At 35.8% G+C, this 144,179-nt stretch overlaps 2 long non-coding RNA genes across 2 annotated transcripts; both read left to right on the top strand.

Moving 5' to 3' along the window:
* Window positions 1–52,068: 52,068 nt before the first annotated feature.
* On the top strand, window positions 52,069–66,949 carry LOC125756034 (uncharacterized). The gene is made up of 2 exons (XR_007413899.1): window positions 52,069–52,112; window positions 66,511–66,949. It is a non-coding gene; the product is annotated as an uncharacterized LOC125756034 (long non-coding RNA).
* A 10,885-nt stretch (window positions 66,950–77,834) lies between these two features.
* On the top strand, window positions 77,835–136,825 carry LOC125756033 (uncharacterized). Its single transcript, XR_007413898.1, has 3 exons — window positions 77,835–77,927; window positions 98,605–98,672; window positions 135,970–136,825. It is a non-coding gene; the product is annotated as an uncharacterized LOC125756033 (long non-coding RNA).
* The last annotated feature ends 7,354 nt before the right edge of the window (window positions 136,826–144,179 follow it).

Raw genomic sequence — 144,179 nt, 5'->3', positions numbered from 1 at the left:
CAGCTTTACACCAACAAATTGAATAACTTAGATGAATTGGATAAATTCCAAAAGACACAAGTTACCAAATGTACTCACAAAGAGCTAAATAATTTGAATAGACATAAAATAAGCTAACATTGAATTACTAATAAAAATCTAACAGAAGATCAGAATTAGATGGCTTCAATGGTGAATTCTACCAACTATTTAGCAAAGAATCTATACCAATTCTTCAAAAGTATTTCAAAAAATGCAAAGAGAAGAGAATACCTCCCAACTCATTTTATCAGGTCACTATCACTTGGGTGCCAAGACCAGACATAGACACCCCAAGTAAAGAAAAACAAATATCCCATATGAATTTAGATGCAGAAATGCTCAAAAAAGTAGAAAATTGAGTTTAGCCACTGATGGTTATACATCATTACCAGGTGGCATTTAGCCCACAACATAGGGTTACTTAAACATCTGTAAAACAATTAAAGGATTATAGTGTGAAATTAAAGAATAATCATCACATCATCATCCCTACAGATGCATGATAAAAACCTCAACACTCTCTTCAATTCAAAAAAGAACATCTATAAGTAACCCTCAGCTAAAAATCATACTTACTAGAGAATAACTGAATGTTTTCCTTCTATAAGGAACAAGATAGGGAACAAGACTACTCTTACCAATTCTTTTTATTTTTTTAAAGATTTTATTTATTCATGAGAGAGAGAGAGGGGTGCAGAGGGAGAAGCAGGCTCCCTCTGGGGAGCTGATGCAGGACTCAATCCCAGGACCCCAGAATCACAGGCTGAGCCAAAGACTCAGGCTCAACCACTGAGCCATCCAGGTGCCCCTATTCTTACCAATTCTATTCAACATTTTACTAGTCAGGACAGTGAAGCAATGTAAATAAATAAATAACATTCAGCTTGGACAAGAAGTAAAATTCTCTCTTTTTACAGATCATGTGATCCTACATATAAAACATCCCAAGAAATCAACTAAAAAACTGATTAGAATAAACTAGTATAACAATGTGGCAGGATAAGAAATTAATATGTAAATATCAATTGCACTTATATACACTAGCTCTGAATAATCAAAAAAATGAAATTAAGAAAACCACCTCATTTGCAATAGCAACAAAGGAATAGTTAGAAATAATTTTAGCATAAGAAGTGCCCAACTTGTATACTACAGACTATCAAATGTTGAATAATATGAAACAAGATCCAAACAAATAAGGAGACATTTCATGCTCATGGACTGGAATATTTTAAAATAATACTTACCAAAAGGATCTAGAGATTCAATGTTTTGATCCTAAAATTGATATGGAAACAACCAAAGCATTCTTGGAAAAGAAAGTTGGCAAACAGGCTTCCTGATTTCAAAATTTAACACAAAGCTACAGTAATCTAGACACTGTAGTAATGACAGAAAAGATAGTCCTACACATCAATGCAATAAAAGAATTCAGAAATTAACTCACATGATTTTCAGCAAATGTAGCTAGAAAGTTCAGTGGAGAAGGAACAATCTTCCAACCAACAATACCGAGGCAACTGGATAGCCACATGCATAAGATGATTTTGGGCCTCTACCTCACACCATACACAAAATGTCACACAAGAAAGATCATACATTTTAAAGAACTAAAACTATAAGCTTCCTTAAAGAAAAACTAGGAATAAATCTTAATGACCTTGTATTAAGCCATAGCTTTTTAGATACAACACAAGAAGTACACGCAGTGGAAGGAAACAATATGTTCACCAAAATTTAAAGCTTTTGTGTTTCAAATGATAGCATCAGGAAAATGAAAACAATCCTTATAATGGGAGAAAATATTTTCGAATCCAATATTTGATAAGGGACTAGTGTCCAGAATATATAAAATCTTTTCAAGTCAGCCATGAAAAATAAGTACTCCAATTGTACTATGAAGAGGGATTTAAATATACACTCCTCCAAAGCATGTATACAAATGGTAAATACGTGAAATGATGCTCACCACTACTAGTCATCAGGAAAATGCAAACCAAATCTACACTGAGGTGCCACTCCCTCCCCCACTGGATGTTAAAAATCAAAAGATGGATAATAACCAGTGGTGATGAGGATGTTCAGAATTTGGACATCCCACGTATTGCACTGTTAGTGATAATGTAAAATGGTACACTTTTAAACCTTGTAGCAATTTCTCAAAGTATGATTCATATGCTTACCTTATGACTCAGCAATTCCATTCTAGAAAGGGATATATGAACGAAAAATGAAAAATGTCCACTATTATTCATAATACTCCAAAATAGAAATACCCTAAATGTTCACCAACTGATAAATGGATAGACAAAATATGGTGTAGCCATATAATGATGAGTATGGGCAGATTCATAAAGACAGAATGTGATTAGTGACTGCCTGGGGCTGATACAAGTTCAGAAGGGGGTGGAATAGGAGATCAGTGGTGTAGGAATGTTGACTGATTGCAAATATGTACAGGGAATTGTTTTTTTCTGGGGATGATGAATATGTTCTAAAATTACATTAATAGTGATGGTAATCACTATTAGTAAATATAAAATCATCAGTAAATATAATCATCAGTAAATATAAAATCAGTAAATATAAAAGTGAATAAAAGAACGAATGAAAGAGGCTTTTGTCACAGTTTAGTAATGAGACTCCTGTCTTCTCATAATCTCTCCTGTCTTCAGGCTACAGATGGTAAAGGCTAGTTCAAAGTTACTACACTATGCTTTGTAGTTACCTTATTAATGTACCTCTGTGAATAACCCATCTTGGAAGTAAATACTCCTTAAACTGTCTAGTTTTCACAGCAATCTTGATTGTTGTATTGGATACTCAAATGATTCACAATGAGGTGATCTATGAAGGAAAGGGAGGAACAAAAGATTGTATTCTGGTATTAGGACCAAGAAGGCAAGGCCTTTCTGAGAACTAAAAACACAAAAGGGTATTTTCCTGAGTCTGTATAAACTACATAAAGCAAAATGGATTTTTCAGGTTGTAGATGTAGTTGTACCATACTTCATTATGATTTATACTGTCTCACATCTATTACTTGAAGGAAATTCTACTAATTTGCCTTTTTCCCCCCCAAGGAGGTATATTTTGGTACTACGTAAGAATTAGAAAATTCTTTTGTTATGTAATCAGAACTTCAACCTGAACATTATTGCTAGTGTAGCCAATTTTAAGAATATAAAGGTATGCTCCCTTACCACTAATAGATGGTATGAACAATACATAAATATAGGAAAACCCACACTCCCCAAGAGGGAGGTAGGGATTTCTGGGGATTTAACAATTACTGTTTGTGTCAACAATAGCCAGAGACAATGTCTACATTTCCTATAAAATGGAACATGTCTCTTTTATGGTTACTAGATTATTTTCCCTTTATGGAAATCAGTGTTTTAAATGCCAGATCAGGGTCAAGATTAATTGTTCATGGAGCTATCGACCATTCAAAATTTATGACCCTCGAGTACCCTTAAAAGATTTTGTCTCTTTACAAATCATCTGAATGGATAAAAATCTTTCCTAAGTATTAAATGATAATTCATGGGACATATTCCTAAGCATAATAATCCCATCCATACTAGCTGGAAAACTTGTAAGGATAATAAAAAATTTGTGCCCCATTTGGATGAGCAACGTTAAAAATAAATTCCATTCCCTCAGCGCCTAACAAACAAGTTTATTTTTACTAGCCAAAGTAATTATATTAAAAAAAAAAAAAAACAGAATAGCATTAGTTTCTTTGGCCAACCAGTGGGTGTATCTATGATCTTGCTAACACTCCATGCCATATTCAAGATTAAGATCACAGGTGTGATGCAATACTCTATCTAAGCTAAGAAGAAAATTCAGCTTGGCTAGGTCTAGCAACATACACATTGCTTGCATGGGGAAAATGTCAGAGCATGGTTCTGGAAAGGCTTCAACATCCTTCTTATAATAGTTTGTTATATTTATTATTTTGCAGTTGTCCACATATTTTGTCTAGAGTACCAAGTGCTTCTTTCCATTCACTGTCCTGACAGGTGATTCATATTTCAGGTAAACTGACATTGAAACTGAAAATGAGGGGATCCCTGGGTGGCGCAGCGGTTTAGCGCCTGCCTTTGGCCCAGGGTATGATCCTGGAGACCCGGGATCAAATCCCACATTGGGCTCCTGGTGCATGGAGCCTGCTTCTCCCTTTGCCTATGTCTCCGCCTCTCTCTCTCTGTGTGTGACTATCATAAATAAATAAAAATTAAAAAAAAGAAAAAGAAACTGAAAATGATACCTATCCAAGTGCAACTTTACCCTCAAACAATTTGACAAGAATGGTGGCCACATGACATCCTTGAAGGGCTCTACTATAGACAGAGACTGAAAATAAAAGAACTTTCTGCACTTCCAGGATGTGGCTGATTGTTTTATAGCCATGGCAAAATGTAGCTGTCAGAACCAGTTTTAACTAAATTAAACAATAAGTGATAGCTTTGTACAGACTTGTGAAGAAGCACTATGAGAACTGGATTCGAACAGCTCATCTTATTCCACTGCATAAACCATGGGAAGTTCCTTGCAGAGCTAGCTCCGCACTTCTAATTTTAGCCAATAAAATAGAACTTACTCCAATGCACAGCCACCTGAATGAGCATGTGACCAATAAAGGACTGCTCTCAGAAAAGGACCAGTGCCTGGGGTTAAATGATCTATGGTCATTGTCTTATAATTATTAATTTTAACTTGGAATGTGTGTTTTATTAATGAAGCCCAACGGATCCATGAAGCATAAGTTCACTTGGATCCTTGGTTCATGTGCAATCCCACTACTCAACACCACTCTGTATTCTTATGGGAAAGGGTTGCTGAGAACCTTCCCAACCCCACTCAGCCACCATTGCCAACATCTGTTCCCCTAATGAGGGCCTGGAAACTCATGCGGTAGGTCCAAATACCAGGCCTAAGTCTCCTGTAAGGGTCTATATTTACTCTTTCCAAGAAAATGTGATGTTAAATGGCAAAACAAAAATGCCATGACACATCACTAAACAGACCATGCAAGAAAGAAAAATGGGGTTCTTCCCCTGCCTTTTGAATAAAAGATCTCATATCTTTATCTTGTATTGGGACTTCCAAATTATGGAGCCAGTTGTGTTCCAGTGAACACATTTTTCAATGCCAATCAATCAAGAGCCCCAAGCTTCTACAACTGACATCAACTCATTCATGTCAATGAAAGCCAGCTGATCCCTGATCACTATACTTCCTAAAATCCCTGTATAAAATTAGCATGTGCTTGACTGGGAGTGATTGTGCCTGATGAATATAAATCCTTGTTTAAATTTCCCAAAAGTTCACCTTGGTGAGCTTGCTGATGTCTGTTATTTATTTCCAGTATTGTTTGAGTGTCTCCCAATTAGAACCAATATTTGGCTATGTAAGGATGTCAGAGATCTGGTATGTTTCCAGTTCTTTGGACACTGAAAAGAATGTTTTGAAAGAGAGGGTTGCATTTGGAATAGTTAAAATGTGCTATAAAATAGCATTAATCCTGGTCTAAAAAATATTTTCACTATATTCCGACAAAGAACTTCATTGCTGAATAAGAACTGCGGTTTTGGGCAGCGGGGGGCGAGGGGGGGGGGGGGGCTCGGTGGTTTAGCACCACCTTCAGTCCAGGGCGCGGTCCTGGAGTCCCTGAATCAGTCCCACATCAGGCTCCCTGCATGGAGCCTGCTTCTCCCTCTGCCTGTGTCTCTGCCTCTCTCTCTCTCTCTCTCTCTCTATCTTTCAAAAAAAAAAAAAAAAAAGAACTGGGCTTTCATAACTTAATGATTCCAAGCTCAGAAGGGAAACTAAGAAAAATATTTCCAACCTGATTACACCTATGTAATTGCCAAATATCAAGTGTTTAATAAATATTCAGTTGAATAAATTTGTTCATCAAGGATACATTAATGAATAATTGAATATTCTTCTCAACTTCTAGCTGAAATCACATTCAAAATGGAAGCAAATAAAATGCAAAGTTTAGAAAACTGCACATTTTAAATCATAGCACTGTGGTATAAGCAAAATCAAAATGTACTGGTTTTTAATATATGTTGTGAAGCCTCTAGACAAAATAGAAAATATTATAAAAGTGCATATGTACAAAAAAGCTGAGTAATAGAGCTTGCTAGAAGTTTAAGACAAAGTCAAGAGGAGACATGATGATGGCCCAAATCTAAAGTCTACCTTGTTTTATCTGCTTGAGCTTACTGATTTATGTGACCAGAAAGTGTCCAGAAATGTATTTTCACATGTATGCTATGTCTTGGAAATACTTTATATATAATGGTTTGGGGAAAAATAATAAAGCAAACATTTAGAGGATTTTGTATAGAAAAGCAGCTCATATTTACCTATTGACTCTTCCCATACTATGAAGACAAGTAAATTGGTAATCCATGTGAAAACTTATTTTGCCCTACTATTAATATAAAAAATTGATATATTTATTATATCCAAATTATGAGAAGAATTCATTATTCTCCACTGTATTTTATTATTAACCAAATTCTCAGTTTGATATAAAATTCAAGAGCCTATCTCCAATAAAACTAGTCAGAATGGTATTAGAAACTCTGTGGTGGTATTTTATTGCTATTTCTCATCTCATATTTCCAGTAATGAACTTGATTGACTATAAGATGTTATGACTTGTAAATGCACAGTCTGTTAGTTTAACAGGTTTATAGTCTCTGGCATTTATTTTTCCTAGTGGGGGAGACTTTTAGCACGTCACAAAGTACAAATAAACTGACAGAAATTATAGATTCTTCTGTTGTTTTGCAACTCTTTTGTTTTGCAGTGCTTATATTTCTTTTATAGTTTGGTGAAATAGAAAAGAAGAAAGCTGAGGAAGGCAATTACCAGATAGCAAAGAGTGTTAGAATATACTTCTTCATTTAGTAACTCCTTTAGTCAAGTTGTGCATTATGTGGTTGTTCTAGCACTTTATCACCCTCCTCATTGAATCTGGGCTTCTAGTGTTCAGGGCTTTATATCCCTGATATCATGTATTAGCACCATTTTATCCTACATATACATGTAAACAGATGTCCTAGCTGTAGGAGTACATTTTAATCTACACTTCAAAAAATTAGCAGTAAAAATAGGAGTTTGTAGAACATAGAAGTAAATAAACGAACAGGAAAGTAAGTGAGCAGTGATAATGGAAAGGAAACTTTTTACTGCAAAAGTAAAATATAAGAGGAATGCAAAGCAAAAAATTCTTTCAGGGATCCCTGGGTGGTGCAGTGGTTTGGCGCCTGCCTTTGGCCCAGGGCACGATCCTGAAGACCTGGGATCAAATCCCATGTCCAGGCTCCCGGTGCATGGAGCCTGCTTCTCCCTCTGCCTGTGTCTCTGCCTCTCTCCCTCTCTCTCTCTCTCCCTGTGTGACTATCATAAATAAATAAAAATTAAAAAAAATTCTTTCATAACATAAAATGGAATTATTTCCTTTTTTTAAAAGATTTTATTTATCTATTCATGACAGACACAGAAAGAGAGAAAGAGGCAGAGACACAGGCAGAGGGAGAAGCAGGCTCCACACAGGGAGCCTTATGCAGGACTAGATCCCTGGACTCCAGGATCATGCCCTGGGCCGAAGGCAGGTGCTAAATCGCTGAGCCACCCAGGGATGCCCATAGGGAACATTCCTATAAATTTCCATATGCTTGAAAATAAGAAATACAGTTACTAATAAACCACAGGTGAAACAAAGTATCACAATAAAGTATAAAATAATTAGTATAAAATAATTTAAACTCAATGAAAAATACCACATACAGAAAATGCATAGGATGAAGTTGTACCTAAAAACGAAAATGAACATATTAGAAGAAAAAAGGCTGAAAGTATCAGAAAGGCCTGAAATTGATTCTTTGTAAAAGCTAATAATGACAAACACCAGTGAGATAGATCAAAAGAAACAAAGTGCACAAATAATCAAAAACAACATTTAAAAGGAATGATGACTACAGATCCTACAGATATTGAAGATCATAAAAAGATATTGTAGTATTTATGGCAGTGGTTCTACATATGTAGATGATATGACAAAATTCCTAGAAAATTCAAACTACTAGGACCCACAGAAGAAACGAACTATGCATAGCTCTATAGCCATTAAAGAAATTAAATCAATAATTACATTACTTCACACAAAGAAATTTACTTATCACAAGTAACTTTTACCAAATTTGTAACAAGTATGTCATAAAATCATAAGACAAATCTCAAATTCAATGAATGCCTACACCACCACACATTATCTTTATCCTGGTAAACTGCAGTTGTATTGAGTTCTCCTATCAATATCCTGTACATATCATTGTCCATATGGAACAGTGGTTGTTTAAGCCAGGAAGAGAGATGTGGGAAACATTACTTGCCTATTTCCATGATGTTATCAGTATCCAATCTGCTGAGCAAAAATTGTGCGCTTCTGTCCTAGAAATCTAGCATCCTACTATGTTCTCACCCATTCTTTCCAAGATTATTAATAGTCACCTTCCACCCCTCTTTTTCAAACAAACCTTTTGATGTGGTAAAACCTTACAGTAAGTAGGAAATCTGCATGAGATACCATGAAATTGCTTGACTTGAACTTCAAAATTCTAGAGTAAAAATAATTTGAAACCTAAGTATTAAACTTAAAAATATTTTTTTTACTGCCGAAAAAATTGTGATGCCATTCTTTAGTATGTTAATGAGAGTATTACTTGTGATTTAAAATGAGGTTTTATAAACACCAATGCAATCTCATATTATTTATAGATGAAGGATATCACTAGATTACAAGGCCTCTCATCTGTTTTTTTTAAAAAAATGTTTCTCTGCAAGTGAAAAAAAAATGTTTATCTTGATCCTTTATCTTTGATTAACTTCATAAAGTCATTTAAGTAGAAAAATTTATAGAGAAAAATTCTCAAAATGCTTGGACTTAGACCTGAGTGATTTTTCCTACCTTCACACTGAGGAAAAATTTTAGTAAAAAATACCATTACCAGAGACCAGAGCTTTGTGGCTGATTTAATTAATATCCTAGAAATTTAAACAATCAAGAGAAAGAAATCTTGTATAGTACTAACAAAATTAGTAGAATACTAATGAAATACACTAATACAAAATTAATAATCTTTAGCAAGACTTACCAAAAAGCAGAGAGAATTAAAATTAGAAATGAAAGAGAAGTTATAACCAACACTATATAAATCAAAGAACTGTAAGAGATTACTATGAAAAATTACATGCCAAAGGATAGGACAACCTAGAAGAGATAAATGCCTAGAAAGATATTCATCTTCCAAGACTGAACCAGGAAGGCATAGAAAATCCAAAGAAACTTACTTTACAAATAAGTTTTATCAGTAATAAAAAATATCCCAGCAAACAAACTTCCAGGATGATATGGTTTCTCAGGTAAATTCTACTGAACACTTACAGAAGACTTAATATTAGTTTTGCTCAACTATTCCAAAAAACTATAAAAGAAGTGCTTATAAATTAAATCTATGAGGCGAGCATTACCCTGATACCAAAACCATACACACTACAAGAAGAAAAAAAGTCAATATCCCTGATGAACACAAAAGAAAAAAATATCAACAAAATATTAGCAAATCAAATTCAACCAAATGAATAAATGGAATTTATTCTCAAGATTTAAGTATGTTTCAGCATTCACAAATGAACATGATAGCCACATACAAAATTAAATTTAAAAATCAATAAATCATTTCAATAGATAAAGAGCATCTGACAAAATTCAACATCTGTTCATGATAAAAATGCTAAAAAGGGTGCCTGAGTGGCTCAATGGTTGAGCTTGTGCCTTTGGCTCAGGTCATGACCTCAAGTCCTGAATCAGGCTCCTGCAGGAAGCCTGCTTCTCCCTCTGCCTATGTCTCTGCCTTTCTCTGTGTCTCTCATGAATAAATAAATGCCTTTAAAATAAAAGTCAACAATCTCTAAACAAAGTGGATTTGGAGGGAACATATCTCAACATATAAGACCATATAAGGCAAACCCACAGCTAACATCATACTAAATGGGGAAAGCACAAAGTTTTCTATGATAAGAAGTAACAAGGATGTCCAGTCTCATCATATTTTTTTTTTTTTATTCACCATAGTGCAAGAAGTGCTAGCCACAGCAATGAGAGAAGACTAAGAAGTAAAAGACAACCATACTGGTAGGGAAAAAAATAAAGCTGTCATTATTTGCAGATGACAGGATACTATATACAGAAAACTCTGAAGATTACACACACATACACACACACAAACTATTAGAAAAAATAATTTCAGTAAAGTTACAGGATACAAAATATATAAAAACCTGTTGAATTTCTATACTAATAATGTACTAGCACAAAGAGAAATTACTATTTTAAAATTATATCTAAAAGAATAAAATACCTAGAAATAAATTTAACAAAGAGGTAAGAGATTGTACTCTGAAAACCATAGACATTGATGAGAGAAACTTAATATGACACAATATATACCATGTTGATGGACTAGAAGAATCATTATTGTTAAAATGGCTATACTATCCAAAGTAACTTATAGATTCAATGTGATCCCTATCAAAATGGTATTTTTATAGGGCTAGAATAATCCTTAAGTTTGTAGGCAAGTGCAAAAGATCTCTAATGCCAAACCGATTTAGAGAAAGAACAAGTTGGAGGTATCACAAGCCCAAAATTAAAAGTATAAACCTAGAGTAATCAAAACATTTATGCTACTGGCACAAAAACAGACAAACATATCAGTGGAAAAGCACAGAGATCCTAGAAACAAACCCAGGCTTACATGGTCGATCTATGACAAAGGAGGCAAGAACATATAATGGAAAAAAGGGATCTTCCATAAATGGTAGTGTGAACACTAAACACCTATGTACAAGAGAATCAAACTGGACCACTTTCTCATGCCATATTTAAAAACAAACTCAAAACGGATTAAAGATCTAAATGTGAAATTTGAAACCACAAAAATCCCAGAAGGTAACATAGGTAATAAAATCTTAGACATCTGAGACATATATATCTCAAAAAAACATATATATATATGTGTGTGTGTGTGTGTGTGTGTATATATATATATATATATATATAGGTAATAAAATCTTAGACATCTGAGACATATATATCTCAAAAAAACATATATATATGTGTGTGTGTGTGTGTGTGTGTGTGTATATATATATATATATATTGATCTATTGTTTGAGGCAAAGGTAACAAAAGCAAAAATAAACTATTGGGACTACATAAAACTAAAAAGGTTTTGCACAGCTAAGGAAAATGTCAACAAAAATGCAACCTTCTGAATGGGAACAAATAATGTAACTGTAAAAAAGGTTAATATCCAAAATATATAAAATAATTCATACAACTTGACACCAAAAAAAGAAATCTGATTAAAAATGGCAGAGAATCTAAAGAGACTATTTTTTCCCAAAGAAGACATAAACATGGCCAACAGATACATGAAAAGATGCTCAGCACCACTAATCAAGGAAATAGAAATCAAAACCACAACAGGGGGATCCCTGGGTGGCGCAGCGGTTTAGCGCCTGCCTTTGGCCCAGGGCGCGATCCTGGAGACCCGGGATCGAGTCCCACGTCGGGCTCTCGGTGCATGGAGCCTGCTTCTCCCTCTACCTGTGTCTCTGCCTCCCTCTCTCTCTCTCTCTCTCTCTCTCTCTCTCTCTCTCTCTCTCTCTCTGTGTGACTATCATAAATAAAAATTTAAAAAAAAAAACCACAACACGACACCATCTCATACAAACTGACTAGTATCATGAACACAAGAAATAACAACTACCAGTGAGGATGTAGAAAAGGATAATTCTCATGGACTGTTGATGGGAATGTAGACTGGTCTAACCACTATAGAAAACAGTATAAATGTTTCTCAAAAATTTAAAAATAGCACCACTATACAATTCCTTAATTCCAGTTCTGAATATATCCACAAAGAAAGTGAAAACACTAACTCAAAAAGATATATGAACTTCTATGTTTACTGCATTATTTATAATATCCTATATCTAGATACAACCTAAGAGCCTATCAAGAGATAAACAGATACAGAAGGTGTGGTATGTATATGCATACACATATCACTCGGCCATAAAAAAAATAAGATCTGTCATTTGTAACAACATGAATGGACCTAAAGGGTATAATACTCAAAGAAATAAGTCTAAAGAGACAAACACCATAGAATTTCACGTATATGTGGAATCTAAAAAAGAAAACAAATGAGTAACAACAACAACAACAACAACAACAACAACAACAAAACAGACTCAAAGAACTGGTGATTGCCCAGGTGGAAGGTGCAGGGGGTTAGGAGATGAGTGAAATAGGTTAACGGGAATGAGAATACAAACTTCTACTTAGGAAATAAGTTACAGTATGATTGTATTAACTTTGTATGATGACAGGTGGTAACTACACATCATGGTGAGCGTTTCTTGATGTATATAAATATGTAGGATCACTATGTTCTATACTTGAAACTAATACTGTCAACTATAACTCAAAAATAAATACATACAAATAATTTAATGAGTGATATAAAAGGCTTTCTGGATCTAAAAGGTTATTATTTTTCAGTCAGCAATATTATATACATTGAAATAAAGCCTGGTGACTATTCCAAGCTGGTTTAATGGTCTTAAACCTAACATTGGGACGCCTGGGTGGTTCAGTGGTTGAGCGTCTGCCTTTGGCTCAGGTTGTGATCCTGGGATCCAGGATCGAGTCCCACATCAGGCTCCTTGCAGGAAGCCTGCTTCTCCCTCGACCTATGTCTCTGCCTCCCTATCTCTCTGTGTCTCTCATGAATGAATAAACAAAATCTTAAAAAAACAAAACAAACAAACATAAAAATGATTTCAAAGTAAGTTTAAAAACAAAGGAACAAAACCCAAAAGGAAGAATATTGAACCATGGATAACTAACATGATCATATTATAATGCGCTAAAGTACATACTTGGCCTAAGCACAGGAAATTAATCTCTTGGATATGGATTAACTGGGCATCTCATTCCTTGGCTTATGTAAGTTATTCATTTCCCTAAATTAATCTGAATGTTCCGTTCTTCATTTGTCCTATATTAGATATTAGGTATCCTCCTTGTGATAATAATACATTGATGAAGTAATTCTTTCAGAGATGATGACATTAATCCAAGACAGACTAATACACAGATGGAGTATTTGACTCTTGGATGATGAATGAAATCCACAGTGCTGTGGCCACAGGTGAAAACATTTTAGAAATACTTAGCGATGTTTCAATATGGAGAATTCTGCACGCACTATAGATCTGTGCCCTTTTCACCAACATGAACACACACAGTGCAGAGATTCAGGCTTCAATTCACAGCTTTGATGTGGCTGCACTTAGTCTACCTAGAGCTACTGTTGCATGGGCAGAATCCTCAGGCTTGGGTGACACAAAAATCACATTCTTGAGTTTGAACACCCACAACTTTTGTTCCACTGATTTTTCTCCTCCCTCTTGCCATCAAGAAGGACTGAGCACTCTTCAAGGTATTGATTGGGACTTGTAAAGGTGTGATGATAATAATTAGAATCATGAAAATTACAAGAACCACAATAACTTTTTACTCATGGTACTGAATACTTCATATGAACTGTTTCATGTTGCCATCAAAACAGTTATGATATCCATACATTATCCCCTTTGGAAAATGGATAAAGCAAGGTTCTAAAATGTTAAAAAGCCTGGCCTAAATCACACAGCTAGCAGTTAGTGGAGGTTTAGAAGTAACACTAATCAAGATTGTGAATTTCAGATATTTAACTAGTAATAACAGAAGGAGTCTATATTTCATAATAGACATAGAGGGACACTTTCCTCATAACCTCAATACACAACTATGCAGGTAACTCTATTTTCTCTCTAAACACCTTGCTGGTTTTAGCTAAACTTGCACTGAAGCTACAATAGCATACAAAGGTAATTGAGAAAAAAACGCAGCAGGTTTCTCAACACATACCAAAAAATAATGCCTGGGCTTCTTGTACATAATCCACTATGTCTGGATGTTTGCAGTAGTCTCATATTTTCACATACCAAGCTGTGTGCTCACAGCTCAGACATGGCCTTGGGCTATCAAGAGCTTCCCAGGGTTGCAAAATCCTTGATCTATCCTAGAGTTAATGTTTTTGTTTGTGTACATAAACAAATACTCACTTGCCCATCTGTTTGTTTTTTCATTTATTATTCCCAGCAAAAGAACAGTTTGGAAGTCTGACCAACATAAGCTAAAAATCATGAAGAGTCACCATGGACCTATTTGAGTTCTACACTCACTGCAAAATCAGTAAGGGAGAAAATGAGAAATTTGGCTTACAAACAGCGATATATTTGGAGGCTTTGATCAGTGTGCTGGAGAAATGAATTATCACCACAGGAAAACCCAGCATTTTAAAAGCATGCTTCTTAGAATTTGTTTGAATTTAATGAGACTCACATTTATTGTATTGGATAATTTCATAGTTAGAGCTTATCATTTTAGGAGTACTTCTGGCAATATTCTGGGACATCTACCAAAGAAGTTCAATTATACGGGGATTAAACCAAACCACAAAGCAAGACATTTTGCTTGTTCTTATAATTTCTGTATGTGTTTTTTTCTTCTCCGTTTCCAGCTAAATAGTGCCTAGAAAATGTCCTGGACTTGGTTCAGTTTGAAAATCAAAATATCTGGGAAAAGAGTTCAGAATTTAAATATTGACTTTTTCTTAACTATTACTGATTTCTTCCTTCAGACAACTATCTCTTATTGAAATACATTTCCATAATATTGGTTTTAAAGGAGTCACTTTTCTGAAGGAAAAAAAATCAGTAATAGAAAAAGCCTGTATTTAAATAAATTAAGAGTTCACTTCCCTTGATGAGCACCAAGAAATGTAGAGAGTTGTTGAATCATTTATACTGTATGCCTGAAACCAATATAATACTGTATGTTGACTATTCTTCAATAATAAAGAAAGAAATCAAGACATAAGAATCTTTGGATGGCCCCACAATATCCTTGGATGTTTCCCTGGGAGATAGGGAAGTTTTCCTTTTGTTTTAAGATAAGTATGAAAGCACTATTGTCCCAACGATGAGAAAGAACAATAATCACCCATATTATCCTGTTTCTTTTAACAATTCTGGGGAAATTAGAGTAGAAATGACCATTTCTACTAGGTCATCAACACTGATCTGTAAAACCACAATGGGGACTTAGAGTCCTCATGTATAGAGTAGGCTGACCAAAGAGGAATCTTGAGGAACAGATGAAGAAATGTCTCAAGAGGAAGCAGAATTTAAAAACTTAAGTGAGGAACATCAAAAAACTAAGCCCAACATACACTATGAAAATAAAAATTTCTTCTACAGAAAGGTGTCTGTTTCAGTCACTTAACTCGGCAGCATATGGCTGGACTCACATGTCAAAAAGAAACAGGTAAGAGAAAGGGATAATAGGTAAACGAGAAAGGAAGCAGACTAACAACTTTTAGAACAGAAAAGCATAAGCAGTAGAATTTTCCATCTTTGGATATGAAGAGATATTTAAAAAGTCTTACAGCTATTAAATGGCTGTGGGACAATTAATAGAATCAACAACAAAGCCGGAAGACTAGACTTGCATGAGGAGGAAAAGTGATTACACAAGCCAGATGTGGACCTTTTGGATGCACTGCAGTCAGTTTTACATTTCTGCACTAATACTTCAACTAATCAAGAGATGCATGGTAAGCCATTACTACAGTTCTCAGATCCTTTGTTTCATGATTAAAAATTAAAGCAATTCACACCAGTGTTGCCTAAGTAAAAACACAAATACTGTTTCCTCATGGTCATGCTTTCTGGGAAGCAAACACTAGTCTCCTTATTGGGCCATGCGTTAAAAACATCCTGAGGAAGTGTTTCTGGTTTGGACCCACTTACAGTCTACATGTATCAGACAGATAATTTCCACATGACAGTGACAATGACAACAGAACCTTCAATAGTAAGTGGAAAGAGGGTTGAAAGCAGAACCTAACAATGAATTCTAGGTTCTTTATTAAATCTTTATAAGTTTCTAACAAATTAAACAAATGTTTAATTATTTAGTTTCATGCAATTACAATACTTATCTATAATGTACTTGAGAAATCTTCCCAAAATAAATAAAATAAAAATAGAAATGGTAAATATAGGAGCTATTTATGATTTTGTTTTTTGCCACTAGCTAGATTCATCCTATCTACTTTCTCATACCTGCCGCTGAAAGACATATAGAAGATGCAAAATAACAATGGCACTAGAAACTATATTTATTATGCTAGTCTAACTGTATATTAAATTCTGAGAATTTTAACATTGGAACTCTTAAGCTATTTTGGAAAATAATTAGCAACTCCCTCAGAACTTGACCTTTTTTAAAAGAGAAGCATAGTCCCAAGGTAAGAAAATACTACAAACTTTAAATATGTCCAGATATATTAAACTTATGTTAATTTACCAAAACAAAAGGGAAAAAAAACCTATCCCCACTTCTTTTCATGACATATGCCTTTTGAGGAAATATTAACAACTCCCTCCTTTTCACACCTCTAGTATTACCTCTATTGCTATGTACATTTTCAAGAATAAGTTTTAAGAATCTGGCATCACCAGGAGAAAAGAAGATGAGTAAGAGTGAATTTTTATCTTGAAAGGTGACAATGTAAATTAGGATGGAATTAAAAGAAAGAACAATGAGAAAAAGCTTATTCTGGGCATTACACATTCTTTTAAGGAAAGTATGACAGGTTCTTTCAAATTATTAAAAAACACATCTTCTTATAGATATTGTATTAGGTAATGAAAAAAGAACACTGTTCAGATCAGCACATCCACTAGAAATATCTGCTAGTATACACATTAAGCTAGACGCTGTGGAAGTGAAACTATCTTAGGTGTAAGAACTAAACTATAATCAAAGAATTATTTCTCCATCCACCCCCTCCCCCAGAAGAAAGAGCCATGAGACTATAGCTGATTTTTTTAAACTTCAAAACATAAAGGTCAAAGCCTCACTACTCATTTAATAAATTTTGAATCATCCCAACATCAATTTGACAAAGACAATACTAACATAAAAATAACACCTGAGATATCTCTCTTTTAAGAGGTACTGAGTGAGAAAGTATACTGTGTTCATGAACACACATAATTAAAGGCCTAAACAACTATATAAATAAAAAGCGAAAGTTAATATACACTTAATTATAAACTGAAGGTTTCACATCTTTACATGATTTTGGCAGTGCTCTAAAGATACTTAAATATCTTGTTATCAAGTAGGAAACATTTAGGATCTTCTGTCAAATTTGTTTGGATTCCATTTTCCTTCACTGAAGAGTAGAACTTCAGAGATCATGTTGGCAAACTTCTAGAAAAATTACAGATATATGTGAATGTACTGAATATGCATCTGTATATGAATACTTACATACATATGAAAAATTATGTATTTTTTCCTACAGAGAATGAAAATGGTCCTTGCAGTTATTACATAGCAGTCTATACCCTGAGCTCACTTCTTTTTCTTGTGTTCTAATGATGGCTTTTTTTTATGCACCTCCATGCCTACCTCAATGCCTGGAGGTAAGATAAGTGGTATTATTTTAGAATAATTTTCATCTTACTTTTCAGAGTACTCACATTTCCTTAAATTTCTTGCCAAAGGACTTGCCTATTCTGACCACTTATTTATTCCATGTTTAATTAATCTCTTGAATCTTACTCTGCCTCATGCCTTTATTGCTCAGACTATGGTATTTCTGCACCCACTTTTATCAACAAATTGGTAGAACATCAAGGACAAATAAACAAATACACAAATATAATCAAAGATTGCAACCCCACCTCTGTTGACAGATGGGTGAACAATTATACATAAAATCAGTAATAATACAGTGGACTTGAACAACAATATCAAGCAACTAGATCCAACTAACATTTATAGAATACTCAGCAGGATACATTTTTTCACGTGCCAAAAGATAGACCATGTTAATAACAAAACACATATCAATTTATTTGAAGGAATTGATGTCATTTAAAATACTTAAAAAAAAAAAAAAAGATTTATTCATGAGAGACAGAGAGAGGTAGAGACATAGGCAGAGGGAGAAGCAGGTTCCCGACCCTGGGATCACACCCTATGCTGAAGGCAGATGCTCAACTACTGAGCCACCCAGGCGTCCCCAAAATACCTTTTCTGACCACAATGGAATTAAGTAAGCAGTTATAGAAAGCCATCTGGAGGGCAGCCTGGGAGGCTCAGTGGTTTAGCTCTGCCTTCAGGCCCAGGGTGTGATCCTGGGGACCCCGGATCTAGTCCCACATCAGGCTCCCTGTGTGGAGCCTGCTTCTCCCTCTGCTCCCCACTCTCTCTCTCTTTCTTATGAATGAATAAATAAAATCTTTTAAAAAATTAATATAACACTTCCAGTACACAGACCTTGAAAACAGATGTAAAAATAATTAATAAAAATTTGTCAAATCAAATACTCAGCCTATTAACAAGGTGTACTTCATGACTAAATGAGGTATATTGCAGGAATAAAAATATTTAATATTAAAAACAAATCAAAGTGACCTAAAATATTAACAAACTAAAAAAGAAATATCTCTGATATCTCAAGAGATGGAGAACAGTATTTGACAAAGTCCAACATCCATTTCTGATAAAAATTCACAGCAAAGTAAAAAAAGGAAGTGGTTGAAAATAGTTGAAAAGTTCCAAAAAAATGGCCGAAAGACCCAATAAAAAAATCTGTAGCTAACATCATATTTAACAGTTGAGTCCAAATGTTTAATGCTTAAAGGCAGAAGAGACAACACTGTCGGCCTTTATCATGTTGATTATACATTGTACTAAAGGAACCAGCCAGAGCTCAGACACATTAAGGAAATAAATCTAGATTGGAAAAGAAGAAGTAACACTGCTATCATCCTGATGTGACATAATCATCATAGACAAAATCCTATAGAACTACAAAAACGCTACTAATATTTAGGAAGTGTTTTCAGCAACATTATAGGTAGCAAGGTTAATACATGAAAAAGAACCATATTTCTAGATACTGCCTATGAGCAACTGACAAGTGAAATGTAATAAGACAGAATTTATAATAGCTTCTTATAAAATTTGAGATACACAGGGTTAATCTAGCAAAATATGAGTAAAAATTGTATAGTGAACACTACAAAAGATTTCCCGCAGAAAGTAAAGCATATCTAAAAGTAATGGACAGATATACTGTATTCATGGGTCAGAAGATAACATATTGTCATCTTGTCAGTTCTCCCAACTGATCTATAGATTCAACATAAGATCAATTAGAAACTTTGCAGGTGGGATCCCTGGGTGGCGCAGCGGTTTGGCGCCTGCCTTTGGCCCAGGGCGCGATCCTGGAGACCCAGGATCGAATCCCACATTGGGCTCCCGGTGCATGGAGCCTGCTTCTCCCTCGGCCTGTGTCTCTGCCTCTCTCTCTCTCTCTCTGTGACTATCATAAATAAATAAAAATTGAAAAAAAATATTAAAAAAAAAAGAAACTTTGCAGGTATTTTTTGCAGAAATTAATGAGCTAGTTCTGAAATTTATATGGAAATGTTAAAGATCTAAAAGACCCAAGGTAATTTTGAGAAACAATTTTGAAAGACAAATGCTTTGTCTTTGAAGACAAAAGCTACCTGACTCAAGACTTATTTTAAAGCTATAATAATCATGACAGTGTAATATTAGAGTCAAGATGGGCATATATTGAAACACAATAGAGAGTTCTGAAAAGATCCACATGTAAACAGACAACTTATATCTGACAAAGATCCAAAGCCAATTCAGTGGTGAACAGATAATTTTTGCAACAAATTGTACTGGAGTGATTGAATATCCATAAGCAGAAACAGTGACTATTTTTTTTAAGATTTTATTTATTTATTTATGAGAGAGAGAGAGAGAGAGAGAGAGAGAGAGAGAGACATAGGCAGAGGGAGAAGCAGGCTCCATGCAGGAAGCCCTATGCAGGACTCAGGACTCCAGGATCACTCCCTGAGCTGAAGGCAGACACTCAACCAAGCCACCCAGGCGTCCCAGATACAGTGACTGTAATGCATACTCCATAACATGTTCAAAAGTTAATTCAAAACAAATCTTGGGACTAAACATAAAACTGAAAACTATCTAACTTTTAGAAGACAACTTGGTGTTATACAAGGATTTCCTGGATATGACACCAAAATTATAGGCCATGGAAGTAAAACTGTCAGGATTTTAGGCAATCTGACATGCCACATGACCCACCCCTACACTTCCACACAGGTATTCTTAGAAACTTTAATTTTAGGAGCCAAAGCTGGAAACAACCTATTCGTCCTTCAACAAATGAATGGATAAACAATTAGAGAATATCCATATGATGGATTAGTGGTAAAAAGCACCTGAAATGCTGAAAAGCACCTGAAATGTTGGTACAGCAGCCAGATGCATCTCAAATTACATCAAGATGTCAGGAAAAAAGTATAATTTCATTTATATTAAATTCTAGAAAATGAAACTAATACCATCAGATCACAGGTAAGTGGCTGGCTGGAGACACAAGGATGCAGGTAGAGATGAAGAGAAGGGAAGGGCCGCAAAGGGAAAAAAAAAAAAAAACCTCTTAGGGGCAATGGCTACATTAAATGTTTGAACATAGGGATGGCTTCATGGTTGTAGACTTAAGTCAGAGTTTTTCAAATAGTATATTACATATTAAATATGAGAAGCTTGTTATAGGTTGAGTCACCTCGATTAATTTATTCAAAGTATATGCAAAATATTTTATGGAAATATCCTCTTTGACACCAGATCCAGTAGCCACATCTGTGCCTTCATTTTGATGAACAAATCAGAAGCATTTGTCAGACCTGATACTCCTTCCTTCTAGAAAGACTTGCTTCTGGGATCCCTGGGTGGCACAGCGGTTTGGCGCCTGCCTTTGGCCCAGGGCGCGATCCTGGAGACCCGGGATCGAATCCCACATCCGGCTCCCGGTGCATGGAGCCTGCTTCTCCCTCTGCCTGTGTCTCTGCCTCTCTCTCTCTCTCTCTGTGACTATCATAAATAAATTTTTAAAAAAAATTAAAAAAAAAAAGAAAGGCTTACTTCCACTTAAACTTTCCAACCTTTTTTCTCTTTCCTCTCTGACCTCTCTTTACCAGTGTTTCCCAAGTTGTACCATTTCTGCTCAGACTATTTCTGCTCAACCTTTCTATATTAGAACATTCTTTGCATTTAATCTTATCTAGCCCAAAAGACTTAAAATGCCCTCACAGTGCTAATTACTCTCAAAAGCAACCTTCAGATTCAGTTCCTTTGAAATACTCGAGATGCATACATTTTCATTTTATTTTTTTATAAATTTATTTTTTATTGGTGTTCAATTTGCCAACATATAGAATAACACCCAATAGATATTTGTACTAGGCTTCCTAAACATATCATGTTCAAAATGAAACAACTGACTATAGCCCTATTTTTCACCATTTCAGTAAATGGTACCACTGCTCCTTCCTTCTGCTTAAAGCTAAAATCTTAGTTATTCTCCTTACTGCAGTCTTCCGTCCCAGCTTCTATCCAATCTAACAGAAAGTTTAAGGGCTCTAACCTCAACATATAAATGAATCCAATCATTTCTGTCCATTTTTACTATAAACTTTTGTCTAAGCTATTATCTCTTACTTGGGCTATTACAATAGTTGTCTTACTCTCATATAATCCTCTCGTCACACAACAGAATAATACTTAAAAATCATTAATGAGATTTTTATCACTAAGTTACTTAAGACTCACCTATGGTTTCTTATTGCTCTTTCAATAAAAGCCCATATTTTTATGCCTGAGTGGCTCTGTATGGTCCCAACTTCATTCCTCCTCCTCCTCCTCCTCCTCCTCCTCCTCCTCCTCCTCCTCCCTCCCTCCCCCTCCCCCTCCTCTCTTACCTCCTGGGACCCAGGCACATTGGCCTAATGCCTTCATCACACTGTACTTGGTAAGGGCTAGAATTAGGATTAGCTAGTAAAGGGTAAAGAAACAGAAACCACAATACTTGGGTTTATTTCTTAGTTTTGCCACTTATTTCTTGTGGGATCACAGTCAGAACTTAGCTGTAAGTTAACTCAAAAACAAATTTGAAAATACAGCCTGTATGACCAAAACACAGAGAAGAAAGACAAATAGTGACAAGAATTAGCAATGTTTGTCCCATCTTTTATTTTTGTCCAGATTTTTCCTGACTTCAATTTTTAAGTGGAACAACCCCCTTAATGTTAATTTTATTAAAATTACATAAAGCATCCCTTTAACTAAGTTTTCAATACAGCTAACTATAGTCTTCATTCTAAGTTGTCCTGGAGCTCCCATCCTGATTTACAACAGTTCACAGAAAAATCACTTTGACAAACCGAGTGCCTGAGTGTGATATATGTCATGTTTTAGGTCTGAATGATCATGCGTACAGTTTTGCCAACTTAACAATAGCCCAGAAACATAAGATAAGCTTCAGGAAATGCATGTAAGCAAAACCCATCATGCTATGCTGGCTAGAATTGCCTTGCTCAGGCAGCAGTAAGTTCAGCATTCAAGAGTTTCTAAGAAGTAATTAGCTCTGAACTAAGAGCTAATGGAGTTGCATATGGTGAAATGGTGAAAAACAGTCCCTCTTGCACTGTTGGTGGCAATGTGAACTGGTACAGCCACTCTGGAAAACTGTGTGGAGGTTCCTCAAAGAGTTAAAAATAGAACTGCCCTACGACTCAGCAATTGCACTACTGGAGATTTACCCCAAAGATACAGATGCAGTGAAAAGCTGGGACACCTGCACCCCGATGTTTATAGCAATAATGTCCACAATAGCCAAACTGTGGAAGGAGCCATGGTGCCCATCAAAAGATGAGTGGATAAAGAAGATGTGGTCTATGTACACAATAGAATATTACTCAGCCATCAGAAAGGATGAATACCCACCATTTGCTTTAACGTGTATGGAACTGGAGGGTATTATGCTGAGTGAAGTAAGTCAATCGGAGAAGGACAACCATATGGTCTCACTCATACGGGGGGAATATAAAAAATAAGGAAATGGATTATAGGGGAAAAGAGAGAAGATGAGTGGGAAAAATTAGAGAGATTAGAGAGGATGACAAAACATGAGAGACTCTTAACACTGGGAAATGAACAAGGGGTAGTGCAAAGGGAGGCAGGCAGGGGGATGGGGTGACTGGGTGACAAGCCCTAAGGGGGGCACTTGACAGGATGAGCACTGGGTGTTATACTATATGTTGGCATATAGAACTTCAATAAAAAATATGTATTTAAAAAAGTAGAATTAGCTGCTGTTTCATCTATGTTTACATAGAAATTTGTAATTCACAAGTTGAGACTGATCACCCATTAAAAAAATAAAATGTCTTCCTGGCCATCTAGACTGTGAGTTACTCAAGGAGAGGAACCCTAATTCTGTAGAATGAAGGACATCTTGTCTTCAACTTCCAGTCACTTCATTGGTGTTATTAACTCTAAGTAGCATGTCTCTTGCTTTTTTGATTAACTTATTCTTTTTTGGTGGAGAGAGAGGGTGGGAGTGCACATGGGAGCAGGGGGAAGGGGAGAGGAAGAGATAATCTTAAGCAGTCCCCACGCTCAGTATGGAGCCCTTCACAGAGATGATCTCACAACCCTAAGATCATGACTGGAGCTGAAATCAAGAGTTGAGTGCTCGACTGACTGAACCATCCAGATGCCCCTTGACCAATGTATTCTTTTTTTCTTTTTTTAAGATTTTATTTATTCATGAGACACACACACAGAGAGGCAGAGACATAGGCAGAGGGAGAGAAGCAGGGTCCCTGTGAGGAACATGATACAGGACTTGATCCCAGGACCCCAGGATCATGACCTGAGCCAAAGGCTCAATCACTGAGCCACCCAGGTACCCCTTGACCAATGTAGTCTTAATCACTTTTTATTAATCTTTTAAGAATAATGCTGATACATAGGAAGCATTGGTGTATTTGCTGATTATTTACATTAAAATATTGGTAGTAATTTCTTTAAGTGGTAGAGCTGGGGTTTAAAGGCCCAGGAGATGATCCTGGAGTCCTGAGATCGAGTCCCGTTGGGCTCCCTGCATGGGAGATCGGGGATCCCTGGGTGGCTCAGCCATTTGCCACCTGCCTTTGGCCCAGGGTGTGATCCTGGAGTCCCGGGATAGAGTCCCATGTCAGGCTCCCTGCATGGAGCCTGCTTCTCCCTCTGCCTCTGTCTCTGCCTGCCTCTCTCTCTCTCTCTCTCTCTCTCTCTCTCTCATGAAAATCTTTTAAAAATAAAAATAAAGGCCTAAGAGAGGGAAGGAAACATACACACAAACACACATACACACACACTGCCTTTGCCAGCACTAGGTGTTTTTAGCAGCAGAGCCCAAAGAGAAATATGATTTTCAAGAAAGTGCAACAGATAAAAATTAGCTCTCAGAATGCATTCTCTAATCAGAAGAGTATATCTTATTTTCCAATGCATGTGCATTTAATGCTGAGGCACACTCCTCAGTGTTTCTACAAAGGATGAGGATATGACAAAAGAGGAAACCCTCTCTAAAGAAATAGAAAACCCATTCTTTTGGCTTGAAGGGATGTAGGAAGAAGAGGAGACAGACCAAAAAAGAGCAGGTCAGTAATTAGAGGGAATTATGAGGGAAATGAGAACAGTAAAAGTGACACAATTCCCAAGATATATTCTGGGCAAAGCTTTATGATCTTGAGAGGAGTTTGACCTCTGATTTATTCCACAACCCAATATGACGTATGAGTACTAGAATGACAGAAATAGAAGAAGGTGACAACATTAATGACAGTGAGACAAATCACATGGTTTCCTACAAACTACATTCAGTATTAGGGCATCCAGAAGGTTCTACGTGCCCCAAAGAATTGACAAAGAAGTGTTAAGAGATCCAGTAGAATAAAGTTTTAAGACTGAGAAGAAGCATATTATTCGTGAGATCTTCCCAATAGGAGGTAGCCGGTGTGGACTATGAACTTCAACCATGAAAGCCTGCAAAATGCAGGGTCATCTTTTTGGGCAGGAGTGTAGTGTAGATTCCAGGTCAACCCACATAGAGGGCATTCAAAACCAGAAAAGAGCTTGCCCATCTGAAGGCCCAACTCTATCTCCTTGTAGTCAAGTAAGTTCCTTCCAGTAGGAAAAAAAGGAACAGGATGAGGAAATCTGCAAGACTTAGCATTTGCTCCCAAAAGACAGAGTTTAACAACAGGTATTAATGAAATGGAAAATGAACACATTTTGAATGCCTTTCTACTTTCCCCATCTCCCACCTTTTCTAGCAAACATATTGGGTATTAAATCAGTTCTGGAAAATGAAATGCATGCAAGAGCTACTCTAGGATTCTTTAAAATCTGTGTAGCCTTTCTCACGTAAGACAGCTAAGCATCCTATGGCTCCAAATGTGACTCGGTGACACCCCACATGTTCAGAGGCAAAAAAAGGATACACACAAGAAGAAAGTAAGAGATGGAGACAAGATGAGAAAGAGAGAAAGAGATAAATAGGGACACTTATTATCAGGTGCCCTTTAAAGACTCTGAATTTCAAAGTTCTCAATTCAATTCCAGTCACAAAAGCTCAGTCCATTAAAGGGGTTCTTTATGCTGCATTTAAGTGTACTTGTGGTTTGTAAAACAAGACAAAATTCCGCAAGCAGGCCCAAAGGAGAACCCAGAACCAAAAATGCAAACACCAAGATAGACTGAAAACCTTCTGTCAAACCAGAAAACAGACCATGTTACTTGTGTAAAACTAACCTGTCTCATACTCACTGCCCCTGAAGCCAGAGGCTAAGACCAGAGAATGGATGAGAACTTTAACAGCTCTTATCTTCATATGCAAAAGAATTTCCTGGTGAGCTCTGACAAAAAATCAGCCCTCCAGACATTAGGATTCTACTGGTCTGGATGTGTCTGCCCCACACTACCTCTTCTTGAAAAACTTCCTAAATAATTTTAATCCGTAGCCAATGTTGAGAGGCCCTCATCTTAATTCTAGGGAAAATGGGTAATGGTAAAGTTTGGGTTTGGGATGCCAGTCCACATTTCTATTTTTGAGCAGTGACAGCTGTTCACTATAGCGTAATGCTAGAACCTGAGACTTGTTTTCACTCAGTAAATGTTTTATCTGCTTCTTTGCAGTGTTTTTGACTTTGTCCTTAAAAATCACATTTCCTGGAGATTGATTAGTGCCCCCTGGTGGTAAGACGTGATCATTTCACCTATTACCCAGGCTTCACTAAGAGATTTGGAACAGAGAGGAGAAACCTGCAGACGTTATGGTTTCTTGCTTAGAAGTAAGAGTATTATGGTGAGTGAAATAAGTCAATCGGAGAAGGACAAACATTGTATGTTCTCATTCATTGGGGAATATAAATAATAGTGAAAGGGAATATAAGGGAAGGGAGAAATGTGTGGGAAATATCAGAAAGGGAGACAGAACATAAAGACTCCTAACTCTGGGAAACGAACTAGGGATGGTGGAAGGGGAGGAGGGCGGGGGGTGGGGGTGACTGGGTGGCGGGCACTGAGGGGGGCACTTGATGGGATGAGCACTGGGTGTTATTCTGTATGTTGGCGAATTGAACACCAATAAAAAATAAATTTATTATTTTAAAAAAATGAATGCCTCCCATCCCCCCCCCAAAAAAAAAGTAGTAAGAGAATACCTATATGACAATAAATATGCTCCAATAACACAAGGGATTTCTCTAGGCAAATACACACATCTTTATTTTTAAAGATTTATTTATTCATGAGAGACAGAGAGAGAGAGGCAGGCTCCATGCAGGGAGCCCGATGTGGGACTCCAGAATCTCGCCCTGTGCCGAAAGCAGACACTTAACCAGCTGAGCCACCCAGGCATCCCCCAAAAAACTATTTTTAAAACACTCTCTTCCCTACAATGCCATCTTATTAGCTGACCACTATTTTCTTCCTGTCCTGTTAAGGCATTAAGGTAAAGCTAAGAAACTCTGTGTCATTGGAAAGAAAGAGTATGACATAGAGGCAGTTCTTGCAAAGAGTGAGAAGCCCAATTCGTGACCATACAAGTATGGAAAAGTAAGGAGATACAAAAGAAAAATTGAATAATTGAGTTGCCACGATGTTTTCTATGCTTCTGTGTTCTCTCTCTGCCTGAAGGCTAAACCTTGAAATGTGGGTTATAGAAGCAAGAAGGTAAGTAAGTTACTTTGGTTTCTAGCCTATTTCCCTAGGGATAATAAGGGCAAAGGTTAGGCTTCTCAAAGAAGATTCACATTTATCTTAAAACCACATCTCATGATGCACAAGATATATGCCTCAGCATTATCAGAGGGAAGTGACTATAATAAACTTGAGAACAGTTTTTTTTTTTAATAATTCTTTAAGAGTTTATTTATTCATGAGACACACACACACACACACACACACACACACACAGAGGCAGAGACACAGAGAAGCAGGCCCCAACCTGGGAGCCTGACATGGGTACCGATCCCTGGTCTCCAGGATCATGCCCTGGGCCGAAGGTGGCACTAAACCACTGTGCCACCCAGGCTGCCCGTTGAGAAGAGTTTTTAACCCTGTCCTGGATATAGTGTAAAGATTATCTGAAATTTCCCTGTTTAGTTTGGTTGCGGAGAATACATGCAGTTATTGGATGCTTGGGTAAGCCCATGGAAGACTGAGACCAGGGCAAAGAGGATAGAGTGTCTGAGAACTTCCTGAGTGGAAGTACATGGGTGGCTATAGGTCTTAGCATCGAGTCCTGGTAAAATGTTCCCAAAGGTTAGTTGAAATCAGCCTCCACTTAATGGAAACCAATTAACAAGCCACTCAAGTCAGAGGCAGCAAAGACCAAAGGTTAGTGTATGAATCTAAGAGCCTTCTTCCTTTACCTTAAAAAGGTGTCCATAACCTCTCATTCCAGATGTCCTCATAGGCAGGAATAAACAAAGGAAGAGGATAGCAGGACATCTCTGTAAGACAAGCTTTTCCTTAAATAGATGGATGAATCTAAGAAGGATCATGGGAGAGAATGAGGTACATTAATCTGTCAACATAAAGCTGTTACTGTTATTTCTCCAAATATCCCAAACGCTGAAAGCTTACAAAGAATATTACATAAATAAAGAAATTAAAAGCTACAGTTTATCTAAAACATGGTTTTAGTCAATTTTTGACTTATCTACATAATTAAAAGTCTAATCTCAAATAAAGCTTAACAACTTAAAAGGATCTCACCATGTGACAGATTTCTCTCTGCTTTTAAACATAGCTGCTGCCCACTCAGATTCTGTAGGTCTGGGGCAATGCTGTATGTTTGTCAGCATAAATGCCCCATAACAAAAATAGGCAAAAGATAGAATAGTTAGATGATCAATTTACATACAACTATCCCATTAAGGAAAGTTTCACGGTTTTATATATGCAGATATGTAATTATCAAAAATGGTCTAGTCATCATCATTTTAGGTTTCTCTATACTAAATTATTCACTTATTTAATAAAATCCTGTAGAACCTCTGCCAGGTAGATAGAATTTTTCCAAAAAAAGAAATTCTCTCATGCTCTTCAACAAAAGATAAATGGATCCTCCAGGGAGTTACAAAAACCCTATAGGGCAGGAACTTTCAACACAAGAGATCAGAAAGCCAGGACTAATGTCATTGATCCTCTCACTTCAGGAACAGGTAACTTGATGTGCTGGTGCTCCAATAATTCCAAAAATACACATGTCAGATATCACATCTGTCAATTCAGTTCCCCACGTCTTTAGAGTAGCACTGACTAGACTGAGGAAATGATCCTGTTATTTTTTCCAATACCCCATCTTTCATTATAGAAACTCTGAAGAAAATCTTCATTTCATACCAGAGACTTCCTGAAAATCCATATACATCTATTTCTTTTATACCTTTATAGGAAAAGCATATACCTTTAGTAATTCTGTATAACTCTTCTAAGAAATAAGAAAATAAGCTTAATAAATTCCTCTTGAAGCTTTTTTTTTTTTTTTTTGGTTGGTTGGTTTTTGTTTTAGAATCATGATTTCTTATTGAGGACAAAACCCACAGGGACAGTAATCCACCCCAAATACTACCTGATAAGCCCTATCAGCTCTGGGATTAAGGGCTATATACCTAAAGAGTCTTTTCTATGGTAAATAGGAAAATGTACTGTGGGAAGAATTACAAAGGAAATAAAGGTATAGAAAATCTAATCATTGACTCTTTGTAGATAAGTCAAATTTCATTATGCAATCAAAAGTTCAATGAATGATCTATCCTAGAGAGAAGACACATCCCCACTTTCATAAATACATTTAAATTTACTCATTCTAAAATGCTTTTAAAAATTGTCTATTAAAGATACAAGAAGCATGCCTAAATTTGAGAGACTCTGTAAATCAAAGAGAACCAGTTAGATGCAAACATATGGTTACTTGCACATAGGAATGCATTAGTAACCTCCAAAGAAATAGAACCAATAGGATGTGTTTATATAATATATATGCCTACATACACACAATACATATGCATACACATATATATACACACAGAGATTTATTATAGACATTGGCCCACAATTTGGAGGTTGACAATTCCCAAGATCTAAGATTTGCAGGGTGAGTTGGCAAACTATAAACCAAGTAGAACACAAAAGCCAGCTTCCTTGAGATCTAGTAAGAGTCAATGCTCCAGTGTGAGTCTGAAGGTGGAGGGAAAAAAAAGTCCTAGTTCAGAAGCAGCCAGGCATGAAGAACTATCTGTTACTTAGATGAAGGTCATCCTTTTTGTTCTATCTAGGCCTTCAACTGATTGGATGAGGCCCTCCGACATTTAGGAGAGCAGCTGCTTTCGTCAACTGACTGACTGTTAATCTCATTTAAAAACAACCAGATTGTTAGACCAAATATCTGTGCACCCAACGGCCCAGTCAAGATGACACTTAAAATGACCCAATTAATTATTCAAACAATTCCATAAACTCAGTAAATGTTTACTGAATAAAAAAAAAATTAAAAAATTAAAAAAAATTAAAAAAAAAACAATTACAGCAGTTAAATAGGTCTGGGACAAGTTTGTCATTAAACCAGCTTTAAAATAAATGTTAAAGACACTTCCTTAAGCTGAAAACAAAAACAAAAACAAAAAACGTTGTTACTTTAATAGCAACAACAAAAAGTAAAGAGTAAATCTCACCAGCTCACTGGAGAGGTAAATGTATAGTAAAAGTAGTGGATTAGTCACATAAAGACAGTATGAAGGAAAAACTAACAGTAAAAACTACTGCAACTTCAATGATTAGCTAAGGGATCAAATTTTTTTTTTTTTTTTTTTTTTAGGGATCAAAAATTTGACATCAAAAACATAAAATGAAGTAGGGGGAGTAAAAACATAGAATGTTAGAATGTGATAAATATTAAGTTGCTATCAATTTATAATACACTTTTAGATGTAAGCCTGATGGCAACTACAAAGCACCAACCTATCAGAGACATAAAAGAGAGAAAAAAAAAATCTAAGTATACCACTAAAGAGTCATCAAACCACATGGAAGAGATCAAAAAGAAATGAACAGCTAAATACATAACAGCCAAAACACTATTAACAATTTGTAGCAAGTTCATACCTGTCGATAATCACTTTAAATGCAAATGGACTAATTTTTCTAGTAAAAACAGAGTGGTGGAATAGATGTATTTTTTTAAGATTTATTTATTCACAAGAGACAGATGATAGAGAGAGAGCACGGCAGAGACACAGGCAGAGGGAGAAGCAGGTTCCATGAAGGGAGCCTGATGTGGGACTGGATCCTAGGACTCCAGGATCATGCCCTGGGCCAGGGCCAGGTGCTAAACTGCTGAGCCACCCAGGGATCCCCCTTGATTTAAAAAACAAACTCATTATCTATGTTTCTTACAAGCGACTCTCTTCAAACATGAGGACACAGAGAAAAGGGAAGGATGGAAAAGGTCTAATAACATGGGGAACAGAACAAAGTGTGGGTAACTATACCTGGATCAAACAAAAATAGACTTTAGAACAAAGACTGTAATCACACATGAAAGGGTGATACATAATAAATAGAATACATCCAATAAAAGAGTATAACAACATTTGTAAATATTTCTGTACTCAACATAGAAGCACCTAAATTTATAAAGTGAATATTAACTTAGCTAAAGAAAGAAAGACACAGCAATATAATAGAAGACTTTAATACCCACTTGTTTCAGTCAGTAGATCTTCCAGACAGAAAACCAAAAAGGAAACATCAATGCTAAATAGCATGTTAGACCATATAGACTTAACTTATGTAGTACATTTCACCCAAAAATCAATAGAATATACATTCTCATGAACATACACGCAAAACTCTTCCACAAAAAAATAACAAACTTTATCGGCAATGCATTAAAACATTAAAAGGGGGATCCCTGGGTGGCGCAGCGGTTTAGCGCCTGCCTTTGGCCCAGGGCGCGATCCTGGAGACCCGGGATCGAATCCCACGTCGGGCTCCCGGTGCATGGAGCCTGCTTCTCCCTCTGCCTGTGTCTCTGCCTCTCTCTCTCGCTCTCTGATGACTATCATAAATAAATAAGTTAATTAAAAAAAAATTAAAAAAAAAATAAAAATAAAACATTAAAAGGATCATACAACATGATAAAGTGGGATGTATTACAGGTCAAAAATGTGTTTCAATATTCACAAAATTAATGTGAAATACTACATTAGCAAAATAAAGGATTAAAGTCTTATGATCAACTCAAAAGTTGCAAAAGAAGCATTTCACAAAATTAAAACTCTCAACAAATTGACTATAAAGGGAATATACCTCAATATAATAAAGACCATGTATAACCCAAACTCACTGGTGAAAAACTGTAAGCTTTTCTTCTAAAGAAACAAGACAAGGATGACCACTGTCACCACTTTTATTCAACAGAGTATTAGAGGTCCTAGCCAGAGGATACAAGAAAAAAAAAAGTAAAAGGCATCCAAATGGTGAGGAAGTAAAAATGTCACTATTTGCAGATGATACCTATATACAGAAAAGCCTAATCTGCCAAAAACTGTTAGAACTAATCAACAAATTCAGTAAAATAGCAGATACAAATCAATACACACAAATCTGCAGAGTTGCTATATACTAATAACTATCTGAAAGAGAAAATAAGAAAATAAACCCATTTACAACTGCTCAAAAAAAATACTTAGGAATACATGTAAACACGGATGTAAAAGACTTGTACCCTTGAAGACTACAGAACACTGAAGACAGAAACTAAAGAAGATAGAAATAATGGAGAGGTACTGTGCTTACAGATTAAAAGAATTTATATGGTTAAAATGTCCATACTAACAAAAGCTATCTACAGATTCAATGCAATCCCTACAAAAAAAATTCCAATGATATTTTTCACAGAACTAATTTTAGAATTTGTATAGAACCTCAAAATACTTGAAAAGCCACAATCTTGAAAGAACAAAGCTGGAGGTATAATCCTCTTTGATTTCAAACTATAGAGCTGTAGTAATTAAAACATGGTATTGGGGGCACCCAAGTGGCTCAGTGGTTAAGTGTGTCTGCCTTTGGCTCAGGTCATGATCCTGGGGTACTGGGATGGAGTCCCGCATCAGGCTCCCTGTGGGGACCCTGCTTCTCCCTCTGCCTATGTCTCTGCCTCTCTCCCTGTGGCTCTCATGAATAAATAAATAAAATCTTAAAAAACATACAGTATTGTAAAAATAAGAACAAAAAACAGAGGTACATATAGTACATATCAATAAAACAGAATAGAAAACCCAGACATAAATCGATATTTATTTGGTCACTTTATTTATGACAAAAGAACGAGGAATATACAAAAGGGAAAGGACCAGGTCTTCCACGAATTATGTTGGGAAACCTGGATGTCCACATGCAAAGAATAAGCTGTACTGTTATCCTATGTTACACAGAGAAAATTAACTAAAATGGATTAAACACTTGAATATAAGACCTGAAATCTTAAAACTCCTAGATTATAGGCATCCAACTCTTTGACATTGGTATTATTGGTGATTTTTTAAATCTAATACAAAAGCAAAAATAAAAAAAAAAAGCAAAAATAAACAACTGGGACTACATCAAACTAGAAAGCTCCCATAGAACAAAAACTGCCAACAAAATGAAAAGGCAGGCTACAGAATGGGAGAAAATATTTGCTATATCTGATAAGGGATTAATATCCAAAATATGTAAGTAAATCATACAACTCAGTAGCAAAAAGACAATCCAATTAGAAAATGGGTAGAAGAGAGGCACCTGGTTGTCTCAGGGGTTGAGCATCTACCTTCATCTCAGGGTGTGATTCCACGGTCTGGGGATCAAGTCCCGCCTCAGGCTCCCTCTGGGAAGCCTGATTCTTCCTCTGCCTGTGTCTCTGTCTCTCTCTGTGTGTCTCTCATGAATAAATAAATAAAATCTTTTTTTTAAAAGAAAATATGTAGAAGATATGAATAGACATTCTTCCAAGGAAGACATATAGATGGCCAAGAGGTACACACAAAAGATGTTCAACATCACTAAGCATTCACAAAATGCAAATCAAAACCACAATCTGTTACCATCTCACATCTGTAAGAATGGTTATTATCAGAAAAAAAAAAAAACAAGAACTATTGGTGAGATCTGAAAAGGTAATCCTTGTGCACTTTTGGTGGGAATGTACACTGGTACAATCACTATGGAAAATGACACAAAGGTTCCTCAAAAAATTAAAAGTAAAACCATCATATGAGCCAGGAATTTACTTCTGAGTATTCATCTGAACAAAATGAACATTAAATCACAAAGCTACATGCACTCCCATATTCATTGCAGCATGATTTACAATAGCCACGATACGCAATCTTAGTGCCCATCAATGGATGAATGGATAAAGAATATGTGATATATATATATATATTTGTATATGTATATATGTATGTACACATATATGTACATACATACACACAAAATGGAATATTCAACTATAAAAAAGAATGAAATCTTGCTCTTTCTGACAATATGAAAAGACCTTAGGGTATTATGCTAGGTGAAATAAAACAGAAAGAAATACTGTATGATCTCATTTATATGTAGAATCTTAAAAAAAAAAAAAGAATATGTGTGCACGCACGTGCGCACACACACACACACACACAAAACAACCTCACAGATATTGAGAACAGGGTGAACAGGGTCAAAAGGAACAAACTTCCAGTTATAAAATAAATAAGTTATGGGGATATAATGTACCTCATGATCACTACAATTAATATTGTACTATGGATTGCAAAGTTGTTACGAACACAAATCTCACAAGTTCTCATCACAAGAAAAAAAATTTAAACCCATATAAGGTGACAAACATGAACTGGACTTATTATGGTGCTCATTTCACAACATACACAAATATTAAATCATTTTGTACAGCTAAATTATTTAGATTTTAGATTTCTAAATGATTATTTGCACAAGGGAAAATACTTATTAGATTATTATTGCCAAAATTTTTTCTTCATATAGTAAATGATCAATGAAATATGAACGTTTAGCATCTTTATGTATGTATTTTTACAAATTCAGCTTTTTTTTTCTATCTTACAACTATATAGAGAACAAATTTTAGATATTGGAGAAGAATAAAAGGAGAGGGATAAACATTTCAACTTGGATCTAAGGATTTATTTTCCTCACACTTTAAATATAGAGTAATAGATATTGGCAATTACTTTTTGTCTTCCTACATCAAAGGTAAATTGGGCTCTTACACAAATAACCAAATCTAGACTTGTGTAATAAAGAATTTGCTTGACCTTTTTTCCTGGGTTTCTTGGAGGTAATTTCTAAACACTTGGAACTTTATTAGTGTTAGGATTGTTTATCTAAAGTTACCCCTTGGACCACATCTCATAGTTTATGCTAATGTCAATTCACTGTGTAGTTTATATTAAGATGACTTAAATGGCAGCTGGTCATACCAGAAAGAGCAACCATGTGATTATATAGTTGTGACTTGGAGCCATAGGACATCAGCCCAACCTCCATAGTAGGGAATGGAGTTAGAGATTGGGTTCATCCACATGGCCTGTGACTTAGTTTTCATGTCTTCATAATGAAATTCCAATAAAAACTGGACATGAAGCTCAGGTGAGCTCATTCATTGGCCACTCTCTCATATTTGTCACACTTCGATGCTAGGAGAATAACATGTCTCTGAGGATGACAGAAGCTTCGCATTTGGAAACCTTTCTCTATGACTCTCTCCATTTAGTAAATTCTAACTTGCATCATTTTGTTATTATGAAACTATAATTTTAAGTGTAGCACTTACTTAAGTTCTGTGTGCATTCTGATGAACTATCAAACCTGAAGGTAGTTGTGAAAATTCCCAAATTTGTCATCAGCTAGTCATAAATAAGGATGGACCTGGAAACCCCTGAACTTGCGGCCACTGTCCGAATGGAAGCTAGTCTTGTGAAGGAACATGTCCTTAACTTTGCTTATTGCAACTCACTCTAAGTGACACATCTCAATTCTCTAAAGGATGCTTCTCTGGGACATCGGGTGGCTCAGTGGTTGAGTGTCTGCCTTCAGCTCAGGGCATGATCCCAGAGTCCGAGATCGAGTCCTGCATCGGGCTACCTGCAAGGAGCCTGTTTCCCCCTCTGCCTGTGTCTCTGCTTCTCTCCCTGGGAGTCTCTCATGAATGAATAAATAAAATCTTAAAAAAAAAATAAACGATGCTCTTCCAATTTTGGACACAAAACTAAATTCTGAAGAATACCTTTCCTAGGCAGAGACAAATATTCCACTCTTCAATAAAAGAATAATGAATATTGCCTCCAACAATAATGAAAGTTACATAATTGCTGTGCACCAGGCTGACCATTTACTCGATAATGCATTAATATACATTTTTTCACTGATGATAAACACTTAACAATGATTGTTTTTTCAACATGATAAATTAAGTACACACAACCTGTCTAAAAATATAAAGTCATTTTGCTAATAGGAAAAAGAAATAAATGTCTTAAAAGGCAGAATCCAGAGGACTCACCAAGGGTCACATAAAACCTATTTGGCACAGACAGTGATAGGATAAAAATAGAAAAAAGAAGTCACTTCACTAACATAAATGTAGCCATACATGAAAATCTATAAGCCAGTATTCTAGTTCCTTCTACCTCAAGACTGTATACATTGTCTAAAGTTGAATACTAGTGTGATCTGTCACATTTTGAGATAAGGATACTAGTGGTTTTCACTGTGCAGAATCACTTCTATTCATCAACAGGACTTAATATCTGGGGAATTTTTTTGGCTGCTTGCTTATGCAGTTTTCGTATTTTAACCTATAACCATGTGTCTCAGCTGGCAGAGCTTGCAAAGTAGTTTTCAGAAACTGTCAGGTGATATATAATGGTCTTCTTGGCAAGAAAGGTTCCTATCTCTGTGAATGTTTTTGGATATCACTTAATAGTGTCTATTCATAGCATTGCAAAAGAAATGGTGACATGTGTTAATAATCAGATTGATCGGGGCTATTTTTTTCCAAATAAAAACAAGAAAAAATTAGGAAAACAAACAAGCATTTTCTACTTCCAAATATGCTAGTCTGATTTTTAATTTTCCTTTCTTATTTAATTCCAAGAGGAAAAACAAATCTCATCACATTCTCTTCAAAAGTTATCACCTCTTCTTCTCTATAACATTTCCTTTTGAAAACATATTTGCACATTAATGCCTAATAATCTTAAATTACTAAAACTTTCCCAAATCCATTTTTGTGTTTTTTTTTTCCTTTGAAAAAGTTATTGTGAAATTGAAGAGCCAGAACCAACTTCTCTGGTAGCAGAATAGAATTCTCTTTAATGAAAATAACAATGTCACAAGGCAAGACAAGATTTAAGGAGTGGAGAAATACTCTATACTTGATGAGAGGAATCACAAAGTGATATTACAAAGCAGTATGACTCTTTTCAACAAATAGTGCTATGAAACTAGACATCTACATGCAAAATAATGGATTTAGACTCTTCCTTTTACCATACACAGAAATTAAAGTGGATCATAGGCTTAAATGTAAGTCCTAAAACTGCAAAATTCCTAGGAGAAAAAATGGAGGGAAATCTTCATGATGTTAGGTTAGACAATAGTTTTATAGATACAATACCAAGAACCCAGAATCAAAAGAAAAAGATAAACAGAAGTACATCAAGATTAAAATACATTTTGCATCAAAAGACATCATTAAGTGAAATGACAACCCACAAACAATTCACCCAAAAATGGACAAATGATTTTAATAGATATTTCCACAATAAAAATAGATATAAATGGTCAATAAGAAAAAAGATACTCAAAATCATTAGTGACAAGAATGTATCATTTAACATTGACTAGCATGTCTAAAATTAAAAGGACAGTAACAAGTGCTGGTGAGGATAGATGTCATAGAAAGTCTCATTCATACACTGGTGGTAGGGATGTAAAATGGTGCAGCCACTTTGACAGCTCTTCAAGTCCTAAGCATAGGATGACCATAGGACTCAGAAAATTTTACTCCAGTGACACCTGAGTGTCTCAGTGTTTGGGTGTCTGCCTCTGGCTCAGGGTGTGATCCTAGGGTCAGAGATAGGGTCCTACATCCAGCTCCTTGCAGGAAGCCTACTTCTCCGTCTGCCTAGGTCTCTGCCTCTCTCTCTCTCTCTCTCTCTCTCTCTCTCATGTGTCTCTCATGAATAAATAAAATCTTAAAAAAAAATTTATTCCAAAGCTCCATATCCTCCATATACTCAATAGAATTAAAAATATATATCCACACAAAAACTTGTTCATAGCAAGATTACTCATAATTATATATAAATTATATATATAAATACTTATTCATAATAACCAAAGAGTAGGAACACCCAAAATGTACATCAATTGATAAACCAATATATATAATACAGCATATTCATACAATGAAATATTAAAATTAAGTCCCCATAAAATCTATAATATGGGAGGAAAAGTTGGGAAGATGGCCAAGTAGAAAGACCCTAAAGTTACCTCGTCCCATGGATACTACTAGTTAATACTCAGATTGGTGTAAATAACCCAAAAAAATGACCCAAAAACTGGCAGAACAAACACCACAACTAAAGGTTGAGAACACTGAAGAAGGTGGGAAGGGGAAGGACTCAGTTTGGAAGAGAAAGACACCATGGCCAACCATGGTCTGGAGGGAGGCAGAGGTGTGGAGAATGTTAGAAACAAACTACCCCATGAGGCACAGCCCACAGGGGGAACATAAATCCTTGTAACACTTGGCTTTGAAAGAGGGGCCAAATTTCATGAGCTCTTCAAACAAGCAGGACTTAAAGCCTGGAATCTTAAAAAAATCAGTGGGCTCTGCTCTGAGAGAACCTGGAGACTGTTAAGAAGGTGAGTCCCTGCCCTTAAGGAGACAACAAAACAGCCAATGCAGCTACAGCATAGAAAAAGCAGTTTGAAAAATGCTAAGGGCAGATGGGAGGGAGCAGCTCACTTCAGAGGCTGTCCCAAAGAGGCAGGGATCACAGAAAGAACTCTCTGGGAATAAAGGAGCTGCCCCCAGCACAAACACATGGTCACCTATGGGAACCAGCACCATGTCAACACTTGCTACTTAATTTGCTTACATCAAGCCCTACCCCCATGTGCTTCAGTGGATCCAACCTTTCCAGTCACTTTTCCTTCAGTTCCTCTACTGTAGGTCCCGCCCCCAAGAAGAACTGTGTAAAACCTGCTAACACCAGGTCTCCCAATCTGTGCATTTAGCAGGGCCTCAGTTCTTGCAGTGGTGACAAATTCCATTTTGCAAGCAAACCAGCAAAACCTTGTTTAAATGCACCCTATCCTATCCGGGACCAAGCACTGTCCACAACAGACAAAGAGAACATGTGCGGACAACTGTACTCAAAGCAAAGTGGCCAGGACACAATAGCTGGGCATACACAACACACATAGGAGACCCTTTTCCAAAGTGCCAGGTTCTGGGGACAAGGGAACACTGCACTGCAGGGCCTTTTCTTCATAAAGCCATTACCTTCAGGATGCAAAATCAATATACAGAAATCTGTTGCATTTATATATACTAAAAATAAAGCAGCAGAATGAAAAAAGTAAAGCAGAATGAGAAATTTAAAAATAAACCTATTCACAATTGCACCAAAAATAGTAAGATACCTAGGAATAGACTTAACCAAAGAGGTGAAAGACTTGTTCTCTAAAAACTGTAAAACACTGATGAAAGAAATTGAAGACACAAAGAAATGGGAAGACATTCCATGCTCCTGGACTGGAAGAACAAATATTGTTAGAACGCCTATACTACACAAAGCAATCTGCAGATATAATGCAATTCCTATCAAAATACCAAGAGAATTTTTCACAGAACTTTTACAAACAATCTTAAAATCTGTATGGAATCACAAAAGACCTCATGTAGCCAAAGCAATATTGAAGTACAAAACTGGAGGTATCAGAATTCTGGGCATTAAGTTATATTATAAAGCTAGTAATCAAAACAGCATTATCCTGGCACAAAAGGGACACATAGATCAATAGAATAGAATGGAAAAATCAAAAGTAAACCCAAAACTGTATGGTCAATTGATCTTTGACAAAGCTAAAAAAAAATATCCAATGGGAAAATGACGGTCTCTTCAACACATGGTGTTGGGTAAACATGACAGCAACATGCAAAAGAATGAAACTGGACCACTTTCTTACCCCATACATAAAAATAAATTCACAATAAATTAAAAACCTAAATGTGAGACCTGAAACCATAAAAATCCTGGAAGAGAGCACAGGCAGTAATGTCTCAGACATAAGCTGAAGCATTATCATGTACGTATATCTCTTTAGGCAAGGGAAACAAAAGCAAAAATAAACTTTTGAAAGGACATCAAAATAAAAAGCTTCTGCAAAGTGACAAAAATCACCAACAAAAGTAAAAGACAACCTACTGAATGGGAGAAGATAATTGCAAATGACTTATCTGCTAAAGGGTTAGCATCCAAAAAAATATAAAAACACTTATACAACACCAAAAAACACTTATACAACACCAAAAAACCACAAGCAATCTAATTAAAAATTGACAGAGGACGTGAGCAGACATTTCTTCAAAGACGACACACAGATGGCCAACAGATACATGCAAAGATGCTCAACATCATGGGAATGCAAATCAAAACTATAATGAGACATCATCTCACACTTGTCAGAAAGGCTAAACTCAACAACACAAGAAACAATAGGTGTTGGGAAGAGTGTAAAGACATGCAAATTGGTGCAACCACTCTGGAAAATAGTGTGGATAACTATTGTTTTATGTGGAATTCCAGAAGAGGCAAATCTACCAAGATAGAAAGTACATTAGCAGTTGCCTGGGGCTGAGGCAGAAGGGTGGATGGCAGCAAAAAAAACAGTAATAAGCTATGATTACCAATAGCTACTCGATTTTTAGATAACAGGATGATGAATATGTTCTAAAATCAGATTGTGATGGTTGTATATTCTGTGAATACATTAAACACAGTGGAAATACACAGTTTGAATGAGTAACTTATACATTGAGTGTATATCTCAGTCTTTTTAAATGAAGGGACAGAAGATAGTGAATATTTCAGTATACTTTCTGGCATAAGAATTTCACCTAAGACCCCTCAAAAATACAACTTCTGCTCTTTAAAAAACAAACAGACTTTAGATATCTTGGAAATTATTTTGACAGCATGTTACAGACACTCAAAGTCTGTATTACCACATCTTTTTAAATATCTAAATGCTTCTACTGCCATCTATTCTACAAATTTCTAATAGGATAATCATTCTAAAACATTGATTTCATTATGTGTTTTCATTGTTTAGGATACTACCATTGATATTGTTAAATCTCTTATCTCAACTCTCAAGAATTTCAGTCACGTGGATTTCCTTAATGTCTGTTTTCTTTACAAAAATAGACTGGCTTTCTTCCCTGAAACATCTTGCTACCTATGGAATCACAATTTTTAATATGATATGTTGTAAAATCTGTGGCTACAAATAATGCTTAAGTCCAAAGGTTTAACCAGTAAGAGAAGTCAGGATCCTTCATCATCAGAAATATGAAGGCCAGTAATTGAGCTTGATTAATACAGTGCCTCAGTACTTTTATTAAAGACCCAAGTACTTTCCATTTTTCCAGGATCATCTTTAAAATGTTCTCCTTAGCATCACTTCCCTCATGACCCTAAAGAGTTGCTAAAATTTCATGTCTGCATGCTGATGTCAAATACAAGTTGAAAAATACAAACTGTTTAAAAGTCTCCTTATAAAAATCAAACCTATCCTAGAGCCTTCTGGTAGACGTTCTGCTTTTGCAATAATGGTCTAAAACTACATTGACATGCCAACCCCAAGCCAAGCCAAATTCACTTCCTAGGGCAGGAAAGAAGCCTACCCCAAGCAGTACATGGAGTTCGCTTCAGCAAAGTATAGAGTTCAGTTAGCTCAAAGAGGGTAGAGAATTACTACTGATTATATGAGGAAGAATAGTTATCAGCTATATACAATCACTCCATTTTTATTTATACTGCCTTAATTAGAAGAAATCAAGACATGGCACATGTTAATCTATATCATCAATTTCTCCAAGCCAGTATATTCATCTCATGTGGAAAACAAATCTTTAGGGCACATGGGTGGCTCAGTAGATTAAGCATCCAACTCTTGATTTCAACTCAGGTCATGATCTCAGGGTAGTGGGATCAAGCCCCACGAGAGACTCCATGCTCAGCTCAGAGTCTGCTTATCCTCTCCCTCTCTCCTCCCCACCATTCACACTCTAATAAACAAAATCTCTAAAAAAAATAAGAGGAGAACAAGAATGGAAAGGTAAAGACAGACACATAAGACTAACAACATAAAACATGGCATCTATTCACAGTTTGCTTAAAGAGCCCATGGGACATAGAACCATGTAATCAAGGCAGGCAGCAAGATCTCACAAATGCTAACAGGTAAGTTCTGTCATACTGTCATTCATGATTCTGACATCATGATCAGTCCTAAATAAAGAGAATTGTAGATAATGAATGGATTCTTTTGAAATACACTCAGCGACCACAAAAACTGGAGTCACATATTGAGTGCTCATGACAGCTCTGCTCTGATTTTTTTTTTTTTTACATATTTATTTATTCGTGAGAGACACAGAGAGAAAGAAAGAGAGAGAGGCAGAGACACAGGCGGAGGGAGGAGCAGGCTCCATGCAGGGAGCCTGAGGTGGGACTTGATACCGGGTCTCCAGGATCAAGCCCTGGGCTGAAGGTGATGCTAAACTGCTGAGCCACCAGGGCTGCCCTCTGATCTTAATATATATTTTATTGCATGTGCTTCGCAGACTCAGCAAACTGTATCACTTAATCTTTCAGAACTTTTTGAAGGATCAGTTTCTTAGCTACCATTAACTGGGCACTTTTTTATTATTTACTCGAAGTTTATCAAAGTTATTTTAAGGACTCTCCTAATTCTACCAATTGCTGAGGGGTTTATACTGAAGTTATTAGTACATGTTTAGTGTTATGGGTATATATCAAAAAGTAAAAGTTTTACCATCATCAAACTATCCAGGTAGCATTTTTCCTTGGGTCATCCTAGTATTGTATTATACATACTGCTGTATGATTGTGGGAACAAATTACAAAACATGTTAATATGACAAATATGGCTTGGCTGTGAGATCTTGTATCTTAGGGGCATATTTCATCATTACTCATACAGGAAAAATGAGAATCACATCAAGGAAACATCTGTTTTCTTAAATTCTACATTAAAGTTAAAATTAGTAAACATACCAAATAAGCACATGTGGAAGTATTTGGCTTTGAATTGCAAAATTAAGACATGTTTCTGGCAACAATTATAAATTTATCTAAAATACAATTAAAATATCCCTGTTCCAATCCAATTACACACATCAAATTTTCTTTGCTTGTGCAAATACGTTCATATACAGTTAATTCTTAAATTTCAAAAACTTGTGCATACTCTAATTTGCATTCTTTAACCAACATGTGGAAGCTGATCTAAATCATTATCACCCTTGTTCTTTCCATATTTATATTTTCTTCCACAGTGTAGATGTAACCTTATTTAACATTTGCCTAGTAAACAAGAAAAACATGAGACACATTAAGCCATAGCTCTTCAAATGCATGTGAATACATGTTTTTCAGTAGACTCTTCCAACTTTCTTTACACCATTTATAGTAATACTGCTTTTATACATCTTTTCAAAATGAGCAAATAATCTACCAACTGTCAAAAGTCTTAATTTCAATAACTGTCAAATCACTGACATCTCACTAATCTAATTGTTACGAAATTTAATTGTTAACCAACAACCTGAAGAGTTCTACTTTCTTGCAGGATGTAGAAATCCAGAACAGAGATCTAGCTCCCACCTCTGGGAATATATCCAAAGGTAATGAAAACATTCTGTCAAAGAGATAGATGCACTGCAATGCTCTCAGCAGCATTATTTACAGTAGTCAAGACATAGAAACAATCTAAGTGTCCACTTACAGATGGATGAAAACATTGTCACATATATATATATACACACACAATAGAATATTATTCAGCCATAAAAAATGAAGAAACCCTGCCATTTGCACCCTGCCATTTGCGACACCATGGAAGGTCCCCCATAATGATGGTATTATGCTAAGTGAAATAAGTCAAAGAAGGACAGATACTGTATGATCTCACTTATATGTGGAATATAAAAAACAAAAACAAAACAAAACAAAAAAACAGAAAAAGAGACCAATTTTGTGGCTACCAGAGATGGGAGTGAGGGGTAGGGAACTGGTTAAAGGTGGTCAAAAGGTACAAATGTCCAGTTATAAGAAAAATAAGTACTAGGAATATAATGAGCCATGTGATGATAACTATAGAGAACACTGCTGCAGGGTATATAGAAAAGGGGTTAAGAGGAGATTTTAGGAATTCTCAATGCAAGGAAAAAATCTATTTTTTTCTTTTTCTCTTATTTTGCATCTATATGAGATGATAGATGGGGTTTAAGATTTTTATTTATTCATGATAGACACAAAGAGAGAGAGGCAGAGACACAGGCAGAGGGAGAAGCAGGCTCTCCACAAGAAGTCCGATGCAGGATCCGATCCTGGATCAGGGGATCATGCTCTGAGCCAAAAGCAGATGCTCAAAATGCTGAGCCCACCCAGGTATCCTGATATGACAAATGTCAATTCATCTTTTGTGGTCATCATTTCATGATACATGTGCCAAACCATTAAGTTCTATAAGTTAAACTCATTGTGTTGTGTATCTATTACATCATAACGAAACCGGAAGAAATACTATAAATAAAGGCAGAGAAAAAATTCATGTAAGAGTGTTACTCTCACATTAACAACAAGGAAAAGTCAAATAATATACCTAAAATTATTTTGGTTTCCATCAGGAAATTGAGGTCCTCAGACACCTGGTATATTGGATTCCCAGTACTAACAATCTCCTCTGGTGAAAGACCAGACACATATACTGTTTCACCCATCGACAAAGAGGAAAAAGATACCCCAAAATAAAAAACATGTTAAAAAAAAAACCCGATGTTTTAATGAACCTTTAGGGGTACTGTGTGAATTGGTTTAAGACAGTTCAGATTCAGGATCCCTGGGTGGCGCAGCGGTTTGGCGCCTGCCTTTGGCCCAGGGCGCGATCCTGGAGACCGGGGATTGAATCCCACGTCGGGCTCCCGGTGCATGGAGCCTGCTTCTCCCTCTGCCTGTGTGTCTGCCTCTCTCTCTCTATGTGACTATCATAAATAAAAGTTAAAAAAAAAAGTTAAAAAAAAAAAAAGACAGTCAGATTCTCCGAGATACCAAGTAAAAAAGGATGTTTGATTTTTACTACTCACTAGCTTTATTGCAAAGGTCTCAGCTAGTGCTAGCAGAAAAGAAAATGAACATGGCAGGAAACTGGAGGTGGCCACAGATATACAGGATGCTGCTAAAAGACACTTATGAAACTGGGTTCCTTCTCTCACACAAATTGAAACTTGGCAATCATTTGAGGAATGGGTAAAAGAAAATTTTTCCTTGACTCTGATGCCCCATAAATTGAGGAAATGGCAGGTAATGCACTTGTTCTCATGATCCTAAGCTGATACAAGGCAAAAGACTGTTGTGACAGGGGCAAGTGCTGTAAACATGCTCTACTCAATCCCCCCAACTAATACAAGTACACCATAAATAGGAGAGAAAAAGAAATGCTGAAAAACATGATCACTAGGCTTTAAGCACACAGATCATGATTAAGACTGACATTTTATGAGAACTGAGAACCTCTGGCCCCACCCTGAACTTTGTACTCAATACCACCCCAAGCAGCATGTGCCTAGAAAGGGATGAAAGGTATAGGAAGAAACTGGTACTGTGTGACAATCATACTGGCTCTTTAGAAATCTAAGATCCGATAAAAAACAAACAAACAAACAAACAAAAAAACCACTAAGAAAAGACAAGGCACAGAATGACAAAATACTTGCAAAACACATTTCTGATAAAGGAATTAAATCCAGAGTATAAGGAATTCTTAAAACTGAACAGTAAGAAAAAAAAACAACCCAATTAAAAAATGGGCAAAGCTTCAACAGATACATCACCAAAGACAATATACAGATGGAAAATAAGCATATGAAAAGATGCTCAACATCATTTGGCATTTGGGAATTACAAATTAAAACAATGAAATACCTCATTTGTTAGAATGGCTCAGATCCAGTAAATGGGCAACACTAAATTCTGGTGAGTATGCAGAGCAAAAGGAACTTTTATTCACTTTTAGTGGAGATGCAAAACATTACAAGAATTCTGAAAGAAAGTTTGGTGGTCTCATAAAATTTAATATGACCCAAAACTAGTGTTTTGGGTATTTACCCTGCTGACTTGAAAAGTTTTATCTATATCAAAGCCTGCATGTAAATATTTACAGCATCTTTGTTAATAATTGCCAAACACTAGAAGCAGAAAAGACGTCCTTCAATAGGTGAATGAATAGATAACTGTAGTGCATTCCTATGATGGAATATTATTCAGTGATAAAAAGAAATGAGCTGTGAAATCATAAAGAGAGAGTGATATATATTTAAAGTTCATCTAAGTGAAAGAAGTCAGTTTGAAAAAGCTACATACTGTAGCATTAAAATTATATGGCATTGTGGAAAAAGATCAGTGGCTGCTGGGAATTTGGAAGAAGTGAGGCAGGGTTGAATACACAAAGAACAGGTGAAGTTTTAGGGTCAAATTATTCTGTAGGATACTTGAGCAACAGATACACAACACAAATCTATCAAGATAGCACAAAGTGTAATTAAACCTTAATGTAAACAAATTACAAAAAAAAAAAAAAATTTAGAATTCACTGGACTCCCAAAGGGAATGCAGACTGTGGAAACATATTAAACAAGCTTGCAGAAGAAGGTGATAGAAGATGTGCTATGTAACTGGAAAAAGTGAAATCCTTAAATTTCACCAAAAGAAACCAGACAAGCTGTGTTGAAAACAATTCTGTCACGTGGGGGTAGAACTTAATTCTGAAACTGCTATATATGGATACTGGAAAAGAACAATTAAGTAAATGAACAGCAGATGGTGGAAGCCAGGTGTCTCATTGTTGGAGTGTGAATTTACAAATAAGCTAAAGGAGGCGGCTAGAGTGATCTAGGTGGTGATGGATTACAGTCACAGACATAAACTCACATTTACTTTAATACAGATACAGAGGACTACATCAAGAAATATTTATAGGTATGTATTTATACATGGGTTCGTAAACATACATTCCCTTGCTCTGTCAGATGAGAGAACTTAAAAGGAAAGATATGCAGGAGCCATGTGCTCTCCCAGTTCTTAAGTCTTATTTTCTAATAGGATTCTGCAATTAAAGGGACCTCTACTCTTTGGAGAAATGTCCAACACTAGAACTTGGGCAAGAAATTTAACAGATGAGCTGTTAAATAAAAGAAATGTGTGGGCAATATCAGAAAGGGAGACAGAACGTAAAGACTGCTAACTCTGGGAAACGAACTAGGGGTGGTAGAAGGGGAGGAGGGCGGGGGGTGGGAGTGAATGGGTGACGGGCAGTGGGGGTTATTCTGTATGTTAGTAAATTGAACACCAATAAAAAATAAATTAAAAAAAATCTGTAATGCCAGGATTACAGAAGTGCTCAACACATGTACATGAACACACACACAAGTGGATATATGAAAGAAACACAGGAATCAACTGAAAGATCCCCCAACAGTCCAAGCTGGAGCACTTTAAAAAAATAGTACTGGCTTATAATCCAATGTACATAATAAATATCCATGAGTATTCAATGATGAAAATATAACTCCCCACTTTTTAACTGTGAGGTTGCATGTAGTACATACTTCAAAAAAATACAGTTTGGGAAGGAGGATAATATTACAATGGAAAATGGCCAAAACTACATTAATGTTGTGCCCAAGATTGCAAATCCGAGAAACCACCAAGGAGCCGACACTGATGCAAGTACATGAGGGTTTATTAACAAGCTCAAGCTTGGGTTCAAGTATACCTGACACAGAGGAGCAGGACCTTGGACCCCAAGGTTAAGAGGCATAGCAGTTTTATAGGGGCCAGTGGCCAATAAGATTGTAACACACACACAAAGTTGCACAGTCAGGTTGGTCCACACGCAGGTGGCCAATTGAATTACAATTTACCCTATAGTGACCTTTTGAACTAGCCTATCACTCTGGTCAGAATTGGCACGCAGGTTTGGCGGGCAAAAGGCAGGGTTTACATTCTTTGGCAGTTATGAGTTTTACATTCCTATAAGAGCTGGTTTCCTTTTTTTTTTTTTTTTTTTAAGAGCCGGTTTCGATTAGGGTGTGCTCAGCAGGCTTGACTAGGGTGGGGGAGTGCCTTAAGCAATAAGCCGGTTATGTGGGGGTTATACATGAGATGGCGGGTGTAGCACAAAATGGAGTTAGTTCTGCTCTGCTTGTCCAGGTGTAGGGGATTTTTGTTAAATTCCTTGGGTCCCACAATTAATAGTGCTTAAGGTCATGTTTTTATATATCATGTTGACTGATATGATAAATATCGTGTATCACTGATCTGATGAAAGTGGCATTTAAGTCTATAGTCTTCTTCCCCAAAATTCACACTGCCAGTCTAATCATGAGAAAACCAGATAAATTCCAATCGAGACATATCCTACAAAATACCTGACCACTACTCTTTAAAACTGCCAATAACATGAAAAACAATTAAATAAAGTCTGATAAATTAATAGCTAAAACGGGCCTAAAGAGACCTAACAACTGAATGTAATGTAGTCTAGGATGGGATCCTAGAATAGAAAAAGTTTATTAGCTAACAGCTTTAAAAAGTGAATAAAGTATGGGCTTTTATTACTATTAATACTGGTTCATAGCAAATGAATCATTAATGTAAAGTATAAATAACAGTGAGAAATGGGATGGAGGATATATGGAAGTGCTCTGTATGCTTTCCTTCTGTAAATCTAAAACTGTTACTAAAAATTAAGTTTAATTTGGACCAGACATCAAAGTGTAAAAGCAAATAAAAACAAAGATAAAAATAAACATGTTTTTAGCAAAAAAAAAAAAAAAAAATGCTTCAAGTATTCCTTTCAGTAAACCTGTGATGTAATAAATATGAAAAGTAGTTTTCCATGAACTAGTGACATGGCATCAAGTGGAAATTTGTATTCGTACACAGAAAGAGTAAAGTGGAAACGGTGAAATGCTGAATACACAAAAGTAAATTTTTTTCTTATTGACTTTTTGAAAGTGAACTGAATCTCCACAACATAAATAGTAGCACTGCATTGTGGAATTTATTACATATAATACAATAAAACGAGTGACCAAAAAAAGCCAAAGAATGGGAAGAGAAAATAGAAATGTTTTAACATTCTTACATATACACAACATACAATATTATTTGAAGATGAACTCTGGTAACTAAACATGTATAGTGTAAACTTTAAAGCAATTTTTAGAACTTAAAGTTTACTTAATCAAGAGCAGAGACCTACTTGTGTCAATAAAATAGTCAATTTATCAAAAAAAAACATGAAAATAGTTTGAAAAGACAGATAAGACATAACAGAAAATAAAAAAGCAAGATGTTAAGTTTGAAGTCAACCACACAAGAAATTACATTAGGAATAAATAGCCTAAATTTTTCATTAAAGGAAGAGATTGTCAGATCCTATTAAAAGGCAAAACATAAAAAATAAAGGAGAAATAAGCAAAGTTACTATCATCCTTAGAGTCTTCAAAATTACCCTCTTGATCTACTTGACATTTAAAAAACATTCCATCCAACAAGAGCAGAATATACTTTCAAGTACATAAGGAATATTCAATATTCACTAAGACAAACCATTAATTTTTGATAAATTCATAAAGATAGAAAAATGTGTCCCCTAACAAAAAAATTAGAAATCAATATCAGACTATTCCAGAACTTTTCAGTTATCACTTATGTACCATAAATAACTCAAGGGTCAAAGAAGAAATCACAAAAGATATTTCATTCTCCTTATAATATTTTCTAATGATCAAAATATAAGATACAGGTAAAGCAGTAATTAGAGGAATGTTTACATCATTGCTTATATTAAAAAGAATTAAGTTCTCAAATAAGTGTTCTAAACTTCTACCAGAAGGAACTAGAAATAGACATAAATAAAGCTCAAATAAGTATAAAGGAGTAATAACAACAAGAGCAAATTCAATGAAATTGGGGAAATAATATTTCAATAAAACCAAGAACTGCTTTAAAAAAAGCAATAAAATGTATTAAACTTTAACTTATGAAGAAACCTCCCCCCTCACACACACACACACAAAGTACCAGTAGGGGAGTGATGTCAGCTTTATTATGGCATGAGGCATTCCTTTTTCTCTCCCCTTGATTTACAATTAACTGGATATTCATAACCAGAGCTAACTTCCTCTGCAAATTATACCATGACATCCAAGAGTTCCTATACATCTGTTTATACAAAAGTGGGTAAACAGGACTTTGGTGGGAGCTTGGAGCCAAGGGAGTTGCTGAGCTTGTCTACCCCAGCTCCGTACAATCTGGAAACAGGGAGCTAAGAGCATAGAAAACTGGGCAGATATCCATGGGGTATACAGAATTTCTGGAGATGCAGCCTGCCTGATAGGGGAATCCAGTAAGCCATCAGAGGAAAACAAAGAGAAATTTTGAGACAGAAGAGATGAAATAACTTGCCAAGTTATTCCCTCCTCCCCAGAGTGACAATGCAAGATGTTGAACTTCCAGTGGCATCTGAGATTACCCCTCTGGCAAAGGAGGCAAAAAGCCAAAGTGGTGAGTAACCACCCAGTTGACTCAGTTGTTCAGGTTGTAGATGCATTGACCCATTTCTCTTTAGTAGCACCTGGACTGCAGAGAAGGGACCACTTTGACTTGGAAAGGGAGAAGGAAAAAGGCAGATAAGAATATCAAAGGGCATTGAGAGAACAAGTTTCTCTCTCACTGCTGAGATTTAAGCAGAAGTCCATCATGAACCTCTGAGAGTTCCCAATGGAAGATCCCCCTTCAGCGCTGTGGTCACCCCCAAAGCTCTAGTACCAAGCCCACACCTCCTCCACTCAGCTGCCAGGAGAGCCAGCTCCAATAGAAAAAAAAACACAAGTTTGAGCTATAGCACCTCCTTCTGGAAAACAGAAGAAAGATTTCTAATAACCAACCTGCTGAATTTTAAGAAACAAAGTAAACATAATTCTTAGCAAAGGAAGGGGACTGTTGCATCAGAAGTGCGGGGGTGGGGAGGCACATATCAGGCACTATAAAATAATCAAGTAAATATGGTGTCACAAAATGCTAATTTTCCAGCAATTGAAGTCAAAGGCACCAAATATTGCAATCTAACTGATAAAAAATTCAAAATAGTTCTTATGAAGAAATTCAACACACTGTTAAGAAAACTCAGAAAAAGCAATTCAATGAACTCACAATAAAATTAATGAACACAAGGAGTTTAAAAAATGGTAATGACATGAAAAACATGTGAAAGTACACAACACTATGGTAAAGGGGAAAAATAGAATTAGAAAACCATAACTGCATATTATAATGGTGTGCTAACCAATTAACTATATTATAAAGGTTAAAGAGCATTAAAAACAACTATAACAAAAACACTAACTACTGTAATTTAGTAATGAATTAACAGCATAAAAACTGATTAGTTGTGATATCACAAAGATAAAAGGGGCAGAGTAAAAGGGTGGAGCATTTATAGGCAAACAAAGACAAGTTGCATCAATATAAAATGGAATATTTTACCTGTGAGGAGTTTTATGTAAGCCTCATGGTAATAATAAGCAAAATCTAGAGTAGATTCAGGAAACATTTAAAAAAAAGGAAGAAACTGGCCACATCACTATAGAAAGCCACCAATTACAGAGGTAGGGAGACACAGAGCAAAAAACAATGGAGATACAAAACAAAACAATAAGACAGTAGTCATAGTCCTTACATATCAATAATCACTCTAAATAACCTGTATATACAAGGAACAAGCCAATGGTTATGGGGGAGGATGGGCAAAACGGATGAAGGAAAGTGGTGGATACAGACTTCCAGTTATGAAATGAAGAGTTACAGGAATAAAAGGCACAGCATAGGAACACCATCAATGACATCATAATAACACTGTATGGTGACAAAGGGTAGCTACACTTCTGAGGAGCAGAACATAACAGCTTAAGGTATAGAGAGGCTGAATCATATTATACAGCTGATACTAATGTAACATTGTGTGTTGACTATATTCAAGAGAAAAAATAAGTATAATTTTTTAAAAAGTAAATGCACAAATGCCTGCATTTGATAATTGAGTTTCAAAAATAAAAAAGCTTCAAAGGAAAAAATAATCACCCTAAATGTAAATGGATTAAATTCACCAATCAAAAGGCAGAGAATATCTATATGAATTAAAAAAAATACAAACCCAACTATCCACTGCATAAAAGACACTCATTTCAGTTTTAAGAACACACACAGGTTTGAAGTAAAGGACTGGAAGAAAATATTCCATGCAAGTGGAAACCAAAAGAAAGGAGGGATAGCCATAGTATACCAGATGAAAAGACTTCAAGACAAAAATGACAAGAAGAGGCAAAGGTCATTATATAATGATAAAAGGGTCAATACAACCAGATGATGTAGCCACCATAAATATATACATGCCCACCGATGAGATCACCTAAATATTTTAAGGAAATACTCGCATAGACAGCAATATTAGTAGGTGATTAAGATATCCCACTATCAGCAATGATGTACCAGTGAGACAGAAATCAATTTGAAGATTGGAATTAAACAATATTTTAAACCAAATGGACCTAGTTATATCTAGAACATTCCATCCAATAGCAGTAGAGTCTATATACTTCTTAAATCCTCATCGAACGTGCTCCAGGAAAGATGATATGATAGGACATAAAAAAATATTAGTAAATTTAAGAAAACTGAAATCATATCAATTATCTTTTCTGAGCACAATGATATAAAGCTATAAATAAACAAAAGAAAAGCTGGAAAATCTACAAATATGTGGAAACTAAAGAAGACACTCCTGAACAATGAAATGGTCAAAAAAAAAAAAAAATCAAAAGAGAAAACTTAAAAATACCACAAAACAAATGAAAAACAAAAATACACACATCAAAACTTAGGGGGCAGGAGTAGTAGCAGTTCTGAGAAGAACGTTCATAGCAATAAATACATGTATTAGGAAATTTACAAGGTCTCAGGTCAACAACTTAAGGAACATCTCAAGAAACTAGAAAAGTAAGGAAAAATTAAGCTAAATTTAGCAAAAAGAAGAAAATAATAAAGATCAGAGAAAAATAAAGCTAGAAAAGCAACAGACAAAACTACAAGCTGTTCTTTCAAAAAATATACAAAATTAGCTACATTAGGAAAAAAAAGAGAAGAATCAAAATATTAAAAAGTAAATTTTATAACAGATAAACAGAAATACAGGAAAGAAACTACCATGAACAGCTATGTGGTAATTATATGACCCAGAAGAAATGAATAAATTTCTAGAGACATACAACCTACCACCACTGAATCAGAAGTGAAAATCTGAATAGTGAGTAAAGAGATTGAATGAGTAATAATAAAAATCTCACAAAACCCAGTACTAAACAGCTTCACTGGTGAAATCTAACAAATATTAAAAGAAGAATTAATTCAAATCCTTCTTAAACTATTCCAAAAAGGAGTGCCTGGGTGGCTCTGTCAGTAAAGGTTTCAGCTCTGGTCATGATCTCAGAGTCTTGAGATCAAGTCTTTAGTCAGGCTCCATGCTCAGAGGGGAGTCAGCTTGAGGATTCTCTCCTTCTCTCTCTCCCCTCTGCCTCCCTCTTCGCTCACACTCTCTCTCTAAAACAAAAAATAATAATAAAATATTTTAAAGGTGGGGAGGGGCACTTGGGTGGCCCAGTTCATTGAGCATCCAACTCTTGACTTTAGTTCGGCTCATGATCTCAGGGTTGTGAGATCGAGCCCCAAGTTGGACTCCATGGTCAGTGCTAAGTCTGAGATTCTTTTTTTCCCTTTCTCTCTGCCCCCACCTCCACTTGCATGTGCATCCTCTCTCTCTGAGTTAAATAAATCTTAAAAAAAAAAAAAACTCTTAAAAAATTTTTATAGGGGTGAATATTTCCCAACACATTCTATGAGGCAAGCATTAATTACCCTGATACCAAAGCCAAATCAGGACACTAAGAAGAAAACTGTACCAATATCCCTGATAAATATAGATGTAAAAAAGCTCAACAAAATACTAGCAAACCAAATTCAAGAGCATAATTAAAAGATTATACAGCATGACTAAATGGGATTTATCTTTGGGTTGCAAGGCTAGTTCAACATAAGTAAATCAATAAAATGTAATATATCACATTAATAGACCATACAGTAAAACTCACAAGATCATCATCAGTAGCTGCAGAAAAAGCTTTTAACAAGATTCAGTATCCTTTTATGATAAAAACCTTCAACGGATTAGGCATAAAAGAACATATTTCAACATAATAAAGACCTCCTAAAACAAACCCACAGCTAACATCATACTTAACAGAGAAAAAGGGAAAGCTTTTTCATAGAGATCAAGAACTAGACAAGAATGCCCACTCAATATTCTTATTCACTATAGTCCTGAAGTCCTAGCTAGAGCAATTAGGCAAAACAAAGAAATAAAAAGCAAATAAATTAGAGAGGAAAACGTAAAACCGTCAGTATTTGAAGATGGTATGATTGGTATATAGTAAATCCCAAATACTTAATCAAAGCACTGCTGACAGTAATAAACAAATTTCAAGACATAAAAATCAACATACAGAAATCAGATGCATTTTTATATACTAATAATCAAACATCTGAAAAAGAAACATAGAAAATTATCTCATTCACAGTGACTTTAATAAAGTACTTAGGAGTTAGTTTAACAAAGGGAGTGAAAATTATAGGACTTTGATGAAAAAGATTTTGAAAAAAATGCAAACAAATGGAAAGACACTCCATATTCATGTATGGGAACAATTAGTAACTTTAAAATGTCCATACTACTCAAAGCCATGTGTAGATTACATACAATCCCCATCAAAACAACATAACATATTCAAAGAAGTAGGGAAAAAAAATCTTCAAATTAGTGTGGAATCAAAAAATACCCCAAATATCAAAAGCAATCCTGAAGAAAAAGAACAAATGTGGAGGCAGGACACCTCCTGATTTCTAACTATATGACAATACATTATTATTATATATGATATATATATATTATATATAACTATATGACATTATTATATATTATATATATAATATATGTCATATATATTATAAATATGACAATATATTATTTTAGTAATAAAAATACTATGACACTGACATAAAAATAATCACAGGACCAAGTGAACAGAACAGAGAGCCTAAAATTAAATCCCTGCATATACAGTCAACTAGTATTTGACAAAAGAGCACAGAACACTGTATGGGGAAAAACTGTCTCTTCAGCAAATAGTGTGAGGGAAAAAAATGGATAAATGCCCCACAAAAATTAACTTGAAATGGATCAAGAAGCTAAACCTGAAACCCAACCCACAAAACTCCTAGAAGAAATCCTCTAGAAATTCCTCAACATTGGTCTTGGCAATGAGTTTCTGGAGATGACACCAAAAACACAGCAAAAGCAAGATTTAATAAATAGGATTACATCAAACTTAATTTCTGGACAGCAAAGAAACAAAACAAGAAGGCTACCTAAAAAATGGGAGAAAGTTTTCAAACGCTATGTACCAGACAAGAGGTTAGTAGCCACAAAACTGAGAATTCCTAAAACTCAGTTACAAAAAAACAAATCTGATGAAAAAATAGCCAAATGAACTAAATACACATTTTCCCCAAAAAAGAAATCCAAATAACCAACAGAAAATAAGAAAAAATGCTCAACAAAATAACGGCCTCTGGGTTTTTTAATTTCCAACAGTTCATCAAAGCGGGATGATATTCAACTAACATCTGGAACAAAGAGACGGTATGAATTATACTACCATACACTTCATTCAGAAATATACCATATTATGATCCTCTGCCAAATGCTGTCAGAAAATTCTTATGCTTTCTATCACTTTTCTCTTGGGGCAAATGTCTCCTCTATTTGTTATACTTTCTGGGCACCAATGAAGTTAACAATTATTCCCTGGCTTTCTAAAAATCTTTTGTGGGGACAAGGGGTCTTTTGGGGGAAAAGCAATAGCTTTTCAGTCAAAAATTTTTTCTCCAGAGATCTTTGGACACTACTGGCAATGGAAACCAATCTCTTTGCACTTGAAATGGCATTTATGTGATTTTCCTTATTATCCTATTTCTGTCAATCTTTCACATTACCAGATCATTCCAGAATTTTAAAAATTCTTATTTCTAATAAATGTCATTATTTTTAATAATGAAGCTTCAATACTTTACTACTACAGATGAAGAAATATTCCTTGTTTAGAATCCTTAGGATCTTACTAAGCTGACTGAGGGTTTTAAGTGGATCTACAAACATTCTCTACTTATTTGATCCAGTTTTCTCTATTCCTCATTATTTTCAGATTTTAGATCTGCTTACCAATTTTAACGTATAGAGTGATCAGTGACTCATGAGTTTAATTTTAATTTTTTCATTTTTATTGAACATATTTGACATAGAACATTGTATAATTTTAAGGTGTAGCACATGTTCTTTTGATAACGTATTTATTGTAATGATTGTGGTTATAGCAATATTTAGGACCACTACCATATTGTATAATTATAATATTGTTGTCTATATTCATGTAACATGCAGATTTCTATGGCTTATTTACTACTTGTTCCAAGTTTGCACCATTAAACATCAATTTTATTACCCCCCCTCCCAATCCCCTCATAATGTTTTACTGCTTTTTACAAGTTTATCCTTTGTGGAATCTAAAGCTAACTGAGATGATCTAGTACCTACTTGCTTTTCTGGGTCTGACTTATCTCACTTAGCATAATTCCCTCAAAGTTCATGCATGTTCTTGTAAATGGCAGGATATCCTCCCTTCTTGTGGCTGAAGAGTATTCTAATGTATACACACACCACATATATATTTTTATTCATTCATCCATTGATTCCCATTAAAATAGTTCTATTTCAGCTATTGTAAATAATGCTGCAATAAGCCTGTAAGTCTATCATTCTGAAAGTCTATTTTTATTTCCTTATACCTGTAAATGGAAATTGGGAGATCATGTAGTAATTTTTTTTTTGATTTATTGAGGAACTTCCATATCATTTTCCATAGCATTTGGACCAATTTACACCTCATTGTACTTTGCATTTCCCTCATGATTAGTGATTTTGAATGTCTTTTCATTTTTTAAAATAACATGAAAGAATGGAGAAGGCACTATCATTTTGTATGAAGGTACCATCTTTACTTGAATCTTTTCTAAGTATACCTAAAACTATGGCTTCTTTATTTCTTGACCCCGCCCCCCCGAAAAACTTCAAAGTATCTATATTCTCTACCTCAATATTTAACTGTGACACATTTTTAGCATGTTAATACATATTTTATATTGTCTAGATTATAAGTCATTAGATACAGAAGTAAAATATATTCTCTATCAGAGTATTTAGAATTCTGCCAAATGAGGGTGCCTGGGTGCCTCAGTTGGTTGAACATCCAACTTTTGATTTCAGCTCAGTTCATGATCTCAGGGTCATTAGATCAAACCCTGCCACGGGCTCAGTGGGTAGTCGGCTTCAGATTCTCTGTCTCCCCCTCTCCTTCTCCCTCTCCTAGTTTGTATGCACACACTTGCTGTCCTTCTCTCTCCTTCTAAAATAAATGTGTAAAAACGCCTGAATAAACTAGAATAGAGGAAGGGTCTATGTGATAAACCCTGACATTACAGGAGTTTCGACTACTGCTTATTTTGCCAGTTAACTTTCACATTAATCCCATAAGTACTAGCCCCCAAATGACAGATGTGGAATCTGATCATTGTAGTGGCTGCATGACTTTTCAAAAATGACTCAGTGGGAGGAATGGAAATTAAATTCACTTTAGTTTGAGCCAAAGTCTGTAACTTTTCTGTTATACAAAGTTGCATCTAGGCCTTTATTAACAAGTAGCATATACAAACAAGTACTAATTATTTGTTCCATGAGAATATTTTTCTAAATCTCCCTTGATTTTATATTCATTAAAGCAGAGTAATATGTAGCAGATCACTTTTACATTCTGTGCCTTATAGGCAATCAGTATGGCTTCTGGCCATAGCAAATAAAAGAAGTCAGGTCATAATACACTGTGAAACATCAAGATGTGGTTTGGATGTTAAATTCCATATATACACAACTGAGTAATGTTAATCCTATGCACAACAGGACTCCAGATGTGATACAAGGTGACATACATGAGCTATGTAACTGGCAAACATGTGACTTGTGTTATTCCTCAGACAACGTAAAGCTTATAAATATTAGTCAAGATAGAAACTAAAAACTGACTTTGAGAGAAATTTTCTCCAGTTATTCATGGCATATGTGTTCCTTGCACTGCCGCAATTTTTCATGTGAGGAATCAATGCAAAGATCTATTTTCAAAACCTATGTTGTATTTAAATGTATTTTGTAAAGTTAAATTATATTAAATCAATCAAATTCTACTAAAAAAAAAAGCTGAGTTTCAAAGGGCAGGCAGCAAATTATTCTAATGAACATGCAATTTTTTATCATTTTTATGTAAATTTGATTATATAAAATGTTAAGTAAAAACTTAAAGTCCTAAGATTCCTTGAAGTAATAAAATATTAGGACTTAAAATTTTACTTGCCGAAGATACTTAGGAAAAAACCCTTAATTATTGAGGTTTTAATGAAAGCTAGTAGCTTATCACAAAAATCATACTATCATCTGTATTCCACACTACAGGGAGAGAACTCAAAAAAAGATATAGAACTAGGAAATGTTTAATTTAAAAATTCTCCAACAGTTTAGAAAAGGGCAACTAAATATGGCATTAAAAAAAAAATTCCAAGCTCATGACAGATGCTTGAAAGGATTTTAATACCTTTTTATTTTTAAACTTCATTAGGTCCAAAATAAGGCTTTTTACATGTTAAGAATCAAGATTCAGTCAGATTTAGGGGAGCATCAGAAAGTTTTATTGGTCAGTTTTATGCATGTACATATATAGCAAGACATTATTTTAAATTGTTTTAAGGAGTCAATCCCATTTACAATTGCACCCAAAAGCATAAGATACCTAGGAAGAAACCTAACCAAAGATGTAAAGGATCTATACCCTCAAAACTATAGAACACTTCTGAAAGAAATTGAGGAAGACACAAAGAGATGGAAAAATATTCCATGCTCATGGATTGGCAGAATTAATATTGTGAAAATGTCAATGTTACCCAGGGCAATATACACGTTTAATGCAATCCCTATCAAAATACCATGGACTTTCTTCAGAGAGTTAGAACAAATTATTTTAAGATTTGTGTGGAATCAGAAAAGACCCCGAATAGCCAGGGGAATTTTAAAAAAGAAAACCATATCTGGGGGCATCACAATGCCAGATTTCAGGTTGTACTACAAAGCTGTGGTCATCCAGACAGTGTGGTACTGGCACAAAAACAGACACATAGATCAGTGGAACAGAATAGAGAATCCAGAAGTGGACCCTGAATTTTATGGGCAACTAATATTCGATAAAGGAGGAAAGACTATCCATTGGAAGAAAGACAGTCTCTTCAATAAATGGTGCTGGGAAAATTGGACATCCACATGCAGAAGAATGAAACTAGACCACTCTCTTTCACCATACACAAAGATAAACTCAAAATGGATGAAAGATCTAAATGTGAGACAAGATTCCATCAAAATCCTAGAGAAGAACACAGGCAACACCCTTTTTGAACTCGGCCATAGTAACTTCTTGCAAGATACATCCACGAAGGCAAAAGAAACAAAAGCAAAAATGAACTATTGGGACTTCATCAAGATAAGAAGCTTTTGCACAGCAAAGGATACAGTCAACAAAACTCAAAGACAACCTACAGAATGGGAGAAGATATTTGCAAATGACATATCAGATAAAGGGCTAGTTTCCAAGATCTATAAAGAACTTCTTAAACTCAACACCAAAGAAACAAACAATCCAATCATGAAATGGGCAAAAGACATGAACAGAAATCTCACAGAGGAAGACATAGACATGGCCAACATGCACATGAGAAAATGCTCTGCATCACTTGCCATCAGGGAAATACAAATCAAAACCACAATGAGATACCACCTCACACCAGTGAGAATGGGGAAAATTAACAAGGCAGGAAACCACAAATGTTGGAGAGGATGTGGAGAAAAGGGAACCCTCATACACTGTTGGTGGGAATGTGAACTGGTGCAGCCACTCTGGAAAACTGTGTGGAGGTTCCTCAAACAGTTCAAAATAGACCTGCCCTACGACCCAGCAATTGCACTGCTGGGGATTTACCCCAAAGATACAGATGCAGTGAAACGCCAGGACACCTGCACCCCGATGTTTATAGCAGCAATGGCCACGATAGCCAAACTGTGGAAGGAGCCCCGGTGTCCATCGAAAGATGAGTGGATAAAGAAGATGTGGTTTATGTATACAATGGAATATTACTCAGCTATTAGAAATGACAAATACCCACCATTTGCTTCAACGTGGATGGAACTGGAGGGTATTATGCTGAGTGAAGTAAGCCAGTCGGAGAAGGACAAACATTATATGTTCTCATTCATTTGGGGAATATAAATAATAGTGAAAGGGAATATAAGGGAAGGGGGAAGAAATGTGTGGGAAATATCAGAAAGGGAGACAGAACGTAAAGACTGCTAACTCTGGGAAACGAACTAGGGGTGTTGGAAGGGGAGGAGAGCGGGGGGTGGGAGTGAATGGGTGACGGGCACTGGGGGTTATTCTGTATGTTAGTAAATTGAACACCAATAAAAAAATAAAAATAAAAAAAAATAAATTGTTTTAATACAGGGACTCCTGGGTGGTTCAGTGATTGAGTGCCTGCTTTCAGACCAGGGCATGATCCTGGAGTCCCGGAATCGAGTCCCACATCAGGCTCCCTGCATGGAGCCTGCTTCTCCCTCTGCCTGTGTCTCTGCCTCTCTCTCTTTCTCTCTCTGTGTCTCTCATGAATAAATAAATACAACCTTAAAAAAAAAAAAGAGTAAATTGTTCTAATACAAAGTGTTATTGGATAAGCTCACTTCTTAAGCTTAAGATAAAATTTACACAAGATGGGGAAGACCTCTTTGTCAACCACAAAATATTGAACTAAAGTCAAGAATGTAAGAAATTCAGTTATACCTTATTCCTAGGTCAGATGACTCAACAGTTTTAAAATGTCCGTTTTCCTCCCAACTATTTTAGAGTCAGTGCAAGCCCAGTCAACATCCAAGCAGACTTTTTAGTAGAAACTGATAAAGGAATTGTAAGTTTTATGTAAAAATGTGAAGGACTCATACATTTAAAAAATATTGATCAAGAACAAAGTTGGTGGATTCATACTACCTGATTTTAAGAAATATTTTATTTTTTTAAGATTTTATTTATTTACTCATTAGAGACACAGAAAGAGAGAGAGAGGCAGAGACACAGGCAGAGGAAGAAGCAGGCTCCATGCAGGGAGCCTGATGTGGGACTCGATCTCTGGTCTCCAGGATCAGGCCCTGGGCTGAAGGCAGCACCAGACTGATGAGTCACCAGGGCTACCCCTTAAGAAATATTTTAAAGCAACTATACAGTGCAGTATTGGCATCAAGACAGATATACAGAAAATGGAGTCCAAAAATAAAAGGACACATCTAGAGTCAATTGGTTTCCAAAAAAGTTATACAAGCAATTTAATGAAAAAGAATTTTCAAAAAAATATTCCTGGAATCATTTGATATTTATATGAACAAAAGTTTTCCACCACTAATCCCACCATGTAAAATAATCAACTCAAAATCAATCATAGATCTTAATATAAAAGCTGGAAACATTGTACTATTCCACAAAGAACACATAAATGAAACTTTTTCAGGCTCTGGATTGGTCATAGTTACTAAATGGAACAGAAAAAACATTATTTGTTAAAAAATAATAGTATTTCAGCAACATTAACAGTATCTGCTCTTTGAAAACCACTTAGCAAAAATCAAGTCCAGAATGAGAAAATACATACCTGAAGAAACATTTGTAATGCAGAATATATATATTGAAAAACTTTCCAAGTACAGTAAGAACACATACCAATAAAAAAATATACAAAACAGGGGGATTCCTGGATGGCTCAGCGGTTTAGTGCCTGCCTTCAACCCAGGGCGTGGTCCTGGAGTCCCGGGATCAAGTCCCACATCAGGCTCCCTGCATGGAACCTGCTTCTCTCTTTGCCTGTGTCTCTGCCTCTCTCTGTCTCTCGTGAATAAATAAATAAAATCTTTAAAAATATATATACAAAACATTTGAAAATTTACTTTACCAAAATAGATACACTAATAACTATCCACAAGAAAACTTGTTCATAATTATTTATTGCTGAGATGCAAATTAAATCACAATGAGGTACCAGCAAACACCTTTTAGAATGTGTGTTATTAGGAAGACAATGTAGGATGGAAAAAATATGGAGCAAATTAAACACTCAAACACTATTACTGCAAATGTAAAATGGCACAACTAGTTTTGCCAAATAGTTTGGATTTTTTTTCCAAAAAGTTAAACATACACCTGGCGTATAACCAGCCATTCCACTCCTAGCAATATAGTTCTAAGATAAATTTTAAAAAAAGAATTTTTTTAAATAAATCAAAATGCGTGTTCTTATAAAGACTTGTAACACAAATGTTAATCACATTCTTATTTGTAATAGCCCCAAACTGGAAACAACCCAGATGTCCATCAACAAGTGAACAATGAATTACAAAATGTCCAGAAAAGGATCTAAGACTCAGTAATAAATGAACTAATGGTACATGCAGCATCATTGCTAAATTGAAATAATAATGCTGAAGGAAAAGGCAGATAGAAGGGGGTACATACTGTTGGATTACACTTATATCAAATTATGGAAAATATAAACTAATCTAAAATGGCAAAAAAGCTGATCCCTAAGGGTCTTAAGCAAGTTCAGTGGTTCAGGGGTTACAAAGAAGCACAAGTAAACTTTGTAGTAACAGATAAAGTCATTATTTTCATAATAGTGATGGATTACTGAGTACATATAAATATATATGTATGTATATACACAAACACCAAATTATTTATTTTGAATATATGTAGTCTATAGTCTATCATATTCCATCTATACCTCAATAAAGTTGAAAAACCAATCATGAAAGCAAAAGGTATACTGTTACATGGCTCCTATACGGTCACTGTAAACAAAAAAGGGCCAGAAGATGTAAAATTGCCTACTCAGCTGACTTCTCCCTCTACTAAATAAAAAATCCCCTTCCTGTATTTTTCCATTTTTGTCACTCATGTGATATCAAAGTTTGTGTGAAAACAGGTACAGTGAATTCCAGATTATGGAATCCTTATATAGTCAAGACGAGAAGGTATAGGTAGGTATTATCATCACTATGGCAAAACCTATGTCCAGTTTTCTCTCTTAAGGTAACATAGTAAACTACTTAAACATTTGTACATACCATCCAATTCATTCTAAAATAATTAAATTATTTTCAGGAAAATTTAGAAGAGGAGTTTTGTTTTCTTTTTAAAGTACATACAGTACTGATTCACATTCTATTTTTTTCCTTCTACAAGTATAGAAGTCTATTAGTCAAGAGAGACACGTGAAAGTTTCCTTTTAACAATAAAATCTCCCTAAAGCAATTGAGTTTAGAAGTAAGGACAGTGACAGAAAGCTCATTCTTCTATTTTCCGCTGGGTCAATTCCTTGTCTAATCAAATCAGTCACCCCTTGAAGAAAAGCAAGACATGTATCAACTGTGCACAGCATTCTAGAAGATAAATAGGAAAACATTTAACTGCTGGAGTCGTGGGTCCTGCCTTTTCCACAACATGGCACACACAGTGAAAGATAATGTTTATAAGACAAAATCTGGTAAGTTGAGGCTGATTATGGCTAGAGAAGTTGTATCAATTTTAGTCTCTTTAGACTCCGTAAGACTATCTCAAGCATTACAGAGATCAAAATCCCAAACATATCCATCACACATTTGTAGCACACATACTATATGTGTTACCACCAGGAAGCCCTGAGCTGGAGGGATTTATGCTCATATGCCACAGGAAAAGTTAGCATAAAAAGTAATATTGAATTTTCTATTCCTCTGTGTTAAGCTAAGTATGATTTGTTTTCTCTAGTTTTCCCCAACAGCTGCAATCCCTCTAATACCATTTCTTCCAAGTCTGATTTATGAAAAATTATATTCCTGAAAATGCACGAAGTATAATAGTTTTGTTACTTTTTCCTATATATATTTTTTTCAGAGCCTTGTATATCTTGTGAATAAGATCAAAACACCTAATACTTCAGTGAGATTACAACAGCTATTTGTTTTTGTTTTTAATGTAAAAGACCTACCATCATTGCTTATCTTTGTTAGTTGTAAGTCAATTAAACAAGATAGTACATAATTAAACTATGAAATCATATGTATTATTTACAAGACTCGAATTCCTCTTATTTTTAGTGTTAGAAATTCAAGAGTTCATTCACTTTTGGAAGAAGGGTAAAGGTTATGAAAGTCCTCCTTTGCCTGGGGCGGGAGGGGAGGGAAGGAAATCCTAAACAATAGAGTTCAAGGCTTAAGGTATCAGAGAAATGGTAAATAAAAGAAATAATCCCCTTTACCGTCCCAGTTTACTGCCCAGAGAGCAGATCATAGTCCCATGGTTTCACCACAGTAGAGAGAAGAGCCAGAGCCCAGTCATCTCCCCCAGTTAAGCACAGGGATCTGGAAGTCTGGAGACACCAAGGCAGGTAGAATTAATTTGGTTACCTAGCAAAAAGGGGAGAGTTGCAAAGAGAGAATAGTCTACAAATCTACAGAGCATCATCACCCACACATGTGAAGAAATTGCCTAACACCCAGGAAGAACCTGGGTGCCTAACACCTTTAAGAACCTTAAAGCATTAAAGTAAAAATGTCCTTGTCAGTGTGGAAAACCTTTCCATTCAAGAGGCACATATACAGGATTCAGTTTTACCTCAGAACAGGTTAACATTGTCTCTAAATAAGGCACTGTCCTAGCCTTACCTAACAAAATTTAGGAGACCCCAAAGAGTCAACTGCTTCCAAATAACCTAACTGCATCTCTACACAGAGCACCAAAATATTTATAGAAATATAAAAGTATCTAGCACTCAAGAAGGTAAAATCCATAAAGGCATCCAATTACAAAATCCCTAGGGATACAAGCAGCCAACTGTGATCCATAAGTAAAAAAATAAAAATTAAAAAAAATCACGCAAACACAATCAGCGATATTTATAAATTGCACTTCATGAAAATTAACAACTCCTGTTCTCCAAAGAACACTTCTATAAGAATGAAAAACAAGATACAGACCATTAAAAAAAAAAAAAGGCATTTCCAAGTTCTATATCTGATAAAGGATTTCTACATAGACCATCTAAAAAACTAAATACTGGACCAAATATTTAAATACTTAATACACCACAGTAAATACAGTATCACAAACATGCAGGTGAAAGAATACTCAAGATTAGTAATTAAGGAAATGTGAATTTAAACTGAGAAAATAGCACGCACTTGTTAAAATGACGAATATTTTAAAAGCTTCATCATACCTAGCAAGATTTTGAAGAAAGTGCAACTCTTAAACACTGGAACGAATAATGAAAGAAACACTTTCTAAAATATTTTGGCAGCTTCTTAAAAGGTGAAACAGACAAGTGACATACAATCCAGCAATTACACTTGCAGGTATTCCCTCAGGATAAATGAAAACATCTGTTGATACTGCTTCTACTTATAACTGCCAAAACCTAGAAATAATTCAAATATGCAATAAAAATAAATGGAGAAGTGCTGATATAGTCTTACAATGAACTACTTCTCCACAAAAAGGAGTTGGTTACTGAATACAGAGCAATGTGGGTGAATCTCAAAATTATTTTAAGAGGAAGTAGCAAAACCAAAAAAAAAAAAAAAAACTGTGCATACTCTAGAATCCTGTTTTCATACAGTTTTACAAATTCTAACTAATCTTGTGACAGAACACAGATCGACAGTTGTCCAGAGATAGAGAGGTGCAGAGAGGGATTAGAGGAAGTGATGACAAATAGGCACAAGACAATTTGGGGGTTGGACATTTCATTTTCTTGATTGAACCGATAGGGTTTCCCAGATGTGTACACAGAATAAAACTTAAATTGTACACTTTATAGATATGATGTGACCATGTATCGAATTCCAATAGTTCTTAAAAGCAGTTTTTAATCCGACGATTAAGAAAAATTTACTTCAGAATTTTGGTTATTTTAGGAATTGCACTAAAACAAACAAAAATCTTTGCGTCTTACATATCTTCATTCATTTCTTACCAGAGTGAAGTGATGTATTTGGTGGACAAACTCCAGAGAAGAAAATGCAACACCTGAACGAGCCCCCTTCTGGGGTGCCTTTTCTCAGACCGGCTTTCCAGGGAGTATTCATTCTGGTTTTCCCTCTGCTGTGCAGCAAGAGACCTGGACTGTTTAAAAAAAAAAAACCCACTTGTATTTAAAATGAATAACCCATATTGTGTTAAAACTAGCCTTCATTAGTCTAACAAGTATATGTGAAAGTTTACCACGTACCAAGTACTGATCCTCGCTCCATGGATAACAATCACCAAGAGATTCTTGGTTTCTGTGCTCACAAATCGGACCCTATTCTAGTGTCAGTGTGGTTGATTTAACTTTTGGATCAAGTGCTTCACTATCCCTTGTTTCCGTAGCCTTTTCCCCTGTCCATAATTTATAAAAACAAATACCAGAACATGTAGTTTTGTGCCCTATCACTTAACTCCCCACCCTGAAATCCTCCTTTTATACTCTGGCATTAGGGGTTGCCAGAGACAGACGGTGTGAAACCAGTTCACCTGAAGGGCTTATTAAACACAATTGATGACACTCATACCTAATGTTTGTGATTCACTTGACCTGGGGTGGGGGAAGCACACGAATTTGTGTTTCTAACAAGCTCCCAGGTAAATCTAATGCTGCTAATCATTAAACCACACCTTGAGAACCATTGTGTTAAAAGACCCCTGCAGGTACTAATATGAATTTAAAGAGAGGCTGACTCCTGGGGATAAATATTTAGCCTCCTTTTAGAACTGGTCATATGTTGACTAGAAAAGGTAAGAATGGAACAATTGCTTTGTTCCTGACCCTGTAACTTTCAACTTTTCACTTTTGAGTCTGACGTTAGCTGTGATCTTGTCATGTATGGCATTTGTTATGTTAAGCAACTTTCTATTTCTAGGGGTTTTTAATAGACATGTAATTAACATAACATTATATTAGTTTCAGGTGTACAACTTAATAATTCCATATTTGCATATATTGCAAAATGACCACATGGTAAGTCTAGTTAATAACCATCGACACACAGTCCTATCATTTTTTTTTTCTTATGGTGTGAAATTTTAAGATTTTCTCTCTTAGCAACTTTCAAATACACAAGAGAGTATTATAAACTACAGTCACCATGCCTATGACTTAATTTATTTTATAATTGCGAGTTTGAACCTTTAGAACCCCTTTACCCATTTTGCCCACTTCCTACCCCCATCCCTGGCAAACACCAATCTGCCATGTATATGAATTCTGTTTTTGTTGTTTTAGATTCCACATATAAAATCATACAGTATTTGTCTTTGTCTGACTTACTTTGCACAATGCCCTCAAGGTCATCCATGTTATTGTACAAGGCATGATTTCCTTCCTTTTTTATAGTTGGATAATGTTCCATTTTGTGTATGTATACCACATTTTCTTTATCCATCCCTCCACCGAAACACACTTAAGTGTTTCCACATCTTGGCTCTTCTAAATAATGCTGTAATGAACATGGGAGTTCAGGTATTCTTTTGAGTTACTGTTTATTTTCTTCAGAAAGATACCCAGTGGAATTGCTGGGTTATATGGTAGTTGTATTCTTAAATTTTGGAGGAACCTCTAAACCATTTTCCATAGCAGTGCACCAATGTACATACCCACCAACAGAGAACAAGGATTGCACATCCTCTACATGCCTGCCAAGACTTGCTGTCTCTTTTTAATATCTGCCATTCCAACAAATGTGAGGTGCTATCTCGCTGTGGTTTTGATCTGCAATTCCCTGGTGATCAGTGATGATGAGCATCTTTTCATGTACCTGTTGGCCATCTGTAGGTCTTCTTTGGAAAAATGTCTATTCAGTTACTTTGCCCATTTTTAAATTGGATTATTGATATGCTTGTTTCGCATTAGAATTGCATGAGTTATTTATATATTTTGAATACTAACCCCTTGCCAGATATATTCCTACCAAAAGTCTCTTCATGAAAATCTAGATTTTTTTTTTAACTATCAAGTGCCTCAAAATCACATTCAGCCTCTAGCCATTACCTAATTTAAAACCACTTCCACATTTTTGGTTATTTTTGACAGTAGCATCCCAGTACCAAAATCTGTATTAATTTCACAAAGCTACCAGAAGAAATACCACACAGTGGGTGGCTTAAAACAACAGAAACTGATTCTCTTGCAGTCCTGAAGGCTGGCAGTTCAAAGTCATGTTATCAACAGAACCATGCTCCTTCTGAAATTCTTCCTTGCATCTTCCCAGCTTCCAGTAGTGGCCACAATTCTTGTTTCTTAGTCTGTAGCTCTATCACTATGATCTCTGCCTCTGTCAGCCCCTTGACATTTTCCCCATGGGTCTCAGTACCTAAATTCCTCCCTACTTACTAGGATACCAATCACACTGTTAGGGCCCATCCTAATGACTTCATATGGACCTGATCATATCTGCAAATACCCTATTTAAAAATAAGGTTATGTTTCCAGGGACCAGGGGTTATGACATCAACATATTTTTGTGGGGGGTAGGAGACACAAATCAGCCCATGGCAGAGACCAAGCCATCTCACTAAGTAAGCCCTGTGAGTGATTTTGTGATCAAGTGTGTTTTTTTTTTTTTTTTTCCCTCCGTTAGTAAGGATTTATGGGCCTATAATTTAGGAGTCTTTTTGGTTTCTAGAGGCGCAATTCTCCTTATTTCCTCTTGGAGTTTTTTTTTTTTTTTTTTTTTTTTTTTTTTTTTTTTTTTTTTTTTTTTTTTTCCTCTTGGAGTTTTTAAATATCCTTTTCATTCAACAAGAAAGAATTACCAAATTGGCTTTCTTCCCAGGATTTATATTTATATATTGATAAGTCATTATCATTTTTCCCCTGGATAATTCAGCATAACACTCCACTGAATTATAATTCACAAGAGGGAAAACGGAAGACACTTTTGCAGAGTTTGGGTGCAAACTGAATAATTTGTAGGAGATGCTAAGAGATGTAGGGATCAGTTTGGCTGCTGTTTCTGAGTTGAGATTAGGGCAAGTGGGAACACTGGGAATTGAGTATTATTACATGGTGAGGGTAGTTTAGCAATAGGTACCCTCAGTAATAGGTGGGCATAGAAATGTAGGTCTGGTATCATCACTGATAACAAAGCAGTCATCAGCCAAAGAGGGGGTTGTTTTAGCATTCTTCAGCTGCAGTACAACTCCTTTGGGGAAAACGATGTTCTGTATTAACTTTGCAGCTGGCTCTGTGTGTGCTCTCAGGACTGAGTAATTGCAGGGGTTTCTCTTCTCTCTTTTAGTTCAATTTCCTCTTTGTCTTTTTCAGTCTGGAGAGTTCTTTACTCTCTCATGACTAAAATTCTACATGGTGTGGACTGTTCCCAAATATCCTTACTTCATGTTGTCCGACTGACCACTGTAGATGTCAGTTTCTTCATATCGTGTTCCTTTAAGGCTATGTTTTTGCAAAGGAGTTCTTGTTTATGTTTTTTATCCTCTACTGCTTCTTGTTGATGTTGGTTTTGATTGGTTTGGGGAAGAGAGAGAGTTAAGAAATGCCATGCTCCTCCATACTAGACTCAAGTGAAGAAATTATTTTTATCTTAAGTCAGAATAAGTACCTGAAGTGGGATCTTAGTATTTATTCAACATGGGATGAGTTTGATAGGGATGCAACTCTGCAATGATAATATGATCAGTTAGCCACTACAGTGAAAAACTAAACTACAGAAAGGATAACATAGGTATTTTGTTTATGTGTATATGTAATTTCTGATTAACACATAAGATTAGGTCTAACTACAAACAACACCTTTTTGGAAAATAATCACCCACTCCAGTTATCTTTATGCAAGTTATTTTTCCACAAGTCAGAAAATTAGTATTATTCTATATATTGCCCCTAAGAAGATCATCCTCATTCAAAACTGGAATTCTAAACAAAATGAATATCAAAAATGATCATTTGTAGAGGAATGACAAGGAGATGGATATTGATTATTTTAGGATCTTGGTGGTACATTAAAAATTGAAATCGACTTTATGAAGTACATTTTAAGGACACAGAAGTATAATACTTTCATAGCAATCCTGAAATAACAATTTACTTTCTTTTTTTTTTTTTTTTTTTTTTTTAAGAAAGGCTGTTAGGGGCACCTGGATGGCTCAGTCTGTTAAGTGTCTGCCTTCAGTTCAGGTCATGATCTCAGGGTCCTAGGAATGAGTCCCACATCGGGCTCTCTGCTCAACAGGGAGTCTGCCTCTCCCTCTCCCTCTGCCTGGTGCTCCCCCTGCTTTTGCTTGCTCTCTCTCTGTGTCAAGTAAAAAAATAAAATCTTTAAAAATTAAATTTAAAAAGGCCTTTAAAACTAAGTGGAAATTATGAATGTTTGGAAAAAGTTGAATAATTTTAACAAAGGTACCAAAAAAATCCACACACTCAAAACTATTAAAAAAAAAAGAAAAGAAAAAACAACTGGTACTTGCAAACATTTCACTCCATTTATATTTGTGAAATTCATTTTCTGGTATACACATAAAAGAAACATTTTTAAAAATTTAATATGAACTTCTTTGAACTGACATCTCATTTCTGGGAAATGCTATGGTTGTCACACATACTTGTCACAAAAGCAATTACTCTGAGTGCATTTTCAAGTAACAAATATTAAAGAGGTAGACGGTCACAACATGGTATGAATGTTCATTCACACAAAATTAAAATAGCAGTAGCAGTAAGTAAAACAATCCTGTCAGTTAAATGAAGTTAAGGCCAGTCTGGGGAAGATGCTTAGTAAAGAAAATGGAAAAAAAAAAAAAAAAAAAAAAAGCACTCTTAAAAATAGAGGCCCATCTTTTGAAAGGAGTTGTGCTAAACATAAAAAAGAGAAAGCATGAGAAATAAGAGAGTGGGTGAGGAGTGAAAGTGATAGAAAGAACCTATTTTTGTTTTAAATACATATTACCAAGACTCATGTACAAAGCAAAAGATACAGGGCTTCTCAGGTCTGGCAAACACTTTTGCAAGCAATGAATTCCAAAATAACTTTTGACAGGAGAATTTGTTTATATTAGCATATAATCGCAACTGGAATATACTGCTACTGTTTAAAAAAAAAAGAAATTTTAAAAATCCTTCAAGGATATAGAGACTTCTTTTTTTTTCTTCTTTCTATAAATTTATTTTTTATTGGTGTTCAATTTGCCAACATATAGAATAACATCCAGTGCTCATCCCATCAAGTGCCCCCGTCAGTGCCCATCACCCAGTCACCCCCACCCTCCACCCACCTCCCCTTCCACCACCCCTAGTTCGTTTCCCAAAGTTAGGAGTCTCTCATGTTCTGTCTCCCTTTCTGATATTTCCCACTCACTTTTTCTCCTTTCCCCTTTATTCCCTTTCACTATTTTTACATTCCCCAAATGAATGAGACCATATAATGTTTGTCCTTCTCCGACTGACTTATTTCACTCAGCATAATACCCTCTTCTAAGAATTTATAAGAACCCTAGAAGTTAAAAATCTGATGGAACATAATCAAGGACATTTTAAATAATGTTAATTGTAAAAACGTTTTCCATTTTCAAACAATTTTAGTTCTTGTGTTACCAACATTTAACATAAATCAAAGTTAGGTATTGTACAAGGTATGGGTGTCTTTTGGGAGAAAATTAGAAAGGTTTCATTACACCATTTGAGGTCAAACAAACATTGCTACTTTGTTTACCCTTTCACAAAATAAATATTAAATTCTCTAAGTTTAAAACAACCAATTCTCCTCGTTTTTATAACCTATATTTTAATATATTTGCAGTTTAGTTATACATATTTTTAGTAAGAGGTCTGCTTTTTTGGAAAATGCAACATTGAGCTTTTACAAATTCAGCCTGTCAAACAAGAACCTCAGGAGAGGTAGATGGATCTTGGAGAACAGCTTCTTGAATCTATAAGGAGCATCTACAGGTCTAATAAGGCTGTTTTACATTCATAGTTGGATGGTGTCCTGGAAACATTCCACAGATGCAACATACAGCCTAGAACATTCCTTAGACAAACTCCACGTTAAAATCGTTTTGTCCTTACTAACTTCTCTTCAGAAATCAGCTTCATCTTTAATAACGTCAGACAATCTCCTTAATTTAGCCACAGGGTTAGGTAAGACGAGAGAAACCACTCACTGTCTATAAAAGGTAGATCCCAAGGGCAGGCTCAGGTGTAGGCAACTTTAGAGTATTAATGAACTGTACACTACACTGGTTTGGAGGGCCCTGGCCCATCAATGTTGGTTTACTTCAAGAATTTTGGATATTATATAACAGTATCACTTCAGTAAAAAACCTTAGCCATTAGCATAGTGACTTTTCTGAGTTCTGCGATGACATGTTTTCTAAACGTCGTAACGGTCATCAATTAACGTTATTGTTAGTCTTTTATATCCTTACAGCTTTTCTGATTACTTCTCAGTTATTGAAAGAATACTGTTGATATTACCCCCTATAGTCATGAGTGTATTTCTTTTTCCAGTTTGTCAATTTCTGCCTCACATATTTGGAAATTGAATTTTTAAGTCAGTATATGCTTATGTATATCTTTCTGATGAATAAGTTCTTTTGTCATTATAAAATGCCCTTCTTACTATTAATAATAATTTTTGTCCTGAGTTTTATCATTATTGTGTACTGGCAATATCTTTTTCCTTTTTATTTTATTTTATATTTTTTTACTTTAACTAAACTTGTATCCTTAAGGGTGACTCTTTTTAACAGCCTGGTAGTCAAAGGGCTCCATCTCTTTAAAGATGACATAGATTACCTAGGAAATAGGGTTTCATATTTTCTTTGTGAAAACTTACACTAAGGATTTCCAGGGAGAACTTGGGGCTCTCTATTTGGAGCTGACATGTAATCACAGATCTTCCAGCAGAGTGAGTGACTTTTAGAAAATTGGACCAATGAGCTACACCTTGGTGTGAATATGGGGCTCCTGCTTTCTATACAGGGCACTTTCTTACAAGAGCACCACCTTTCTTGTGTTTCTTACCTGAAAAGGTTTTCTAGAAGTATTCCACTGTCCCTCCCCAAACCCTGAAACACACAGAAAAAAACACAGGCATTTTCATTAATTTTTACTCTTATTTAGCAAAAGTTCAATGAAATGACTCTAGAAATCACAATCACTCTTGGTGAAACCTATCTCCAAGCTTGTCTCTGGGCATGTATGCTTGAGGATGGAGAAGAAGTCCAGGTTTCAATTTTCCTAATTATTTCACATTGGAAAGTCACAGTTCCGAATTCTTATGTCAGATAGACAGGTGTGTGTGTGTGTGTGTGTGTGTGTGTGTGTGTGTATGTCTGAGAGAGAATGAGAGATGACTGCCTTCTAATAAATTGGTGAATGGCTGTGAATATGCTCCTAAAATGATATTTAGGATATTTTTTATCATTACTGTTGGACAGGAAGCCCTCTGTTATTGTTGAAGATACAACATTAGTAATACGTAGTTTCCACACCAAAAGAGCTTAAAATTCAACACTGATATTGCGGTAAAACAATTGTGTAAAAATCATAATTCAAAGAAGATAAGGCCTTCTTCCACAGATAAGTGTAAAAAAATAGGTTGCCTGGGTGGCTCAGTTGGTCAGGCAACCAACTCCTGATTTCGGCTCAGATCATGATCTCAGGGTCATAAGATGGACCCCCGTGTCTGGCTTCACACTGCTTCACACTGATGGGGGGAGCCTTCTTGGGATTCTCTCCCTCTCCCTTTACCCCTTCCTCCTCTTAAAAAAGAAAAGATTAAGAGTAAAAGGTGAACAATGCCAGGAACATGAAGAATGACTCCATGAAGACTCTACATTGCATGCGTTTATCCATACAGTAATCTTAGAAGATACACACAAGAGAGGTGACTATTATCCTCACTTTACAAATGCTCTCAGCATCTATTTACCTAGCCCACATTCATCCAGCCAAGAGATAATAGAATAATTATTCTAACTCAAATCATCAAAATTCAAACATAGAGGGAAATATGAATTCTACTCTAGAATTCATAGTTCATTTGCCCTCTATTTCTAACCGCCAAAATAATCTAAACTAAATCATTTAATTCATTGGTCCCTGCACTCTGTGGTATAAAAGCAGATATTTTTATACTGATGATCTTAAGTTAGTTATCAAGTCCTTTAAGGTTGTCACATATGTCATATACCAAAATAATTTCAGAACTTTCCATTGACAAATTACAGAGGAAGGAAATAGGAAGTGTAAGTTTTCACAAAGAAAATATGAAACCCTATTTCCTAGGTAATCTATGACTCAGAAAAACACATTCAAATAAATCATTCTGAAAGACTGATATTAGATAAATAATAGCCAGTGTGAGAAGGAATCCAAGAATAGGGAAATGGCCATATCACCTCTCCCCTTTTTGCTTCTTTTAATATAGTGCTTTATTTGGAACTCCTTATTCCAGTTTGTAATAAGAACTTGATGCTTTGGCTTCATTCCTCACCATGTGTGGGTGATTATGGAGGAGGATGGCTGTCTGTCAAAAAGCAGATGATGCCCACAGAATGTCTGAAAATATAAAACTGCTTATTGCAAAGTGATTGCTTGGGTTTATCTGCCATGCACAGACTGTCTGGTCGATAGACAATGTAATTTGAAGGAGACAGTTGTGTTGACATGTAGTATTGAAAACACCCCTTTAATTCTTAATTAGCAGCGTGAACTGAATTTCTTAATTTTTTGAAAGAGATACCTGAAAACTAATCACTATATGACACTGCTTATAGTCAACATTATTTCATTATTAGCAAATAATGCACTTATCATTCACTTTGTCACTATTTTTAAATATCATAAAGCTTCATCTGTTTTTGATTGTAATATTTTTAAATTCCAAGATATTAATATTCCCTTCTATTAGTCATTTAAGCATACAGATGTTGTTTGCATTTATTTTTGAAAAATCTATCCATGATAGGCTAAAAGTATTGTGGTAAAGTTAGATTTACTTGCAAAAATTCTAAAATAATCAATCAAATGTAAATTTTATAATTTATAAGAATTGTACAAGATGAATGAATGTGATAAATAAATATTCTCACTAAACTCCATGTAGAATTTATAGGATTACTTAAATTTTCTTTGTAAATCAAATAGTATATGAAATGAATAGACAAATATACTTAGCAGTGACCACCCTCCATGTATTCCTTTTTAAAAGTGCTTTCAGAAAGATTAATAAATAAAATGACTAGCTTAAAATAATGCAGTGTGTGCTCAACTGCTACAATCTACACTAAAATTTTTATTCACCATTCGTTTTATAAGTTTTACATTTTGGTTTAAAAAAGAACTCAATATTTTAGGGAAATTCTCACAGGCGTACTGCCTTTTTCACTTTGGGAAATATATAAGATTAAAATAATGAATACATTGTAGCTACTTATGCCAATATTTCCCTTGATAGGATGGATTTCTAAATTTTTTAAATTTTTTAAAATATTTTATTTATTTCTTCATGAGGGACACAGAGAGAGGCAGAGACATAGGCAGAGGGAGAAACAAGCTCCCCATGGGGAGCTCAATGCAGGACTAATTCCCAGGACCCCAGGATCACACTCTGAGTCAAAGGCAGACACTCAACCACTAAGTAACTCAGGTGCCCCGAGGATAGATTCTAAAAAACTTGAATTCCTTTGGGGCACCTGGGGGATGCAGTCCATTAAGCATCTCACTCTTGGTTTGGGCTCAGGTGGTTATCTTGCTCAGTGCAGAGTCTGTGTGGGATTTTCTCCCTCTCCCTTTGTCCATACCTCGCTTGTGTATGCATGCACTCACATCCTCTCTCTCTCTCTCTCTCCCTCATCAACCAATCAATCTAATACAACCCACAAAGCTTGAATTCCTTCATCTACTAGTCTGCTGAAATGACTAAGAATGTTACTGGAAGCATCTGTATTTGTATTAACAAAGCATTCATCACCTTGTGTTCAACTACTAAAAAGATTCACAGTACTAAATCATGTTCTCTTCATGGAAGAGCTTCATTACAAGCAGTGCAACGGCAACAAGAGAAATATGCATCACAAGGCATCCATGGTCACAGACATAGCCTCTCTGTTCTCTCAGTCCTGGGCCCTATAGTACACACCATGTCTCTTCCAGTACAGAAGCACCACCTATGTGTGTATAAAACACCTTAACCTCAAGAAGTGTGATATTTTTTTCATAGTGGAGAGAGGGTCTGTTGTGGTGAGCTGGTCATGAAGGCATAGTCTAGGCACATTCATGTTATGTGACCATCTGTGATGTGTTTTCCAACATCAACAACCAGTTTTCTAATTCTTCAACACCAGGTAGATGTCCAACAATTCAATTCGAACTCTAACTATTCAGAGCCAGCACAGATCCCACAGGTTACAGGTACAGTCCCATAAGACTGCCCTAACATACTAGCTGTAAATTAGGGTACTCAATCTACTTGCATTTCTGTTTTGCTGACTACAAGTTTAGAGGTTCTCATGACCCTCTCCATTCAGGTTCCATAATTTGCTAGTACAACTTACAGAACTCGGAGAAGTACCATATTTACTATTCCAGGTTTATTATAAAGGATACAATTCTGGGCACTTGGGTGGCTCAGTCAGTTAAGCATCCTGCCTTCGGCTCAGGTCATGATCTCGGGGTCCTAGGATGGAGCCCATGTCAGGTTCCCTGTGAAGAGTCTGCTTCCTCCTCTCCCTCTGCCTCTCTCCCCTCCCTCCCTGCTTGTGCTCTCTGGTCTCTCTCTATCTCAAATAAATAAATAAAATCTTTTAAAAAAAGAAAGAAAGATACAACTCAGGAACATCCAAATGGAAGTGATGCATAGTGCAAGGTACGGGGGTGTCAAAGGTGGTACAGAGCAGCCACAGTCTTTCAGGCATGTACGCCATACCAGCATGTTGATGTGTTCTGCAACCTAGAAGCCCTCCAAATTTTAATTGTTTGAGTTTTTATAACCCAATCTTCAGCCCCTCTCTCTTCCCCCCAAATCAGGGCCTGGGTGAACTGACAGATCCAAAGCTCTAAGTATATGGTTGTTGCCTTGGATGACTTGAACCCATCCTGAAGAATCATCTCATTAGTGTAAAAAAACAAAAACAAACAAACAAACAAACCTCTGACACTCAGTAAATTCCAAAGTTTTGGCAAATACATAATACTATCCCATCCCTAACCTCATACTCCATGGAAACAAGGCAAAAATCATAAATCCAGTCATTATTACCAAATAATGCTGATAGGCTGGAACATCCTACTCTTGAAACAAATTACAAAACCACAGTTACATAACATTATTTATCTCTAGTTAATTTATTTTATAACATTGGCCAAACATCACTACTGTGCTCCAGGTAACTTTGGAGGTAAGAATGTGATCAACTCAAATGGGAGAGATTAACCTGTACTATGTGGGATCTGTAATGAGAAGGCTAGCAACACAAGTTCATTTGTTTAAAATATAGAGACTTAATGTCCTCCGATAATGTTAACATATTCCTCTTTCTATTGGAAGGTAGAAACTAGGGGCAGCCTGGGTGGTTCAGTGGTTTAGCGCTGCCTTCGGCCCAGGGCAGTGATCCTGGAGACCCAGGATCGAATCCCACTTCAGGTTCCCTGCATGGAGCCTGCTTCTCCCTCTGCCTGTCTCTCTCTCTCTCTCTCTCTCTCTCTCTGTCTCTCATGAATAAATAAATAAAATCTTAAAAAGAAAAGGAAACTCAGCAAATCAAAGCTAAAAACACAATTCATGGGCACCTGGGTGGCTCAGTCAGTGAAGTGTCTGCCTTCCGATCAGGTCATGATCTCAGTGTTCTGGAATCGAGTCCTGCATTCATTGAGCTCCATACTCAGCAGGGAGTCTGCTTCTCCCTCTTCCTCTGCCCTTCCCTCTTGCTTGTGTGCATGCTCTCTTGCTCTTATTTGCTGTCTTTCTCAAATAAATAAATAAATAAATAAATAAATAAATACAATCTTTTAAATTATTTTTTATATTTTATTTTTAAGATTTTATTTATTTATTCATGAGAGGCAGAGAGAAAGAGAGAGAGAGAGAGGCAGGCAGAGAGAGAAGCAGGCTCCATGCAGGGAGCCTGACATGGGGCTTGATCCCGGTCTCCAGGATCACGACCTGGGCGGAAGGCGGCGCTAAACCGCTGAGCCACCGGGAGTGCCCAAAATCTTTTAAAACAAACACAATTCACAATCAATGCCTGTGACAAAGAACAATACAATTAAAATGTGTATTTTTCATGGCCTGTCAAGCGGGAACTAGGGTAGCCTCTGAGGTGAGAAATATGCTATGCTTATTTTCCCATTTAATTGAACGGAAATGTGCCCACACAAAGAACTCAGCATATATTGATTGGGTACAAATGAATGGCAGCAAAAAAGAACAGCGACTTACCTACATGTGTAGGTTTTATGTAGTCATATTAACTGAACTACAATGGACAGAATACTAGGCTAGAGACTTTAATATTGTGACAAAGCTTTACAAATTGCTTTCACCTTATCAGAGCTAACTGTTCTATAATTGCAAAGCATTTATTTGTTGTGGGCTAAGAGTAACCTTTGCTACATATGAAAGCCATGATTTTAAGCAAAATCAGGGGCCTGTGTAAATTATTTGCAGAAGAAAAGAGATATCTTTTACTCAAAATATCTCCACCATCAGTCTGTTTTATGACCTACAATTTCTACCATAATTCTCCTCCCCTTCCTCTTCCTTCTTATTTTGTCCTACCAATATTACAAATGGCTCTTAAACTTCAAACATATCTGAGAGAGGTACCCTATTAAGCCAAATGAACACCTTCAAGTACCTCAATACCTCCCTACAGAGAGGATGAGAATACTGGCTTGGTAAGTTCAGATATAGAAGAAAATCGAGAAGGTAATAAGACATTGCAAATCCAGGAGCTTGGGAAGACAGGAGCTAGAGGTAACAGAAAGGACAAGGGTGGGTAGGTGGTGATGTAATTTATCCACTTCATTTAATCACCCAAAAGTATACTGTATATTTGAAAAATATGACACTATCCCATTTGGAGAATATTCAAATGTGATAGAATATTTCAAGTCAAGGAAAACACTGGTTTCCTCCTCGTACTCTTGTATAGGAGACACTGGTGGTTGCTTCCCTGTCTATCTGTATGCCCTCTCTCCTTCTTTATAGAACTGTCATGTTGTTCATGGATCCACTATGATCCTGACATTTCTGAGAAGTCTAGAACAATCTGCAGTCCCAAGGCATGGATCCTAAATTTTATAAGCCAGTCTTAGTCATTACCTTACCCTTGACAATTGGCCTAAGTGTAGATTTGTGATATAATTTTCGCCAATGCAAGCTGAGTGCTAAGCCTGGGTCCAGATCCTGGGCAAGGTGTTCTCAAAGAAGCAGACATTGTCTCTTTCCTTTGGCACCACTGTGTCTTGGTCTGACACCTGGAAGTATGGCACCCTGGAATCTGGTCTGAAGACAAAGCCCAGATGATGAGGACTGTAGAGAAGAAAGATGATTATTTCATCAAGCCACTATCTTACACAACCTTAGATGGGCTCTGACTGCCCTTGCTATGCAGGGAGAATAAAGTCCACTACTCTTCACTGCCACTTGCAGACAATGATTTCTATATTGTCAAATCCCAGGTACACCTTTCAGTTCTTTTCTTACCTCGAATTTATAGAAGCTTTGACACATTTACCGATTTTTTTTTCCTTCTCAATATATATGGTTTCTATGAAAGTAGAATCTCCATTTTTTTTTCCTTCTGCATCACTTGACACTTCTAGATCTCCCTCTGTGTTAACCACTAAAATCTGGGGTTTCTCAAGGCTTAGGCCTTGGGCCTCTTTTCTTTTTTTCCTCTACTTCCTCCATAGTTGATTTTATTTTTCCCTGGCTTAAACTACCACCTATAACCTGATGATCCCCACAGGTACATCTCTGCTACAGACCTGAGGTATGCATTTCTGACTGCCTGATTGGGATAGCCACTTTGGTATTCCACAAGTCTCTCCTGCTGAAAGAGTCCAAAATTGATTTGTAGATGATTCCAACTAAACCACCTCCTCTATAGCAAACCCAAACAGGCTTAAATGATGCTTCCAGTTACTGGTCAGTCAATTCAGAAACCTACGAGTAAGACTTGACCCATTTCTTACATCCTATCTACCAGCAATGTGTCTTGAATCCATCTACCTCTGTCTCTCTAACACCATTACTGCCTCCTTCATTGAGAGCAGCAATACCTTTAGTCTACACAACACAACAGCCTCGTACCTGAGGTCCCCACATTAGATTTCCTATGATCCATCTCCTATGCAGCATCTAGAGTGTTCTTTTATTATTTATTTTTTGCTTGTTTTGGTGTTTTTGTTTGTTTGTTTGTTTTGAGAGAGAGAGTGTGAGCTTAAGTGGGTGAGGGGCGCAGGGGAGAGGGAGAGAGAGAACCTTAAGCAGGCTCCACACCCAGCATGGAGACTGATGTGGGGCTTGATCACATAACCCTGAGACCATGACCTGAGCTGAAATCAAGAGTTGGACACTTAACCAACTGAGCCACCCAGATATATACTACATCTTCTTTATCCATTAAAAAAAAAAATGAAATCTTGCCATTTGCAACAAAGTGGATAGATCTAGGGAGTATAATGCTAAGTGAAAAAAATCTGTCAGAGAAAGACAAATACTGTATGATCTTACTCATATGTAATATTTAGGGAAAAAAAATGAGCATAGGACAGAAAAAAAGAAAGAGGCAAACCCAGAAACAGACTCTTTAACTGTAGAGAATTGATGGTGGCCAGAGGAGATGTGGGTGGGGAAATGGGGAAAATAGATGATAGGGATTAAAGAGGGTGCTTGTGATGAGCACCGGGGGTTCTACAGAATTATTGAATCACTATATTGTACACCTGAAACTAATATAACACTGTATATTAATTAACTGGAATTTTTTTAAAAAATTAAAAAGCATTTAAAAAATGAAATTAGATCATTGCTAAAAGCCTCTTGTTTCAATGCCATTCTGGTCTACTTATACCTAAATCTCAAATGTTTTAAGGAGCTGAGACCAGCATACGATCTAGACCAGCTGACCCTTCCAATATCACGTCATGAGTTTCTGACATGTTCATCATGCTCTAGACACACCAGTTTCTTCCATTGCCTTTGAAGGGGACAGACCTTTCCCCTTCTATTTCACTGGGTTAATTCCTGCTCCTTTTTAGGTTTCACCCCAAATATTTCAAAGTGATGACAGACACAACCATCCCATTTAAATTGTATTCCCACCTTTTATTCTCTCTTATGGAACTATATCATTCTAGCTGTAGAGCACTTATGAACACTTCTATACAAATATATAAATGTGTGCAGGGCACCAGATGGCTGTTGGTTAAGCGTACAACTCTTGGTTTTGGGTCAGATCACGATCTCAGGGTCGTGAGATTGAGCCCTAGGCGGTTCCCACTCAGTGGAGAATTTGCACCTCCTCTCCTTTCCTTGTGCTCCTCCCCCACTGCTTGTGCACTCTTTCTCTCAAATAAATAATTCTTTAAAATATGTACATGCACGTGTATATATACATGTATGTACACATATACATCCATATATGTGCGTGCATAAAGAACACATATATATGCGTATATACACATACACACACACAAACATTGGTATATTTAAAATCTGCATCCCCCTCTAGAGAATAAACTTCAAGATAATGAGCTAATGTCTCTTTTGTCCATCTAGCACCTACCACTGACCTTGGAACTCAGCCAAAGAGGAGTCCAGTTTTCATAAAAGTTCGAGGCAAGTGAAAGTGGTCACTGATAGGGAAAAAAGCAGGTTCTTAGAGCTACAGATGGGCATGCAGTTCCTAGACTACAAAATGGTATTAGTGAGCAGGGCTGGCCTATCCTAAAGCTAAGGCAGAGGCAAACAGCATTTATATTATTTCCATATTGCCTTATTGATACAAATATCCCTTAGTCTTCAATTGTCATAAGATAGGTTTCAGTTATACAATCTCAAACAAAATAAATAAGTCATGTTCCTAATTTTTATTTCTGATATTTTATGGCTACCATAACATTACAATTAAATGCACTGGTTTTTTTTTTTTTTTTAAGATTTTATTTATTTTTTGAGAGAGAGAGAGCAAGAGCTCAGGAGAGCAGTAGAGGGAGAGGGAGAAGCAGCCTCCCTGCTGAGTAGGGAATCAGATTCTGGATTTGATCCCAGGGCCCTGGGATCATGACCTTCGCCAAAGGCAGACACTTAACCAACTGAACCACCCAGGTGCTCCAAAATTAAGTGCATTGTTACTAAATATTGACTTGCTACAAATTAATGAAATGACTGATTCCTACAGATTTGAATAATGCTACAGAGAAGAAAAAAGTATAGTAGAAATAGCATGACACTCTATCAGAGCTAAATTTGAAACCCACTTCTGACAATTACTAGTTACAGATTTGGAGGAAGGTTACCTATTTTTTAGTACTTGCTTTCTCACTTGTCATAACTAGGCTATATTTCCTTCTGGCAGGATTCCTTTATAAAGGAATGCACACAATAGTAAACATTGCAAGTCCTGGCACAGTAACAAGAGCTATAATGCTGCAAATGATCAAAAGCTAATAATGTAATCTTATTGTATTTTGTAATCTAATTTGTTTTTTTTTAAATTTTTTTTGTATTTTTTTTTGTAATCTAATTTGTTAATGAAGAAGCCAATATATGTAATGTTTTCAAGGGAGAGCACAGCTAGACATATTGACTAATGAGTATTTGTGTGGACATGAAACTGGAGCTAAAAGAGTAGATAAAATATATGAAAAGCCAAAAGAAGAATTTCTGTGGTTTATGATTAACTTTCAAATATGATTATACTGAAAAAATATATTTCCCCACACATTTATGAAAATAATTGAATCTATCAATAGTTTGCCCAAGTTCATATTCTGTTATATTCTAATTTTTTTATATTGCAATATCCATGAAACAATGTTTTCCTTCTATTTCTACAGTCTAATGAGCCACCTAGATGCAAAGTCATGCTCAAATCTATTGGCAAGTTGCTTTACTACCAAAGAATAATGCTATCACTCATCTATGCACAAACAAGGCTTACATTGCCCTGAAAATCTGTTTAAAAAGTCAGAATTGAACAGTAAAGGCTTTGTTTCATACTCCAGAGCCACGTGAAAAGTGATCTCATCTATTTGGCTTGTTTAAAGGTTTGTTTGCTCTTTGGAACCAAGCAATAATAATTTACCCTTTGCCATTTTTAATTATTTCTTTAAAAATTGCATAAAATTATCAGGAGAAGAAATGCCATCTATAGTATCTATGCAAAAGGAAGTACAAGAGTTGAAATACATTCACTTCCCTATCCATACTTTTAGTGCAAACATTGTTCATGAGCTACCCTGATGGTTATGGTTGTCCTTAGGGACAACATAAAAACAAACCAAATATTTCCACTTCTTCACCTGCTCTCAGTTCAGCTATGAAATCTGCAACTCCAAATCTCAAACTCAAACTATTGCAAATCATTTTTCATTTGCCAAACTCCATATCAATCATGCTCACAATAAATTCCAGCCACCCCATTGTCCATAATACCACCCCCAATAATGCTCTCTAGAAAAGTAATTTTTAAAATTCTGAACTTTTGGTTTGCTGATTTTTTTTGCTTCCTTATAAATTCTTAGCCTTGGGAAACAAATCTTGATATTGATAGCCATAGAAAATCTACTAATCATAAATATAAACAAACTTTCATTTCTTTTATCTTGCTCTTTTGATGTATATTTTATCTTTGGGAATATTTTCAATAAAACTCTCTATATAAAGTTTTTATTTCCCCTTAAAAAATGTAGTTAAAAATTTGACTTCCTCAAAAATGATTCATGTGATGAATTTTAACATTTGTATAGTGGGAAAATGCAAACATACACATAAGAATAAAAATTAGGAAAAGTAAAATATGCTTAATGGTATTTAGGCTAAGTGTTAGGCAAATCCTATTATGGCTGGATACAAATCCATACACTCAGTACTCAATTGGAATTCAATAATCAAGCAGATAATTTTAACTACTAAACTGCTTAGGCCAGCTACTACAAACTTTCAACATCTATTGCTTCTGCTACCTGACAGCATACTCAATGTTTGCCTTTCTTAAACACAGTTTTAGTCTTATGTAATGCACAATCTTACTAAACAATTTTAGGCAAAAATTATCTAAGAGTATGTTGCCTCTCCCATTTTCACAAAGCTAGGCAATCTTTTACCCAGATCACGTTCAAAACTTAACTGGATTTAAGTAGGAGTTAGCCATAGCTCACCAACCACTTCATCACATTATCAGATTGCATTTAAATTGTTTTTAGGTAATTTAAGGAACAGATTATTTGCAGGGACTCTGGAAATAGCAACACTTTCCCACAACAACAATCAAATCCCCCTGGTCATCTGTTTTTAAAAGTCAAATCCCTTTCACCCACCCTGTGAAATTTTTAAAAGTCAGATTCGCTGTCAAAGACTCCACAACGCTACATAATTCCACTTGATATCCAAGCCAGGAATGAGAATAGAATGCTAATCTCAGCTCCACCTCTAGCTCTTTTCAGGTGATACACATGAATTTCAGATACCAAAAATAGTTTCATAGTCTCCCTCCTCTGGTCCTTTAAAATATTATTTAGCAATCTTGGGGTAGAGTCTTTTGGGTTTTCTATGTATAGTATCACGTCATCTGCGAAGAGGAAGAGTTTGACTTCTTCTTTGCCAGTTTGAATGTCTTTTATTTCTTTTTGTTGCCTGATTGCTGAGGCTAGGACTTCTAGTACTATGTTGAATAGCAGTGGTGAGAGTGGACATTCCTGTCTTGTTCCTGATCTTAGGGCTCCTGATCTCCTAGTGTTTCCCCATTGAGAATGATATTTGCTGTGGGCTTTTCGCAGATGGCTTTTAAGATGTTGAGGAATGTTCCCTATATCCCTACACTCTGAAGAGTTTTGATCAGGAATGGATGCTGTATTTTGTCAAATGCTTTCTCTCCACCTATTGAGAGGATCATATGGTTCTTGGTTTTTCTCCTGCTGATATGATCAATCACATTGATTGCTTTACAGGTGTTGAACCAGCCTTGCATCCCAGGGATAAATCCCACTTGGTCATGGTAAATAATCTTCTTAATGTATTGTTGGATCCTATTGGCTAGTATCTTGTTGAGAATTTTTGCATTCATGTTCATCAGGGATATTGGTCTATAATTCTCCTTTTTGGTGGAGCCTTCGTCTGGTTTTGGAATTAAGGTGATGCTGGCCTCATAGAACGAGTTTGGAAGTATTCCATCTCTTTCTATCTTTCCAAACAGCTTTAGTAGAATAGGTACGGTTTCTTCTTTAAACATTTGATAGAATTCCCCAGGGAAGCCATCTGGCCCTGGACTTTTGTGTCTTGGGAGGTTTTTGATGACTGCTTCAATTTCCTCCCTGGTTATTGGCTTGTTCAGAGAATCCTAACTCTGGGAAATGAACAAGGGGTGGTAGAAAGGGAGGTGGATGGGGGGTGGGGGTGACTAGGTGACGGGCACTGAGCGGGGCACTTGATGGGATGAGCACTGGGTGTTATGCTATATGTTGGCAAATTGAACACCAATAAAAAAATTAAAAAATAATAAAAAATAAAATAAAATATTATTTAAAAAGTAGGCAATTGTAACCATTCATTAGGTTTGTAGCCTCAGGAGTAGATGGCTTCAATCAGACAAAGTGGGAAACATCTGAGAAATATTCTTACCCACACCACTCAACAGTTAAAGGTGCATATTGATTCAACCACCAGTGCTAAAGCTTTTATGGAAAGGCTGGGAGAAATTTTTCTTTGTTGTTTCATTAAATACCTCTTGGTCAATTGTGACATATCTGCCATGGAGCGCCATTTCACAATGCATTCCATAGCACATGAAACTGGCACAAAGTTAATATATTTTACAAGTAAAAGAGTCATGATGTTTTCAGGTAAATTTGGGACACAGCAGGAAAGCCAAGTTGAGGACAAGTAAACAGGTTTTCTTCCCCAATTTCCCAGAGCTTTCCATATATTAATTTGAATTAGGAGCTCCCATAAATGAGAGTGTAAATGCAGTTTCTCAAAGCAGATGGAGGAGGGAGTACACAAATTGCAGAAAAAGACAAACTTAGGTACATACCCAGGTTTATCTTGTCATTCTACCTGTTGAGGTGGTGAAAACCTCTCTGTACTTGAGCCTCCTAATCTGGCAGATGATGCCAGGGATGAGAGACAATCTCTGGACATCCACGCATGAATGGGCTGATCCTGGGACTGTCACTTAGGTGCTAGAGCTCTAAGGCAAGTTACTATACACTCTCTGAATCCTGAAGCTTCCCTTTTGAAAAATAAACATAATGACTCAGTAATACTGTGTTGCCACCTGGTTGTCATGTTCTTTCTCGTTTTGCTTTTTGGCCTGGTATGACATCACAACATACTCTTTTTATCTTCTCATTCAAGTTGTGAGTTATTTCCTGAACTGGCCACCTCATCTGGCCAACCATTCATATTTAGATAAACCGAACCCCATCGGTATATTATGAAATCAGCACATTCATCTCCTCCAAAGTTATAAGCTGTTAAGGGACATATTACAAAATAATGTGAAAAAATTCAGACACTACACTAGCCAACAGAGTAAATGATGCTCCCAGCAAACTACCAGCGCCATCTCATGGGGCTGGCTTTGCCTTTGGTTGCTCCTCTGCCCTTGTGCTTTTCTCTGGGAGCATATGACCTGTGTATACCAAGTGGTGTCAGAGGAAACAGAATGGAATGAGACTAAGGCATAATGTTCTGTTTTGGCTGTACAATGGTAGGCTTCAGTCCTTACCTTTGGCAAAAAGAAAAGTTAAGCCAAGTTTTTTTCCTACCCATAAAATTTAATCAATGCCTACATATGGTATATGAATGAAAAGAAAAGATTCTAGACTCACTTTCAGAAAGAATCTAAATGAGCTAGATTGCAACCATTTTAAACCTGCTGAAGTCCAGCATCTCCATTACTTCATCTATTTTTTACCCTGGTTATCGGTATATTCTTCCTACATCAAACAGACATACTTCAGGTCTTATGGTTCTTAACATCTCTAATTTTTGACGGTTGGTTATTGATTGCTGCCTTGTGAAATTTTCTTCTTCTTCAGTGAGCATGCCATGGTACTGTCCAAATTTACTTTTAACCCTCAAATCATTCCTATCTCTATGCAGCCACATCCTCTACCTAGCCTGTTGCACCTCTATCTACAGATTCAACCACTACCAATACACAGATTCATTAATTCATCAAATATTGTTTCAGTGCCTGTATATATTTGATGTCCTATGATTGACACAGAAAGAAGTACTGAAAGAAATGGGCATAGTCCTTGAAACTAGAGAACACACACACACTAAGTTGTGGTAAATACCAGAAATAAGTGGATATGGCATCATGTCAAAAATAATCAGACTGCAACGAAATGGAGAGCCTAGCTTACACTGATTAGAAAATCTAATGGAGAAAACTTGGTTGAGGGAAGGCCTAGGATATCATACATTAAAAATTATGAGCCATTATACAAGTTTCAAAACTTTCACATATATAAAATTATATAAAGCATGTTCTCTTACCATAGGGTAATTCAGCTACAAATCAATATCAATCAGTAATGGAAAATAGTCATATATTATTGACATCAAATACTGAGTTGTCAACTACTAAATAGTCCATTAGTCAGAGAAGAAACCAAAATGGAAATCACAAAATATTTTGAATTGAATGACACTGGAAAGATAGCATTGAAATTTGTGGTATACAGCTAAAGCTAGGCTTACAGGGAAATATACAGTATAGTCATTATTTGAGGAGGACACATAGATAGATATAAAAATTAATATAAATAATAATTACATTTATCTATGTCAGAACAAAACTTAGGAAATAAAACTTTAAAAATAACACCATTTGTGGGGTGCCTAGGTGGCTCAGTTGGTTTAGTGTCTGACTCTTGGTTTCAGCTCAGGTCACGACCTCACAGGTCCTTGAATTAAATCCCCCATCAGCTCCTGGCTCAGCAGAAAGTCTGCTTAAAGATTCTCCCCGTTCCCTCCCCCAACTCATGTACTCTCTCTCTCTTAAAAAAATAAATAAATAAATATTTAAAAAATACCATTTGTAATAGCATCAAAAAAACATAAAATTCTAAAGAGCATATCTGGCAAAGCATATGCAAAACCCCTTACACCAGGAAAATGTAAAACTTTATTGGGAAAAATTAAAGAATATCTGAGTAAAAAAAGGAAAAATTTTACATTCATGGATTGAAAGTCTTTCCAAATTTCTCAATATTATCCCAATAAAAACCTAAGTAGCATTTTTGTGGAACTTGTCAAGCTGATCCCAAAATTAACATAGATATACAAAGGGCCAAAATTTGCCAGGAACAAAGTATGGAAAAACTTAACATACCAGGAATTGTTATAAAACTATGGTAACTAATGGGGTATGTATTGGTGCAAGAAAAGACAAAAAAGCCAATGGAACTAAGATCATCCAGAACTAGAATTACATAGGAATGCGCCCTTGATTTTGACAAAATTTTTACTATAGAGCAGTGATGAAAAAAGCAATATTTTCTATAAATGGTGCTTGGTAAATTAACTAACAAACTAGATAAATAAATAACAAAAAATACATTTCCTATTTGACAACATACACAAATACCAACCTCAAATGGCTAAAAAATAAGAATGCCAGAGTGAAAATAAATATGACTTTGCATCATGGGATGATTCATTAACCAGAGAAAAATGATCTAACACAAAAAATATAAATAAAATATATATAAATAATATAAATTATATTATTTTATAATTATTAATTATTGATAATTATTAATAATTTATTATTAAATTATTTTATTAAATAATATAAATAAATTAGACTGCATTAACATTCATAACTTTTTTATCAAAAGAACACAGAAAGTTAAAAAGCAAATGGAAGATTATACTTGCAAGACATATAACTGACAATGGGGCTCATATTAAAGAAATAATAAAGACCCTTCATTAACTAAAAAAGCAATTCTTTAAGGGGGCAAAAAATTTTAAGCAGCACTTCATAAAAGAAGAGACCCAAAGTGACCCAAAAACATTTAAAAGTTACTCAGCTCTGATACTGATTAAGGAAATGCAAACTAAAACTTACAGGATATCACTGTATAACCACCAGCAGGGTTAAAATCTAAAAAGCACACACCAAACAATATTAGAATGGCAAGGTTATCGAACAGCTGGAAGCTCATCCACTGTTAACGAAAGTATAAATGTAAATGGGTATAATCACATTAAAATCTGTTTGACATATTGCACTAACCTTGAACATGATACAATAATCCCACTTCTAGATTTGTAGCAAGCAGAAATAGATTTATATGATGTGGAAGTTATGTACAATAATGTTCATAACAGCATCCTATATAACAGCTCCAGACTAGAAAAATGCTTAATGTTTATTGGCAGTTGAAAGGTTAAATAAATTGTGGTAGACTATGTAAAGTCACCATATAATGGAATACTTTATAGAAATAAAGTTGATGAACCATAGCTAGCACACAAATTGGATAAATCTAACAAGGAAAAAAATTGAGCAAAAAAATTCACACAGAAAGATGCATAGTAGATGATCACATTTGTATAAAGTTTTTAAAATGTATAGTATTTGAAGTTAAAATAGTGGTTACAGGGGCACCTGAGTAGCTCAGTAGTTGAGCTTCTGCCCTTAGCTCAGGATGTGATCCCAGGGTCCTGGGATTGAGTCCTCCATCAGGCTCCCCGCAGGGAACCTGCTTCTCCCTCTGCCTATGTCTCTGCCTCTCTCTGTGTTTCTCATGAATAAATAAATAAAATCTTTTAAAAAATAGTGGTTACCTTTAGGGAGGGGAGTAAGATTATGGGAGGATGAGAAGAGCATCTAATAGGCCACTAGAGTTTTAATTTCTTGACCTGTGTAGAGTTCACTTTGAAGTAATTTACTGAGTTATGATCTTTTGGTACATGTACTTGTGTGTCTATTTTTTTATACTTCAATAACAAAAATGTCTAGCCTAGAAAATCCAATGTTATCATGTCTTTCCACAACATAAAATCTTTCAATGACTCCCCACATCTTCAGGATGAAACCAAGAATTCATGAGGCACTTCAAATTGTCTTAGTCTCATTTCCTCTCCTTGCCATACAGACACCATCTCTTCTAACCACACAAAACTGCTTGCAGTTCCAGGAATACTCTCTTTTGTGACTTTGCTTCTGAGGTGAGATCTAGAATATATAAGTGGTCTTTCCTTGCCCATTTAACCAACACCACTTCCCTATTAAGTGCTACCTCCTCCAGAAAGCTGCACATGAACCTCGTGCCTCAAGTACATTTCCCTCCTTTGTATTCTCTTAGGACCCTTTGTCATGCCTCAGTAAGAGCTCTTGCAACTATTGTGATTAGCAGCCTTCGTGTCTATCTCTTCCTGGAAATTATGGGTCTTATTCCATTCTAGGTTCCTGGTGCCAAGCACAATTCTTGGCATATACTAAGTGTTTGATAAATATTGTTGAATTAAATTGTTTGCTTGTCAATTGGTTGAAAAACACAAATAGTGTCAGTAGTAAAAAGAAGAGTCAGCTCGTTTATACATATTCATCAATTGTGCCATGCTTGGAGAGAATGGTCTGGAAAGGGTAAGATAACGAAAAATCATAAAGGAAGCAGACATCAAATTTACACTATATGATCATATGATCACTGAAAGTTAGGGCAGTTTTTTCTAGTTCACTCAGATCATTTTCTGGTTACTCTTTCCCTGGCTAGGTCTAATTGGTTTATAATGAAATAAACATTTTTTTTTCTGTTTGGCATTACAGAATATTTTATGTATTCACCATTGGCAATATGGAATTTACATATCTGGAAGGTCAATTACTACTACATCTTTTCTGAACGTTTTGAGAAATCAAATCACAAGTCAAAGTGAATCAAATCTGCAGATTCCTGATCGAGGTCCTAATTTCTTAATAATTTTGGTCAGGGCATTTTTCACATGGTTATCTATATATACATAATAAGTATTAAAGACTAGTTTAAAAAACTCTGATGTTCTATCTCTGTCAAAGTAAAGTTTCCAAAGTGTTCATTCCATATTTATAGAAAGGCAGATTAAGAAGAAAAACTGGAAACAGACCCTCTGCCCATAAACCTATGGGAACAACAATGCGATGGATTTTTCTGAGCCTATCAGAGAGCAATGATCCCCAACAGTTAGCTATCTCTGAGGCCCATCAGAAGCATCTTTGACGAAAACATTTTCACAGAAGTCAAACATCTTTAAATTTGTTTTCACGCAAAGCCAAACACATAAAACCTTTCTCTCTAAATTCAAAATGCACTCTATTCTCTTTTGCAGCAGCATTCTGCAGCAGGTAAATAGATAAGGCATCTTAAGAAAACTGGTTTCTTGTCCTTTCAGCATTGTTTTTCCTCTCCAATATGTTAGCCAGACTCTTTGATTTTATGTAGAGAGAGCTCATACAAAAAGGGAAAGGTCTGTAGAAAGGTTATAAGACTATCTCCCAGGATTTAATGGCTGTCAGGCATGGAAGGGAAAGTAGCAGAGCCTCAGGATTCCACAAATGTGAATCTAAATATTGCTAGAGACACACAAGCAGAGATTTACTTCTCATGTCTCCTATTGTACTTCTTCCTACAGACTGGTTTCTGCTGCACACCATGCCAGGTGATAGAAAATATCTCTCTAAGCTTCTGAGATTATTACAGATACCATTACACAAAGAGGCTGACTCTGTTTCCTTCCCTCCTCTGTATATGTATTTGCGTGTGTGGTGATTCATAAAATATATACAATATGTATATAATATATATGTATATATACGTACACATATTCCGTGTTTACATGTAAAGATATACTTATAATGTGATTAAATTTAAATTTAAATAATTTCAAATTTATAGTTAGATTTTAAATTTATTACATAATCTAAATAATTCTATTTATATTATTTATATATATTTAACTGGATGCATCATTTGTTATCTTTATCTGTAATGCTTATCAAGACACATCTCTAATGGTATACAGAGGATAGATTTCAACTCAAAAAGTATGTTTGATATATGTATATATATGTTTGATATATATATATGTCTATATATCAACTCAAAAGTATGCACACATGCATATAATATATATATCACAGACACACTCATACACATCTACTATGAGAAAGGAAAGCTAACTTGCCTTGCTCATGTCAAATGTACAATTTTGGACCAACCACCAATTAGATGACTAGTATGACACAGTAAAATATAGCTTTTGTGGGCCTCTTCCACCTTTGTGAGTCAACAGCATGTCAAGTTACCTAAAAGCCAAAATGAAAAGTCTAAACAAAATGGCAATAAATGCCTATTCTTTTAAGTCAAGGATAAAAGCTTTGCTAATAAAAAAAAAAAAAACTCTACTTACTTAGCAGTGTTAGGACTGACATTCAACAAAGATTAATCACTCAAAAGAATCGTTCATTATTTATAACACTATACTTGTTCATCCTAAATATAGGACATTCTTTGTCTTCTCTCATCTTACAGATGAAGCCTACATTTTAAGAACTATGTTTCACCTCACTGATATCATACCCAGCTTAATTCAAGGCAATTGTAGTTTTTTCAGGAACAACACACTCAATTTCTGCAATATCGAGAAATTTCAATAATTCAGAAGTCAGTTTCACAGATTTTTGTAAAATATTTATCTAATTACAGAAAACTACATTAAAATTCTTATGTTCTTTCGAGGATAGTGAGAAAACTGAAAACAGGAGCAGAAGCAGGAGTCCAGACAAATGTATAACTGCAGTACAAAAAGTAGATATTAATCCCAATAACTTGAAATTCAACAGTGAATTAGCCAAAACTATTAGAAAAATTCATTCTATAATTTCAACTTACAAATTGACAAATCTGTTACTTAAGTATCTAATAAATTTCACATCATTTATATCAAAATCAAGCATCAGTTTGAGCTCATGAATGGGATAAATTGAATACAGTAGAAGGTTATTAAAGAAGGATATTTGGAATGCAATGAGAGAACTTTAAAAGATGTCATAAAGAGGCTAGTATTTTTAACAACATCTATTGAATTTATTAATAGACAGAGTGAAAGAGTCCACATAACACAAATTGGTTTACTTTGGGAAACTGAAGTTTGGAGTTTATATTACAGCAAGCAATTTTACATATTGGACCTGTTGAAAGTCCCAAGGATCTAGCAGTTTCTCAGTTTATGTTACCTTTTTTAAGAAAATAAATAATTTTGCAGCATTCTCTTCTTCTTTTACATATGTATATAATAAAAATATATGTACATAATACTTTTTAATTTATGAGTAATACATATGAATACATAATAAACAATTATTATATATATAATTCACACATATTTAACTTGATAGATCATTTGATATCACTACCTATAATGCTTATGGAGACACATCTCTTCTGATATAAAAGGGGACTTAGTGCATCTAAAAGTATTTAAATAACAGAAAATGATACATTACCATTATTTTTTCACATATTTATGAAGTTTAAGATATTTTTAGAAACACAGATGGATGGGTGGATAGAAGGATGAACGATCATAGGTTTTGTGTGGTTTAAAGGTGATTTGTCTTAGCTTAAGAGAAGAAGAAAAATCACTACAGATAGAGATATTTTTGTGTTAAAAAAATGGGAATAATTACATGAAGAATTTCATGTAGAACTAGATAATAGGTATTTAACACATAACTTCCCATATATAAAACAGGGCTAATTAAGCAATGTTTTTCACATAGTGATAACCCTCACCTCCTTGATAATTTTTAAAATCTGTTTTCTATTTCTTTAATTCCATATATGAGTGAGGAAATAAATTAAACATTGTATTTAATTTTAACTAATTTTAACAAGCCACACATAGTTATTTAAATACTTACAGTACTGGACAGTGCAGGATCAGATTATCTCTAGTCTACCTTCAGACAACCCATGTAAGCGTCAGAAATATTCTGTCTAGAAAGGCACTATATATTGTATACAAATATGTCCAGGCCTGGCTTCTTGCTCACTCTCCAACATTAGATTTCTTCATTTATCTGTTATTTTCTTCTCTTGACATTATTCCTTAATGCAAAACAATGAATTATGCATATACATTTACAGCTGTTTAAACGAAAAGATAAGTGATTTAAAACATGTGAGCATGCTTCCTGAAATGGTGTCTAACATTTACATTTAAAGAACGAGCTAAGAGTTGCTATTTGCAAAGATTTCCCAGGATGTTAACATTAACTATTTAAGGTAGGCTCTGCATAGTATTTTATTTTATTTTTTTTAAGATTTAATTTATTTATTAATGAGAGACACAGAGACAGAGACAGACACATAGGCAGAGGGAGAAGAAGGCTCCCGCAGGGAGCCCAATATGGGACTTGATCCTAGAACCCAGATCATGACCTGAACCAAAGATAAGCACTCAACCACTGAGCCACCCAGGTGCCCCTGCACAGCATTTTATGAAAAGTGACTTATTTACTCTTTGCAACAAAGAGAAAATGGTCTTAGTAAAAAACAAACAAACTAGAAACAAAAAACAAAAAGCAGGTTTCAAGTCTGCATCCCATGTTCTCACATGTCAAAAATAAACAATTCCCATATGGAATTAAAAAGCATCTCACACAAAGTCAATATCCCCACCTGACCACTGTGATACCATGGGGTAGAACCAGCCTTCATGACTCCTCCACTCCCATGCTGCTTCAAAAACTGCTTCAGGGAGCTGTTTCACACAAAGCACACATATGGGCCCTGCTTGGCCCCAAGAGGCTGAGGTACAATGGCTGCAGACACAGATGCTAGAGAGGAGAAAAACATCACCATTTAATTCTCTGCTGTCTCATCACTTCTCGGCCTTTTGGCTAAGATCAAGTGTAATTCTCTGCTCTTGAGTCTGTCTGCCTTTCTGCCATGGCATCTTCTTACTTTCAGCCCTGCCCACTCTTACCCAGGCCATGGACGCACAAGGAAGTTGTCTAGGGTAGGACAGAACTGAAGTGCTCAAATGACTGTATGGGCGCGGTGAATCTTATGGACAGTTGTGCCTTCCTCAGTCCATCTGGAATTTGGTATTTGGCAGGCAAGGAGTAGCATTATCATTAACCCTACTGGCTATGGAATCAGACAAGTTGCCTCTGGTGGGTGAGTTATTTAAACTTTGTGTGTCCAAATTACCCCATCTGTAAAATAACAATAGTGATAGCTGCCTTGGGGAATGGTTATTAGGAAAAACTAAATAATATACATGAATTTGTTCCCTGGTTCTTCAAATGGCAGCAACTACAATTTTTAAAAGGAAAAAATTAATAACTAAAGGGGTAATTGACTGTAATTGAATAACTGATCTTAAGAAGTGCTTATGATCCAGCTTTACTTTCTTACTCTACCCCTTGTTTGATTCTGCTCCCCGTTGATACTGTGAGCCATTTTTAAACACAAATTACTTTTACCTGCACTTTCTGTCTCCCTGACTGATTCCTAACTGAAGGAACACTCCAATCCTAATATCGCCACAATTGTACTTTTTTTTTCTCTTCAAATGTAACACCATTTCCAGGATTTCCTTTATTCATGAAATACTGGCATTCATTCACCATTAAAGTAATCTTTCACTCTTTCCTTTCACAAAATTAGTGTCCAAGTCACATAAATTCCATAATATTGACATGTCTTAAATAAAATTTCTTCTTTCTCCCATAGCTACTATGTTACTAGAGACTCTTAATATCCCATGCTAAAGTCATTCTTACGGTTGTCTAGTGGCCCATCTGCCTCCATTTATGACCCCCTCTGAAGCACTCAAGTGTCTTTCATATAATGCAATCTGATCATGTCACTCTCTTGCTTGGAGGCCTGCAGTGATTTCAATTGTTTATATTATAAAACCCAAATTTCTCATCATAGTACACAAAACTACTTATTTATGGCCCTGTCTTTCTTTCTGGACTCATCTCTTACTGTATTCTACTTTCTAGTTTTACAAAACTACCTAGAGACTCTCCAACGTTGTTCCACGTTGTATCCATTTTGGATATTAGTAACAAAAATCTACCCAAAGCATCTAGAGCCCAAAATGGCAAGGGGTACGTGTGACAAACGATGAATAGCTCATAGATTCTGATGGGGTTAAAAGTACAACTTAGCCCATAGGGAGTGAAATTCTGAATTAGAAAGTCTCTATTAAGTTGTTATTTATTGCATGGCATTTAGTCTATGTGTCCCTAAGTCTACACCATTCTTTACATGTTCTTGACATGGTTTCCTTACTCAGCTCATCTTATACATGGAATACCTTGTCCATAGTTCAGATGCCTCCTAGCTCCAGAGCCCATCATCAACTGATGATTCTGCTCTGTATCACTGAGTTAAAAACCTAGCTGAACTCATCACTACTTAGGGAAAATCTTAGATTGATAATCAGACCATATGTTGGTTTCTTAAGTTTGTATGTCCTCTACTCACAAACCAGTGTCTTTCTCTCTGGAAAAAAAAATAAGAAAGGAAATATTGAGCATTATTTCTGTGTATTCCATTATACATGGAATACCTTGTCCATAGTTCAGATGCCTCCTAGCTCCAGAGCCCATCATCAACTGATGATTCTGCTCTGTATCACTGAGTTAAAAACCTAGCTGAACTCATCACTTCTTAGGCAAAATCTTAAGATTGATAATCAGACCATATGTTGGTTTCTTAAGTTTGTATGTCCTCTACTCACAAACCAGTGTCTTTCTCTTTGGAAAAAAAAATAAGAAAGGAAATATTGAGCATTATTCCTGTGCAGATTCATAGAGACAGGAGAAGCAGGCTCCATGCAAGGAGCTCTAGCAGTTTAAGCTATAAGCATCAGATGGGTGTGGAAAGTTCATTGGTTAACCTACATAAAGCCTTTGTGTTTCCACCTGCAATACACTTTTATCCCTCTTGTCTGCTGGTGATATCTATCCACTTTTCAAAATGTTATAGCCTTCAAGAGGACAGGGATTATGCTTTGCTTCTTGTTTTATCTCCAGCCCGGAAAATATTAGACAACCTATAAATAGCTATTGAATTAATGAATACATATATTGTTGTCATTTCCCTTAAAATCTTTCCTATTGTTTGCCAAAACGTTTGCCTCCCTTTTACCCTATTATTGTACCCTCTATGCTACCTTTATTTGAAACTACAAATAATGATGTCTTTATTTGATTCCATCACTTTACTGGACTGCAAGATCCTTGAGGAAACATCATGATTTATTAATTCTGACAGTATTTCTAACCTATTGCAGTTTCTGAGAACTGCCTGTTGAACGAATGACTGAAACGATGAGCAACTACAACAAGCCCTTTATACTCCAATGTCTTTTCTGATTGATTTGTCCTTTAGGACAGCATTGCTTTATGTAAGGTTATATGGTTCTGTAGGAAGCAGAAATAAGTAAACATGCACAAAACTTGTCATTGTGCAGAACATTCCTCACAACCACAAGCAAAAACATTTCAGCCTATTGCTGCTCCTAGTTTGGTTGGACATCCACTAAAGAAAGTTGTCTTGATCATACCCACTCTTTGAAGCCCACTCAGGAGAGTTTGCTAAAGGTCCTGATACAAAACTTTAACTGAGTTGCCCCCAGGACGCAATTATAAAAGTCTGGCCCTATGGGATATATTAATTGGCTCTATTTTAATATCCTTTTATCAAGGCATACACATTTCTTTTGTCGGAGATCATCTAAAGAGTGTATCATATGCCAAAAATAATCAGATGTATTGTTCTTCCATTTCCTTAATGAACTCCACCATACTTTGTCTTTTCCAGTAAATTGCAAGTGACTCACGATTTGGAAATTAATTCTAAAAGAAAGCAACTTTCCAAGCAAGGAAATGGTAAGTATTAACTTGAGTGTAGGACCATATGTCAGAGTTAATGCCCATCAGGGATTTCTTCCCTAATGATTTCTTTCTGCAGCTAATGAAAAGCAGAGTTTTTGAACTTTGAATAGTGGCCAATTCTTTGTATATTTACCAACTTGTTTTCAAAGCTAATTAGTGCTTTACAAGCTATAAATATTTGTATCTTTTAAAATAATATATCTCTATAGAATAAAATAGAAGGTGAAATTCTCTAAATTCCTATTCTCTGGAAGTAACACTAATGAACACTACAATTTTTTGCACAATTTGTTTTTAATATCATTTAGGGTTGTCAAACATCTTTAGATTTGCTTGATGTTATTAAGGTTGCCTCAAAGTTTTAAGCAAATTGATTGAATAAACTGAAAGCAGTATTTTTCAAAAGTATCAAATACTTATCTTTAATTTGTCTGCATTGACGCAGGGTCATCTTAAATGTCCAATATAGACAAGAGTTCTCTTACAATAACCTTGAATAATTACAATGACTGCCCTCTAATTTGTATGTATTTTGTCTTTTCTGCTCTCCTATGACAGTGAAGTGGCTAATTGCTCTTTGAAATAGCCAATTAAATCCACAGTTAATTAACTGCATTAATTATAAGACTTCTTGTACAATAGAAAGTTTCAGGTATTACAAATGAAATTTGCTTCATTTCTTAAAGTATGCAGGTACATTATATTCAGTAAATATGCACTATTGCTTATGGTAAATCCATTCTTTTATTACCAACTTGGGGCCATGGAAGAGACACAGAAATTATTTGGGAACAATTTACTTTAACTTTCCATTGTAACAATAGCCAAATTCATCACATTCTTGTTTTGAAAATGGTATAAACCTACAAGCTACAGTATAAAACTCAAGGTGAAAGCAACGAATAATCAGAACCAGCAGTAAAAGCAGAACTTAACTGCTCCTTTTTGTCTCAAGAGAATGCTAGAGGCAATCAGTGTGTTGTAGCAAGGCCCATCACTGCCCCCAACAGCCTCCTCCCTTCTACAGGTAAAAGGCCAATTCCAAAGCTAGGATCTGAGTCTGAAAGACTCAGATTTCCATTACTAACTTTGTAATCATTGGCACAGCCTTATCTCGAGCTCTAATTGGTTGAGGTTTGCATGAAAGAGGAGAACTTCAAGAGATACAATTAAAGTCATAGAAAACAGAGTCATCAGAAGAGAAGGAGACAATTTGTCTCACCTTTCTGGGCAGAATATTAATCTCAATAAGTAGGCAGATCTGTTTCTGACTAAAAGGATAGAGGTGTAAAAGGCAGTAATAGAACAGGAAAGAAGAATGGGAATGGGGGAATCTAAAGATAAAATTGTGCTATAGTTAAATATCTTTAGAGAAAAGATTGCCTTCTCAGAACACTTAGCACTGAAATACTCATTATTTTACTGAACTTAGTGAAAAGTATTTAAAAAAAAATTGGGAGAAAATGGTAAATCACTTGAACCTTATTTTAGTTAATGTATAGTTTTCAGAAAGATATGGTTTATATTTCATGTCATTTGAATGGCATGAGATTATTAATAAATGGCACATAAAAATTAGCCAAATATGATGAATTGAAGTTTATTAAATTATAAGATACCATCCTTTGCCCAAATTATTAATTTAAAAACTTTTTTTTTTAGCACTAGCATAGGGATAATCCTTGAAATGATTTTTTAAAGGATATTATTTATTTATTCATGAAACATACAGAGAGAGGCAGGGAGAAAGGCAGAGACAGGAGAAGCAGGCTCCATGCAAGGAGCTCAATATGGGACTGGATTACGGGACTCCAGGATCACGCCCTGAGCAGAAGGCAGACTCTCAACCACTGAGACACCCAGGCATCCCTCCTTGAAAGGATTTAACTGAATTAATGTATAGATTGAAGGTGTTACAATCATAGGATAATTTTAGAGTATTAAAAACAGGAAATGGGGCACTGGCTGGCTCCATCAGTGGAGAGTACAACTTTTTATCTTGAGGTTGTAAGTTCGAGCCCCACATTGGGTATAGAGTTTACTTAAAAACAAAATATTTTTAAAAATGTAAAAAAAAAAAAAACAAAAAAAATCCCAGGAAGATATATAAATGGTCAGAAGCACATGGCTAAATACATTATTCAGCAAGTAAAAACCACAGTGAAATACACTGCTCTTACACTAGAAGCACTATATAAAAAATTTTAAGACAATGGAAATTAACAAATATTGGTGAGGATGTGTAAAGTTAAAATTGTCACACACAACTAGTGGGAATACAAAATGGTTTGGTCTGTGTGAAAAAGTTTGATTGTTTTTCAATAAATTAAACAAACAAGTATCATATGACCCAGCAATTACATGCTTGGGTATATACCCAAAAGAACTGAAAACAAGTGTTAAAACAAATATCTGTCCACAAACACTTACAATAGGACTATTCATAAAAGTCAGAAAGTGGAAACAACCAAAATGTCTATCAACTGATGCACAGATAAACAAAAGATAGTATATACAATGGAATATATACAATGGAATATTGTATATACAATATACAATGGAATATTATTCAACTATGAGAAGAATGAAGTACTGATATATGCTACCAAATGGAGGAACCTTGAAAACATTGTGCCAAGTGAAAAAAGCGAGACATAAAAGGTCACATATTTCATGATTCCATATATATGAGACATCCAGAATGGATGAATTCATAGAGATAAAAAAAATCAGGCTAGTGGTTGCCAAGGCCACTAATAGAGGGAAAATAGGAAGTGACTGTATAATGGGTCAAGGATTTCCCTCTGGGGTGGTGAAAATGTTCTGGAACTACATAGAATTAATAGTTTTACAGCAATGTAAATTTACTATATGTCAGTGAATTGCATATTTTAAAATTGTTAAAATGGTATATTTTATATTATATGAACTTGATCAGAATTTTTTAAGTATTAGAAAAAGAAATAGAATGGAGGAAAACAGGCATCCTCAAATGAGAGAGAGTAAGTATGTATCTCCAAAAACCAAATCCCATTTTATTTTTTTTACCCTTTACACTCCATAGAACTTGCTAAAAACATTTCACCTTGGAAGTTTACTGATGCTTCTCTTAATGAAGTTCCTTTAATGTCACACTTCCCATAGTGCCCTTTTAACCTCCAAATCCAGGGCTAGAATCAGCAAAAGTCATGTTAATTTTGTGGTGCTTGACCAAGTACATTCTTTACCATATTTTTCATTGACATATGTTATAAAAGAGGCAGCTTTCAAATACTTATTTTCATTTTAATTTATCCATTTAGAAAAAAATAAGTGCTTTGGATTAATGAAAATTACCCTCTCTTTGAACTACTTTAAACAGAGGATTAAAAATTATGGTTCCCACATTTATCCACTTATCCATGAATTCATTTATCCATGAATCCTACTTATTCTTTATTAGAAGCTAAATGTTACAAGTAAGTAAGCTTGTTAGTTATAGTTTTGTGCCATAGGCAATTATCTCATGCATGACATTTAACATAAGTGTTAGCCCCTGAGATGTTCAGTCACCAAAACAAAGAAACAGATATGCACATCACACTCATTGTAAAATTGCTACCCAACTTAAGCTGCCCATGATGCCTGTACATAAGGCTTCAGGAAATTATTGTTAGCCTGAGGACCACAATCACTAGGGAGGCATACAATCACTAGGATCCATACCAATACAAACCTCTCACCATCTGGATGCTAATAGAAATTTCCCTACAGTAAGTTAAACTTTAACCAGTCTTACAACTTCGGTCAAAAGAAAAAAGGAAAAAGGAAAAAAGGTGTTTCAGCTGCTGCATAAAAAAAACATACCATCTAGCTTTCCAAAACATGCAGTTTAGATGGTTAAGATTACACAGGGGGCAGACCAGGTGGCTCAGCGGTTTAGCGCCGCCTTCAGTCCAGGAGACCAGGGACCAAGTCCCACAGTGGGCTCCCTGCATGGAGCCTGCTTCTCCCTCTGCCTGTCTCTCTCTCTCTCTCTCTCTCTCTCTCTCTCTCTCTCTCTCTCTCGTGTGTGTGTGTGTGTGTGTGTGTGTGTCTCATGAATAAGTAAATAAAATCTTTATTTTTTTAAGAATAAATAAAATCTTTAAAAAAAAGATTACATAGGAAAGAAAGATATTTAAATATGACTTCTAAGTGAATGAAATAGGCTATGCTGAAAACTGAAGAGTCAAACTCCATAGTACAAAAACTACAGTATGGGGATGCCTGGGTGGCTCAGTGGTTGAGTGTCTGCCTTCGGCTCAGGGTGTGATTCCAGTGTCCTGGGATTGAGTCTCACATCAGCTCCCTGTAGGGAATCTGCTTCTCCCTCTGCCTATATCTGCCTCTCTCTCTCTCTCTGTGTCTCTCATGAATAAATAAATAAATAATAAATAAATAAATAAATAAATAAATAAATAAATAAATAAAATCTTTTAAAAACCTACAGTGTGGAAGATGAGTTAAGTATGATTGAGAAGGATTTGAGAAAGTGAGATGAGACTTTGGCTTCAAGGTATGAATAAGAGCAAATAAGAAGAGAGGAAAAAGGATACCTTGTCAGTCAAGTCAGGCACCAAAACAAAACAAAAGAAAACCCAGGAGTCAAAATTAAAATACTGTGTGAAATAATACTAGTCAAGTTTGACAGAAATCAGGTGGTCATATTGGATATAGTAACCAATAATAAAGTGAGAAAAGCAAAAAGCAAGATGGAGCCAGGATCATTAGATGCCCAGGGAAAGTTTGAATAGATGCACAGGAAAGTGAGTTCACTTGGTATAATGGATTAAAAAAAGAAGAGCAATGGGCTTATATTATAGTGTTCAAAGTTCAAAAAATAACAAGTGCCAAAATTGCAACTTTAGCTTTATATAGCTAGTTAAAGATTTTGTTCTCCTTGTCATAAAAGTTAACTTTGATGTGAGTCACATTCAAAATTTAGACATAATGGACAACCCAACTTTTCAACTATTATTTTTCTTATATACACAGAAACACAAGGAAACAAAAAATAGGTAAATAAAATCCCCAAATTAGATATTTAATGGTGTCACAGTACACAAAGCAATGGCTTAGACATATTTTCAATCACCCTTTGTGAAACTACAGTAATGATTTTATTAAGATTCTGTGTGTGTATGTGTATATGTGTATGTGTGTGTTATCTGAAGGGAACAGCCTGAGTTCTATGAGATATGTTTCTTTGCAATAAATAGCATCTTATTAGAAAAAATTTTCTCTGTTCCTGTGCCTAGTGAAAAGGGAAAGGAAATTTCTAAGGAAATCCCTTAGCTTTGATAAGTAAATTAAAGCACCTAATGCTATGGAGACCAAGATAATGCCTGGGGTGAATTAATGGCTAAGAAAACCCAGTTGACAACTTTCATGTTGGTAATAAGATTTAATTTAAAGCTTATAATGGAACAAAGTTGTTTTGTGCAAAATTCCCCTCAGAAATAGATTGTTTTTCTGCAAAATAATTAGTTCACACTTGTCCTTTCTCCAGATCAAGACACACTGGAATTAAAATATCAAAAGTTAAAGATATAGAGAGAATACTAAAATCCAGCAAAAAAAAAAAAAAAATGGTTACATATAAGGGAATCCTCCTAGGACAACTAAGCTGATCTTTCAGCAGGAACTTTATGGGCCAGAAGGGAGTGGCATGATCTATTCAAAGTTCTAAAAGGAAAAAACTTCCAACCAAGAATACGCTACCTGGCAAGGTTAACATTCAGAAGTAAGATATAGATAAAGGATTTTCCAGACAGCAAAAACTAAAGGAATTTTCACCACCTCTAAACTGGCTTACAAGAATGATAAAGGAACTTCCTCAAGCTGAAAAGAAAAGGCACTAGTCACAAGGACATACAGAAAAATAAAAATAAAAAAAATAATAAAAAAAAAGAAAAAGAAAAATCTCACTACTAAATGGAAACATATCATACAGGTAGTAGATTAACCACTTATAAAGCCAATATGAAGGTTAAAAGATAAAAGTAGGAAAAATAACTATAACTACAATGATTAGTTAAGAGACATACAAAATAAAAAGATGTAAAATATGGCATCAAAAACAACACATGGTGGTAGGAAGAATAAAAATGTAGCTTTAGAATGCACACAAGCTTAAGATGCTATCAACTTAAAATGGATTGTTTTACATATGATGCTACATGGGAACTTCTTGGCAACCACGCAGTAGAAAGCTATAGTAGATACATAAAAGAAAATGACAATGGAAACTAAACATAACACACACACACACACACACACACACACACACACAAGAAGAAAGAAAGAAAAGAAAAGGAAGGAAGGAAGGAAGGAAGGAAAAAGAAAAGAAGAAAAAGCCTTACCAAAACACAAGGGAAGAGTAAGGATAGAAAAAAGAAACAGAAACTACAAAAACAGCCAAAAAAAAAATAAGATAAAAGTCAACAAAATTGCAGTAAGGACATACCTATCCATGATTACTTTAAATGTATATAGACTAAAATCTCTAATTAAAAGGCAGAGTGGCTGTAAGGATAAATAAATAAGACCTATCTATATGTTGCCTATAAGAAACTCACTCCAGATCTAAGGAAACACAGAGAGTGAATGGATAGAAAAAGACATTCCACGCACATGGAAGGAAAAAAAAGGCTGATGTAGCTATGCTTATATCAGACAATATAGAATTTAAAATACAAATTGCAATAAAAGACAAAGAAGGGCATTACATCATGATAAAGGGGTCAATACAAAAGAGGATATAATATTTATAAATATTTCTGCAACTTTCTTATTATTTAATCCTCATAAACGAATACAGGGACACTTATTCCAGATACTACAATTTCAAAAATGTACTATCAAGTCACAAAAGTGAGCTCCCTGGGATGTTACTTAGAAATCATGTGGTACACATGCAAAGATATAAATTACTTTTTTGATTTATAATATGTTCAATAATGAGCATGTGTTACTTTTAGGGTAGAAACAGAAATAAATACCATTATTGATATGACAAAATAATTTTATCACAACTCAAAAACACAGTAGGATTTAGATAAATTCAGTTACTCTATAATAAGTCAAAGAAATACAAGGTTGATGTGAAGATAGTAAACATTTAAAAAAGAAAACTCTAGGGATGTTTTAAATCTTAATTATGATGTTATCAGAAAAAATATGATGTAGGAAATCTGACTTTTGCACACATTCCTAACTATCCCTTACTTTCACTTTCCCAAACAGTTCTTTTTCTTCTTTTTTCACAGCCAGTGTCATGGAGTGTGAGATTATCTCTCTCTTTAAGAGTTCAGCACCCTGCTCACTTAGCAGCCTTCAGGATTTGCATAGGTCAAATTATGTCAAGCCAGAACCTAATGTCATAGCTGGCAAAAGCATATACCATACCAGCAGTTAATGGCCTTTTATAGAAGATAGACACAGAACATAAAGGAAGAGAATATTCAGAAAGAATACCAATTGCAGTGCTTTATTGAAATAGTAATCCCTATTACATTTGTATATGTTGACCAACACATGACAAATGCTCAAAGGATACAATACACATCCTTTTTAGTTTGATCATTGCGATGGAAGTTTTGTATTATTGATGTTATTCAACATCTGGATACAATGCATGCACCTTGAGGTCAGGGAATTTGTCTCACTTATTCTCCAGTATAAGCCTAACACTTAGAAAGGGGCCTAGTGCTTGCACAATTAATATTAGCTGAATGAATGCTTACATAAATCTTGCTAAATTTAACAAAACTAAAGAATCATATTTCTGGGGCACATGGGTGGCTCTGCTGGTTGAGCATATGGCACTTGATTTTGGCCTCAGGTCATGTCCTCAGGGTCCTGAAATTGAGTCCTGATCTGTGCTCAGCAGGGAGTCCACTTGAATTATCTCTTTCCCTTTTCCCTTTGCTCCTCCCCACCACTCTCTCTCTAATAAATAAATAAATCTAAAATAAAAATCATATTTCTTCTGCTTGGGAATATATCCCAATTTGCTATGTTCCTGCTAACACTGCAATTTATCTCTGAGTCTCCATTGGCTAAATTACATCAAAGAAAAGTTATTAGATTGGTAGCAAAGATAGTAACTAAGAATAAAGAAAAAATAATAATTTGGACAGTCAAAAATCACACTGGACGTTTTCTTAAAACAGCAAGGGAGACTTCACTCAAATCAACTGCAACAGAGATCAAGACTTTGCAAGGAGGTAGAGACAAAGAACTTAACTCCATTGAAACAGAAGCCTTTGTTTTTAAACATCAGGGAGAGCTATGAGCTAATAGAAAGGTACTGGAGAATGTTGGTCAAAGTGATGAGGCCATCATGTTTGCTATTGGTTCTTATCAAAGTGAAGCTCCTATGCTCTCATAGATAGAAGGCAGGGGGCCCTATATTCTTTGAAGTTTACATTCCATTGGGAGGGTTCCCAGGTACTCCTGGGCTGTAAAACTGTCAAGAGCCTGGGAGAAATTTTTCTTTTCAGAGACAGAGAAAAAATTTACAATTGAAAGTTTTCTTAGGTAATTGCTCCTAGAAGAGGAAGTCTGGGGCCTATAATCAAGAAGTCTGTCTAAAATTTATTGAAGCTGAGGGTAATAGTAAGGCTATCTTGGTCAGTAAATTTAGAGAGACATTAGAACCAGAATTGTGACATTGGAAAATAGCTGGAAAAATCTAGAACAACTTCTTGAAAAGAATATTATTTTGCATTGTCCTCATGTATAAAAATGTGTTCCTCTACATTGCCTCAAATTCTTTACTTTGCCTTATTATATTTAATGAAGTTACATCGATACTCATTTGAGCTATCTAGCATTCTTTAAAAACCCAAATATTTTTTATCTCACTCAAAAGTAAAAAGTACTTTACAATATAAACAGAAAACTATAAATTAGTTTTCAAAAGACTTGGTTGAAGGCAATACAGACACTCCAAAGCCTTGTATAAATTCTGACTTCACATTCTATCACCTGAATGACTTCGTGCAAGTTTTCAAACTATATTGTTTCCTAGTGTATAAGAAAGAGACACACAGAGCTATTGAAATATTTAAATATATTAACATTAAGTGCTTAGAAGTATATAAAACAAAAGTATGATCTATTAGTAGTGTTTAAGAAATGGAGTAATTTTTAAATATCTTCCTAAACCCAGATAAATAAAACCGTTTTTTATGTGTTTCAAATAGAATTCTGACTTGAAATGATTTTTTGTTTTCAATTTGCTCCTTGAAAACAGGTCTTATCTTCTGTCATAAATTTTCTAAACTTATCCAATCAGAAAAAAATTCTTACTGAACTAAATTGGCCATATTTCTTCTGAGATCGATGTTAATTTTTTGGTTATTTACCAAACAATTAACCATAAAATACACGTGTATTAAAACAGTATTTCCTTCAAAGCCATAAATGCAATTGTATAATCGTGAAACAAGACATATGTGTGACCAAATGAACTTTCAACAATTTATGGTTAAGAAAGAAGGCTGCCTTCCTATATTGCCCTTGCCAAAAGGTGAAGTAGTAAATTCTTTTTCAGGCACAGAATCGCAATACATCATCGTAAGTAGTATAAATAATTAGAATTAAAAATTACACATGAGGAGAGTGATATCACTAAGATGATGACATAGGATGTTCCTGACTTCACTCCCCCTGACAAAAACAACTATCATCTCTTCAAGAACAAAACAAAACTAAGAGAATCCTAGAACATGTGAATGAGCCTGAAGCACACTCCCAACCCCCCCCCCCCCACAGGACCACATAGACCACATTATTAGATGGGTGAGAAAAGTGGCTACATGTTGGCCACATTGCCCCTCCTCCAGGCCAGCACAGTACCATCTGGAGAGGTCTCTCCTGAGACTCTGATGCCTCCAGAGAGAAAGGAAAACTCAGGGGGGAAACCAGCCCCCTTCCTTTGTGGGAATTATGGGTCCCTTTCTGGGGAGCCCTTACTCTGATCTTGCACTACTGGGAATCTGATGATGAGAAAGAGAGAGGGAAAGGGATTTGGGACAACCAGCATATGGACCTAGCAGAGTTTAACATGCAGTGCCCAGGTAGGAATCCCAACCAGCAGCTCTGCTCATTTGCAGAAACAAGTCAAGGGATGTACTCTGACCCAGAAACTTGGTGAGGTGCAGACTTGCCTTATTAAATGAAGACTTCTGCTGCACTAGATCCCAGTTTGCCCAGGCACAGGCGAGGTGCTGAGTTACAGCCCCGTCCACTGTAGAGAGTGCCTTCTAGCCCCTTCTGACCAGAAGTAGCTCAGGGGCACGGAAGCCAAGAGGCAGGTGAGCAGAGATGATTGCTCCCTAGAGGCCGACACTGGCACGGAGGCTTCCCATGCTACGCACACAGACAGGAGGATTAACTCATAGCCCGAGAGTAGCTGTAGGCCCTTCCCAACTGGAGAGACTGGGAAAAAGGGTAGCCCAGAGCAGCCCCATTCCGCCTCACCTAAGCAAAGCTGCTGAGACACAGCCCCACTCACTGGGAAGAGTGTCTTCTGGCCCCATCTGACCAGAAGAAGTAGTAGAAATACCCGAAAGGTACACAGCCCAGCGGGAGGTGGGCTCAGAGGACTTTTGCTTTTTGGAGCCGCGCTGGACCAGGGAGACGCGGGCTCAGGTGAGTGCGGCTTGAGGGCCCATAGCGCAGCGGGGGATGGGGGCAGGTGATTCGGAGGGCAGGGCGGTGGGCGGTGACCGGACGGCGGGCGCGACCCCGCAGTGCTCAGGACCAAGTCAGCGCAGTGGCTTTGGGGCCTGGCGCTCCTGGGCTCCCCCGGGCGGCCCTGACCACGCGGCCCTGGGCCCGGAGCCGCCGTCGCCCTGCCGGGAGGTGCTGGGCCCCTCGGGCCTACTTGCTGGCGTCCGCCGGCTGCTGTGCCGGGGCACGTGGGCTACCGCGTGGCCACTTTCCACGACTGGGAGGAGCGGCCCGAGCTGCAGAGCCAGCCCAGGAGGCCCGCGCCGACTCAGCCCGCGGGGGGAGGCCTTCTGACCCCCCAGCCCATTCCCACCGACAGCCTTTCCTCCCACCGCCCATTAGAGTTTATTTTCTGACGCTGTTTAGTTGGAGCGTGGACAACGGGAACTTGGGGGTTCCGTGTACCAGCTGTGGGTCCCTCCTCCTCTTTGCTGCAAAGGAGGCAGAGACCCCTTCTCGCTCTGCAGGAAGCCTGCCTGGTTCAGCCATTTCCTTGCATGCGGCCGAACATGTGTGATGTCCTAAGTCAAACCCCGTCTCTGGACTGAACGGTGCCAGGTTACTGGACTCCTCAGAATCTTGCGGGGAGCCTGGGGTCTCCACTGCACTCATGCAGGGGAGGGGAGGTTTGCCCATGACCCAGGCAACCACTATAGGAGAACAGGAAGAGAGTCGGGGAGAGGAGTGAGGGGCAGCGTGAGCAGGGCTGAGGCCATCTGAGAATCCGGGGTCTAGGCTTCCGTGTGCAGGGGCGGCTCTGGAGCCTTGGCCTGAACACCCTTGGAGCCGAGTCAAAAGTACATCAATTCAGTCCCACAGGACATAGCAAAAAACAAAACAAAACAAAACAAAACAAAAAACAAACAGAGCTAATAGCTTGTAGAGCAAAGCCAGGGGCCATGTTTAGCCAGAGAACTTGTGGTGCAGGTCAGCTTGAGTTAATACAACAAACTAAGAGCTTTACTGGTTTTAGATCTACTTCTCCCTCTAGACCAAGCAGGGAATCTAATTTGTAGCCCTTCTCATTGCTGAATACAGTGTTTAGCTTGTCCAACCAGAGAAACTAAGCAGAGCATGCAGAAAGCTATGTAACCCACTGAACAGCTCCATATGCATTGGCATTTTAACAGAGTACATAGTCTGTGGCTTCTACCAACCACAGAGCAAAAATGCTGGGCTCTCCTGACCAAGAAATTCAGTGTGGACTCTGGTCTGATTTGGATCATGAAACAACAAATTCTACAAGCCCTGAGTCCTGTCCTGCTCCCCTTCCAGAGAACAGAAGCTAACTCATAGCTCTATCTGCTGCCGAATATAGTATACAGCCCTGACAATCTAGTAAGCCTAAACAGAGAATTAAAGCAGACATGGAGCCCATCTTACAGCCTCACATAGGTAGGGAATCAGGCCAGCAGTTCTATCTAACTTTTCTCAGCCAGTAGCACATCCTCCCATGCCTATACTGAGCGTTTGAATAGTTACTTCACTCAAAATAGACCATAATAGTAGGCCTACCTGCCCAAATACATTATCAACAGACACACACAGAAAACTAAACTGAACTGACTGGTAAAGAACTGTCTCTGCCAAAGCAAACCCGTAAAGTCTGAAATAGGAGCCACATTATTCAAATGCACAGACACCAACACAAAAGAATCAAGGATCATGAAAAATCATAACATCACCAAAGGAAACTAATAAAAATCCAATAACGGACTCTAAAAATATGAAGATTTAGAACTGTCAGAAAAATAATGTAGAATAATCATTTTTAGGAAGTCTGGTGAATAATAAGAAAACACAGACATACAATAAATGAAATTAAGAAAACAATACATGAACAAAATGAGAAGCTTTATAAGGAAGCAGCAACCAGCAAAACAAACAAATGGAAGTACTAGAGTTGAAAAATATAAAAAATGCAGTGAGTAATTAGTTTCAAAAGTGGACTGGATGATGCAGAAGAAAGAATGAGTGACCTGGAGGATAAGACGTTGGAAATTACCCAGTCAGACATGAAAAAGGTAAAAAAAAAAAAATGAAAAGGGAATAAGAGGGACACCTTGGTGGCTCAGCAGCTGAGCAATTGCCTTTGGCTCAGGGCATGATCCCATGGTCCAGGATCAAGTCTCACATCAGGCTACTTGCAGGGAGCCTGCTTCTCTCTTGGCCTATGTCTCTGCCTCTGTGTGTGTGTGTGTGTGTGTGTGTGTGTGTGTGTGTGTCTTTCATGAATAAATAAATAAAATCTTAAAAAAAGAAAAAGGGATAAGAAAGCTTCAGGGCCTCATGGGAAACAACAAACAAACAAAAAGAAACATTATTTACAATACGGGAATTCCAGAAGGTAAAAAGAAAGAGAAAGGGACAGAAAATATATCTAAGAAAATAATAGCTGACCCCTTCTCTACCTCAGGAAAGAATTGGACATCCAGAACCAAGAGACTCTAAAGATTCCAGATAGGCTAAACCTAAATAGGACCACATTAAAATACATTACAATTAAATCATCAAAAGTCAAAGACACAGAATTTTAAAAGCAGTGTGAAAAAAAGAGAATTACATACAAGGTACTCCCATAAAAAGTAAAAGAACACTAATATAAAAACACAGAAAGTTTTATCCCATCAAGCTTAAAAGATTTTTTACACAGTGAAGGAAACCAACAATAAAACAAAAGACAACGTACTGAATGGGAGAAAACATTTGCAAATGATATATCTGATAAGGAGTTAATATCCAAAATATATAAAGAACCCATACAACTCAATACCGCCAAACAAACAACAAAACCAAAGTAATCCAATAAAAAAAAAAATGGGCAGAGGATATAAATACACATTATTTCAAAGAAAATATACAGAAATTCACAGACACACAAAGATAAGTTCAACATCATTAATCATCAGGGAAACACAAATCAAAACCAGAGTGAGACATCACATCACACCTGTTAGAATCATTAGTATCAAAAAGACAAGAAATAACAAGTGTTGACAAGTATTTGGAGAAAAAGAAAACTTTGTGCACTGGTGGTAGAAAAGCAAATTGGTCAGGTGCAGTGGAAAACCAGTATTGAGGTTCCTTAGAAAATTAAAACTAGAAATACCATATAATCCAGTAATTCTACTACTTGGCATTTACCCAAAGAAAATAAAAATATAATTTAAAAAGATATATATAATCCTATGTTTACTGCAGTATTATTAAAATAGCCAAGACTTGGAAACAACTCAAGTGTCTATCACTACATGAATGTACAATGAAGATGTAACATATATATCATATATATATATATATCATATATATGATAATATATTGGAATATTATTCAGCCATAACAATGAATGAAATCTTACCTTTTGTGAGAACATGGATGGACCTAGAGGACACTATGCTAAGTGAAATAAGTCTGACAGAGAACAACAAATATATGACTTAAATATGAAATCTAAAAAACAAAACAGAACAAAACAAACAAAAACCAAAACAGACTCATAAATACAAAGAATAAACTGGTATTTGCCAGAGAGGAGGAGAGTGGGGAGATGGATAAAATAGTTGAATGGGATCAATAGTTAAAACTTCTGGTTATAAAATAAATGCAGCAGAAAGATGAAAAGCACAGCATAGGGAATACAGTTAATATTGTAATAATGTTATATGGTGGTTACATTTATCATGGTGCTCATTAAGTAATGTATAGAATTTTTGAATCACTATATTGCACACCTGAAAATATAACAGTACATGTCAATTATACTTCAAATAAAAAAAATTAGGGAATAACGGGATGATGTATTTAAAATATTGAAAAAAAAAAAGTAACTGACCAAACGATCAAAAAATATGAAAACACAAAAAGACACCAGGATAAGAAAGAAGGGGACCATAAATCTACAAAACAACTAGAAAACAATAAATAAAACAGCAATAGTAAATCCTTACCTATCAATAATAATAATTAAATGTAAATGGATTAAATTCTCCAAACAGAAGATATAGAATGCCTGAATGGAAAAAAAGCAAGCAAGATACAACAATATACAGCCTACAGAAAATTCAAGTTAGCCTGAAAAACACATATAGACTAAGACTAAAGGGATAGAAAAGATATTTTAAGCAAATAGCAACTGAAAGAAAAGAAAAGCAGAAGAGCTATAATTACATCAGATAAAATAGACTGTAAACTAAAACTGATAAAAAGAGAAAAATAATGTTATTATATAATGGTCAATGTATCAAGAAAATATAACAATTGTAGATATTTATGTGTCTAACATCAGGGCACCTAATACATATAGCAAAAACTAACAGTTAAAAAAAGAAATAAATGATAATACAGTAATAATTGAGGGCTTTAATACTGCATTCTCAATAATGGATAGACCATTCTGACAGAGAATCAATACGAAAACAATGGATTTGAACATTATAGATCAAATGGACCTAACAGCCATATATACAACATTCTCTCCAACAACACCAGAATAAACATTCTTCTCAACATTACATGGGACATTTTCTAGGATAGACCGTATGTTAAGCAAGTCAACAAATTCAAGAAAATTGAAATCATATTTCTCTGACCATAATGACATGAAACCAGAAATCAGTAAGAGGCAAATTCACAAATATATGGAAAGCAAACAACGCTCTGCTGAACAACAAAGGAATCAAAAAAGAAATTAGAGGGTAACTAAAAAAGTATACTGAGATAAACAAAAAAGGCAAATGCAACATAACAGAATTCATGTCATGCCATGCAACAAAAGCTATTCTAAACAATAAACAACTATAATAAGAAGCAAAACAGATTTGAAATAAGCACCCCAACTCTACTTTAAAAACTTGAAAAAGAAGAAAAAACTGGACCCAAGTTTAGCAGGAGAAAAAAATAATAAAGATTAGGGTAGAAATAAATAAAATAGAGCACAATAATAATAAAACAATAGAAAAGATTAACCAAATTAAGAGTTGGTTCTTTAGGCAGCTCCTTCGTCCCATGCTTTAATAAAAACACCTATTTGCACCTATAAAAAAGAGTTGGCTCTTTAAAAATATAAACAATATTGATAAACTCTCAAGTAGACTAACAAGGAAAAAATTTAAAATTACTCAAATCAACAAAATTATAAAAGAAATAGGCAACAATATAAGTGATAACACATGAAATTTAAAGAATCATAAGAGGCTATAATAAAAAATTATACAACAAACTAGATAACCTAGAAAAATAGAGAAATTCTTAGAAATACAAAACTTACCAAAACTGAAACAGGAAGAAACAGAAAATTTAAGCGGATCAATTACTAGTAAGAAGATAGAATTGGTAATCAAAAATCTTCCTAAGAAGTAAAGCCCAGGAACAAATGGCTTCACTGGTGAATTTTACCAAACATTTAAAGAAGAATTACATTTTCCAAATTCTTCCAAAAAATTAAGGAGAAGGTAACATTCTCAAACTCATTTTACATGGCCAGCATTATCCTGATACCACACCAGAAAAGTATACTACTAGGGAAAACAAAACAAAACAAAAAACTATAGGCCAATATCCCTGATGAATATACACACAAAAATTCTCAATAAAATACTAGCAAATAGAATTCAACATAACACTAAGTGGATTATTCATCATAATCAAGTGGGATTTGTCCAGTGAGTTGCAAAGATATTTCAATGTGTGCAAATATGGCAATGTGCAATGTGGCAAATTTCCACATAACAAAGGCCATCTATGACAAGCCCACAGCTAACATCATACTCAATAGTGAAAAGATGAAAGCCTTTCCTCTATGATCAGAAATGAGACTAGTATACCCACTCTCAGCACTCCTATTCACCATAGTACTAGAAGTCCTAGCAAGAAATAGAAATAAAAGATATCAGAATTGGAAAGGAAGAAATGAAACTCTATTGTCAGAAAACATAATTTTATATAGAAAAATCCTAAAGACTCAACTAAAAATCCTTTTAGACCTAATCAGTGAGTGCAGTAGTCACAAGATATAAAATGATCATACAAAAATCAGTAGCATTTCTATACATTAACAAAATTTTGTAAAAGAAATTTAAAAAATCAATCCCATTTACAGTTGCATCAAAAGGAATAAATACTTGGGAATAAATTTAACTAAGAAGGTGAATGATCTCTTGCTGAAATCTATAAGGCATTGATGCAAGAAACTGAAGGAGATACAAATAAATGGAAAGACATTCCATGTTAATAGAACAAAAGAATTAATACTGTTAAAATGTCATTACCACAAGATGGTAATGTCACAGAAGTTGAACTGTATGGGTCCACTTATACAAGGACTTTTTTTTAAGTACTGTGCAGTATGGTAAATGTATATTTTCTTCCATGAAATTTTCTTAATAATACTTTCTTTTCTCTAGGTTATTTTATTATAACAATACAATCACATGTATAATACATATAATATACAACATATGTGTTAATGTTGATATTATCCATAAGGTTTCCAGTGAACAGTAGGCTATTAGTAAAGTTTTGGGAGTCAAAAATTTTTATATAAATTTTTGAATGCATATGAGTCATGCCCCTAACCTTGCATTGTTCAAAGGTCAACTGTGCCACTTAATCATATAGAGATTCAATGCAATTCCTATTAAGATTCTAATGAAATTTTTTTGCAGAAGTAGAAAAAAAACTACTCCTAGAATTTACATGGAACCACAAAAGACCTTGATTAAAACTGAAAGGCTGTGAAAAAAGAGCAAAGCAGGAAGGATTACACTATAAATTTCAAGCTATACTAGAAAGCTATCATCTTTAAAACAGTATGGTACCAGCATAAAAACAGACAAATAGACCATTGGAACAGAATCAAGAGTCCAGAAATAAATCCAAGCATATGTAATCAATATTTGACAATGGAGCCAAGAATACTCAATGGAGAAAAGACAGTCTCTTCAATTAATAGTGCTAGGAAAATTGGATGTTCACATGTAAAATAATGAAACTGGACCCATATCCTAAGCCACTTCACAAAAGTTAACACAAAATGGATAAAGGCTTAAATGTAACACCTGAAACCTGAAACTCCTGCAAGAAAACATAGGAACAAACTCCTTGACTTGGGTCTCACTAACGGTTTTTTGGATACAACTTCCAAAGCATAAGAAATATTTTTTTAAAGTGGGACTACATTAAACTAAAACTACTTCTGCACAGCAAAATAAATCATCAAGCTACAGAATAGTAAGAAAAATTTTGCATACCGCATACCAGGCAGGGGTCAATAAAAAAAAAGAAGTATATAGAGAACTCAAATAATTTAATAGTAAAAAACAAGTAATCCAATTAAAAAATGGGCAAAGGACCTAAATAGACATTTTTTCAAAGAAGATATACAAAAAGCCAACTGGTACATGAAAAGATGCTCAACATTACTAGTCATTGCAAATTAAAACTGTAATAGGATGTCATCTCATGTCTGTTGTAATGGCCATTATCAAAAAGACAAAAGATAGAAATGCTGGCATAGATATAAATAAAAGGAAACCCTTTGCCTTCTCAGTGGGATTTTAAATTAGTGCAGCTGTTGTGGAAAACAGCACAGAGAATTCTCAAAAATTTAAAAATATAACTATCATACAGTCCAGGACTTTTACTTCTGGGAGTACTTCAAATGTAATGAGAATACTATCTCAGAAAGATATCTACACCCCATGATCAGAGCAGTATTATTTTCAATAGCCAAAACACAGAAATAGCCTAAGTTCCCATTTATGGATGAATGGATAAAAGAGTTTTATAGATGCACACAACACATATACATACATACATACGATGGAATATAATTCACCCGTTAAAATAAAAAAAACAATATCACTTGCAAGAACATGGATGGATGTTGAAGGCATTACACTAAATGCAATAAGTTAGACACTGAAAAATTGTATGATTTCATTTATATGAGGAATCAAAAAAAAAAAAAAGGCAAAACAGAAAACTAAACTCATAGGAAAAGAGATCAGACTTGTGGGTTACCAGAGGTGGAGTTAGGAGTAGGGAAAATCAAAGGTAGTCAAAACGTGAAAATTTCCAGTTATAAAATAGGTGAGTAGAGGGGGTATAATGTACAACATGATCACTATCCTAACCCTAATGTATGATATATAGAAAAGTTATTAAGCGAGTAAATCCTAAGTGGTCTCATCATAGGAAGAAAGTATTTTTTTTCTTTGTTCTTTCTTCATTTCTCCTCTTTTTATTTTATCTATATGAGAATATTGAAATTATCATGAACCTATCATGATAATCATTTTACAAAATATAAGTCAAATCACCATGCTGTATACCTTAAATTTATATAGTGATGTATGCCAAGTATTTCTCAATAAACCTGAAAAATGGACAAAGGGCTTTAATAGTTCTTATATGTATATGTATACACACATATACATGCATATACATACACACATACACCCACACAAATGGCCAACAAGCACATGAAAAGATGCTTCATATCACTAATCATTAGGGAAATGCAAATAAAACCACCACAATGATATATCACCTCACACCTATTAGGATAGCTACTAATGAACAGAAAACAACAAGCATTCATAAGGATAAAGAGAAACTAGAACCCTTACACACTGTTGGTGGGAATGGAAAATGGTAGAGCAACTGTGGAAAATGATATAGTAGTTTCTCAAAAAATCAGAAATAGAATTACATATGATGCAGGAAATCTACTGGGTAGTCACTGAAAAGAATGAAAAGCAGAGTCTTGAAAAGATATTTGTATAGCCATGTTCATAGCAGCATTATTCACAATAGCTAAAACATGGAAATAACCAAAGTATCCACAATACATGAATGGATACGTAAAATAAGGGTGAAATATTGTTCAATCTTAAAAAGGAAGCAAATTCTGTACAGCTACAGGCTACAGCACTGATAAGTCTTGGGGACATTATTCAAAATGAGGTTAGGCAGCCAAAGAAAAGGACAGTTACTATATGAGTCCACATAGATAAGGAATGTAGAGTGATCAGTTCATGGAGATAAGAAAGCATAATGATGGTTACCAGAGGCTGGAAGAAGGAGGTAATGAGGAGTTATATATCAATGGGTATACTTTCAGTTTTGCAAGATGAAGATTTCTGGAGGTGGATACTTGCACAATAAAATAAATATATTCCATGTCATTGCATTGTACACATTAACAAAGCTAAGATGGTAAGTTTTGTGTTATGTGTATTTTACCATAATTTTTAAAAAGTTTTGTTAATGAGAAAAAAGCATATTCATGTCCAAATCCCTGGAACCTATAAATGCTACCTTGAGGGGTAAATTAATCAATCAACAAAAAAATAAACTTGTGGTAATAATTAATTAACTAATTAATTTAATTAGCATGCAAAATTGTAGGAAATAAGGAAAAATAGATTATATGATTAAAAGAATTATTAAAAATCTTATAAGGTATATAGATAAATGGCACTACATACCACAATATGCAGATAATAATTGAGCATTCTTTTATTAGAGTTTAATTCTTTTTATTCAAAGATTGATTGATTGATTGATTTGATTTTTTTATTTTAGAGAGAAAGCGAGAGTGTGAGAAAGCAGGGGGAGGAACAGAGGGAGAGTGAGAGAATCTCAAGCAGACTTCACACCCAGTACAGAACCTGAGGTAGGGCTTGATCTCAGGACCGTGAAATCATGACCTGAGCCAAAAACCAAGAGTTGGACACTTGACTTAGCCATGCAGGCACCCCTATTAAAATTTAACCCTAACTTGCTTGCAAATAGCATTACATATTGATAAAGTCTACATCTGTGTTTTATAATTAGAAACAAGTGAATTTTTTGGTTTCTTCCCTGAACATTATCAAAGTTAACAATAGTATTATAAAATTACCATTAGTTTTTATTTTATTCATTTATAATTACTTACGCTAAGTGATCACAAACAAACACAAATATGTTTTCTTTCAGATATCTGCTTTGTCTTGTCTTTTTTTTTTCTCTCTAAAAGAAGTGGTATTGAATTTCTAGGAACCATAAAAGAATACTTTTTCTTTTTTTGTATCTGAAACACTGTAAATTGTAATTATATATGAACAACAGCTCTAATACTGATTTTGAGAAACTGATTAAGGTATGCTGAAAATGATAACAATAATAATGACCATTATTATTAATATTAAATAGTACCTAGTGTTTGTGTAAGGCATTATGGCTTTGAAAACTATGTTAATACACACTATCTCATATATACCAAACAAAAGCACTATGAGACTGGTATTAATAGGACCCTAAATTAGTTAATAAAGAAACCAAGATTCTAAATGTAAGTGATTTTTCTAAGATTACCACAAGAGTAACTCATTCCAATAAATAATTCAATCTTGTATGTTAAGTATTACATCATCTCTCAAGGAAAAAAATAAAGTTAGACGTCTAACACAAGGTTTCTCTTTCTGAGAATATCCTGCAAATCTTAAAAATGTTCACCCCAAACATTCAAGTATGCGAGTCAAAGTATTAAGGATGTTCATTTAAAAGTATAGCTGGAGAAAAAAAATAAAGAATAAAGGAAATCTCAAGACACCAGAAACAAAGCAAACACAGAAACACCCAAAAGAGCATCACCTAAAGGCATTTCCTAATTTCTACTAACAGTTTTTATTAAGAAAATCTTAGTCTGAACAGAAAAAGAAACCCTTAAATGTGTACCTCTGAAGAAGTTTACAGTGTATAAAAAAGTAAACTAGATTTATAACCTCCTCCTGCAAAGGAAACATATATCTGATCTCTGCTTTTGTTATGAGTAGAGTGCAAGAGAATACTCTTCCTTGAGAATTTGTAACCAAAAGTCAGACCAGATCCAAGAATGACATGGCTTAAAAATCCCTAAATCAATAAATTAATTAATTTAGATCAACTATTCCAAACTGAGTAAGTACCCAGGCACCTTGCAAAAAAAGCTAATCTTCCTTCTAGATCTCACAATGACCGCTTAGAATGTCCTTCAAAATCCCCTAAACCAAGAAAGAAAATATACCATAAGGTAGAGTAAAATAACCAATAGCACGAATATATCTTTAAACTTCATCTATTGTAATTACCAAACACAAGGCATAAAATCCAGCATGTTCAATACTTTAAAGATACAAATGAGAAAATCATCATGAACAACTAATGAGAGATCACTCAAAATGATGAGTTAGAATATCAAAAAAAAAAAGAACTTACAAAAACAAAGGTAATCAAGATTAAACTTTTTAAGGTATATACAATTGATAAATAAAATAGCATAACAATAACTAAAGAGAGTATGAAAGAACTAAAAAACAGCTTAGAGTAAATTATGAGAGAGCCAGAGAGGGAAGGTAGGGAGCAGTGAAAAAGAGACAATGAGATAGAATAAAAGACATAGTGAATCCTGAGAGATCTAATATATATCTAATCGTTTTTTAAAGACAGAAGAGAGGTCCTGGGTGGCTGAGTCAGATAAGCACCTGAGTCATGGTCAGGTCATAGGATCTGGTCATGGTCTGGTCTGGTCTTGGTCAGGTTTCAGCTCATGGTCATGACCTCAGGTCATAGGATCAAGCTCTACCTTGTCCTAGTTGAGCTTCAAGTCATGCTCAGCACTCAGTGCACAGTGTGCTTGTCCTTCTCTCTCCCCTCTGTCTCTCCCCCCATTCTCACTTGCTCTCTCTCTGTCTCTGTCTCCATCTCTCTCTCTCTCTCTCTCAAACAAGCAAATAAATAATCTAAGGAAAAAAGAAGTGTAGAATAAGGGGCAGATAACTCAAAGACATAATGGCTGAAATTTTCCTGGATTTAATAAAAATGATAAATTTCCAGAATCAGAATGCACAATAAATCTCATTCAGGGTAAATCATATTAAAATCTGTAGTATCCTCAAAGGATTCACTTCAAAAAGAATGCATACTGCAAGAATTTGGCCAACAGACACTCACCAATGGAACAGCTAAAGGATAGATTTAAAAACTAAGAAATATTATACCAGAAAGAAAGTCTGAAATACCAGAACAACATGATTAAGGATAGAATATGGTGAATGTGAGTGCTAATCTTAATAAATATTTATAGACTGCACAAAATAAAAATAAAACTCTTCAGAAGTACTGAACCGCCTGACTGACACTCCAACTGAAAACTGTTGAAAATGCCAGACAGAAATATATTTTATGGACTTTAAAATACATCAACAACTGTGAAGGATTTCAGAGGCAAAAAAAAGTAAGTAAAGGGGGAATCTAGAATTTTGAGCAGTAGTCCATTAAACAATGGGTCAGATAAAAACCATGGTCTTTATTTGTATGTCTTCAGAGCTCAGAAGGTTTTTACATTTTAAAAGCTTATAAGAAAAACCAAGCGGCACCTGGGTGGCTCAGTGGTTGAGCACCTGCCTTTGGTTCAGATGGTGATCCTGGGGTTCTGGGATGGAGTCCCACATCAGGCTCCCTGCAGGGAGCCGGCTTCACCCTCTGCCTACCTCTCTGCCTCTCTCTGTGTGTCTCGCATGAATAAATAAATAAAAGAAAAAAGAAAAACAAAGAACAAGCAAAGAATATGTGACAGAAATTATTTGGGTGCAAGTATGCAGCCTGGCAAATCCTAAATTATTACTATATGGCCCTTACAGAGAAAGTTTGCCAACCAAGGTCAGCTTTATAGAGTCTACAATGTAAGTGGAGCCCTAAATGTAGCAATTACCTTAAAAGCAGTTGCCTAGCTTAATAACCATGACTTGTTCTTTCACGGCCTCCTAGAGCCTAAAGGTGAAAAAGTCCAGAGCCTGCCCAAATTGTAAAACATATTAGGGCATTCTCCAATCCAAAGGATTATGTCATCAGAGTAAGAGAGTTCTAGAAACACAGGCACATACACAGGGTATTAGAAAGAATATGATCTAACCTATAAACTGTCACTGACTAAAGGGAAATACATTTCTCCTATGGATTTGCAACATTAACTTGGCTTTTATACATTTGTAGCTTGAATCCATATAACCTGAGATACCTGAAAATCCCACAGAGAGAATTTGTGTGAATTGACCCTGGTTGGAAAGGAATATTTTCAAATGTGTTGGCAGAAGCAAACATAAGTGTGCTCTACAAAGACCGCTTTCTTTCTTTTTTTAAAGATTTTATTTATTTATTCATGAGAGAAACAGAGAAAGAGAGAGCGAGAGGCAGAGAGAGAAGCAGGCTCCTACAAGAAGCCTGATACAGGACTCGATCCCAGACCCCAGGATCACACCCTGAGCCAAAGGCAGATGCTTACTCACTAAGCCACCCGAGGTGTCCCCAAATACTGCTTTCAATTCAAGAATCAGAGAATTCCCACTAAGGGGCTTCCAATAAATATGATCGCACATTAAAAAAAGAAATTATAAAACACTCAGGCTTAATGAAGAAGACAGTAGCATAGAACTTAGAAAGACTTAAAATGCTAGAATTATCGAAATAATATAAGGTATGCTTACTATGTTTTAATAAATAAAAATAGGGGAAGCATTATAAGAGAGCAAGAAGCTATAAAAGTTGGCCCACCATGGTGGTAACTGATCTATGGAAATCACCTCAGGCACAGGTGTCTGCTAGTGAACTCAAGCCTATCTGCAGAAGCTAGAGCTCCTAGGGTCCTAGGGCTTCCCTCCTGCCCTGGGGCACCTCTTTAACCCATGTGGCCCTAAGCCTCAGCACCCACAATGGATAGGAGGTGCTGCCATTCATTTCTTGCTTCTGTATGTGAGGCACTTCTTAGTCCAAGATGACATTATGGGCATATTTCTCACCTCCTTCTAGAAAAACCACTAGATGTCCTAGAAGGAGGTGATCTGGTCTTGTGTACCTACTGAGTTCCCTATGTATTGTCCAGTAGGTACTGGAGTAGTGGTGTTGGGTGGAGAAAGATCTACTCTCCTACCACACTCAGCCCCAAATCACTGACCAACCTTGAAACAAATGATAGGAGGGTGGTTCTAGAGGGTCTATGGACACATAAATCATCTATAATTCACTGCATGGGGGTAAAAAAAAAAGGACTCTAGGTACAAAAAAACAGGAAGACATTTATTATAAGAAATTAAGGATTAAAGAACAAAATATAGGTTGATTTTACCCTAGAATACACAGAATTAGATAAGGGATTTTTAAAAATCTGTTCTGAGGCATCTATAGCATGAATGGTGTACACAGTTAAACCTGCTCCTAGCAGGACCCTGCTCAAAGGTGCTACCCCACATGGTAGTTTGAGACACATGGTCTCAAACTTTTTATGGGCCCTTCCCCTGCATTTGCTGTGAGATGCTCCCATAAGTAGATCACAACCTTGGGCACATTTAAATGCCTATGGAAACAGAAGAGACAGGATTTTATTTTTCCCATCCATAGAAAAATTCTTAGTTTAGCTTTTTACCCAGCATTTTATATATTGAGTTATTCCTAAATTTTAAATTTACTTCTATAAAAGGAAAAATGTACAACTAATAGATAAATAACATCATAGATACCAACCATAGGTTAACACAATCAAGTAACCATATGCTCAAGAATTCTGCACCGTGAGAAAACCAACCCAGAACTGAAGCCTTAAATGTTGTTTCCCTCTTTTAAAATTCTATCTTTTAATTGGTAATATTATAAGTGGATTTGCTTGCTAAGAAACGGATATGTCTGTAACTAATGAGAAAGGAGTAACTTTTACATTGTATTGGCAGGGGTGCTTATGCTAATTTTCAATAATTGAAGAAGTGTGCCTAATAAATACTGTTCTAAATTGAAATATCATCTTGTTCATATTTCTTTTTCCTCAATATGTTTTGACAATGATACCTACATTGCCACAGAGCTTATTTAGCAATGCAGCATCTTAAACATCACATTACAAATCGCTTTTTGTTGCTGTTTTTCTTCTTTTCCTTTGTTTTCCTAACAAGAATTCCCAACTAGTCATTACCTGAAGAAAATTCAACTCAGCAAAGAGAGATTTCCTATGTTGAGAAATCAAATAATGGCACACTTTTCACTTCACTTAAGACATGTCAGGGACACACCATCTACCTGTCATTGGATTAGGTGATGACAATATAGCAAAGGGCCAGGCTCCTTTCTTTTCCTCAAGGAAATGGCAGTCTAGCACTCTCAGTGGAAGATAGATAAACAATTGCAATAGTAAATCAAATAGATAGCCCTTAATTGCAACATACACAGAGGAAGGTAACAAACTTGGGCTTCCGATCTTGAAAAACAGGTAGAAATAATGGCATATAATGGTTCGAGGTGGTAGCATTCTCAGGGAGTAATGTGTCACTTGAGTGCCTGAGAGGGAAAATCTGGAGAAGGTATTTAGTACATCACTGTGACATGCACCCGAATTTGGTGGTAACTCACTACCCATGACACAGGCCTAAATGTTTGTAGATCCAGCCATAATTACTTCAGCTAGAAGCTTAGTCCTAGTGGGGAGTCCAATTCAATTATTAGTTCCTTTACACAAGTATAAAAGTATACTTATTATGAATAAGAATCATTCAAACATACAAGATTGGCAAGGGCATTTTGTCATCTTGGGTTCCCTAAAAGGCATATGCCATGGTGGAATTAGAAATGCAAGTGATTGATCAAATGTAATACCTGTAAAAGATAAAGGGAGGGGGAAGGAGTAGACAGAGAGGGATTTCAGACCATGATGCTGCTCTGACACTGGCCAATCATTTTTTTACAGTAGAGTTCTCTAAGCCAGAAATAGTGCATGATGTAGAGAACGTTTTTAATAAATGCAGGTAATAGAATAAATGAGTTATTTTGGGGGGAAGGAACATTGGAGGCAGAACTAAATGTCAAACAAATAAACAACAATAGATATTGCTGTCACAACAGCTAGGGAACTGGCTGAGCTAAAATTTGCTGAATGAGTTTTTTTTTTTTTAAGATTTTATTTATTTATTCATAGAGAGAGAGAGAGGGGCAGAGATACAGGCAGAGGGAGAAGCAGGCTCCACGCAGAGAACCTGACATGGGACTCAATCCTGGGTCTCCAGGATCACACCCTGGGCTGCAGACGGCACTAAACCGCTGTGCCACCGGGGCTGCCCCTGAATGAGTTTCTTCTGAAAGCAAGGCCCTCCCGATTTTTAAGGGAAATTAAAGTATGTCTCTACCATTGCCAGAAGTTAGTAGTAAGCACTGGTTGATCACTTCTTGAGTGAACAATGTGAATGGAAGATTTGACCACATGATAGAAGCATTCAGATAGGGAGAATAAATAAGAGTCCTGGGAAACTAAGGGACAAGGCCCATATTCTAGTGTTTCTGTGAATTAATGCTGTGCACCAAAAAAACCCTCAAACTTAGTATATAAAAGATGTCCATTTTACTGTTTGCAGATTCTGTGAGTTGAGGATTCAAGCAAAATACAATGACAATGCCTTGTTTTTGTTCCATGAGATGAAAACCTCAATTGGGCATTATTAGAGCAATCCTGCAGTTAGAAATACCTCTAACTGCATTTGCCTCTGTATCTCATGATTTTCTTTTTAAGAGAATTATTTTAGCCCCTATAACTATAGGGTTTATTGTTCACTCCCTAACTACTCACTTCATTTCCTGATGTTGATTCCTTTCATTGTTCAGGGCCACTTTGAGCAGCTATCTGCCCTTGACATGCATAAAATTATTCTTTCTGAATACCCTAGAGTCAACGGTGAGAATGGTTTAAGAGAATACCAAGCAGAAGAACCATTAATATTTGCCAAAGTGTACTGTGGCATTTTCAACACAAAATGTCATTACAGTTTCAGCTCATACAACCTCCATGGTTTGCCAGTAATCTCTGTTGATTAAATGTTGTTTCTCCAGAAGTTGTATTATTTTAATTATTATAAGTCATCTACTCTGGTTAGCTCTAAGTAAAAAGGAAATACATATCTTCCTAGGATCCTCACAAGGATGTTTTGGTACTCCTTCTGAAGAATGGAATTCATAAAGGCAACAATTAACAATTCATTCTTACAGTCAAATTCCATCCTTCTTTTGGTACTTATATTTTTAGCATGGTCAGGGAAACTGTGACTTTTTAAACTCATCCTTGTTGACATAATTTACTTTTTAAAATATTTTATTTATTTATGCATGAGAGACACACAGAGAGAGGCAGAGACACAGGCAGAGGGAGAAGCAGGTTCCCTGTGGGAAGTCAAGTGTGGGACTTGATCCCTAGACTCTGGGTCATGCCCTGAGCCAAAGGCAGATGCTCAGCCACTGAGCCACCCAGGTGTCCCCTTGTTGACATAATTTAAACACTGCATCTTCAGGAATTGGAATTTTTATTCTGGCTGTTAGTCTTTATTGTCAGAGCGTAATACATGTGAAAAATGCTCTTTTAAGGAACTAGGAAAGGTTGCCATTACTGTAGGTGAATTGTAAAAAGATGCGAGACTAAGTAAAATATGCTTCAATTTATACAGAGTTTGAAAGGATAGACAAAAATAGACTAATTTTTTTTCAGGAGGGGTGGAGTAGATGCCATTGTTCCTTCTCTCACAGAACTCACAGTCACCTATATTTTTCTGCCTCACTGCACATACGAGAATCAAGAAATTCTTAAACACTAATAGGTGCCCCTTTCTTAGTTCACCTTTAATTAATGTCATTTTTCCAGTCCTGGCTTCAGAACATCTTCTCATTGGTCTCTCTCCTTCCAAGAGAGAATAACTGTGCACTCTTTACACCTCTTCCTGGGTGTACTGGTACTGAGTCTATTAAGGTCTTAAGTATCTGCCTCATCTGAAGCCTCCATCAGTAAAATGTGAACCCAGAAGAATCACTTTTTCTAATTCTTCTGTCTTTGTGACATATAAGCCATCCCATCTCTGATATATTGGCCACAAATGATTAGATCAGAAGCTGGTGCCTAAATCAAGGGTACAGAAGCCTATGCTGGATATGAAGAATGCTGTCTTTGAGGTGGCTTGGCCTAAAATTCTGCCCAATAGGGATGCTGTATATATAAGGGTGATAAACTGACCCAATCTCCTGGACTTACGACATAGAAAGAAGCACCAAAACATTCCATTATTTTATTTGTCCAAAAGCTTATTGTACAGCTCAATTCCAGGAATTCTCAGTTCCAGAGTAATTAGTAGTCAAAAAGAGGGGTATAGTTTGTATATTTCTTGCCCCTTCACAGTCATTATAGATCTTTGCAATAAATATTCTCTCAAAGGAATCTTGATAAAGATTCCCCCTTATAACTCTAAAGAACTTAACTAATACAAAGTGCTGACAGATTGATTAATACTTTGTGATAAGGGTCCCAAAGATCAATCCAGATTCAGTGATTCATTGGAAGGACTCACAGGTCTCAGCACATACACAACTATAATTTTTCACAATAAAAGGATACAAAGCCAAATCATCAAAGAAGAAAGACATATAAAGTTGGAAAGGAATTTCCAAGCTCAATCTCCCAGGAGTTGTCTCCTATTGGAATTATACAGGATATGCTTAGTTCCTCCAGCACCAACTGTGACAATATGTGTGAGATGTTGCCATTAGATACTCAGCATTAAAATTTTTATTAGGGGTGGGTCACACAGGCACATTCTACTTAGCACATATTAAAGTTCTTAACACCTTGAAGAAAAACAAATCTTCAAATTAAGCCATATTGTTTGCACAGTTTAAGCACAAGGTCCCAACTTTATCACTCATGGAACAGTGGAAATACTCCCAAAATTCAAATGCCCAGACACAAGCCAAAGGCCAACCTTGCAAGCCAAGTTTCCTAAGGATAGCATTTTCACATTCCCCCACCCCCATGCCAGGTATTTCTCTTCCCTAAGACAAATGACTTCAAATTATTTTACACCTAATTTGAGAAGCTTTATTAATAAATTTTTAATCAGTTTTGGTGATTGCTCTTAGCTTTTCCTAAGTTAATGAACAAGGCAATGCTTCAGTTATGGAAAATTCATTGCCATGGTCCCCTGGGTAACATACCTGCATTTTACTGCTTTATACTATTTGAAGAAATGCTGGAAATGATTTATTACTGTCCAGATGTAAATGTGCAAGAATTTACCTTTTATGTGTTGGGGGGGAAGTTTAAGAGAAGAATAGAAGATCCTTGAGGCTAAATTGGGATGCGACTACAATATTTGACATTTAAAAGTGTGTGAACTTTAGCCAGTTGGGAATACAAGAAGTGGTTGCTTTTAATTCATCTCTAAAAATGTAAGAAAAATCCTTAGTGTTATAATTCCAAGCAAAACCATTCATTGATATTAGTGATTTATATTGGCTATCTGGATTAATTGTACTATTTCCATCAAAAGTCAATCAAGAACTAAACTATATTCTAGGGAAGAATTAAAATAAAATATTACGTGTACAGATTGGAACAGATGCTACGTTATGCCTTGCCGGATTATCTGCTCAGTTTAGAAAGTGTCAACTTTTCCATTTGGGGAAAGCCATTAAGAGTATAGTTAGGACTTATGCTGTCATCCTGAAAAAGAAGTCAGAAAGCTAATGGTGCAGCTTCAATTTGGGATCAAGGCTTGGCCCTTTGTGGTTCCCATCTCCACTCTGGTCCTTTATGACAGAACTGGCTTCTCACTGATCCCTCTCCTCCCAAAATATTCCCCACAGAGCAGAAATTCATCTCTTCTTAGTTATTTTTTTCTAAGACCCAAAGAAAAGGTGCAATTACTACTTTATTGGCTAATTACTTTACCAATTACTTTTTCTTAATAAGCTTAATAAACTAGAATTTTTTGTTTGGGCCCAAATGATGACTGCAAACATAACTATTAATCCATTTTTAAACCAACAAATTAAATGCTCCCTGAAAAACTGCCAAGTATGCTATCACTTTCTAAATGAAGAGAAACCATTAGCGGAGGAAGTTTCTCACACTTTTCTTGTAGCCTAACCTTTAGTTTACATGATGAGACAAATCCATAACAACAATTAATCACTTCAAGAGTGGCTGTTAACTAAATTTGGATTTACACTCTCAAATCCTTCAATTCACTAGCCAAAATTCTTCCTAACAGGTTTATATGGGGTTTTTTAGCATCAGAAATGCATACTTTAAAAGAACACAAATAAGCAGTATAAGAGATCTAATTTCATAAAAGGAACTTAACCAAGTGACAATGACTAGCATTCAATAAATTAGAAAAAAACAACAGGCTTTATATTTGTGTACCATTTCAGGACAGCAATTAGAGTCCTAGATTTTTTTAAACACTGAGCTAAAACACACAGTAAAAAGCCATTGTTGGATTTAACTCTCTTGATCTAATGTCATATATCTTATTTATGTCATATGGTCTTATTTTTAAATATTACTAAAATGGCTCTGAGAAGTAGACCAAAGGAAGGCAAAAGAGAAAAAGACAAAAACAGCTTGGACTGTTGCCATACAACAGATTGGAGAAGAGGCAATAGTAGCTTGGGGCAATGCATTAGTCATAGAAGTTGGGAGATATAGTCAGATTTGCAATATATTTTAAGGCAGAGTTACATATTTTGCTGACAGTTAGAACATGGATTATGACAAACTAAGAGAAAAGGATGCCTCTGAAAGTTTTAGCCAAGGCAAGTGGAAGAAGTAGTTGCCCATGATGGTAGAGTAGGATTTTGTGGGTGGTATTAGAGGAAGAGAGATTATGACTTCAATTTTTCAAGTGTCAAGTCTGAGATGCCCAGGAGATACTCAGCAAGACATATTTGGGAAGCCAGTTGGATATATGTCTAGAGTTGAGCAGAGATGTAGACTGGAATTACGTGTTGGATCAATTAGCTCATGGATGGATATTAAAAGCTTAAAGACTTGATGAAATTCCCAAAGAAGTGAATGTGTAAAGAAAAATAAAGAGAAAAAAGTGTGTGCTGGGATGCTCCAACATTAAGAGATCAGGGAGGTAAAAAACAATAAATAAAGACGATAGAAAAATAATGTCTAGAGAGGTAAGAAGAGAAACAGAGAGTATGGTATCCTCTAAGACAAGTAAAGAAACTCTTTCAAGGAGAAAGTAGTGATCATGATGCTATAGTTAGGTAAGATGAAGTCTGAGAATTGTTCTCTGGATTTAATAATATAAAGGTTGAGTTCAAATGGGAATAATTATATAGGTGAGGCTGAGAGAGAAAGGGAGACTAGAAATTGGGAAAACATTTTTTTTTTAATTTAAGGATAATTCTATTTCACATTACTATACAAAAGATATATACATCGAGTTGTGGCTAGAATCAAAGAAAGTGGCAAAACAATGAATTTTGTATGTCTTAGTTTTTATTTGTTTTTGTGATGAAACCATAGGGAGCATATTTGTGTAGTGATGAGAAAGTGGTTGGAGAGATGCAGAAAATGATGATGCAAAGAACAGGAGGGGGAATTACTGAAACAATGTCCTTGAGGTGGAGAGAGAGAATGTGACAGTGTGGGGAGTTAGTGCAAGAGTTCACTCATGGCACCAGGAGAAAAGATTAAGTAAACAGAATCTGGTACAGATGTGATAAACAGAGTTGGTGGAAATTCACTTCTGATTTCTTCCATTTCCTCTGTGAAATAAGAAGCTAAGTGTAAGAATGGAGGAGCAGGGGTGAACCTGGGTGGCTCAGTTGGTTAAGTGTCTGCCTATGCTCAGGTCAGTATCTCAGGGTCCTGGGAATGAGCCCCATGTCAAGCTCCTTGCTCAGTGGGATGTCTGTTTCTCCCTCTCTCTGCTCTTGCTCTCTCTCTCTCTCTCTCTCTCTCTCTCTCTCAAATAAATAAAATCTTAAAAAAAAAAAAGAATGGAGATGCAGGTATTTGGGGAGGAAGGAGGGGGGCAAGAGGTGGCCAGTGGGATGAAACCCTCTGTGTTTGCTAATTGGTGCTTTATCAAAATCAGGCTTCTATCCTTCTGCAGGGACCGGAAGACAGGACCCCCCACGTTTCAAGGGAGGATTATATTTCAAAGGGAGGTTTCTCAGGTCCCTGAGAAAGACACTTCTGGGTTATAAAACCGGCAGGAGGCTGGGGGATTTTCTGTCTCATAGGTGCAGAGAAAGAATCTACAGTTGAAACTTTTCTAAGGCAAAGGATATTTTAGGAAAGGGAGGTCAGGGACCTAGAGTGAAAGAGAAACCTGCCCAAAGTTTGGTCAGGCTGAAGGAAACAGTGAGGCTGTCTTGATCACGTTAAAGGCTAGGGTGAGAGGAGTGACCATGAACCAAAAGTTAGACCTGTCAGTCCAGCTCTGTACTCTGTACTCATGCTACAACCCGACACGTCAGAGAGTTTGATTTAGGGAGAACTGCGGTGTTCCTAAGTGACAGTGATAAAGCAGAAGGACAAAGGAGTGGAGGGTGTAGGCCAGGAGGTGATTCAAATGGACCAGAAACTTTAAAGATACATAACTGAAGGGAAAGGGGAGCACCTGGGCATAAAAGGGATAATGAAAAATTAGTAAGCTCATTGGTCTGAAGGTGTTGGTAGGGTAAAGAATTAGGTGGCTGTGGAAGTAGAGGGTGTAAGCAGAAAAGAGGGAAGGTGGTGGCCAGAGGTGTGGTGCTTAGAACTGACAAGATCTGGAGGGTAACAGTAGGGAAAGGGGCTGATCCAGAGGGTAGGACTAGATCCGTGGCAGCAAGGAGGTCTGGGGAAGCCTGGGTGGCTCAGTGGTTGAGCATCTGCCTTTGGCTCAGGGTGTGATCAGGGTCCTGGGATTGAATCCCATCTCAGACTCCCCACAGGGAGCCTTCTTCTCTTTATATCTCTGCCTCTCTCTGTATCTCTTGTGAATTAAAACTAAAAAAATCTTTAAGGAGGGGGTCCCTGGATGACTGAGTTGGTTAAGTGTCTGCCTTTGGCTCAGGTTATGATCCTATGGTCCTGGGATGGAGCCCCATGTCCCCAAGTCAGGCTTCTTGCTCAGCGGGGAGTCTGCTTCTTCCTTTCCCCCTGCCTGCCACCACCCCCACCCTGCTTGTGGTCCGTCTCTTTGTGTCAAATAAATAAATAAATATCTTTAAAAAATAAATAAAACAAAATCTTTAAGGAATAAGAAACAGTGAGCCGGAGGCAAGACAGACCATAAATTACATTTAAAATAGTGGCAATTATTTTCTAGTGCCCAGCAGTTCATCCAACAATAATGGAATAATTGCTAAAATGTAAATCATCAGTCTCTCTAGTAAATCCATTGAACAACAAAAAAACAAAACAAACAAAAAAAAACTATAAGAAAATAGATCAAAATGTTTACTTTTTTGGAGAAAAGACTGAATTATTTGAATCTCCTTTGATTCCTTTATGTTATTTTCTTAACTCACCATGAATGAGAACAAAATATTTTTCTAATCAGGAAATAGTACGTTAGGACAAAATGAAAGAAAATAATCAAATTTTCTAATGTGTCATTGTGACTAAATCAAGTTACTTTGTGATTAACGCACTTAGTAAATTACTGTTCCTTCACTTGAAAAAAAATCAAATTACTCAATACCAATTTCCATTTCATAAATATTTCCATTCATTATTTTCCATGATATCCAGGGCAAATCAAACCTCACATACTTTGGGGCTGTGGTTAGAGTATGGTGTTATTTCTCTGAAAGTCTTATTTAAAATACTTTTCTTTGAGCCAAACTGCAAAAATTCCTTTCTGAGAGTCCATTTTGAAGCATATATATATACACACACACACATATACACATATATTTTTTTTCTTCCTTAACTTTGGAAACCATATGGTATTTCAATTTCCAGGAAACTTTAGCAACAGTAAGACTACTTTCCATGAACCCAAGTCACAGCATTCCAGCTTCCTGCCTGGCCTACATTTCTGGCGTTGACAATTAAACCTCAAGCTGCTGGCTAAATCTTCCTTTTGAGAAGAATCCCCAGTCTGGCCTTCAAAAACCATTTTCCTTTAACTTTGTGTTCAGTAAGTTTCTTTAGGCAAGTTACTTGTCATAAAGCTTACAGTTGTGGCTCACAAGCAAGAAATAGAAAAATAAGCAGCTAGAGGCCTTTTTAATATTTATTTTCAATCTGATAACATAATTAAGAGCCATTCTTCAAGACAGTGATATGACAATAATCACTTTCATTCATTTCCACTTATGTCAGAGACTCCCCACAAAAATTAATTAAATGCTTCCATGAACTCTGAGGGCCAGATTTTCTTTAAGGTTCTAATTAAAAAGCCATTATAAAACAACAACAACAACTTTCAACCTGGCAGTAGAATAATGACAAGTTGTGTTTTTGTTTTTTGTTTTTTTTAATAAAAGAATTGAAAAAGAAAAAAAAAAAAAAAAAAAAAAGAATTGCAGATGAGCAAGCAACTCAACCCCATCAGAAACGTTCCAAAATGAGTTAACTCTGACCCTGCCTCCGCTCTCAGCGAAGTCATTTTTTTCAAAAGCTCTACATTTCATCTCTGAATTTGCTAGAAGTTTTAGAAACTTTTCACAAGCACATATTCAATGTTTTGGCAAAGCTTCTGTGAGGTCAAAGATGGAAGTAAGATTTCAATATCAGAATTTTAGATCTAAAATATTCCTTGTTTTACATCCTGACATTAAATCAACACAATGTGAATAGTCAGGAAGGTATCCTCTTTACTTACAAAGCCTGCTCAAAATGATGTTTTCTAACAGTAATTTCTTACCTCTAGATTAGCATTATTTTGCACAATATAATTGTGCAAATTATTTTGCAAATGCTTGCTTCTTCTTAGTAGTAACTTCTAAATTATCAAGCCTCTGAAACTAAGCTAAAAATCCTAATTTTGTAATAGGATTTTGCTAAAAATGACTGGAAGTCTCTAGGAAGTATATATATATATATATATATATATATATATACACACACACACATATATATATACACACACACATATATTTTAGGAAGCATATATACATATATAATCTATATTTTATATTACATATATACATATGTAATGTATATATACACATACACACATTTTTTTTTTAATTTTTATTTATTTATGATAGTCACAGAGAGAGAGAGAGAGGCAGAGACACAGGCAGAGGGAGAGGCAGGCTCCATGCACCGGGAGCCCGACGTGGGATTCGATCACGGGTCTCCAGGATCGCGCCCTGGGCCAAAGGCAGGCGCCAAACCGCTGCGCCACCCAGGGATCCCAACACACATTTTATTATAATATGATCAAAGTTTCCTACGTGTCATAATTTTCTTAGATTAATTGAAACTTGATGTTTCACTGTATGTACCTTTCAATGCTGTACCTTTATAGTGTCCCCTATATTACTTTGAAGGTCATATTTCTCCATGATTTGCAAATCAAGAATATGGAACACAAACACAGTTATGTGAAAATGGTAATGAATTTTTACATAAGCTATAATTCTATATAGTAGAGGAACATCTATTTTTTCTTTCCAGTGGTGAAGGTCAATATCACAGGTTAAAAAGCAGGAAGTCATTCAATTCCAGAACTCTAAGTAACACTGTTGTCTTTGCAAGAAGTGAAAATTTGAATTATCCTTTGTTTGGGGAAAAATGGAATAATAACAAAAAAGTTTGTCTGGAGGGTGAGCAGATCGGCAGCTATCTGGACCATATATCCTTTGAAACACTTCTTGTATGGCTTCTTTCCTCCTGGTATCTGCTTGTTTTCAGGGGGTTGTATGTACACTATATTATGTATATTCTCTTTTTTTAAGATTCATGTATATTCTTTTTTTTTAAGATTCTTTTTATTCATGAGAGACACAGAGAAAGAGGTGGAGACATAGGCAGAGGGAGAAGCAGGCTCCCTGCAGGGGAGCCTGATGCAAAACTTGATTCCAGGATCCCAGAATGATGACCTAAGCTGAAGGCAGACATCAACCACTAAGCCACCCAGGAGCCCCTATTCATGTATATTCTTGATCAAAAAGTTACCTATGGGGAATCAGGAGCAGAGACACAAAAGACCACAGGAAAGGCCTACTAGCTTGATCTTCTACTCAAGAATATGTTATCCTGTACTTGTGCTATCTCAAATGTGATTGTACTTAAGGCTGAATAATCCAGACTATAGTAGATGTTCTGATATCAAATTACTATGTTGACAGCATAAGACCAGACCACATCCCTGTAGATGTGAGTGGCGTCCTAAATAAGAAGAGTGGATATTCTGGCTGCAAATCATGCAATGACAAAAATGAAAAACAAAGATGTAAGCCTTTTAAAGCAAGTGCCAAAGAAACTGTCCCCAGCATCCTCGGGGCAATTTTGAATATAGGTGGTTTAAATATTCCTGAGCAGTAAACTCAACTTTTCTCAAGCAGCATCAGTCTAGCGCCTGTGCCCAAGAGCATCCTGGAAAGCCTCCTGACATTGAATAACAGCTGGTGGTGTCTACAGGTAGTCACATTCAGGAGTTGTTGTAACTTATTTGCACCAAATTTCCCTTCCCTTCCTCCCAGTCCTTCTGTATTCTGATTACATTTTCCAACCTTATCTCTATTTCCACAGGAGAGAGAGTGAGGAAATTGAGGACTTTGCCTTGAGATGGCAGCAAGTAGCCAGAGAAGGAAGGAGTACCGATTGGAAGTAACAGCATTAATCCATAATGTGACATGTGGCTGATGTGGCCAGTGACTACAAGGACTAAACTGAGAGGCATGAAGAATTCTTAGGAAATTTTTTATAACACCGAAGGAGAAAAACCTGCTAAAACACTACATTTCATGCATCCAAGTGTGAATAAGCACTTTAGCCATTTTGATTTGGACATATGTTCAGTATAACACTTACAATTAAATATTTTTATTGAAGTTTTCACCTACTGAATGGGAGAAGATACTTGTAAATGATATATCTAATAAGAGATTAATATCCAAGACAAAAAGAACTTACACAACTCAACACCAAAAGAACCTCAAATTATCCAAATACAGTAGCCAGAGAACCTGAACAGACATTTTCCCAAAGACATACAGATGGCGAACAGATACATAAAAAGATGTTCAACACTACTCATCATCAGGGAAATGCAAATCAAAATCACAATGAGATATCACCTGAGCCTGTCAGAATGATTAAAATCAAAAGCATAAGAAATAACTAGTGTTGGTGAAGAATGTGGAGCAAAAAGAAGCCCCATGCATTGTTGGCGGGAATGCAAACTGGTACACCACCATGGAAAAAAGTACAGAAATTCCTCAAAAAATTAAGTAGATAAATATAATATGATTCAGTAATTTCACTACTGGGTATCTACCCAAAGAAAACTAAAACACTAATTCAAAAAGATAAATGCACATCTATGTTTATGGCATCATTATTTATAATAAGTCAAAAAAATGGAAGCAAAATAAATACCCATGGATGGATGGATAAAGAAAATGTATGTATGTATGTAAATATATGTGTATATATATATATGCATTCCATACGTATATGTATGTGTGTGTATATATATGTATATATATATATGAGGGAATATTACTCAGCCATAAAGAGAATGAAATCTTGCCATTTGCAATAACATGGATGGACCTAGAGGGTATAATGCTAAGCAAAAAAAGCCAGTCAGAGCAAGACAAATGCTATATGATTTCACTCACATATAGAATTCAAGAAACAAAACAAAGAAATAAAAAAACAAACAAAAACACATTCTTAAGTAAAGAGAATAGATTAGTCATTACCTGAAGTGAGGTGGGTAGGGAGAACAGATACAATAGATAAAGGGGATTGAGGGTGTACCTATTTTGATGAGCATTGAATAGTATAGAGAATTATTGAATCATTATACTGGACATCTGAAACTAACATAACACAGTATGTTAATTATACTTAAAAATTTATTGAAGTTTCCTTCACTGGCTTTCATTTCTTATGCTCACATAGTAGACCTAATATTGTCATATTTGGGACAGTCTTCTTGCAAAATCGGCCTTTGACTGGCATGTGGAACCTATGAGGGCATGGGGCACAGGAGCATTGGTTTGATGTCCAGATAGTAAACATGATTGGGAGTTCTGAAACAGACATTATTCCTAGTTCTTTTTTTGTTGAAGTTCGATTTGCCAACATATAACATCCAGTGCTCATCCCATTCGAGTGCCCTTGTCAGTGCTCATCACTCAGTTACCCCATACCCCCACCCACCTCCCCTTCCACAACCCTTTGTTCATTTCCCAGAGTTAGGAGTCTCTCATGGTTTGTCTCCCAGTTCTGAATCCAGTTCAAAGTGTGTCCAAACCAATTAAACTAGTAGGGAAAATGGCACCACCTTGGCATCCAGATTGATATCCTAGTTCTTTATTAAGTCATTCATTTTTCATTCAATTATTTATTAAGCCTCTCCAGTGCCAGGTACTGTTAATGGTATTAGGAATAGAATAGTGAACAAGACAGTCTTTTCTAATAAAAGTTGGACAATAAAATAAAACTAAAGGAAAATATATAACATCTGGTAGCAATAAAAGCCATGAAGGAAACTCAAACAAAGTAAGAGAAGAAAGTATAGAAGAGATGGTGCCCAGGGAAGCACCTAGCAGGAAAGTGATTCTTATTAAGGGCACCCCTAACAAGGGCAGATTCCTTTAGATTCTTTGTGGACATTGAACATCTGTCAGGAAACCAAAAAAGAAAAAAAAAAAAGACAGGACAGTTACTGGGCACATGCAGGATATCCAGGCAAACCCAGAAACAACTGGGAGATTTTGGGACACACTGCATGTCCCTATGCGCATGGGGTTAAGAGGGTAAGAGCCATTGATTGACATTTGAGTTACTACTTATTAGTACAAACTCACTGTGCCCAGAATCTGCTAAGATGTAGGAATAGTCAGATGATATAATAAATGGCACAAATAGAAATGGAATAATTGAGAAAGACAACTGGAAATTTGGCCCTGGAGCAAAGATCAGAGATCACTCCTGAAGATATATATTTGGGAGTCATAGAAACAGTGGTAAAACAATAATAACAGTATAACAAGACAAGCAAGAGTCAAAGTTGGAGTCTTGAGGAATGTTCACATTTAGGTTCCAGGGGGAGGAATAACAGAAGGAAAACATTAATTTAAGGAGAATCAAAATAAAGAAATAGCAAAAATACTCCCAAAAGATGAGAGTATTAAAAAAAAAAAAAAGCAGAAAAGTATTCAATAGCACCAAATTCTGCCAAGAGACGAGGATAAATGCTAAGGAAGAAAAAGAGTAACTTTGTTTAGAGTATATGTAGAAACGAACAGGAAAAAGCATTATTCATGTGATAAAATACGAAACTAAATTTTATGGTGTTAAGAAGGAATTCAAATGAAACCATTTTGGAGCAGGTTCCTCAGACATTGAGCCAAGAAAATGACAAGAGGTAGGATAGCACAAACAGGTACTATCAGAGCTGGGAATTAAATAGGCACTTCATGGTAAATAAATGGATAACAATAAATAACTATAAATGGATATTTATAAGTAAATATATATAAATGGATAACAATAAGTGAATATGAGTTTGACTTTATTTTTTATTGTTTGTTGTCATCATTCATGAGGAAAAGCAGAAGGGGAGAAAATTCTCTCTCTGGAAAGAGAGAAATTGAAGTTACTGAAGACAGGAGGGGTGGTAAGGAGACCATTACATCAAGCCCCAGAAGGAAAGAGACCTAGAACGTGGAAAGGTGGTGACCTTCCTCTGAAGTAGCAAGATAGACAGAACTTCTTGATGCTTCAAGGTGAAGAACAAATTATATATAAGAGTTAGTGCTTGATAACTGCAATCTCCTTTGAGAGACAGGAGACAAAGTCACTAGCAAAATCTGTGGGCTCTCGTGAAACAGATCTAGAAATGACACAAAATGTCCTGAAATCTTGATTAGAAAATGTTAGCCCCCCCCAAAAAAAAAAAATAAAATAAAATAAAAAAGAAAAGAAAATGTTAGCCCTTTCAAAGCAGGGACATCCTATTTGAAGACATATCCTATCTCTCCTCCTCCATCTCCCACCCAAATGTGTTCCTGAAAGGTTGGAAACTCAAATGCAAGGAGAGGAATGTTTCCAGATTCCTCATCCATCGGCATGAGGCCGATTTGGGGTGAGAAAAGGTGCCTGCTTCCAGAGCCGTTCAGGAGCATTTTGCCCACTGATAGTGACTCTAGTGAGACCCATGATAGGTTCCTAACTGCAGGTTCCCACCCACAGAATGTTACCAAGATTGACAGGTGTTCAAGGCATCCGTTGGTCTATTTTGGTCGTTTTAAAAACTACAGTATAGTTGATACACAATGTTGTATTAGTCTCAAGTGTACATTATGGTAACTGGACAACTCTATATGCTATACTATGCTCACCACAAGAATAGCTGCCCTCTGTTACCACACAACGCTATCACAATGCTGTCGGCTACATTCCCTACACAGTACCTTTTCCAACTCATACCAATGGCCCTATATAACTCTAGCAAGGGTGATGAAAGCAACCCTTAAGCACAATGTTATTTGATTGAAAATTGCCTAAATTCTACTGACAATAAAAATTTAATAAGCATATTTTAAATGGAATACCTGAAACTATTTATTTGGGCTTTTTGTTCATCTTAACCTATTTTTACCTCAAATGAAATTTATACCTATCATACTTCCACTATAAAAAAAGCCTAAGAGCCTATATTTTTAGCTATAAACATGCAAAATTTACTTTTGCAATTCCAAAAGGGAAAATGTATATGAAAAGCGAGTGCTTCCAAGCACATGAATGATGAAAGGCAATTTCAAAGAAACCAAAACAGCCAAGAAAGGAAGAAGGGAATGGGGGAATGGATACACAAAGGGCTATTTCTAGAGACCGGGGCTAAGATTTAAGATGTGTTTCCCCATAAGCGTTGTACCACAAATGACATCTTGGGATTGTACTTTGAAAAGTACAATTCAATAAATGATTTCAGAAGATCTTTTTGGACCATCCTGGGACTGCAACCCCAATTAAACACCAGTGCTATGCGAAAACAAAAAGGCATTCCTAACACCAAATAAATGACTGATAAGCAATGGAGCCCACACAACCCATCGTGTGACAGCCCTTATTTATACTTGGCATAGAGCCATTAGAAGACTCCAGGCTATCTCAAGAACTGTGATGGCAAATTGGTTTCCTTCCATGGGCCAACTTCAGTTGGTGTGATGTGTTAAGAAGTACTCTGCAGCCATGTTGTGCAAAGGCGAGAAAGAGTACTGTTACTCATGACTTCTATCTTCCATGGCTGAGAGTCCAGTGGAACTACCACCATCTCCTTTGGAGGAAGGGGAGAAGCAGAGGAGACACCCAAAGCAAATTGAAGGGTTTTGTTTCCTCCCGATTCAATTCCCATCAGTTACTCTTAAAAGGGGGAGTGCACAAAGGAGTAGCAGACATGAAGAATGACTGAAAAATAGGGAGAACTCCCCGCCAGCAGTTCTCTTCCAGATACCCACCACCTTGAAGATGACGACAAAATAAAGTGAATGAAGCCAAACTCACTTAGGTAACCAGAAGAGAAAAATAGAATGTAGCAACCCAATAATTTTCATGAGGGCAAGAGTTCCTGGAGGGCATACGTCCTGGAGAATATTCCCTAGAGTGGCCTCATGGGCTAACAAAAAGCTTCAAGGTCAGAATTTTATTGTTGCCATGACTAAAGTTGACACGGGGTAGCTTTTCCTTCTTTCTTTGTTCTTTCTTTTTCTTTTTCTTTTTCTTTCTTTCTTTCTTTCTTTCTTTCTTTCTTTCTTTCTTTCTTTCCTTTCCTTTCTTTCATTCTTTCTTTCTTTTCTTTCTTTCTTTTTCTTTTTCTTTTTCTTTCTTTCTTTCTTTCTTTTCTTTCTTCTTTCTTTTCTTTCTTTCTTTCTTTCTTTCTTTCTTTCTTTCTTTCTTTCTTTCCTTCCTTCCTTCCTTCTTTCTTCTTTCTCTCTTTCTTTCTCTCTTTCTCTCTTTCTTTCTTTCCTCTCTTCCTACAGAAGTAATTTTATATTTGTACTATAGCATTTTAAATAGGACCTGGCTAAAGAGAGAGAAAAGAGAGAAACTACATTGAAGGCAAGTAACTAGAGCTCTCGCTTCTAGTTAATTTTTTTTTTTAATCAATAGTAAAGGAATTCAGTGGCTTCTTTCTTTCTTTCTTTCTTTCTATTTCTTTCTTTCTTTCATCTTCTTTCTTTCTTTCCTCTCTTCCTACAGAAGTAATTTTATATTTGTACTATAGCATTTTAAATAGGACCTGGCTAAAGAGAGTGAAAAGAGAGAAACTACATTGAAGGCAAGTAACTAGAGCTCTCACTTCTAGCTAATTTTTTTTTTTAATCAATAGTAAAGGAATTCAGTGGCCTTTAGTTTTGCCTTGGTGTTTGGGTCTGCATCATTGAAATCAACATCTAATTGCAATTCCTGTTCATTGTTGCTATAAATGGAGTACAGATATGAATAAAAGACATTTCTTAACAAAGCAAGATAAAATAAAACCATAAATTTCAAGTTAATACTTGTCAACTAAATGAGTTCAGCATTTTAGGAGGCAAAGGGCAGAGAGATGTGTCTCTCTCTAGGCATTCATTCCATGTATTGACTTGGAAGTAGCTTTTATAATTAATTCATGATGTTTGACTTCATTTCATTCAAGGTGTGAGTCACACATGAGCTTTGGTTTCTTATCACTTTTGACATAATTATAGCCTAAAAATGTCAAAACGAACTTTTATTTTTTTAAAGAAAATATACAAAGAAATAATTTGATAGAAGAACCTCATATTGATCATCATTTTTCAAAAATTACATTAGTATGGAGGTAGTTTTAGGTAAGATAGAAACATTAGTTCTTAAGCCTGTATATCCCACTAGTGCCTTTTAAAAGATAGCTAATATTTAAATTATTTGTTTCTGAGTACTGTTCTCTTTATATTAAAATAAAACAATTTCCTTTGGTTGCCAGGGAGTTTTTCTAAGGTTGATCAACTTCTTATCTTTTGAAATCACTATGTCAAGGCACCTGGGTAGCTCAGTCAGTGAAGCATCTCCCTTTGGCTCAGTTCGTGATCCCTGTTCCTGAGAAGTCAGCTTCTCCCCCTCCCTCTGCCCCTCCTCATTCCCTCACCACTGTTTTTCTTTCTCAAATAAATAAAATCTTTTTTAAAATAAATAAAAAGTAGCTTTTATATCCTGCTGGATTTCTTAAAGTTTTGAGATCACCCATTATATTTAGTGTTCATTCCGCAAGTCTCTGCAGCTGCAAAAGTTGAAAAGATACCCCCAATTAACTGAATATTTGTAAATATTTCAATTACTCTCAAACACCCCTCTGTGGCTTATCACCAGCCAGTAACTTATATCATCTCATTGAGTCCTCTGTCAGAAACTGAGTCCCAGGGGTAGCTGAGTGTTCTAAACATCAACCAGTAAAACTGCAAAAAAGAAAAAAAGCAAAGGAATTCCACAGTAAATTTGCAAATCTCTTCAGAGACTATATAAAATCAGTATTGGAGAATGACTGGAATCATATGGAAACTCTTCACAAAAGAGGATCTGGCCAATTACACCAGATAACTGAAAAGAGGCATAAGAATAGTGAAGACTGTTTCTAAAGAGAATATCAAAGGATCCATAATGACCTTTAGAAATTTTTTTTTAATTCTTGGCTTTTTTAAAAAAAATTATTTATTTATTTTAAAGAGAGAGAGAGAGAGAGAGAGAGGATGGGCAGAGGGAGAAGCAGAAACCCCACTGGGCGGAAATTCCCAACTAGGGACTCTATCCTGACCTGAGCCAAAAGCAATAGTCAAAGAAGTCAGAGGCAAAACCAACTGAGCCACCCAGGCAATCTGTTTGTTTGTTTGTTTTTTTCCCCTTCATTCTCCTGTTCTAATAAGTAATCAAACATCTATGAGCCACACACACATACACACACACACACACACACACACACACACAAGGGCATATATATCTTTTCAAATTACCATTTTGTTTTCTTTGGGCAAATACCCAGTAATGAAATTACTGGATCATATGGTATTTCTATTTTTAATTATAAAATATTTTATATAGGACACATTTTTGCTATATCCACAGTAAATGTCAGCTTGCTTTATTTTTCAACATAAAACTGAAATTAAATGTTTTTCAGTAGTCACAGCGAAATTTTTATTTCTATTTTTCGGTGGATTCTGTAGGTGATTGTACCAGGTAACGATTACTCTCAGGTAACAAGGGTTTCCTTTATGTCATCTACCTTTACCAAATAAATCAAAACCTCTGATTCATTTATTCTTTCTTTTTTTTTTTTCATGTCAGACAATGCACAATCAGATGATTAATCTACCCACACGTCTTGCTTTAGCACTCTTCATGGTAAGTCTCTTTTAGTTACCCGGGGTTTCCATTTATCACACGCTATGTAAATTCAGCGTGGCTACAGAAAACAAGACCTTCTATGTTTAGCTTTTAAGTGTTTTTGTGTAATATGACTTAGATGTCACTTTGCTTTAAACATATGGTATTTTTGTTAGTGCAAATGTGTGTGTGTATAAAATAGTAAAGAAATGGAGAGGTATATTATATTAATAGGAGTCTGAATAGAAAGGAAAATATTAAGCACGAGAATTTTTAATAGAACTCAGAAATGCATTGCTTTTTCTGTTTTGTCAATTGATATTTACTGTTGCTGTCATTTGTCATAAAGAAAAATGGTTACCTGATAAATCAACAAAATT

This window comes from Canis lupus, chromosome 11 (genome assembly GCF_003254725.2).
Source record: "Canis lupus dingo isolate Sandy chromosome 11, ASM325472v2, whole genome shotgun sequence".
Taxonomy (NCBI): domain Eukaryota; kingdom Metazoa; phylum Chordata; class Mammalia; order Carnivora; family Canidae; genus Canis; species Canis lupus.
This window is presented reverse-complemented; position numbering and strand designations above follow the sequence as displayed.